The following is a 103,440-nucleotide window of genomic DNA, read 5'->3' as shown; positions in this document are numbered from 1 at the left end:
AGGAATTTGTACAACCGACGAGACGTGTGCCCTACTAAAATAATGTACGGGCTACATGTGTAACCTGTCCTACCTACACTACACGGCTATTTACGTGCAACATATTCACATGACCCATCGCGTCCAAAAACCGTTTTTCTCTCCCCTCATCCAACAGCCTGGCAGCACCTGGGGTGTTGCGTACGTATCACAAGAATAACTGCGCGTGAAGCAGTAGAACCCAAACCCGAATAGGGTACGCTCTTCGATATGCTTTGCAAGAAAAAATGTGTAAGACACCAAGATGGCGCATCTCGCGAGTGCAAGTGCGATAATAACACCCGCACATTATCTCGCCTCCCGCTGTAACTCCAGACACTAGAGACGTGGAGATATCGTATGCGGTTTGTTTTAATTTTATCGCCCCCGTTCTACTCTTCCACTGTCTCTGCGTCCCATCAAGATAAGGAAAGGGAATACTTTCCCCTTCCCTCCCTTTTCTATACTATTCGATATTACGTCCTGTTCCTGTGTGCGTGTGTTGTTCCAATCGGAATGTATTTTTTGCTTTTTTTTCTTCTAGGGTATCTGACGCAGCGCTTTTGCGGGCGCCTTCGAGAGCTACACACTGCACTGAACCCGCTTCCTGTTTTGTTACCGGTTCGCCAGGAGACGGCACTGTACACTGTAGCACAATGGTACCAGAGACCGGCCACCGGCCGGATGCACCCCACAACTGACGTCGAACGACGATGGACAGCTATCGTACACCCCGTTCGGCAGCAGGGATAGCGGCCTACATAGAGACGACACACACCTGACCCTGGTGGAAGATACAATCTCGCGTCGTGAAGCGCACGACCGGACAGGGCGACGCATATTTGTGTGCTGGTAATTTATCTCGCATACAACAGCAATGCGTTTCGCGTGGAAGAACTGAACGGGGAGGGAAGGGTCCTGTACGCTACTGGACGACCGACTGTGACCAGACGCTAAACCCACGAGCACGCGCTACCATAATTGACTCTAAAAGATACACAAATGCTTTATCTTTCGTAGGTGTATATTTATTTTCGCAACCCATCAGCAAATTCTCCCGGTCAACCGTAGCGGGCAAACGGCGGGGAATGGTTGCGCACATACCGGGCAACGCGCTATCTCTTTCCGGGGCGTTAAAGTTCTGTACAATCAAGCGGTCTAATGTCATACGAACCATTAGAACTTCAAGCGATAGAGTATTATTTCGCCATTTGATATTATTTTTGATAAATGTTGTTGAAACTAACAAAAAATATTAAACAGTAAAGCAGAATGATATGTGAGTGTAAAGATACCTCACAAATATCAACGTATGATAGAGACATTTTGAAAACAAACATCTAAATCATCATGTGCAACCCTGTAATTGAGCAAGAAACAACAGAAAAACCTCCGTTTATGAATGACCGTCTGGCAACAACTAAACCCGTTTGATTCGCACCAACATTAAAGTTGTTTCATCATGCTTTTCGATACATTTTCATCTCATCTAAAATTTTATGTACTGTTTGAGATCACTTTGGGTGCCACAAGATAGGGTCACACACACTCCCGAGCGCTACAATCAACAAATCAATTTGTTTGCCCGTTAAACCGTTTCGATTCGTGCACTGTACAGCTGTGTCAGTCAAAAGTAATAAGATATCACCGGTACACAGAGGAAGGTGCTATTTTCGGCAAAGTACGTGTTCCGTCACCACCGTACTTTCCTCCCCTTACGGATGAGACTGTTTAATATCGTATCGTGGGTAGCAGGTGGTGGTGGAGGGTCACTTTGTTGACGGGGTGATTGGCATATGATTAGCACGCGGACTACTCAGCCGCGTTATCTATATATATGGGCGCCCAGAGGACGATGAGGATCCCGCACACACACACAAAACCGAAGCGCCATATCATGTATGATCTTGCTTCTTGTTATCGTTTGCTTCCGCTACTTAGGCGGTTTTCTGAAGATGTTCGGCAGTCTCTACTTACATCCGACATTGTGGCTGTGCTGGGATGGTGGATGTGTTTCTGGCTGGATATCTAGAGTAGAGTTCAGTACAAGGAGTTGGTTCAGTTGCGGGTTTCAGGCACACTTTACAATGCCGCCGGGTATGATGTCAATGTTCGTTGTTGTTGTTCTTGCTGCTGCAGCAGATTGTTCCCCCCACGTTGTTTAGGCACCATTACCACTATCATGATGCAACAAATAATCGGGATAGGGAGTGATTCGTGTTGGTGCTGATGCTGGAAGCAGCTGAAAGAAAGAGCACAGATTTAATATTTTCTTGTTGAAATATCTTAATGATGGTTGACATTTTAATAAATGGAAGTATTTTTGATTTTTTTTACAGTGTTGTGAATATTTGAAGACATTCAAAGCAATAGTTGCACAATGTTACAGCACTCTAGAAAAAAGTCAGCGTAATCAACTCACTAGACTTCGTTGGCTTAGGAACGAGAACACCAATGTCCTATTAGATATTCCGGACAAGGCCGAAGAAGACCTGATAAGCACAAACTGAGGTGATTCGAGGGTGTGGATATATCCGGTAGAAGGTTCAGAGTAAATGATTTAGCATGTATGGACACTCCTGCCAGCAGAACTAACGCCAAAAACTAGCTGTTGACTATTTCAAGTAAAACTGAATCTCGTACAAAAACGACAGCAATCATTTTCCTGCACGTTACAACATTGATGCAAATACGAAAATTGTAATTTCGTTTAAAAAAATCCAAAAGCTCCCCAATAACTTCTTACACGAATGTTACATTCTGGATCTTCCCGAAAGGTGGTACGAAAACTCAATTAGAGACTACCCCCTACACCACCTCTACCGAACCCAAGCCTCCTTCGTTCCTCCAAATGGACACACGTGCCTAGCACCTGAAGAAAAACATCCACATAATCATAATAAGCGAAAAGCATCACATGGCGCTTTGCTCATATAAGTTTGCGCCTATTTCATTTTGTCTACCTTCTACCCTATCCGGCCACCTGTTTACTTTGTCGGTGTGTATTTCGCTTTTCCTTTCTCCCACACGCGCGCGCGTGTGTAGCCTTCCTCCCCGGGGGCCATGTGCGTTGAATTAGATTAAGAGCCAAACCGTTGAAGCATTCACACCAAATACCAACGATAAGAATCGTGGGTGCGGGTGGGTGGGTGTGTGCGTGTGTGTGTTTGCATTGAACGGGTGACGCAGCACTGGACAGGAAGTTTGGTCAACGTCTAGTGTCGCGTATTTATTTTGCCGCATCGTGATCAACCGGGCTACTGTTTCCGGTGTGGTGTCGTTACTCGTAGTTTCTTCGAGTTCTCGCCCACTCCGTTTTGAGGCGAGAGGAATTTGCGGGTGACAAATTTGTTTGTTGGTGTTTCGCTTCGATTTAAGCTCCCAAGAGGTTGCATCATGCAGGTTGGAATAAATAAAAAAAAACAACAGTAAAGCCATGAAAGCCTGGAGTTGGTGTTGAACTTAAAAAGGAAAATAAGATATGAAAGTTTAAATTGTAGTATTTCAATTTTTCTTACAAACTTTTGTAGTCGGAAATGGTGCACCTTGCCTTGCATTGTGTTTGTTACACAGGGAACTTCTTTGCTCGCTGACTTTTGACAAGGAAATGCATCTGCAGTGTGCATTGAAGTAGTGCAGGTGTGCGTGTGTGTGGTGATCTACTACGAATTGCAACCACCTGTGCAACCACAATGCAGTGTCACACCAGTGCAACCAGACAGTAAGGGGAGGGGGTTGGATGTTGATCGATGGCACCTCCACCCCTTAGTCGCAATACATGCACACACTCACACACATTTCCATCCAGAGATGTTTGAGGGAATCCAATGCTTGATTGAAGCTTGGGAAGGGCGAATGGATCGTTTTGTTGGACAAGCGCACATTCCATTACACTGCCATCCTTCCTGCATGCCGACCAACTCATAACCTTCCCCATAAACCACTGCGTGTGGCTATATGTGTATGGGTATTTAGTTTTTGTATAAGGATTTTAAAATCTTAAACGCCCATCAGGGGACATGAGATTTTTACCCAGATGCGTGTGTGTGTGTGTACGAGCACACGTGTGCCTGTATGTGTGTTTTGCACACGATCGGGAAGCAGAGTTTGGGTCCCGTCATTACCTTTAATCGATATATTCAAAAGTTGTCGGATGAGCCACAATAACAGGCGGCCAAATCATCGGAACGTTCGAATGCGGTGCAGCCGGGTTGCTGGTCTTGCTGTTGCTGATTGGGGTGATTGGGCTGGTAGGGCTGGCAGTGCTGGGGACGATCGTGATGACGGTAATGATGATGGTACAGGGCTAATGTTTCACTCTTCATCGGAACACTGGGACAAGTCCTCGGTTGATGTAGAGACCTTGCTTGTTTGCTTGCTTGTTTGCTATCGCTGTAGTGGTGTTGGTCGTGCTGACAAGGAGGGGTTGGTGCTGTACGGTTGGTTGTAGCGAAGCAACAAATGATTACCCTTCCCCCTCTTTCACCTCCCGCGCACCCGTCTTCGGCAACGGGCACACTAAACTGTGCTTACGGTTCCTGCTGCTGCTGTTGCCCTTTCTGTTGCTTACATTTTAACACAAACACACACGCAAGCACAGAGGAAAACGGTGCAAAGCAGTGGCGGACAAAAACAATGCAACAACAGCAAACAGATACGAAAAACACAACTATCGGCAACAACAACAACAAAAAAGAACCCTCTCCACACACGGAACACCCTTACCCGGGGCAGGGAAACAAATGGCCACACACCGTAACACCGTCACCGTGTTCCGTATTTTCTTTCCTTCCGCTTTTTTGCCCGTGTTACGGGTATTGCAAACTTTCGCCTGTGCAGCACACACCGGAGCACAACGGGGCACGACCGCCTTTTGGCAAGACCAACTAACGAAACGGTCCACTATTCTCGCGCGCATACACACAAACACGCACACCCAGGCGCCAACGGAGAGAATGCGCACTACCTGTAGCCCTTTCAGCTTTTTTTTTTGTATCTGGGGGTTCTCCTTCTCCCAACCCCCCAAAACGATACGGAATGACAGCACCTTCGGTTGGCAAATGAATTTGCTTGTCCTCACACACATGCACTGGTTGGAGGTGATATGCGGTACGCGACTGAATTCTGACTAAAAAATATGCGTACAAACTTGTGTGTGTGTGCATATACATGGGAAAAAGGAAAAAAACAAATTCGAGGTAAACGTTGCTATTGACAGAAATCACAACACAGCGGAATGATGTTTATACGTTGCGGTTAGTTTCTGTACTGATTTGCATGCTATCATTTTCCCAATGCGCTTCATAGCGTTTTCTGCTAATAAAATTACAGAACAGTGGATTTACGCCTTGGTCAATGAACAAGAAACGCTAAAAATCTTTGCTTTGCAATAAAACAATTACAAATAGAAAGTTTCTGAAATTATAACACCATCATATTTGCAATCATATTTGCAAAATTTAACAAGTGCATAATGTTTTCTAGTAAAAGTTTATCTTTTCCAGAGTAACGAATTTGCGAAATAAAATGTTGGAATGGATTGCCAACGTTTTCAAACGAAAATCCCAATCACCTGATGGATGAAGCGTTTCGCAAGTGTTTTGTTATGCGTTTTCAGCAACTGTCAAATGCGTCATTTTGATTCGATTATGCGTCGTGTAGCGGAGGCTTTAGTGATGAAAAATGTTTGTGGTAAAAAACGCTTTTTCTTTCCCTTAATGATGAATTCCTTTCTGTTTTAATGTATATTAATTAATAAATTGAATTTTACCATTCAAATGCAAATTTTAGACCAACAAATCGGTGTTTTAACATGAATTCACCCGCGAACCCACTGTCAAAGCAGTGACAGTTCGCACCGCAGCCGTTCTGTTTCGCGCTAGCCGTAAATGGTGCACATTCCGATTTGGTCTTCAGGCCGTCGGACACGCGCGTTCGGCAGGCAGGAAAACTCGAAGGCGTAAACAGTGAAAAAACGTTCTCCTCTCTCGATGGGTTTGCGTGCGTGAAGTTTGGCTGGCGCTGCAGGAAAAGTCTTGTGAACCGTGCGTGTGCGTGTTTTTTTTTGCTTTCGCTCCCCCTATTCTGCTCACAGTTTACGGTTTTGGCTATCCGTGCGAAAAAAAAGGAAATAAACCCCGTGCATATCGTAAAATTTTGGGTGGTTTTAAAAAAAGAAAAAAAGGGGAAAAAATTGTATCAAAATACGAGCTGAGTTTGGCAAGCAGGGATGAAAATACACTCCTTTGCCGGAAAAGATTCGTTTGCCGCGTTTGCGTGAATATCATACCAATAGTTTGGCTAGTTTGATGGTGTAAATGCAAGGAAAACTCTACTACGCTGTTTGCGATGGCTAGCAAGATGTAAAGCTGTGCGTGGTCCTCCATGTGGTAAATGTTATTTTTCATTATTTCATCAACTAAAGAGGTTAGCTAAAGCAGGTCGGTGCGCGCGTTTGTCGCCGTGCAGGGTAACACTCGACGCCGGAACTGTTGTTGTGAGTGTGTGCGGTAAAGAAATGCATGGACATAAGGGGGGCAAGTGGGTGCCGAGGGAGCATTTTTCCACGGCATTAAGATGCAGACAGCGCAAGGATTTGTAGTAAGTGGGGTTCCCCATCCCATCCCTGCCAAGAAGCTAAAGGAAACGTAAGGATGTGAGCGTAAACAAATGAGAAAGCGTTTAGCGTAGAGGCACTTTTCTACCATTACGAATTATTGCGTCTCACTAAAATGATTACGTACGGCCAGATAAAATGGATGGTTGGTATCCTTGCGTTCCTTGCGTCACAATGTCTGGAAAGGTTTTGTAGTGAAATTGATGTTTATGGCACTGGAAGGTTCCCAGCATGCAATAATAACTTTCTTGTCATTTTAAAATTCAGTTTTCGTACCTCCGACTCCAGTTGCTCAAGTTGTTAAGATGTATTGAAATATCTGGGGACTGGACATATCTTACGTTACTTATTTCATTAATAAAAAGTTGGAACAATAATCTTTATATAAGTTATATTGGCGACCTAGGAAATAACTTCATCTCCAAAACGATACCAAACCCCAAACCTCGTTGCCTGAGCACATCGCAAAACAGTGTATCTTGCACTAGAATCGATTTTAAACAGCCTTTCCAACGCAACTCATTAAGCATCGAAAATGGACGTCTCGAAATGATGAACGGCAAAGACCCAATTTGTTGCACAAACGAAATGGGGGAAATGGCTCGTTCAACACTTAACAGCGGTAGTTATGTAGCGGGGGCAATAAAAGTAATCGGACGAGATCATATCCCAATAGATTTCCGCTGTTTTTTTTTGCGCTACGTTGCTGCAACCATTCCTGCGTCTGCTGCGTCCGATTGAACCTAATTATAACGCTCGTTGACACACTTTTGGTACCATTTACTCCACACACACACACGCATACTTACCGCCCCCTTTTCCTCGTCTTCTTTCTTCGGTTCGGATGTAGGTTCCTAAGTTCATCGAATTAGCCGCAACGGGCCCCAGTACGATCTGTGTGTGTTTTCCCCATTTTCTCCAATCATCAGTCAACATTTGCATCATCATCAGCAGCAGCACCAGCGGGCAACAATCAACCATTGATCCAAGAAAAACCCGCGTCATCGTTCCATAGACGACCAAGACATGCCCGTTGCAAATTTGGTATGTTAATTAAAGTTAAATTCTCAAAATGACACATGTTGTCGTAAAACCAGAAATCTGTAGCGAATGGTTTCCGAACATGCAAACATCTGGAGCGTTGGCTGTTACCAAAATTCTAGAACATTTATGACACCGACATTGAGTCACATTTTAGACTTTCGTTGTTTGAATGGAAGAATGTCCAGAAAGGGTTGAAGTGAAGCTAAAATTAGCTAATCCGATGTTCACGATATCGTCATGATCTGGAACTCGAGCTGAATGTCGGAGAATAAGTTGTAGAAGTTGTAACAGAACACAAAACAGGATTTTTATTAACGTCCACATTAGCAGCCGGAAGAAGTCTGTAAAATATTTTGCAAAACAAAGTACAGAGTTACCTCACGGATACAACTCATTGCTTTCGAAGTTATCTCAGTAGTTCTTATAAGTTCTCAGTAATCTTCATTTACTGGAGCAATCAGAATTGATCAAGGAGTGACTCATTCTTGGCCCTACCGATAGATGACGATTATTGGTGAACTATGAAGGAACTATGATTGGTGAACTACTTATATCAGAAGTTCTTATATGTTCTCAGTAATTTTTATTTGCTATCTCCAAGAACTCCGAACAGACCAAAGAATAATTCAATTCATATCTGTTATAACTGCCCCTACAGGTAGATAAATATTATTGGTGAACTATGACGAGTATCCCAATAACTTAGTTACTGATATACAGTCAAGTCTCTCTAACCTGTAAGCTGAAGGGACCGCTATCTTAGAGAGATTTGCTCCTTTGGGAAACAAAAGCACTTGGATGGTATACCACTTATGTATGGCAAAAGTCTTCAACCATACTCTGTAAACGCAGCCATCAGGAGTTGTTCTTGACAAACCCCAAAACACGGCTACCTTAGACAGTCTTTGGTGTACAAACATCATGTGCAGCTTAGGGAAGGTGATGTTAGGGAGACTTTGCAGCTTTGAGAGACATAAAATGTAATGCTTGGGAAGACTTGCTATCTTTGAGAAGATACTCCTTTAGAGAGACTTGACAGTAGCTATAGTTACTCAGGAGAGAGAGATCTTGATCTGTTTTTACACCTTCTTATATTCTTCATCCTCCCAGTACGATACTGCCTGCTTCTAAACTCTGTTAAATCTTTAATAGATTCACACTAAATATACAACTTCTGACGAATGTCTGCACTTTGCACCCAACACTGAAGTATTTGTGGGTCTTACAACAAACGATCCGTATAGGGAACGGAAACTTCTAGAGCAAAGACAGGCAAAACGAAACAACATCGCACATGTACACACATTCCATTTTGTAGGTGTGGAACGGTTTTTGCGCTAAAACCTCGGGGATTGGTTTCACATTTCCAATAATCAACCCATCACGTTCTAGCCGTCTTCTTGATGCAAACTAACAACAACAACGCGTGTGTGTGTGTATACCAAGGCCCCCAGAGAGTGTTTTTGGGGTTTTTATTTTAGAACATCACACCGAACAACCGTTCACTGTGTTTTGTGGCTTCCGCAATCCTGTGACCTCAACGGTCTTTGGGGTGTTCTCGTCCGACACCGAGCAATGTCGTACGTCTTCGTCCGGTTTTCCCGTTTTTTTTTTTGTTCTAAAACAAAAATTGGAAAGCTGTTTCTAACCTAGTTTGGTGATGCACACAACAGCCCGCAGGAGGTGTGGGAGAATACACGGATACGTGTACGTTTGCCTGTGTCTCCTAATCAGGAGGCAAAAAGAAAACAAAATGGAAGGGAGGAAACCCTACAACAGCAGTTACCTTGCCTCCGATGGATGCATTTCCGTGTCGGTGGCGGTACTAATAGCATTTCTAACAATGGGACATCAAAAATAAAAATAAAGCTCCCCGATAGACCTGTCCCGGGTATCAGGTGGACAGCGTGATCGGATTTGGTAAGGACTTCCGAGATCTTGGACATGGCACCCGCGCTGGTTGGGGGGTGTAAACAAATCAATGCTGGAGTTTCGAGAATGGAAACAATAGCGGCTCGCGCCCACTGCCCAACTGCGGCGGCAATAAATTAGACACTCTGGCCTGGTCTAGCGCTAGCGCCAGGGCTTGAAGAACCCCCGTTTTTTTTCAGCCCGTTCGGTACGGCGCGCCGTGTCCGGATGTGATTGGTTTTGCAGTCCGCTGGAGTCTCGCCCGTTACGCCTTTTCGGTGGGACCGCTCGGGACACTTTCCAACATCGTGTACAGTTAGCCGCGCTCCATCGATTATGTACGCCTTATTGCCGTACGGTGACTATGGCACCGGAAGCAAACAACCGTACCCAAATGGAAGCGTGGCCAGCATTCGTCGGAACCGTCCGCGCCGTGGCGTAGTTCATAATTTGGAGCAAATGTTTCGGTGCGTCCCCTACCACGAGCCCCGTTGTGCGGTAGCGTAATTGAGAAATTTCCGAAACCGAGAAAAGAAGGTTCTGCCATCTTGGAAGCAGGCGTTAATCCGGCACGGGTTCCAAAGGGGAGGTGGGTTTCGATTCGGTGGCAATTTAGAAATGGTACGCTACTACGGTTTTTAAGGAGCTTGGACGCGCCTCGAACCTTAGACGATCTGGAAAACGACGGTACAATTGATATTTATGGCATCCGATCGCTGCGATAGTTGGCCGGGGTGTACCGGAGGGAACCAATCGGGAACCGATCGTTCGGCGCTCGGTGCTGGTTGCGTGGGTTTCATTGCTGCGGTCTAAATTATCCCCACCCACCAGAGACCGAATGTGGGAACAGGGACGGTGCAATGAAAGTGCTCTACCGAGGGTCACATTTGCTTATCGCCCTATTACCTCCCTTACAGTTTAACCCACTCTTAAGAAGCGATCACTTCTGCGCTACGCGGCCTGCGGCTGCTTCCGAAAGCCACCGTCTCGCTCGACGGGTTCAATTGCCGATGAAAATGTAATAAAAATCAAAATAAAAGAATTACCATCTTTTATGCGGTGGTACGAGGTCGAGAGCACGGGACTTCCCGAATGGATGGGGAATGATGTGATATTGTCTGGCTTTTCGGCCGGCAAAAGGAAAGAGATTAATAATTTGGACTCTCTCCAAGCTGGATGAGACAGCAGTTTCATTTCTTGTCGATCCCATTCTCGAGTGGGTGGCAAGAGAATTGCTTTCATGTGTTGTTGTTTGCTGGAGTTGAGTTTAGTGACAACCATTTCTTGAGATCTTGTAGAATACTGGAGAAGTTTTAACCAATGCAGAGCACAAGCTTTGTTGAGAGTTCATGAGGGAGTTTTTATTAAACTGCTGTGGGTTCGGGTGGTCCAGTGGTGTAATGGTAGCGGCGCCGGTCGCCACACGACAGGACCGCTGAAAAATCCCATCCGGACCGCCGCATGCAGAACGGGGGGACTATCTAGCTTTACCCTCAAGTACATCCTCAAAGAAAGCCAGAAATGACAAACCCTCGTCCGCTTGAGGTTATTGTCCCGAAAAAAGAAGTTGTTCTTCATATTCTTGTTGTTAATCGCTCTTCAAGCCTTTACGGCCATTTTGTTATATTTTTTGCGCTACTAAAAAAATTCTTCGTACGATGACAGGACATTTATCGGAAATCAGGGCAAAAATATCGATTTTCTCCTAGCACTGACGGTCTCTATGATGTCCGCCGATTAGTAAGTTGTCGCCAGTGGTCGCACGCTGCAACTACAGGGTGTTTTATGAGTTCGAATATACATTAGCTTTTTTTTCGTTTATTTATAGAAGGTTCGAGTTTCTGAAACCATTCGCCTCTTATACACATTTGCAACGTCAAGTACACATCATTATTGTAGTCAATTTTAACTACACATATTCGATTCATATAAAGTGTATTCGAATTTATTGAACACCCCGTAGTGTAGAAGGAGGAATGGTCCAATCTAGGCCAAAAACATATTTTTGTTTGCCTTTAATAGTCGAATTATAGGTGTATGTGGTTTTTCTTTTAATAGATGTTGAAGAACACCATTTTTATTCCTTCAGATGGACTACTACCTCTGAACTCCTCCATGAAACCCCAATGATTAGCCAGGTTGTTTATTCGATAAATTAAACATAATCTGTTGACAAACGTTTGGTTTTAGGAATACAATTTCAAAAGAAATAATACGTATATAAACCTACCTCCATACAGTTACTCTACTCCAATTGGAGCATGTTTTTGCTGTTTCAAAATGGAAAAAAATCCCATCTTGTATAATTGCACTCAAGCAAACAAGCAAAAAAAACCTATCAACAAATTGTACAACAACACACCGTCAGAGTTGCGTAACGTTGGTAACCGGGGTCCAAAGCCGGCCCCGAGAGGTGCTACGGCCGCTCGCCATTGCGCACTATCAGTCACGGTCCAGTTATCCTGGCTTGTGCAATCTGCCACCGTTACACCCACTCGCCACCGTGTAACACCGCGAGCCATCTCGAGGTGTTCTTCGTGGCGTTTCACCCCAAAAAAAAAACCACATTCACCGGAGGGAGACCCTGGGGTGAAAGGGACCAATATCCCCATGGTCACACCCCGTGAGGGTGTGCGTCTTTCGCTTGCTTGTCACTTTCGTTGGCCTAACGATAACAGTGCGCCAACGAACAGGGTGAAGATGCGGGACGAGAAACAGAAGAACGCACCGTATTTCGCTTCCTTGTTTTCTGTCGGTTGTGTTAGGGGAAATACGCTTGTTTTAGCTCATGTGAGGTCTCTGCACACATACACAAATCACAAACACCAACCAACGATTGGGAAATGTGTGCTGGAAAATGGTTTGCCAAACGGTTTGGCGTGGTAGCGGGTAAGACATCCTGAGACCCCGTGCGAAGGGTGGCCGGCTCCGACCACCCCGTTTCCGGTGCAGAAACATTTCACAGTGCCTTTTGTTTGGCCTAGGTGAGAAGAATTCCTTTCATTTTCCTAACCCCTGTGTCTTCTACCCCACGCTGACAGCCGACCCGGTACCGGGCGGGTGACGTAGGGTAAGGATGCGAGCGCATATCTGCGTTTCGTGAAGGGAATTTTAGCGTTCGGCAGCAGCGCATTGTGATGTCGGACGGAACGGAACGGTAGCAGGCAGATGACTTCATACGTCCGCAGTCAACTACCCCTTTGGGATGTCTACTTTCGCGCGAGCAATTTCGAAACCTAGCTGCCAGCAAGCGATTGTGTGTAGTTTCTAACGCATTATCTGACACTTTGGACCGTTACTGCACTAAAACGCGTAGAGATGTTTGCTTGTTTTTATTATAATTAGTATTTTACACATCATTTAATTGTGAAGAACACTCATTCCAGCACAAAACACACCTTTAAAGCTTTAAAATAGCAATCTAAAAATGCAATTAAATGACACCACTAACACACAAATACTCTTTCCTTGTTGTCGATTGATCTATCAGTAGAACGAATAGGCGTCATGTAAAAAAAAAGAACACACGCTAGTGATAGGGGAATGAGTCTTGTTTGGAAGTTGTTAAAAGTCAACAGTATCACATCATTAAATAACAAAGCGAACGTTATCTAGCGGTTCATGTACGTCTGTTATCATGTTGTTTTTTTTCGGCAAAGTGGTACCATTTTTACAAGAGCTCCCTGTACGAATTTGCGGCCATGCTTTAATTAATTAGCTGCGAATAGCGAAGATAAGAGTGTCGGTAGAGCTTAAGTAGGGCTAAAAACTTGTTATCGTTAGAACGCCCCGTTAGTGCAGTAGGCAAACGATCGGTCCTTCACCCGAAAGGTCGTGGGTTTAACTCTCAGTTAGGGAAAACTTTTTCTTCTGCCAAAATGGGTTAGTTTTACTGTGGCTTTTAAGGGGGAAAGAGAGTACGCTTCTGACTGTAATGTGTGTTACGCACGAACTTCAATTAGTTATAACCTCCCCACGTGCTTGTAGTTTGTGGTAGTTAAATTGTGTGGATCTCCACTCTGCCCTACAAAACGGATAACTATAAAAGTAAGTTGTTGTGAGTGTGTCTAATCAGTGTGTATGTAACTGTTTCTATTAGAGGGGTGGTTCATCATACGTCGTTGTAGTTCTTTTGCAATTCTTCATGCATAGTGAGGGAAGTTTCCATCAAGATAACCAGAGTATATTGGTATAAAAACAGGGGAATTAAAATAGAGGTTACGCAGATCCTCCTTTGCATAGAGAGCCAGCACTGAGTAATCAAGCGGTTTCTTCCCTTTTATCTATTTAATCTATCACGCAAAAAAGAAGTACATTTGCCGCATCATTGAGACTAGACAGATCAATACTTATGCTTCCGGCATTAACGGTCCACCTAGACAAGACAACGTTCGATTAGGACACTATGTTCCGTACTGTTGCCGAGACATAAAATCAACACGCGAGGGCGCGCATACACCCGTAAACGTAAATATAAACAGCGAGGGGGGGGAGGGAGTTTAATGTGGATGGGTGGCGGATGGTGCTTTTGTTAATTCTCGTGTGTTGTGTAAACAAACAATATGCGATCAGTCCCTGCACTCGGTCGGCGTGATGTTTTCGCCTCCTTTTGTTTTTGCGTCACCAAAAACACATAAATCTTCTGCTTCTCTGGGTATCCCCGATTGCCTTTTGAAGATTGCTTCCAGGCACCGAAAAACGATCACGAAAATTTGCTCGGCAGATGGTACATCTATTGGCCTCCCCCGCTTTTTTTTTAAATATCGTCTCAATATGAGGGCAAAGTAGTGGACGTGTACAGACTACCGATGCCGGCCGGAATGTAGGCTAAACGACTCCAAAACCGTGGGGCGGACAGTGAATGGGAATGGTTTTAGCAATGGCTTTATTTTTGAAACGCGTCATGCTTGTTTTTCTCTTTGTCCGGTTCGGATGGGTTTCCAATGTGGTGGAAATTGCTGTCACTTTGTGGACTATAAAATAGTAATTGGCAGTAGTTTGTACACGTGCGATCGTTGGTTTTTCGGGTGGGTTGAATCATTAGCTGTGCTGAATACAAAGATTTACTTTGGTTTTGTTAAATGTGTTGCAAGTTACATGTACATTCAGATGACTACTAATGGAGTATACAAATTCGTTATGATGTCACAGGATTGATATGAACGGAACGTCTGAGAATATTATTCAAATATATTTTGAACAATTGAGTCAGTCGGTGCATTTGCATAATGAGTAACGAGATGAAATCTGGAATTTTGATCTGTTACAGCGTTTCTCAGCCCAACTCAAAATTGTTGCCATTGATTTCAATGTAAATATTTTAATTGTGGAAAAAGTGCTCTAATTCGTGGACTACCGCCTGTACTATTTGTCCAAAGGCATTAATTTATAACAAAGAGAATAATAATCTAAATATATTGCTTAATTTTAATACATAACGATATGCAGAAGACCAACAAAACTTACTTGTACACCCAACAGCTGAGTCTTTTGAGATCCTTTTTACTGGAAGCTCTCTTTTTGGTAGGTTTCAATACGAGTGCAGTTGATCACACGGTCAGTACTGGAAGCTTAGAAACATTATTTTTTTGTTAAATATCTTTCCAATATTAACATGTGGTGTGGGGATATGTGCTCATCCGTTAAGTTGGATTTTTTAAATCATTAGCTACAAAGCAGAACGGAGAATGAACGTTCCTAACCCCCTGCAACTGCTTGAGGGTCGGAGTTAGTATTAAATGGAAATCAATCGTTGCTGGATGTGTATGTGTGCGCATCAGTAAATTTGTACATGTGAATGTACATACATCTGTATCTGTGTGTGTGTGTGCATGTGTTAGTATAGGAGCAGAGCTTTATTTTTGTTGGTTCGGTTGTTTAGCTTCCCGCATACAACCGCGAAACGCCAACTGCTTGAAAATCAATATTTCCTTTCCGTTTTTAATAGTTCATCCGTGTTCCCTTCGTGTGTTTGCCCAAGCAACGTGGTGGTGCCCGGTCACCGTTCTACTTCTGGATCGGGGAAAAAATTATCTTGCACAAAAAAAGGCACAAGAGCGAACCCAACGTTTCACTTTCCTCTTTGTTGCAACAAAACCCCCAACCCATCCCTCCCCTTTGTTTTTGCAGCCCGTTTGTGGGTGGAAAAAGGCGACTATCGGCGAAGAGCAAAACGATGGTTTCGTAAAGATACCGACACACGGCAGAAAGGAGAGTCGATGTTTGCGATAGACACACCAAGAGAGTGACGCACCAATACCGTCGCGTGCCACCAGCTCGTCTTTGTCCTTGAGGGAAAACAGCGCGTCGGTGAGGATGTGTGTAGTGGCATTTGATTAGTTGCGCCGTCTGGAAAGCCCTCCCGAGTGTGTGTGTGTGTGTATGGGTTAACGTGCTCAAACACAATGATGCGCACACCCAAACGTACAGCGGCACCCCAAAATATACACACAAACCCCGTTTCACTCTGCTCCCCCCGGGAGTGGGTAGGAAAAATAAGGGGGTCATCCTTAAGTGCGGGTCATTAGTGTTATGCTTTTCCGATAAGTATAAAGTGTATCTGTCAATCCTGTTCTTTTCTTTTCTTTGGCTTTTGCTTTCAGTTTCCTTTCTGTGACCGACTGTTGATGCGCAATATTGCTGCAACGCGGTGTAGCACAGGGTGTAGTATTTGGAAGGGGGGAATTTTTAATTTCCGAGTTGAGCCTTTTTTTTCCTTGCCGAGAGATAGTTTTTTCCTTTTCACTAAATCAAAAATTCCATTGCAGTGGAATTGGGTGTAACGACATATTTGTTGTGGTAGTATTTCACATAATGTTAATTGTTCTTAGATCGTATTGCTTTTTTAAAATTATTTTTTTAGTTGGGAAGTATCGTATGTTTTACTAGCTTTAAATTGAATTTGTAAATTAAATTGTTTAGCAGAACTAAGTAAGCATTCATTGATAACTAATGAACGCTCGTATCGGTTAAGGCTATTATACACGATAGCTTTTTTGATGTTCATTTTGGTAATTTTATCTAATGTTGCATACATTGTGCATTCTGGGAAAGTCATACAATTGCAGTTGAAGTACGACGTGTTGCAGATTGAAGTTCATCAATTGTTTTGTCCAGGGGTGGCGAACATTTCAGCGTTTACACATGACGAATCATTTGGTCAGTTTTTTTTAATGCGATTTGACGTTTCCAGGCTAATCCACTGTTGTGAAATCCTTGGAGAGTTTTTTTGCTAGAAAGACATTGATCAACACTACTGTAATGTATTATTACACCAGATCTTTGCTCTTGAACATCACGCATATTATCAAAATCCATTGATCAGCTAACAAATCAGTAAACACAACGAAATATTGGGCTGGTTGTCAAAAGATCACGCGTAAACTTTTACATCGTGTTATCAAAACAGGGTTGGCCAACACTGCTCGAATGCACCCACAAATAAAACAGTCTTGTGGGTTTGCTTTTATTTCTATTAGATCGAATTCGATCGTAAATGAACTTATCTAAAGCGATTCAATTTAGATTTTACGTACGCCAGCCTCAAAATTGCCGAGTTATATTAGTAAGCAAAAAAGAAAAGTAGATAGAATGTGTAAGGATTCGAAACCTTTACTCACTCGTGCACTAACCCTTTTACTACTCTTTCGCCTTTTTACTCTCCCTTTTGCGAGTCGCTCACTCACTGGGTTGATCAGTGATTCGTTCTTGAGTGAGTGACGCTCCTTTCCGGGGTTTACTCACTCACTCTTACTGAGTGCGCACATCTTTACTGCCAATGTACGTTGAGTAAACCACTATATTAGAAAGAGTTCTGGACACTGATAATAAACACATCTATTAGTACAAAAATATCTGTATGTCTACCTGTATTAAAAACTTATTAATTTACGTTCAGTTGTCATTAAAAAATAACCTTTTTTATACCAAAATTGCCTAACATTTATGTGTTTGTATCTACTAATTGTTCCTCTTTTTCATCTCTCCCACAGTGCTGACACGTTACTCAAGTCCCGGTTTCTAACAGTGTTTTTTTTCGTGGCAAAGGAAGCTGCTGACAAACCCAGATTTTCTGCACAGACTGACGCAAACCGTAGCGCTTGACGTCCTTGTGGAAGGTGATGTGTGCAGAAGGATAACGCTTTGGGGGTGGAGAATAGCACCCACGAAAACACAAATTCGCTGGTTCCAAGAAATTGCAAAGCAAAATAAAAGGAAACATGTGGCCAGGAAGCGCATCCCACCGGTTGGCAAATCATTCGATAAACGTCACACCGCTAACGTTGATGCTGCACCGTACGGTTCGCGTGTACGAGCGTATTGCGTGTTAAAATTGTTAGCGATCCGCGCGTGGTTGTTTAGTGTATGGCAAGTTTTAAAAGTCGAGCAGTTTTGTTTTGTTACGTACGTTACCCGCAAACACTACCGACGTCCCGGTGCCTTCGCCCACCGCATCCTGCCGTCCTGTCGCGTTCGATAACGAAAAGAGCAGCGCGTTGAAAAAGGGGGGAAACAACACGGCAGAGGAGAGAGAAAAACAGCAGATGCGCTGTATCGCGCGCGTCCTTTTGCACGGTTTGTGAGAGTGTTTCGTGCGTTTTAGTATATTGCAGAAAATGGGCGAAAACGAGTAAATGTTTGTTTTGGAGCTGCCGCCATTTAGTGTCAATAGGTGGTGGTGAAGGGCAGCGCGTACCGCTGCAAACCCCGCGTTGTTTGTCACTATCAAACCACAATCAAACCAAATAGCGCCCCCGTAGCAGTAACTCACGCCGTTTGACGTCAGGTGCGATTCCGTTGCACTCACGGCAACACAGGGTGACCAGTGAGGGATTCTAATCTGTGTTTTGTTTTGCTTTTTTCGGGTGTGTAAAAGTGCGTGTAAATTTTTATTTTTCAAGTGTGTTCACGCGTGTTTTTTGGTCGTGAGGTGTAGTGTCTGGAACGTCTAAAGGAATAGTACACAACAGCAGCTCAGTTGGTATTGGTGCACATATTTACCCACCTGTAACAATCTTGATGCTTGATTCTAAACAATTTTGTGCGTTTACTGTACGGATCTCAGTTCTTGGTGCTGTTGATAATTCTTGTGAAGAGTGTCTTATTTTTTAATGGACAACCCTTTCTAGTGTGAGTGTTTTTTTATAACCTTTACAACCCGCTTATCCGTTAACTCACACATCGCACGGTGGTGACGTTAGTAAGCATCTCTGCACGGGTAACTCACTCCCGTGCTAAATATATCCGCGTTGCTTTTTTTCCCCCTGCATCTCCCTGGTTCATTCACTCACAAATACACACACCCTGTTCCGACGTTCGCTGGTTCCTGTCGTAGGCCACCGACGTGTGCCGCATCTTTCGCCTGACGCGTGAGCGCAGTTGCAACTGCATGCGAGCGCACTCGCTCGCTGCACTGCTGCCAACATGCTCTCCTACATGCTGCCAGTCGAGGAAAAATCGCCATCCGCAGCGGCTGCAGCAGCAACGCGTAATCTAAGCCTCAACCTGACCACAACAACCGCGGGTACCGCAACCGGTGGTGTGAGTGGTGTTGTCGGTGGTGCCGTATCTACCGGTGGTGCTGCTGGTGCTACGATCGTGCGCGAGTGTAACGCTGGTTCCGGCTCCGGCCCAACCACCGCGAGTACGTCCAGCGTCGCCCAGGTGCGGTCCATCATCAAGCCAACAATCAAACACGGTGCAACACATCGCTATCAGCTGATCGGTGGTGGATCGGATAGCAAACCGCACGGTGCTGGTGGTGGTGGAGCCGGTGGTAGTGCGGATAGCCGCCAGGCGCGTGGCTGGCAGGACGAACCGGACGGTGAGGCGGACCTGTGCGACGAAAGCACCAACCTGCTGTCGGCCGGTGCCGAGGACGAGGACGACGACGATCGGGAACCAGCCGGCGATCGGTCGCGGCGCGTCGGCCCGGTGAAGAGTGACAAGAACTTCAACAATCTCATCCTGGTGACGAACGGTCGGCATACGAAACCGACCAACGGTAACCATGCGGGCCCAACACCGAAGCTGGCCAGTGTACTGAAACCGACGAACGGTGTCGGTGGGTCCGGTCCGGTACGGCCGGGCAGCAGCAACAGTGGAGTCGCCCACATCAACAGCGGCGGTGCCTACTACAATGGCTACATAGCCGTCAGTGGCGAAAACGACGATGAGCACCATCGGCTGCTGGTCAGTGCGAACAATCTGCGTAATACGAGCGGCGAACCGCGCCAGGAGTGGAACAGCCACAGCCGAAACGGTGAGGGTCCGGGCGGACCGGCCACCACCGATCCACCGCGGTCATCTTCCACCTTTACCAGCACCGTGCGCACCAACGGCAACTGCCGCACGATGAACAGTCTGAACGGGAACCTGATGGGGTCGGAGGCAGCCCCGCCGGTGGTGGCCCCGTTACCGCTGGAACCGTCCGACATTGGGAGCGGTACGGCGGACGCCTCCCTCGGCAGTGATTCGGACTCGGCAACCGGGGCCGGCGGGTCCGGTTCGGCCACCACAGCCGGTGGCGGCAAGAAGGTGAAACTGAACAAGCTTGGCGGTAACAAGAACGTCACACTCAAAAGGTAAGACTCGGGCGGATGCCTACTGGTAAACTGATCCTTATCCTTACCGGCGGTGACAGGGTTGTCAAAGTGGGAGGCAGATAGTCTTCAAAAAGTTTGTTATTTGTTGATAAAGAATAAGTCCCCTGACGAGCCTTGTTTTGGATTCCCTATCAATGTCACTAGCCCTAGCAACACAACTAACCAATTTAAATATTATCCTTTTTACTAGAGGATGACTTCATTCTATACTGTGCCAAAAGTGCTCGAATTACTCAAAAAAATTATCGAATATCTGCTGTGGATATTAATCATCACACACCCTCGCTAGCTAACACTGGGTTGTTTTGTCAAGAACTTCCGGAATTGTTCAATGGTAAATGGTAGCCCTACACCTCTTGAAGGTTTTAAGCCGGTAGAAAGAGAGAGTTTTTCCCTTTGTTTATTGCTTAATTAAACGGCAAGTCAGGGGGAAATTTTTCACTGAGCTTACAACACGGCGAAAATGAATAATGTTTAACATTTTAAAGTCATTTATAAATCTTAAAAAGCATGAAAAACATTGTTTTAATTGGTGCCTTTTGGGACGGCATCACACTACCTCCATAACACACGAATCAAACTGCTCGAATGGTTGAAGCGAATGAAGCGAATGAAGCGCGCTGCTTGACTGATGAGAGTTCAATACTTGAAAAAAAAACAAGATGTATATGGATTTAAGAGTTTGACATGCCTGGCTGACACATCAAAGAGGCTGAAAAATGAACACTGCTCGAAAAAATATCCTGGCACTGCTCCAAACCTTCTACTACGTCTTGAACAAACCTCCCACACTCCATCCCCTGCTTCTCTTTATCCCTCCCCGTCTTTCCCCCTTATTTTCTCGTTAATTTTCAAGGCAATCGCGAGATGTAGGTGGCAGCCGCATTAGCTAGCTAGCGGCGAGGACGAATCGCGCCTGCCACCGGGGTGGGGCTGTGTGCTTATGCCAATAAAATGCGCTCGATAAGATAACATCATCTGTATGACGTTCGTGCGTCCTGGCCACTTTTTGTTCCCTTTCATTTTGTGCTTCTGTTTTTCCTGCCGTCTTGAAGGAGTGGCTTCACGCTCGTTAAATGGGGCTTTTAAGGATTCAAGGTCAAATGGGCGCCCCGTTTGCGCCCGTGGTCCGTTTTATCCCGGCGCGGCACTTGGCACCAACGAGCACGTTTGCAGCAGTCAGTGTGTCCCCAAAAGCTCAAAGAGAATTTAGGGAAGAATATAAAACATACAACCACACACGCCCAGTGCATACTATATATGCCAATCTTTAGAATGATTCTGTGTGTGTGTGTGTGAGTGTGGGTTTTTTTGGCAGTATGAAGGTCACGGCTTTTGTGTATGAGTTTGTGTGGTGCATGTTGCGCGCAATTCAGGATAATTTCCTCACCTCGTGCTGGTGTTCATTCGAGCCGAGCAAAAGTTCACTGCAGCAGATGCAGTAGCACCGAATGGTGCAGTGAAGGAAGAAACACAAAAAAAAAGCTTCGCCAAGCAGGGGTGCGCAAAGCAGGAATGGAAGAATCATAACAACGGGGTGTTAAAATCGAAGATGAGGTTTGATTGTTGGTTTTATTTTTTGTAAACTGTGTGTGGCAATTAGCCAGAAGGTGCTAAAAAGCCGCAACGCATGGAGGTAAAGAGTGTGTTTGCTTTTGTAGTTTTTAATTGCATTTTATTTATTTTACTGCCTACTTGCAAACGTTTCAGCTGGGGTGACATTTCGCGAAGAGCAAAAACACACTTTCGCACATTATCGTTGCTGGTTTGCCAATCGTTCTTTACACCCCTATAGGTAGGGTGTGGTGCTCTGCCAACAATCGTTCACCTTTCTTGCTTTAGTAAACAGCCTTTATCGTCTCGCCTGGAGTAATGTTTTTCTTTCTCGCGTACGAAATCTTCATTACGATTCGTACTGTGTGCGGCTTAATCCGTTTCGGTTAAGCGAACAACGCTGTGCGAACTGATGCGAATGTTGATAATTTCGCCTCGGAACATGTAAGCTTGCGTTATGTAACTTGTTGTTCAACAACCCTTATCGATCGCGTACGTTACTGTAATGTTTGTTTACCGCTGCATTAAGTACTGTTTAACGGAAAATGGTTGATTGTTTTGACAAAAATGGTTTACTTTTCAATGATTTGCAGTAGGTGGTTTCAACGAACCTTTACCTGCGTCTTGCATGTATGTTGCATTTGTGTATTGGAAACCCTTTCAATTCGTAAAAAAAGAGCTACGAGCTCTACGAGTACAAGTATAACAAATAAATCATAAACGATATGACCTCGGTCGGCCAAAGAACTTATTTCAATCAAAACGCTACCGATTGTAAGTGAAGTGGATTTAAAATTATTTTTAATTTAATTAATTTATTTGTTTTTTCAATCAGTGGTCGACAACCAGGTTGTTTAAAGGAAGTAGGTGTTTTTTGTACTATAAATATCTTAATCTACAGGTAGTCCCAGTATTTTTTTGTATTTGACTGCTGAGATAGTATTATAGCACATTCTAGCTTAATATTTAATAATAATTACGTTTAATAATTACGTATTATGCTCTGCAACACAGTACTTTATTAAATTTTTGTTTAACGTTTTCCGTGAAAAGTCACCAAAAATTCTAAATGTAATGTCTAAATGTAAAAGAAAGAAATGAACTCCACAACTCTCTAGTATAAACGATGTAATAGAAGATTATACTTAAATTAAATCTAAAACATCCCCACAAGAGTGCATGTTAGAGGAGTTATTCAATATATCCGCACAACACTGGAGTCTCCTAGGGCTGTCGTTTGCAATAAATTACGTCACTTGGCGCAGGGGGCGTACTTCACCACCCCTTCACGAAGCGCATCAGAGCTGTGATCGATGGTTGTAAAAAAAAAACACACACACACAATGCTCCGTACCGTCGAGACCATGATCGAGAAAATGCACGCGAATTTGTCAAAACGGACTGTCAGTTGTGCGATCATGCGGAAACGTGAATGAGTTGAAGAAGAAAAAAAATCGAGGTAAAGGAAAGACCCCGGAGCACAGCGCTCTAATTGGAACTAATTTTGTGTTTTTTTTTTCCTTTAGTGTTACTTGCACCCTGTCTTACCCAGCGTTGTGCAATCGTGTGAACAAGTTGAACAGTTTCAGTACGGTTAGGTACAGCAGGTAGTTCTTTTGTTGATAAAGCGTTCACCTTACCATTTATGTTTGTTTGTGTAAAGATTATTTATGTGACGAATTAAATGCTTTACAACGTAAAAGTTGAGTACCACTGATATTGTTTGACAGATTAGCGATATTTTTATGGAAAAACGGCGCTGATAAGGAAAGTTAGTCGTGTATTGGATTGTTTAATCCGGTCTACGTATAACAAAGCTGATAGCTCTTCAAACGTTTGTTCCGTAATTAATGCGTTAATACAATAAATTTTCTTGTAATGCTGAAGTATTGTAATCGTAATTTGAACGATTTTTTCATTTACCTTACCACCATTATACATGAAGGCGGCTACTGTTCTAATTTTCGCCTCACCGTTTCACATTGGTAGCTCCCAATTTTGTCGGTTGAATTGCAAGAAAATGCCCCCTTTTTCTCACACCTGCCCTCCATACGCTTGCGCTTTGTTGTTGCCCCTACGAACCGCTAGATCTTTACCCGAAATGACGCCATACATACTGGGATCGTTTGTTTAACTGCTTGCGGAGTGAGGAAAACCTATCACATATCCAGGTTACGGTGTGTTTACCAGCACCGCCGCAGATGTCGGTTGTTCCAGCGCGCGTTCTCCGCAAACCGTTCTTTCGTGGCTGTTCCGCGTGCTAAAACGTTCCACGGTAGCAGTACGCGCAATGGTGGCGCAATAAAGCGTACCACACCGCCATCGAACAGGGAGGGAGGAAGGTTTCAAAACTGCGGGCACACTTTCCCTTCGGGGTTCCGGTGTCGACCAGTCCATTTCAGTGTGGATGGACCAGGGCCGAACTGTGCCCAGGCCCCAATGGAAAGGAAACGGTGTGTGTGAGAGTACCGATGCGCCTCGTTGTCGTTGTTTGGTTGGAGGAAATTCGATGAAAGAAGCGGCAACCGGGTACCGTTAAACTACATGCACACGCGTAAACAACCGAACTTCAGCTCCAGGTCAAGCACTCCGGCGGGTTTTTCTTCGCTGGGATGGAGGAAAACGATCGACGGTGGTAATTTCTGTGTGCAGGCTGGTCAAACTTATTCTTAGTTTGTCGGCTCTCCGTATCTGGATAACGCTAGAGTCTGCAGTTGTTGAGAGCCACCGGTTGAGGACGACCTACCTGGTCAATTCTACCTTATGAATTAGGTTCTTCATTTTATTGGGCTTCAAAACACCTGTTGTCTGCCTTGTTCTGTCCTGCATCTTACTAACTATGACCTATGAATGATCCATAGCTGAGTATTAAAGTCCTGTGTTTTAAGTTCGACATTAAAAGTCATTCCGAAGTGAGTGTGTAGTTTTTAATTCCTATTTGCCATCCTGAAGACATTGCAAAGAGACCATTAAGATTTGAACACGGCCGACTACTCCGTTTAAAGCGCATCAGATAATATATCACGCATACTGATGACGTATACAAAAAAAATATCTTAAGTATGAGTCCAGCCAATAATAGTCTGGGCTGGGTTTGACAGCACTGTCCTGCTTGTTCGGTACCCGTTTACCGTTTCCTGCTTACCGTGTATGTATTATTTTTCCCTTCCTTCCCGTTTATGCTTACGCTACACACTCGCATCCATTATTGCCCAGGTGACTCACCTACCTTTCCCTCCTGCCCTCTTCCTTCCTACCGTGCCCTTTTTTTTATTATGATGTTGAGTGAGGCGAACGTAGCACGAAAGGAAAAAGGTCCGAAACCTGAAAGCTAGCATGGTAGCTGGGCCAACTACAAACCAAACACCCCCCCCCCCCCCCTCCTCCCCCACCCTTCTACCGGTGAAAACTATTGGGAAAAAATTGAACACTCCCACATCTTGCACGCCCCCCTCCCCATGGGCAGAGCATCCCGAAAAGTAAGCACACCAGTCGGCCATTGCATTAAACGAGAAAAATTCAATTGCCAATTGCGGATTGCGTTGTGTTCGTTACGGGGGCCAGAATCGGTGTAGGTGCGTGTGTGTGTGTGCGGGATGTGTTATCGTTCCCCATCAAAAACAAGCGGAATGGTTCAGAAACCCTCTCAACCTCACCGTTCAATCAGCTGCTGAGTGTAAACAGACGAGCGCGAAACGTTGGCCGTATATGCTAATTTGGTAGCAGGAACGAAATAAAAACCCCCCCTCGGCACCATCTAGCGATGACATCAGTGGTGCGTCGGCGTGTATACATTTCGGTACACCCAGCACCTTGCACCCGAGATACGAGCGGGCACCGCACACAATGTTGCTCATTAAAACAAAAAACAATGGCCGCCCCCCAAATGGGTCGTGTGTGTCACGAAATGAAAAATGTATTCGTCTTAGTCTTTGGGCCAATTAGAGCACTCCGCACGGACTCTTTAAGGTGAGCACCATGTTTGGGAACTCTCGAAGATTTCTGTCAAAAATTGTCCCAACGGCTATGGTTATCGATAAATTTATGACTGCCTAATGTCTGAGGATATTCAAATATGGAATGCTGGCGTATCGTCCAGAGTTCTCGTATTCCATCTTCGTCGATTTGCTGTACTGTGCACACGATCCGTCATGGAGGGAAGCGCTCGACAACATGGCGGTAGGCGGTGATAGCTGTTAGAAAGATGGCCGTGATTTTATTTTGGAGCGCGTGTAGTCCAATCTGCATACTGAATCGAATATTTAAGAATACCGCGCATTGCATCCTGTTGACACATTGTTTTGGGACCGAATTTCTGTGAACGTCCCGGATGGAAATACGGTCAAGTCTCCCTAAGGTAGCATCTGTCAAAGACAGGAAGTCTCTCTAAGATGCACATTTTTGACAGTTCCTTCATTTGCAATACATTTTATGTCTCTCAAGGCTGCAAATTCTCCCTGACATGGCATTCTCTAGGCTGCGCATGATGTTTGTACACCAAAGACTCTCTAAGTTAACCGTGTTTTGGGGTTTGTCAATAACAACTGCGTTTACAGAGCATGGTTGAAGACTGTTGCCTTACATTAATAGTATACCATCCAAGTGCTTTCAACAAAAAGGTGGTCCTTTCAGCCTGCAGGTTAGAGAGACTTGACTGTATTAGCTAGATATCTTTAGCTCATCTCCTTCTCCAAACTGGGGAGTACCTCGGGATATTGGCAGAACTACACTGTAACAAATTTGTGGACGTCTACCGCGATCTGTCCCATCATCTGCAGTCAATTGCAGTTTGCATTTTGCAAACAAAGCTGGCAGGGAAAATTATGGGGTAAAGGTATACAGGTCCCCCCCCCCCCCCGTTGGACATTGGACCGAGTGCTCTCGAAACCTGCCATCTCGCTTGTGTACGGGTTTGCTGCGCAATTGTGCTCCGATCGATCGATTGTTGTGTGTTGTGCACCTACCGCTGGTCCATACCGCCCAGAAGAGCTTAGCCGTGCGACGGTGGGAAATGGCGCCTCGGTTCCCAAGCAGCAGGCAATGCATACCAGAGGTGAAAAAATGGCTCCTCACAACAACGAAGAAAAAGAAAAACATCACAAACACCTTCACCTTTTGCACGACCATCAGTAATGGGGCTTTTCCGCCCGTTTGGACGTTTAGCTTGCCAGCTCCACCAGGGTGGTGGAGGTTGTCTGCGCCACATTCACCGACCGCATGATCTTCGCCCGGACTCCTCTCGTTTGATGGGCGAGGAACGCCGATCTGCTTGCGATCGGTTTGTTTAACGATGACGATGTTGCCGCTGTTGCAAAGGTATCGTGATGGAATTAGAGAGAAGACGCTGGATCTACTTTCGCTGGTGGAAAATTATTGCCCGAGTTGCGAACCGCCCCACATCGTCCGGTGGGGATGTTTGGGAAAACTGACGCACACTTTCGCCGCGGCACTGCGCGGGCCTTAGAATGTCCTGGGACGGGTTTTGAGCAGCCTGCGGGGCCTGTGGCCATGCAGAGGGTGAGGTGTATGATTTAATTGCAGACTTCGCTCGGGTTTGCTTTTTTGCTCTCCACCGCTTCACGTTCGTCAATCTTCCCGCGACGCGGCGTGAAAGAATACCCCATCTGGATCCGCTGTTGATGGGGATCTTCTCCATGGCTAGATAATATTGGCGACCCACCGGTAGAAAGCACCGAGCGTTGGCTGCAGTTGAGACACGCGGGCATAATTGTGATAGCGGGCACCGTACGTCCGGAGTTGTCCATCAGGTTAAATGGGGGTTCGGTGACACTTAACGATGTCTCGATAGACCGACAGTACACGTACCAAGATTGAACGTTGTGCCGATTAGCTTCAATTATCATACTTGCAATGTGTCCCGCGTGTCAGACGGTCAGGTTATGTGATGGGAAATGTGATGTTGCTTTTTGCTTTTTTCTTTTAGTTTTGGATGGGCAAAATCAACAAAAAAAAAACCCCTCGGGAGGGGGTGTCTCTAGCAGATCTTTTCGTCGGGTGCAACGATCATGTCATCAGATGCGCATCAGACTGCCGCCCACATGACCGTTCATTCAATTGATGCACTTTAAACCATCTCTGCACCTTCCGCCCGCCCCGGTAGGGGCAGCTGGGCGTAGTAAATGATGTCAAATGGGATGGATGGTTTGTTTGGTGTTTGTTTGCTTTGTTGTTTTTTTGTTGTTGTTGGTGAGCGTGTGTGTACTTTTTTATCTGTTTGTTTTTGTAAACATAAAAGAATTGCGGACGTTCATCTTGTGCTTGTCAACTGCCGAAGAATAACCATTATTCTCCCGGGATGTTTAATTAACCCTTTTCCGAGCTGTCATCACCTTTGTCACGTTAGATGAATCATTCCGCCCGAAACCGCACTGCCGAGTTGTCATCGTTCATTCTGTAGAGTATGATTTTTTTTTGTTGCTTGCCTTAGGGCAGTGTTGCCAACCAATAGTTTGCAAATTTTATTTTATTTATTTACTTTTTAAATTTTCAATTGCATAAAGTGATTTCGTTGCGAGTTGCGCGAATTATGTGAGCCAGAAAGCTTTTTTTTCCTTAAGTCAAATTCCCTTTATAATTTCGTTTATACATCGTATCAGGGGATCGAATACTCATTCTCTTGTTACGTGTCTGTGCGGTGCAGCAAATAACCAACTTATTGGTTTTTACCGTATCCGAATATACGAAGCACCACCACATGCAAATACACACAGAGTGTACGGAGTGTAATGGTGTCCGTTATCATAATGGCGGGCCGGATATTGATGATCGATTAACTTGCTCGCACAATGAGCGATCGAGTCGAGCTGTTTGGGTCGTTTAGTTGAACATTGCACCTTTCTCTCTCTCTCTTTGTTTTCTTTCCCTCTCCTTCATTACTCCAACTCATCACGCTCCATCAAAATCCGGTCGACGTTTCTGTCTGCTTTTCACCGATTATTGCATCTTTCGGTTCGGTTCAAATCTGACGGGCAGCTATGGTTGGTGGGTGTTTCACAACGTTTTTTTTTTAATGCCCGTACCGAGATTTTCCTGCCTCCTTTTCACACTCTCTCGAACCGATTTTGGGATGGTTCCCATTCACCACTTTTACAGGGCTGTGTCGTTGTGCCAGCGCTACTCCAGACGAGAATCGCCGAGTTGTTTTTTTGTTTCTTTGGGTGGTGCGCCTGTCGTGAGAAAATAAGAAAAGTGGGCTTGAACAGATCGAACGGTCTTATTGCCGCAACCAATTCCGTCCGCGTGTGTCTGTGTGGTTGTTACTGTGAGCTTTTCCCAACCTTCGCCTTCACCATTGGCGTTTCCACCGAAAAGACAGGCTGCACGAAATCGGAACGGATCGATGATGCTTTGCCCCCCCCCCCCCCCTATACAAATCCTAACCTCACTTCCCCCGTCTGTACTGGGAACCATTATTTGCTAGCCAATGTCGGGGGCGCAAATGATGGAGAAAGTTCTGTCTTCTCCTGAGCTCGTTGATGCTCAACAACGCTCCAGCCCGATGACGACGATTTTGACAGACAAACAAAAACGAAAAAAGAAAAATACCCACGCTCACAATTCATCGCATTACAAAAAAAATACAAAAATAGCCCTATTAACAACTGTTACAGCTCGTCAGCATACGGCAGGAAAACAAATTTTCCTTTGCTGGAATGAAGAACGCACGGGTCAACCGGTATGCATTTCACGGCACCGTGCGACACACTCCGGAATATTTTTGGTGAAATCGCAAGATCGAACAAATTTGGCAACACTGGCCGAGTCGATCGGATGGCCTCTGTTCCCGAGGGGAACAAGGGGGTTTATGAACCATCGCGTGTATTTGAGTTGTCTACTGCATTTTCTAGCATCCGCAACGAAACCTCCGGATACAATTGATTTCTGGAAGCGTGTTTACCGTTCCTCCATTGGCAGCTGTTACCTCCAGCGTGGCAAGAGCGAAAGATGCTTACGGCACAGCGATGGTGGTGGTTGACCTACGTCTAGGTGATTATATGTATAAATGGAAGATATTCACCAGTAGTTCTCCGCAGACGACGCGTTATTTCGATGGGCGTTATTTTTAGCATCATTTGCCCATAAATGACTTCCCGTGCGCCGTACCGTCAATCGGTGATGGCAACACGGTACCACGGTGATACGATCGTCCATGATCGATGGTTTTGGGAAGAGTATTTATAATGGGAGGTTTTGTGGTTGTGATTTGGGTCAGGCACATTGTACCCTGTGACATTTAGGAACGAGTTGGAATGAGTTACCAGCTCTTGAGAGTTGCACAGTAGGGCGTCGATTATCGATTTCCACGTGGATTCAGATATGCAGGCTTTTTGATGTCTTATATACGTCTGAGGAGTCATGGATCTCTTGAGAGTTGATTCTTGATTTGATTGACTCCTCACTAGAGATTCATATGAATGACTCTTCTCTCAAAATTCTCTAAAGACCCTGGCATACGCTGATGACATAGACATCATTTTTTACGGCTCTCCTACGTGGCAGATGCTTGATAGGTGATCGTACTTCCGAAGTCGTCCAAAATTTCACCTATCTTGGGTCAAAAGTCAGCACCGACAATAACAGTTTTTCTACAGTCTGACTGTAACTTCTCTACTCGAAACACCTGTCACGACGAATTCACGTTCCAGTACTCACATACGCTTCTGAGACATTGACTTTGTCCAAAACAGACGAAACCCTCTTAGGCACGTTCGAGAGAATTCTGTGGCCCCGCATGTGTGGAAGGACAATGGAGGAGTTAATGACGACTGTCGCACAGCGGATTGGACTCGCCAGGTTCCGGTGGGCTGGTCACGTCATGAGAATGACACCGGACGACCAAGCCCGTAAAGTCTTGAAGTCTTAGCCACGTTCGAGAGAAAGATGCGCAGAAGAATTCTGTTGCCCCGCATGTGTGGAAGGACAATGGAGGAGTCAATGACGACAGTCGCACAGCGGATTAGACTCGCCAGGTTCCGGTGGGCTGGTCACGTCATGAGAATGACACCGGACGACCAAGCCCGTAAAGTCTTGAAGTCTTAGCCACGTTCGAGAGAAAGATGCGCAGAAGAATTCTGTTGCCCCGCATGTGTGGAAGGACAATGGAGGAGTCAATGACGACAGTCGCACAGCGGATTAGACTCGCCAGGTTCCGGTGGGCTGGTCACGTCATGAGAATGACACCGGCCGTAAAGTTCTTTTAGGTCGTCCACATGGACAGAGGAGTCACATGAAAGTAAAATGAACTACCTAGAGTACCCTACCTAGTAAGAAACTACACTAGAAGTGCCCTGAGTTTTGTTGAGGTTATGGTTGTATCCTTCTCGTGAGGAGTTTTCGTCGATTAAAAGTGAGTTGAGTTGAACATTTCGATGTTAGATTTGGTAAGAAGGCAAGAAGTACCACTGTTTTCTCTGCCAGTCTGCCAAATGAATCATATTCGTGCAGGAAGCAGCTGAATACCTAGAGTAGAATGATTGCATGTTTTGATACAAAATACATCTCGCCGGTACGGGGTTGTGTTATTGCATCCATCCATCCGTCCAGGCAAATGCATTTTACACGCACGGTAGACATCCAACCGGGCGCACCGCCGACAGTACCGACAATGCTGAATTACTGGTGTAATGTGCAGTGTATCATACCGGGGTTTACACGTATATTTAGAAATAAAACACTGCCTTGCTTTATTTCCTTTGCCCAACCTGTCAATACGAGGTTTTTTGTTTTTGTTTTGAAAATTCCACCATTCCATTCGGCGGTGGAAATATTTGTGCTTTTATGTTGTTGTTTTGCTGTTACTTTCACTCACACCCGTTTCCCTTTGCTCGTGGCGAGGGGAAGGAGAAACGGAGGGAGGAAAGAGAAAAAAGGAAGAGAGGGGGGCACGCGCCAAATCTTCGTTGCATTTCGCGCTACCGATTCCAATTCCAACCGGAATGCCGCCCGGCCTCAAACGGTTTTGGATCTGAAATTGAATAAAGATAAATTTAGCATCATTTGCCCAGGGCCCCGGCCGTGCTTGCGCGTCTACGTTCAGCGCGTACTGCCCCGTGCCGCTTGGTGGCGACGGGTGGGGCCGGGTTAGGCCGCATTTTTCCCCGCACCCAACCGGCCGGGGTTTGCTTTTCGCGGGGGCATTTTCTTACGGGGCGCGGCAGCGCAACCAACATTCCTCGGCTCGTGCGATAATGTTCTCACACCCCGGTGCGACGCCACATTCCGGTACGGATTCAGTCGCGAAAATCAAAATATCATAAATGTAAAATTTAGCAAATTGTGTACGAAATGGTGTTGTGTGTATGTGTTTTTTTTTATTTATTTTGGTTTAAACATGGCCTCTGGAGTAAGCGCGACAGGGTGCGATTGAGGAAAAAAAATGGAATGTAGGAAGGGGTGTAGAGCGCCTGTGGGAGAAGCGTCGGTGAAGATGAGATTTTATGAGCTCATAATTTGACGCCATCCACCAGTGGTCGGGACGGTTTAGTGGATTTTCTTCTCCATTTCGTGTACACTAAAAGCAAAAATGGAAAAAAGCGTATAACTTTTCCCCGGTAGCATTAATATATGAAAGGGAAGAATGGAGCTCTGGATGGGGAAACGGGGAAGGGGAGGAGTTCTTGTTATTCGTCAACACTGGAGTAACCTTTTCTGCTCGAATACACCAACACATTGAGAAAAGATGTCGAGATATGAAAAATTCCTGTAAACAGACCTAATCTGTCACTAGTACCGCCATGTTGAATCCGGTTCAGAGGTTAGAATTTGTTTACAATGTAAACAACTGCAGTTCCGTCCAATATATCAACTCAAATTTTGATATTAATTCGTACTGATCAGTATTATTAGTTAAAATACTGATCTGTCAAGCATATCAAAACTTTCCGGTTTTGACAGATGAACGATACTTGAACTCTTTTTTGCCTTAACGGATATACATTTAAATTTTTCCAAGCTGCACACAGACGGGATCGCCATTATGGAGAAACGTTCAGCTTTGGTAAACAAACTCTCAGTGATAGATATTCCATTCGAGTATCGCAAGAGTCTTCAATCGTACCCTGTAAACACAGTCATTGCGATACTAGTATCAGGTACTTGTGTTGTTTGCAACTGTCAAATCTTAACCATTGTGATGTTTATAAAAAGTTTTTTTTTATTGTTAACACTAACAATCTCGCGAGTTCTTGAACGGTCCCGGATGGGATTGGAACCATGGTCCCTGTCGTGGTGCAGACCGGCGCCACTAACCCAATGCTATCGGGCACTCGTAAAACGTACCATAATAAACGTCCATAATAATGCATATCGTTTGCTTGTGGCGGAGTAATGACATCATCGGTAAAGGGGTTTACGGGGCGTTCTGCAAACTCGTCTGTTTCTTTATCTGATTTATGGGTTAATTCCAGTTGGGCAAAAGTTCATTTCTACACCCGTCAGTGCACCAACAGCATGCAAGAAACATGCAAAATACCTCCATAAAGACTAACGCTATAAAATCTGTTCCAGTTTTTTCGAGTTAACGATCGTGTTTATATGTGCCGTTTACCTTCCGTTTTCCGTTCGCAGAGTATCGTTCGGCTCGTCCAAGGGTTCGATGGTGGAAACGCTCGTGTTCGAGACGCCAACACCGCTGCCGGAGCATGCCGAGCGGGAGTTCTTTCAATCGCCGGCCGTGCTGGCCGGTGCAGGACACACGACCGTGTACAGCGGTGGCAGTGGTCCACATCATCACTATCCGGCGACGGGGCTGGCCGGGATGCACCATCCGCATCACCACCCGCATCACCATCACCACCATCATCAGTACCATCCGCAGTATTCCGGAGGCTACCATCCGCTGGACGGTGGAACGGGCACGGCCGGACCGCACGACGACAGCGGTATCGAGCTGCAGGAAGAGTAAGTACATTGCGAAAGTGCGAGCTGCATAATATCCCAAACACGCGGATGTGTTGGCCAACGTGGGGCGTAAAGGGTTCTTCCCATGCGTATCATGTTCAAATATCAACCGATGTGCGGATAACTCTTAGACGAGGTCTTTCCCACCCGACGAATAATGGAAGGGACGCACGGTCGCATCTGAAAAGCAAACTGGGGAGCGAGAAAAATAATACGCGCACGGCGCTTCGCTGTACGAAACCCGTCGCTCCAGCGTCTGGCGTTGACGAACCGGACGAATGTCAGCATAATCAACCTTTCGCTGAATGGCAACACAATTGCACGACACGCTGACATAACTCTAGCCTATTGGACCGGAACCATGCAATTATGTTGAATCTTTTGCAAAACGGGACAAACCGGGCCGTGCTGACGACAGGCAGAGGCACCGCCGGTAGGGCGGATCCGCGAGCAAATGCGAGACGATATCATGCGCGACGTAACTAACTCGTCAAAAAGAAAGGCTCCGCGTACGGACGTACGGGATGTGAGGTGCTGTGCGGATCAGGTGGAGATGATCGCCACAGTGCGTGTGGGCCCTGGCAACGGTGCGCCATCTTGCGGCGAATTTTAACCAATTACGAGCAGCACCGAGACAGGCTGCGGGTGTGTTCGTACGGGTGGAGAACTAGAATCTAGAGTGAAGATATGAGGTCGCTCCGCAGCACATTGTGTTTGGGGTGAGCTGATGTCGATAGGGACGGATTCTGGTTTTTGCATGCTTGATCGATGCTCGCTTTTCAGCGTTAAACAATCCGTGTGAGTAATTCTATCTGACGTACGGAAAGAGGGGAGAAAAAACAAACATTGTTTGCTGACATTCTTTGATTTCCCCACGCCATCCTGAGCATTCAAGTGTCGAACGTCACAAAATAATGTGTGCACTGGTAGGGGATCATATGCCGGACAGCTTCAGAGAACTGTCACACGAAATTGATCCACATACTTTCCAGCTCATCAATCATGTGTGCTCGTGCCGTCTGCGCCGTTTGGGAGAGATGAACTTTAACGTCTCCACTCCCCTGGGGGGTCGTACAATTTAATCATTATTTCATCATTTAGTGTCCTGCATGTTGCCTTGATTACGGCTCGGCGAGTTTAATTATGCTATAAAGAAGGGCTTTGGGGGTTTTGTATCGATTGGCTAACATTGAGCGGATGACAACTCTGCCCCAACGGCAAGGACATGGACATGTCCTGTGCGATGTCCTTCGTAAGCGTCTTTGATTGTCGGTGCTTCAAAGTGACTTCACGCTTTTGACTTCTGTGGTTAATGTCTACACGTTGATGATCCCATCCAGCACCACTTTCTCCTTGAGACTCTCTGTTGCGTTATTTTGCTTGAGAAATGCTAGAAATATCTGCAACCTTGAAACCAATGCTGGCATTCGTGAAATCGTTTCACATTCTCTCGTACGTTCGAGGTTTGCTTATGAAAAGAGCTGAATAAATAAAATTCCCGTAATTGACAACAGATGTCTAACCTTGCTCATGGTGACCTATTGCACGAGGCGGGATGGTTTTTCACATTGCATCCATTACTACACATCCGCTGTATTAGATTACGGGTGCGTCCCTCCCGGTCCGTTCATGGTCAACAGAAGCTAGCGTGTGGTGCTACCGCCAACGCACCTACGGCGTTTCGGAGCAACTTCGGGAAGCGCCTGCAACAGCGAATCTGTACCCACGCTCCACGCGAGAGTGAGTGCAGAATCTCTCTCGCTCTCTCTCTTTCCTTTTGGTCGTAAATATTCCAATCCCTTTACGCTCACAAAGCATTGCCGGAATGGAGCAAGCGCATTGAGTCTGTTGCATCCACTTCCAGTGAGTGACATTGGTGTGTGGAGATTGATCGAAGGTGTTTTGGTGTTGGTGAGCGTTTGTTTTAAAATTTGACCAATTCTTTTTCGACCGGGGCGCCATGCAATGGTGGGCTGGCTTAAAACAAACGAATATGTGTGCAGCAAACAAAGGCACTAGAATGTTTTTCCTCGTGATTTGGAAACACTCTTTATTGGAATATCTGATATAGGGCGATCAAAGGTTAATGGCAAAGTTTCGAATTTTATAAAAACCTCGTAGAAAATTTAAATAAATAAAATACTAAGAAAGATTGATAGTACAATCTTTTCCCGAGTTACGCAAATAATGCGTGCCAGCGAAATTCGCTTAACTCGAATTCCCTTTATAATATCGTTTATATTTAGTATTCAGTGATCGATTTCTTCTTTTTACGTTACGAAGCACATTAATAATCGATATTTTTACGTTTACTTCGACAGCTAGAGTAAATTTTTACCATAATTAATGAAATAAATATAAAAAAAAAATCGTATTTTAAAGAGAATTCTAACTTTGACAAATAAAAAATTCAATTCCACATACAAAATTACAAGAACTGTTAAAATGTTGCGATTCGTGTATCTTAAATTCGCGTAGCTCGAGTGTCGCGTAAATCGGGAAATGACTGTAAATAAGGGGGAGAATTATTAAAAAAAAAAACCGAAAACACGTTCTCAAAATGTTATTGAGTTCTAAAAACCTCAGAGCCAAAAAGACTTCCGTCGAAGTTGTTAATGAAAATCAAATGACTGCGAGTTTTTGCCAATTGCGTAAATCTCTGCTTGTTGCAACTTTAAATCGGGCTTGAAAAGGAATTCAAAATGTCCGTTAATGTACGACATGCGGATGCTCAGTATGGGTCGAATTAGAAGTGTTCGGGATACTTTTCGGTTCACCACCGCCATAAATGACATAATCAATTAATCGAGCGACTGTTGCCTGTGGAAACTGTTACTGCTAATGGGGCGGTGTTGATAAACGTACACCAGCTGGAACGAATCAGTCAACTTCCAGTGAGTTCCCGAGCGTGAGCGCCGTAGTATGCCAATGAAAGGCAGAGTGAGAAAGAACAGACTGGATGGAAGAGAGCAGTAGCGGGCACTCACCGAAATGTTTACTGGGATTGTTGGGCTACAGTTGACCGATAGAGTCATGCGTATCATGCTCACTTTGTCGCTCTGATGCGTTAGTCCATGCTCATGAAATTGAGTGTTGCTTTTTAATGCGTGCTGCGGTGTGCGGTGGTGTGTGTTGTTAAGATGTTTGCACACACTCGTACCTACCCGGTGTACACACACATACACCGGCAAATGCGCTGGTTGCTTCGGTCCGCAGTGAGAGTGTGGAGGGCGCCTAACTGATTCCGTTGGATGGGTTCACTGTGTTGTGTGGCCGTGTCGAAAGGGTCGAAACCGAACGAAAACACAATCAAATCTAGCGGAATATCGTGACGACGTGCATCCTCTGCTCAGCGCTCCAGCTCGCGCTCGTACGGTTAGCGGTGTGAACGTTTGTGTCCGCACGTTACGGTCGGTGTGCAAACCTCTGTCTGGCGTGTGTGACGCAGCCCTGGCAACACCGGATACCAAACGGTTCCTTCAGTACTGTTGGGGTACGTACGGGGTACGGCTTTACGCCTTTGGACAACGGGGTATATTTCTTGCTCTTGGTTTGCTGTCCGCAGAAACCGACGCCCCGACGCATCGCCGGGAACTCTGGCGGGGGTTTTCCTTTTTGGTGCCAATGTGCAGGCTTGGACGAAGTCCTCCTGTGTGGTGATGGTTGGCAGTAACGGTTCACCCACCCAAAAGCGCCCTGGGTAGTAATAGTGCCTTCCAAAGCTGCGCTTCATCCGTCTCCGGTTGTTTTTTCTTCAGTTTTGTAGGTTAAGTTGCCGTATGTCATCTCGACGACTGACTTTTTGGCGTATCGGAAAGGAAATTGGTATATACAAGCGGATCAGCGCTTGTCGCTTGTGCGTGTGTGTGTGTATGTGCATTATGTGTGGTGGTGTGTGTTGTGTGCTGTAAATTAGACGGTGTGTAAGAGAGAAAGACGAGAAAAAAACGGTATCGTTCCGGGTGCAACGCGAAGCACACTCATGGCAGTATAACCCTCACAGGGCCCTCCCGAAATAGGAATTCTAGCCTAGATTGGTATCTCGGCCTCCCCCCTCTCTCAAAAAAAGCAAACTTACAGAGCCATCCGTGCGCCAGCATATCTAAAACACCCAGCCCGTTACGGTTGTGTTCATTGCCCTTTTAGCGCCCTCCCTCATTGTTTCCGGCGGTCAAACGCCGTGTGCTGCGAACGATCAGCCGCATCTCATCCCCAGCCATCTCTTCAATCAGCCACACTTTTCTCCTCCACATCGCAGTCAAAAAAAAAAAAAAAGAAATGGATGCCCTTTCTAGTGTGCGTGCATTGTGAGCGCGACTGTGTGTGCTGTACGGTTGTGTAAAGGTGTTAAAACAAACAACAAAATAAGCGGTGTGAACAGCCTCTAATATATCCAGATATTTATCACACAACACCCGACGCAGAACTACAGGTGTATCTAACACAGTTGTTGCGCAGTGAGTTCGATCTATTTGGGAACAAAATTAAATTGTTTGTCGTCGTATAATATTTTCCAAACAACGCCACAACCACTGTTCGGTCGGGGAACGGTGCAGTGTTATGGCAGTCAACACAATCAACACATCAAATGAGATGACACACGGAAAGGATATATCCCCGCAGGAATTCGCTAATTGGCGCCATAAATCTTGCTGCAGAGGAGTGACCTCACCTTGCCCAGTTTCGTACATTCGGGGTATATAAATCTGTGTGAGTGCGTGTGTGTGTGTTCAAGGAAGGATGGTTAAACTGGAAAACTATTCCTAGACCGCCTGTCGTCCGCAAGTTTCGTGTGGGAACTTTGCGTCCTCAGCGATATCGCTTGTTGCAGTTTGAGAGTTGCCTTTGGGTTCCTTTCGAGCGCTCAGCTAAACGGAGCGCTTTATGGCGGACATTTGTTTTGAAGTGGTTTGTTCTTGTAAAGCAATAAGATTGTTAATTGGGATTAACGCTATCGTACCATTGCAGGTTCATGTTGCTGGGTAGACATGGATGATAAACCACCCCCGAGCGAAAAGTGAACAGCGTTTATCGGGCTGGGATCAGTCACTCAGCGTTGGCCTCTCACGATACGCCTATAGTACGCCTGTGCTTATGCACTGCCCGCGATGTTATCGTCTGGCTCTGGCACGTACGGTGGGCAACGAGTATGAACGCCAGCGCGGCCCCGGGCACCTATGTCTTGATTCCCTTCTTTTTAGGAATCTTCTCTGTCCAGCGGACCGTACCGCAACGTCGGCTACGTCTTTTTTTTCTCATCCAAACCGCAGCGTAAGAACACTGCGTTCCACATGGACGCTTGCAAAGGCAAGGCTGCGGGAACACGCGTACCAACGCCAAACCAGCGCCTAAACGCCTGCCTACCAGGGCTTGTGAACCGCAGCAGGGCTCGTTAGCAACAAACGTCCCAAAGTCCCGACAGCTCGACGCCGTTTCCACAACCGCGCGCGTCAAGGTCAAACAACGCAAAACCAAATTGGCGTGAACAGCAGTGCAAGCCCCTCGTTGTGGGCACTCGGAAACAAACACCGAACCACACAAACACTTCCACAAATTTACCCCTCAGCTACTGCATCCCTGGGTTCGGCGTTGAACGCACACACCACAAAGTAACGCTACAACATTTTCTTATTTTCCCCTTCACCGGTTCTCACCGGATCGGGTTGAAGGGATGAACAAAAAAAAAACAACTTGGGAATAAGGTGCAACGCTTTGCAGCGCTTGGTCCCTGCACCCCTCATTTGGTGCATTTTTGCGTGTGTGCGAAAGGCGAGATGTCATACGGGCTGCAAAATTACTACCATTCCGGGGTGCGAGATGGGTGGGTTGATTTGCACGATTGTGCTTTTCCGCGCTCCGTGCGTCTTTTTAAGGACGATTTGGACGAATGGAAATCCTTGTCCCTTTTGGCCCTTCATTATAATCGGGTCTACTACCACTCGCTTGTGTCCTTCGTTTGAACCAGCAGGATGTGGTTGAAATGGAATCGTCTTGTTTCTATTTGTCAGCAAGCAAGCGGAAACACCAATTTTGTATTCCGGCGTTGGCGTTTTAGCTTAGTTTTGCTTCATTATCGTTCACCCGGTACGGATGAACGGTCGCGTGTTCACTTACAGGGTATTCATGCGACTGACAAGCAGTGATTTCATGATGTTCTTTGTTCGCACCAGTTTTGCTAATCTTATCATCCGCACAATGCACAAAAGCAGCATGGGCCATTGATTTTTGGGGGTTCGGTATGGGAAAATCTTCGCTATCAAACTTTTGCGCATGTAGCGATAACAAAGGTAGCGCTAAGAAAATGAGTGCTGAGGTTGTGGTCTCTACCTCGGGAATCCTTTGGATACATAAGGCTTGCAGTTGTTTACATCGATGCAAGAGATTGACATTTAAGATGCAGCAATTTTTTCCCGAAACGATATTCTCCAAGCTGTTTATGACATTTGCTCACAAATGTTATCTTAATCCGGAATTATTTTTAAGTTTTTCATTGATATCTGCGTTTACAAAGTACGATTAAAGTCTTATGCGATACGTCAATAGAATACTATTGTTTAGGGCAGATAATACTGTAAGTTAGAAAGCGTAAACTCTCAGCATGTATCTGTACATTAATACTTTTCTGTGCCGTAAATAAAAAAGAGCATTTTTAACTGTCAAAACTGTGGTTTACAATGCCACTCAAGATGTTCATGAGTAGCTGAATAAGCTGTATTTAAGCGTTTTTGCAAGTTGATATCTATAATTTTAAATATTATAAGCTAAGCTGCCGGTCACTGTGGTAGTGAAATAATGCAAGTCTTATCTTATTTTGGCACTGTTGGCAGACGTTGATAATGACATTTAAGGTGTCATTTCTTGCTGAGTAATCCATGCCGATTCAGCAGATTAACTTCGCCTTCACTCGCTGAAACCGTTGGAAAAATGATATTCTCAAGATGGATTTCAATATTACTCTTCACTCTCTCTCTATCTCTCTCTTCCTCCGCATTGGGCTAATGCTAATGAACACCATGGTGTGATTATGAGCGAGCAGCGCGACCACACGGAGAAACGGTTTTGAGATTAAACTATTTTTAAAACCATTCCATCGAAACGGCCCTCTTCATGGGCACCCGGCGCGGCACAGGACAGTTAAGCGGGATGCGCACACGGTTAGCAGGGTGGTATTAACAGAATGCACAAACTCTCTCCGCGCCACATTCTCCCCCCCCGACCCTTGCCAACCCTTTCTTCCCCCCCCTTTTGCCGGGACACGTTAGCGACGGGGTAACGGCACGTGCGTCTAATGAAAATCTTCCACCTCGCTAGCCCCCTCTTCCTACCTCGTGCAATCGCATCGTTTCGTGAGTTCCTGTTCCAAGACGGCGCATACACACAGCACCACACCACATATTGCAGGGACCAGGTGGAATGGTAGAAATGGCGCATTTTATTCCATCCAACTGCGCAATACTAGAGCTGGATTGCGCGAACCCTGCAATATGCCGGCTGTGCAAAACTGCGGGGAAAACTCGCTTTGTTTGTTTGTTTGGCTGGTGGGGGGGAGGGGGAAATCGCTTGAAAATGTGTGTCGATTTTCCTCCCGGCACCGGTTCGGATTAGCAAACGCGTAGCGGCACGCTTGAAGTTTGGCTGTAACTGCGCAGTTCAAACCGAAGGCCGGTGATGTTATCTGGCGTGTGGCCCGCTGGAAGGATAGCTGAAAGGGAAAACGGGCGTTGCGTTGTGGAGAGGTGATCTGAAGCTATCGGAAGGAAGAAAATGGATAGGGATGTTACACCGGATTGCAGCATCCTCGATCGTTCCAGCCGCGGATCTGGGAGATTTGAGAAATAGTTGCAAGACGTTACGTTTATGCTGTGCTTTAGCTTCCTTACGTCATCTCGGTGTGTTTGCACAACTTTCAGCCGCAATAGTTTGTCTAAGAAATGTGCGAAAAGGCATCTGGTTTAATTCACGTGGAAAGATCCGTAAAAAAGCGATTAAGAAGCGTTTATTAAGCGATGCGATGAGCTTAACAATTCTGCTGATCCTGACTGGTTTTACACCCCCTCCTACTCTCTCGGACTTAACAGTCTTGTTTTGTGCACGATCGTTTCGCTACTTACGCCATCTGGTAGTCAAACACACACTAGAACCACCGGATAATGTCATCTCTATTCTGCGAAGTAATAAAACTCTGCTCTGCTGGAGCTGGACACGTGATGCAGTGTGTCACAGCCACTAATTACAAGCAGCTTGTTGCTTATTAAACAAACACACACACACACATCCGTGTCCAAGGAAATGATTACGTTAGCATGCTGGGTGCGCTGTCCTGTCCTGATAATGGCATTAAACATTCGCGTTCCATCGGCACGAATATGTGCTGTTGGCTACCCCTACAAACATTCAGCTTGAAATATGCAAAAATAGTCTCCCGGAGGCAAAGATGTGGAGCACTGTTCCGGCAATGATTTTTTTTTTATGACCTGGCGGCGGTTTCTTCTAGATGGTGTTTTTCTTTTTTTTAATGGAGAATTCACCCTCCCGCGGTACCGGTCATTCGTTTTTGCAAAATTAAACGGTATCGGAGGAAATGAAAAGAAAAACACAAAACACACACACGGCCACAAACGAGCAGCAAAGTTGACGTCGATGCTTATAAATAGATGCGCGCCCCCCCCCCCCCCCCCCCCAGTACCAATAAGGCGTAAGCGCCCAGACCACTCCAAATGCATATCATCAGGCGCGAAACTCTATGCTCGGCTTTGGACGATCAGAACCGCTGTTTTCGGATGTATTTCCAAATTCCGCTTCACGTAAACATTATGTTGAAGTTTTATATACGCAGAAGCATACGGGGGGGAGGGTGCTCTTAATTATTGGAAGTTTGATACGAAGCAATAAATTAATTACACTACAGTCCGGTTGATGCAATGCAAAGGAAAATGCCTGCAATAGCTGCAGTTGTGGTCGTAGTATTCGATCCGGTTAAGTAAACCTACCCGACGCGTACTTTGTGTTGATGCGTGTGATCGGTTCGGACAGAGATCGGACATAAAGTCTTCATTGCTCCCAGTTAAAGATTAACTCATTAATATACACTCACCGCAGCACCCAATCGCTCATGGCCGACACCCTGCCAACGAAAACACCACGATGCGTGCGGTTTGATCGTGAACATCCTTAAAACAAAGTAGTGCGTTTTATTCGGTTTTGATTAGCTCGTTATCGGACCGATTCGAATGTTGATCGGGGACGGCACCGTGAGTGTCTGGTGGGTGCCGCTACTCTGCACCACTCCCATCGGGGTCGAGCGCCGTTGCCCGTTTGCCGTGTGAAGCAATATTGGAAGTTTTTCGGGGTGTAGACAGATCGTAAACCTCCGCACACATATATAGACCCCCCCTTCGGTTTGCCCCGTCGTCCGTCCGCCATCCGCACTCACCCGTTTCGGTTGCTATGGCCGGCTGGTTTGGTGTGTTGTTGTCATTACGTAATCGAGGGAAGTTGATAGGGAATTATGGCATGTGCCGACCAGGGTTGCGTTTCAGGGGGAAGGAAACGACCGGCTGGAAGCGTGTGTACATGCGGCTCCCATATTGAAGTTTGAGGCGGGTGCTCACTGTTTTTGACGTCAGCTTCCGTTCTGGTTGCTTTGTTGCGGTATGCTGCCTGTAGTGTTCTTTTTTTTCTCCTGTCGTTATTGTTCCCCTTTTTTCCCATCCTGACCATATCACTCACACACCAGGAAAAGCATAATCAAAAATGGACCAGAAAGAGAAATAGAGAGATATATTGAGCGGCGATGGCAATTGTGTGTGTTTGTGTGTGTTTGTACTTTGGGAGGGAACCTCATCGCTTCCGATGAGATCATGCTGGATGCGAACTTTGTAAAGTTGAAAACAACTCCCCCTACCCCCGTACGCGGGTTCCGCGTTCGTGTCGACATTGTTGCAGTGTCCACTCGTCGCTCGCCGAAACTCGCACGGAATCCGGTCAATTTGTGAAATAGTTGCGAGTTCCAGCGCACACCACACGGACGTCAAAATACCAACTTCCCGGTGCGGCTGTGCGAAACAAGTGTGCTGTTTGTTTGTTTGTTTGCGCAAAGTTCCCAACTTCTGGACGGACGTCTTCGTGCGTTAACGCTTGAAGTTAAGCAGGTACAGGTTTGGGTTTTGTGGATTTGATGATGTTTGTGACAGCAATCAACATACACCTGTTGTTATTGGTTGTTTGTGTGGCATTCGACGACGCATTATTCCGAATTGTTTAGACGTTACAAGATATTGTAGTTACAACTGCAGCGATTGCGGTTCTTGGTGTTCTTTCCCGTGAGGTGTTTCGTGTGGCTTGAGATATTGTAGACATTACATCTAACTGTTTCTTTCCATAAAGTGTATGAAGTAAGCATTTAGTGTGTCAGTTTTAGGTCCTCAAACTATGGGCAACTGCCTAGTATGGATGTACATTGACGTAATTACAACGATTAATTCTTAAAACGTCACCTGTGTCGTCGATATTCGAGCTTGTCCCATTCACTTCAATAGTTATTCTAACCACACAGCGATGCAACAGTGTTTCACAAAGCACTAGGGGCGTGCAACGGCACTCAACTCCTCACAAGTTCCACGTTTATCGATTCCCTGGGTAGTGCGTTTACCACCCCCTTTTTTTGCGCCCCTCCCACCGGTGAGGGCCACTGATTTAGCTGATGGTGATCAAACAAACGGCACGTAGTAATAGTACGCAAGGGACCCCTTTCTTATCCATTTCCGTGTGTACGTCCAATTAGTCTGCCCCGTAAACACAAACAAAAAAATTGTCCAAAATTATTGCTCGCCCCTGGGCCGCGCGCCTGGGTGCGCACGGATGATATCATGTGGTGGAGTATCCATTTCCTTGCGACAATGTTTGCAAGAAGAGAGATGATCTAATTGGTAGCGTGATGGTGTATTGGTTGGCATACAACTATCAACTTTTTTTTTGCTCTTAATAATGCTTTTCACTCTCAAACAATTTTATTGATTTACGTTCCCTGATTTGCCGGACTAAGTGCATTCGGGCATTCGTTTAGGTGTAATCGAATTAAACAAACGCAATGTACAATATTTGCCTGTGCGCGCGGGCTGTTCGTGCGAGTCGCCAGTTCAACTGGCACGGTCACCATTACTGTGTCAACCAAGCGGCCATTGTGTTAGTGGGTCACGCAGGGTTTGTCGCCAGTAAGTCTACGTTTGACACTAGACGCACCGGAGAGGAGAAATGCATGTGCGATACGCAAAACGGGGTTGTTCGATATTTTGAAAATTTGTTACTCGTTTTTTATCGCACTTAGTAAATGCTGAATTGTCAAAATCATTTTCAATTCGATTTTCAATATTTCTAGCTTATACGTGTTGTACTTACCGCTGTAGTTGAGTTTTGCTCGATTTTAATTGTACCACTTTAGGAAAAGGTTGTTGAAACACTGTAACTATCAAGCGTTTTAAGCGTTTTTCATTGATAAGCACTTAACAAACAATTTCGAAAACCAAGATTGTGCTTTAAAAGCTTTTTGAGATCATGCTACAGAAAAGATATGTAAAAGAGATGCCTGAAATATTATTGTAATATTTTACCTCCAAAAATTTATGTTGAAGAAATGAAGCGTTTCAGTCAGTCCATACCGCAACAATTCATTTAAAATGCGAAGAACGTAACTTGGTTTGGAGTTACCACCGCTGTCCTCAATTTCCACCCTTCAATAGTTTCAATTGTTTGTTATTTAATGCAGTCTCGGAGCGAATCACGATTAGCAGGCATCACAAATCATTACAAACGTGCCAGTCGTGCCAGAATATTTTTAGCATCATTTGCAACAAACCATTGTCGCTCTGCGAAATGTGGATGCCGGGACCGGGTAACAGCAGCACCACACATTAATGAGATTTATGTGCGTTTGCGAGTTTACTTGAACTATGAATTGATTCAACCGTTCTGCGATGCGCGAACAATCTATTGCAGCATGCGAAATGGTGAAACTCTTTTTTGCGGAGCACAAAACCCAAACAACCTGCTAGATAAATAAGCAAAATCTCAAAGTGTAGCTCTTGCTGTGCTTGGAGTAACGAACAAAACTCGCACACCCCAGCCCACACTCGGTACGGTTAGTGTTGCAATGAAAACTTTCACCTCCCGTGTGTGTTTGGCCGAGTGCTCGAGTTTGGTGGGAAGAACGAAAATCGGCAAACAAGAAAGAGTCCCCCAGTACGACTCCCTTCCCCACTTTCCGACTGTTTCGCTCACCGGTGCAGTACGCGCTGGTAAAGGATGACGTAATTTGTCTGACCTTAGCATCAGTAAGCGGGCTGGTACCGGGGCTGGCGGTGCCGGCCACCGGGCACACATAAACCATCGATAAGTTTTTACTGCTTATGACGGGGCGAAACAGTTCGTCTTGTGTTCGTGTACGTGCGCTTGCATGCTTGGGGTGTGTGCAAGCACATTAAGATATCGATTTGGCCCGGTTGAAGATGTCGGTTTAATTAAACCGTTCCAGAAAACAGAGCGCGGTACTCCAATTGACTGATGGTAATTTAAAAATAAAAAAAAAAGGTTTTAAGTCATTTATCGTAAATTAAAAACAAACCCAGATAAAGGGGGAAGCAAGCTGAAATGTCTATAAGCTGTTGAATAGATGCTTCCAAAACCATCTGGCGTCCTGTTGAAGTATTGTTGGTTGTTTTATTTTGCTGCAGCAACATAAAGATCACCGAGCAGCTGTTGCTCTTTTGCATTGGTTTGTGAAAACCCCTGCAGCATTTCGGTGCACGATTGATTAGCTGTCATTGCGAGGTCATCCTACCAACTTGTCCATAATTCATTCCCTTTTTTTTTCTCTTTCGCTTGGAACTCTGCAGGGTTTGTTTGATTGTTTTGTTCCTTTCGTTTGCAAAGTTTTTCTTCCCTGCTGAACGATTTATTTTTTCTTAAATCGATTGGTGTGCGTTTTGTTTTCAACGACAACTTTCTAGCCTTGTTGGGAACAACTTTTCAATCGACAGCGAACCCCCCCGAAATACGGGGGGATCACGGAAACCACATGTGCGTATTGCACCCCCGAGTGCCGAGCACAGATTTTCAGTTATAAAATGGGCCCCGCCTGTCACCGGGACGGTGACGCAATCAAATTCCATGTCGTTGATCTCACTCAGACCCCGGTCGGCGTGCCATCAAGATTCTCGCCCGGATCAACCGGGTCAACCATGTAGTTGCGCATCGGTTCGTCACCCAGCGCCGCGGTTGCAGGAGCGCTTCAAAGTGTATTGGTATCGATTTTATTGCCTTGACGGCCACAACCGGGCATTCGAATTATCCCACAAGAATTGTTGCGTGCTGTTTGTCAACGGACGGGTTGTGCCGCCAATGGGGGTTATGGCATTCCCATTCCCGGTGTGACACTAGGGAGTAGTGGGGGGGTTTTTTTTTGTAAATATTTTCTTGCCACAGATAGTGCTCCCGATTGTCACGCCGGTTAGCTCTGGATCGTGTGCGCTTCTCCTTCACGCCATCGGTACGCTTGTCCGAGTGCGGTGGGTGGGAGCATTAGCGATGACATCAACCCCGGGCAAACAGTTGACCAACCCGGGGTCAACCGGGTTAGTTTGGTTGGGTTCTGTTCCCATCACGACCAACCGCTTTCCCTCCCATTCTGTAGCGATGCAACGATCGCCGGCGAGTCCCACCAGGGATTGTATCATCTTCCAACAGCAAACATCCGACACGGGCCTTTCGCCTTGAGGAGCGCTGTGTGGCGCGCGCATTACCATAAGCGGTGCCGATTTTGTGCGGCTTTCATTATTTGCCTGCCAGTGGTGGCGATAGGGTGTTGCAGACTTTCAGCAGTTTGTGCGTTAAACTACCTCTCTCTCTCTCTCTCTCTCGAAAGTGATGCAACTTTAAATCGCTCCTGTGTGTTTTGACAACTTGAAAACGTCAGTGGAAAGAGTCCGACTGGAGTGTGCGGTGTGTTGGGCTTTGTTTTGTTCACCGTGCTGTTATAGCCAAATATGTTAAAAACGATCGTTCTGGAGATAAACCTGTTGTGCAACGTAGCAAGATATTGCTCTGGGCTAGGTTTACCTCAGCGCCAAGGTGTGCTAGGGTTCAGCTGTGTTCAAAACCGCGTGGATTAGTAGCCACACTAGACAGGGAGCGGTACTTTAAGAAGTTGCAAAGCAATTTGCATGCTTGGATGGAGCTGTCAATGTGAGTCAGGTGAGATAGCTCGGCGACACGATGTTCGAGTGGTGTCAAGGACAGTATCAAGCACAAATAAACCACCTTGACAGTGGGTAACTGGCAAACGCGCAGAGACGTCGCCAACGCAAACAGAGAGACACTGTTTAGACATTAGACTCCAAGTCATTGGATTATTACTGTAACGTGCTTGAGGTGATGAAGTAGTATCGAGTGGATTTGGAAGGCATTTGAAGAGGACTCGGAAATATTTTCAGTACAAGGAGTGTCTCTTTCTTGGTTGCTATATTAGACGTAAGTGCGTGTTGGCAAGTAGCTGGTTACGAATTCTTCATAAAGATCCCAATCGTAGAATATTGTCGAATTGCACAACTGTCAAATGCAAATTGACAAGTCAAACCGTGGACCACCCGCTGCTTGTAGACATCGCTGTACCTCGTAGCGCAACAATTCACAACCCTTTAGCTAAGCTATCTTTCCATTCTCTATTTCTTCCCCCTCACCTCACGCAACCCGCAACCACAGAGTAGAGCGCTCGAAGGTGCGTGTATCGTTCTTCCAGAGCAGCAAACCGCAATCAATCAGTCCGCCGGAGTCGCTACACCTGTACGGTGGGCAAAGTTTGATTCATTTCGGCGGCGGCGGCACCGGTGGCGGCGGCTATGATAACAACAACTCACCGCTAGACACCTACATCACCTCGGCAGCACTCAACCAGCAGTACGATTCGCTGACCAGCCATCAACAGCCGCACGCACACTTTCATCCGGACCACCGGGATCCCAACATGGCGGCTGTCTACGGAGGTACCAATGTGCCGCCGACGGTGTTTAACCGACAGATGAGGTAAGTGGTTGGTAGAAGATGCTTTTTGTTTTGTCTTGTGTGTAGCAGCGGGAAGATCTTGCCATAGACACGATATCCTGCCTATTTGCTTGTAATTACAAACTCACCCTTCACGATGGTAAAAGTCTTGTAGTTGTAGAAGTGAGGGGAGATATCGAGCGCGAGAGAGATGGCGACGTATCTCCTCATCTTCTTTATCAAGCGTATCATCAGACCACGGTTAATAGTGTGGCGCATTCTTGCCACTTCATACCGTTTATTGAAGTACCTATCAACGGTGCCGGTAATGTCTACACGATGTGAATTGCGAGTTTAAAGCGCGCTAAAGGGGAAAAAAATCTATTACTGAGCTTCAACGTAAGCAATGTAGAGCATCTCGCAAATCCCCATTTCTTTACGTCAACTTCATTGCATATTCATTTTGTTTACAGAGAAAAGAACCCCAACCACCGTGAATAGCGCAATCGGTACGGCCAGGTTAACCACCTCTTCGGCATGAAGCTTTTATTTACTCAATTCGTGCATCAGGGACGCGCTACGAGCTTTATAGGGATTGTTTTGTCCGGTCGCAGTACCAGGTCCGTCTTGAGACGGATCTCGTGCATGGTGTCACCGGGCAATATGCGGTAGAAGGAAACCATACGTACGATGGATACCTTCATCTCCAACAGCGCATATCGCTGGCCGATGCAATTCCGCGAACCGACGCTGAACGGGATGTAGTCGTACGGACCGCGGCGCTGTGTGCTCTCGTCGGAAAAGCGCTCCGGATCGAAACGTTCCGGGTCGGGGTAGATGGCCGGGTTCCGGTGAATAACGTAGATGGGGATGGTGAAGTCAGTTCCGGCCGGAATCGTAACGCCATTCATCTCGATGTCCTCGACCAGTCGACGACCGATGAATGAAACGGGCGGAAGTAGACGTAGCGACTCCTTCACCACCATGTCCAGATAGGGGAAGTTCTGGAGCGTGCTGTACGTGAGGGGAACAGTGCGGAAATCCGCCCCAAGTACATCTTGGATCTCTTGATAGAGCTTCTCCTGGATCTCCGGATGTTTGGCAAGTTGATAGAAGGTGAACGCTATTCCGGAGGTAGTTGTGTCATGCCCCTCAAACATGAAGGTATCTACCTCTTCACGTATGTCCAGATCACTTAGAGCATTACCGTCAACTCTGACGTTTAACAGCAGATCCAGCAACGTTTCCTTACGCTTAGTGTAGAGGCTTTCGTCCTCCCGCGCTTGTTGAACCTCAGCAACACTGTACTCTTTCTCCACCAACTGTTGACGACGCTTTTGAATCACAGAGTCGGTGAAGGCATGGAGTCGCCGTATCAACTTCCGCTGCTCCCAAGCATTCGGCATCGTGTACCAGTAGGTTTTTGGGAAGGAAGACAGCACGTGAAAAATTCTTAGCAGTATCAGTTCACTCATGCGCTTCACATCACGCACGTACTGGTTCTCCGGATGGCGTTGCGCGTCGATCTCAACCCCCATGGACGTTACGCAGATGCTGTCCAGCGCGTACAGCGAGATCGGCTCGTAGATGTCAAACTCCCGTCCAGTGTTGGCGTGCTGGCGTAACTTCTCGATCAGTATCTCCGCCTCCTGGTTGAACACGCTCACGAAACTTTCCAGTATCTTGAAGTGGAACGTGGGCGTGATAATTTTCCGCCGATGGAACCACTTCTCGCCGCTCGAGATGAGCAGGCCCTGCCCTAGCCATAGCTCGATGAAGTTATACACGGAGGATTTTTCGGTCTTCTTCGCCATGACCACCTTTTCGACGTTGGTCGCACTGCTGACGATGATCATGTGGTCGTTCAGCAGGCCCCAGTTGAAGAGGTCCTGCCCGTACTGCTCGTGCAGCTTGACCATCGTCTCGAAGATGCCGGGTATGTCGTTCGCCGGATATTCCATCACATTACCGAGCAGCCAGTGCGGTTCTGCGTAGCTGAAGTGCGTCGCTATTCGATGCAGCTGGCGTCGTTTTCGGTAGGCTTGCGTCACACCGTACACAATCAGCATGACAAGCAGAAATAATGCAGCCGACATGGTTGATAATTGGTGCGGTTTTACTCCCGGAGTGATACTTCGACCGTTCAGCCGCAGCTCTATTTTACGTGTGAAAACATGCCGCACACTCGGTTGGAACTTTCGCAGCAAATCTTGAAGATGAGCATCATGGTAAGATTAAGTGTGGCTATAAAAAAAACAAACCTTCTGGGCTTATCGGTATTTCGTACTCACTGTCTGGTCCTTGATAGGTTTCGCAGTGAATGTGAAGGTGCTGGGAGGAGTAGAGTAGCGCAAGAATGGACATCGGGACTTTGGTACTTACCTCGTATCTTTGGCAGCTACTTGAGTTCCCGCAAGTGATTAGGTACGGGCACGTTTTGAGATATTTTACAGCTGATAAATGCAGCATGGCGATGCTACCACCTTTGGATTCGTACCACACGGTGTGACTAATGGTCGTGTCATACATGCTGAGTGTTTGTTATACACACTGTTATACTGTGCTGATAACAGCCGAGGGCACTGCGATGGAAATGGAACGTCAAAAACACGAAAAGGAAGACAAAACTGGTTCTGTACCATTCCGTTTTTATTGATGTTTATGATCTTCGCTGGAGTTTGATTGGAATACCCTTATCCGGACGCAACACCAGATCCGTCTTCAGGCGCACCTGTGGCATACTCTCCCCCGGCAGGATGCGGTAGTGTGCCACCATCTTGACGATGGTGATCTTCATCTCCATCAGCGCATATCGCTGACCGATGCAATTCCGCGAACCGATGCTGAACGGGATGTAGTCGTACGGACCGCGGCGCTGTGTGCTCTCGTCCGAAAAGCGCTCCGGATCGAAACGTTCCGGGTCGGGGTAGATGGCCGGGTTCCGGTGAATAACGTAGATGGGGATGGTGAAGTCCGTTCCGGCCGGAATCGTTACGCCATTCATCTCGATGTCCTCTACCAGTCGACGTCCGATGAATGAAACGGGCGGTAGTAGACGTAGCGACTCCTTCACCACCATGTCCAGATAGGGGAAGTTCTGGAGCGTGCTGTACGTGAGGGGAACAGTGCGGAAATCCGCCCCAAGTACATCTTGCATCTCTTGATAGAGCTTCTCCTGGATCTCCGGGTGTTTGGCAAGTTGATAGAAGGTGAACGCTATCCCGGAGGTGGTGGTGTCATGACCTTCAAACATGAAGGTATCTACCTCTTCACGTATATCTGCATCTGATAGTGGGTGTCCCTCGACGGTGACGTTTAGCAACAGATCCAGGAAGGTCTTCCGCTGCTTGTCACCAACCAAACTATCTTCCTCCTCCGTCTCAGACACCTGCCCACCTTGCCCCGCAGTTAGCAACTGCTGGCGGCGCTTTTGAATCACAGAGTCGGTGAAGGCATGCAGCCGGCCAATCAGCTTCCGCTGCTCCCAAGCATTCGGCATCGTGTACCAGTAGAGTTGCGGGAAGGAAGACAGTACGTGGAAGATGCGCAGCAGCACCAACTCGCTCATGCGCTTCACATCACGCACGTACTGGTTCTCCGGATTATGCTGCGCATTGATTTCCACCCCCATCGACGTCTCGCAGATGCTGTCCAGCGCGTACAGCGAGACCGGCTCGTAGATGTCAAACTCCCGACCAGTGTCGGCGTGCTGGGCTAACTTCTTCACCAGTATCTCCACCTCCCGGTTGAACACGGTGGCAAAGTTTTCCAGTATCTTGAAGTGGAACGTGGGCGTGATAATCTTGCGCCGATGGAACCACTTCTCGCCGCTCGAGATGAGCAGACCCTTCCCCAGCCAGAGCTCGATAAAGTCGTACATTTGGGACTTTTGCGTTTTCTTCGCCATCACCACCTTTTCGACGTTGGTCGCACTGGTGACGATGATCATGTGGTCGTTCAGCAGGCCCCAGTTGAAGAGATCCTGCCCGTACTGCTCGTGCATCTTGACCATCGTCTCGAAGATGCCGGGTATGTCGTTCGCCGGAAACATCGGCAGTAGTCCGAGCAGCCAGTGCGGTTTGGGACTGTTGAAATGGGAAGCAATTTTCCACAGCCGCTGTCGTTCCTGGTATATCCGCAGCACACCCCACAGGGCCACCGTCACGAGAAACACGAACAGCAGCATTACGAAGTGCACTATGCACAGGGTTTAAAGGTATCTGTCGGTTGATAGCTGCTGTGCAACACTCTCGAACAGACGTAGACACTTTGCTAATGGTGAAGCGTGTACGCCCAGTCGGTTATATATCTGGAATTTTTTTTGGGTGACTATCTGATAATGGTCAGGCGCGCGGGGTTATGGTCTTTATCGCAATCTTCGCAATGCACGTTATCGTCTTATCAAGAATAATCCCTTGCCTAGCTCACGGACTTCAGGGGTTTTTGCTGCATGCCAGTGGTGGATAAAGTTTTTTGACATTTCAGTTGTCATTTTGTTACCATTTTTTTTCCAAACCAACGCGTCACAACCGGCAACCTTTCCGTGCGGGTAGAACCAAAACAAGATGACTCTATAGCTCCGATAAAGACAACCTCCAGCATGAATGCGCACGAGCAACCGTACCACCACATATGTAAAATGGTACAAGTCAGCATGACCCATCGAATTGTCGTGCCCCAATTTATGTGTGCGAAGCGGGAGAGAGAGAAAGAGAGGGAGGGAATGGGGGAATTATTGTACAAAATTTCTTGAAAAGCGCACATGAAGTAATGCGGTCTCGTAAAATCAACATACCACGGTAAGGATTTTTATGTGGTTCTTCTAGTCGCTGCAGCGCCACAGGATACAGACCGTATTCGTTGCATCATTCATTCATGGTGGTGTGAACCTACACACACACACACTCATACACACCAAAAGACCCCTAGTGTGCATAATTCATGCGCTCCCGGTGCTTGGTGCTGGGACGGGTGCGCTTTGTTTTGTGCCGAGTCATTGCCGATTATAGCCCTCGGTTTTTGCTAAACTCATGGCCCCGCCGGCTTACGACACCCACCGAGCGCGTTGCTCATAATTCCACCGTTACGAAAGACGATGGAGACGCATGGTGGTGGGTGATATTTGTTTGTTTTTACTTTCATTTATTTTCGGTTCTGTGTTTACCGTACCGTCTCGTTACACCAAGCAAGATGCGTCATCAATGCTCGCGGTACCTGTGGCTTGCTCTTTTGTGTGCTTTGCTTTGAGAACCACTGAAATGCTGTACCACTGCTTGGGGTGTATTGTTGATGAATTCGCACGAAACAATCCGTACTAGTGGCCTACTAGTTTGGCCCCTGATTCTATCTAAAGAGCAACAGTTTTTTCTTCCCTTACTCTCTCTTTCTTTCTCTCTCGCTCTTTCACTCACTCTCTCGCTTTTATAATTGAAAATAGGAAAAGCAGTCTGTTTCCTGGCTGCATTACATGTAATTGATATCCATTTTCGCTCTGTGAAGTTATACTTCCACTCTTACCTACCTTCCACCGCCACCTTCGCCATGACTGACCCGACTGCCAGCAGCAGAATGTAGGGCACTTGTACACGCGATTACAAATTCCTTTGCTGAACGTTGGTCGACCACCCCACTGCCCTGCGGTGGCCATTGTCGGGGTGGTCAAGCGGAGAGAAAGTGTTCAGTTTTTGTTTCCTGGGGAGCAGCATTGGAAAAGCATTCGTAAATGGGATGCATTTCAAATAAACGTGAAGAAAACATACGAATTCAGTCCGGGGGGGACATTTCCTCGTGACATTTTCTTTCCAGAGAAAAAGGAACGCTTGTGTGTGTGTTTTTGTGTAGAAAAGGATGAAAAATAGTTTATGGGAAGTGTTGTGAGTTCCAACCATCTTTAAAGATTGTGTTTTTTTTATTTATTTATTGTAAAGTGAACTGTCATTTTGGTATTTGACAGTTGATATTTTAATTGGGGAAAAAATTGCATTAATTTTCAACAACAATGTTACAAGAATAGTAGATATATCTTTGCCAACTGACGTTTAGAGGTTTTTGTTTTGGTTCTCCAGTGTGGGTAAAGTTTTTTGGTGGGAAACTTCTGGTGGTTCTCTATTATGAGCTACGGGTTAAATTCAAATTTTAAATCTTAAATTTAGTCTACTTTTGTTTTGTAATCTTTGTTGCATTTTCGCCATCAACAATAAGATTTCGAATTATGATTAAAAAAAAAAATAAATAAAAAATAAGATTCCAAATATTTTTGGGAAACATCGGGAAATGGTTTGCTGGTGGGAAGTTTATGATGTTGTCTATTGTGAGCTTCGGATGAAATTTACAATTTTAATCTCAAATTAGATTTGTAGCTCTTGGTTGCATTTTCGCCATCATCAATTAGTCGCATCATAATGAAGGTCTTGGTGGGACATTTTTGGTGTTGTTCATTAAGAGCTACGCTGTAAATTTTTTACAATGTAAATGTGATAGTATTTTTTTTGAAGATGTTATTGCATTTTTAACATCAATATCTAGTTTCATAATAATCAAATCAAGTCACTCACGGCAAGGACTCACATTTGTACGACAGTAACTTTTACGCGTGTGTATGTAGACGCGTGCCCGTTTATCGCTGTTTATGCGATGTGATCTACTGCTCTGACGACGATGACAAAAATTGTGTGCGCGCGCAGTACGTTTACCATGCCTGGGTGTGTGTGTGAGTGGTTTGTTTGTTTTTTTTCCCTGCTGCATTCGAATGAAAATGAATTCGTTACTACGCCTAATAGATTCAGGTACATCAGTAGTGGTGGTCTCACACAAACACTCCTGCGTTCTGGGTGGTGTGGTGCGAAACAGAGCATTTTTCCACTCATTTCCCTCCGCGTGCGGAAAAGCGAACTTGAAGTGTAATGAAGCAGTGTATGGGTGAGGAAAATCCAAGATTTTCTGCTCTCTCACTCTCTTCCTCTCTCTCTCAATCGTGTGCGGTCTCTCTAGCTTCCGCACACAGGTACACTAGTCGTGTTCTGTTGTGAGCACGAAGGGGAAACACGGATCGCGCCAGTTTTCGCACTACAGTCGCGTACCGTATGCAGACGCACGTACAACAGTAAAGTAGGGTAGTGGCACCCTAGTGCGCGCACACACTGCTAGCTAGTGGTTCTATTCTCTACCACCGTATCGGTTTGTGTTTCGACTCGTTGACAAGGTTTGATGTGCCCGGGTGTGCATCCATTGTTTTTGCCAGCAACCAATCAACATACTGACGACCTGTTCAATCTTTAATCGTTATGAAGTGTGTGATATTATTAAGAAAGTGAAATCACCATTAGCGTGCAAGGAAAACTATTGCGAGTGAGAAAGAAAGAGAGCGCGGGGAAGAGAGAAAGTGGCTGTTTGATACTGTGCGAGACAACAAGAAGGACTAAATGTCACTCGACAGGGAACACATTGTGATGGTAGTAGTGGATAGGGTGGAAAGCGTTAAAAAAAATATATGTGCTCTATATCTAGAGCATGCTGCCGTTTCGGTGTTCGAGCACTATCAAATGTCTCAGAACTCTATAAATCATTGAAAACAAGCAACGCAAAACCATTTGCCAGAAGGAATTTTATAAATATCCCTCGTTCACACGCAACAGTTACGACTGTTTGTCACAACTATTGTCTGGTTGTTTTCCGCTAAATAATATTATTTGTCTATCACGCAGAAACAGTGACCCACGAGGGAGGGGAGGTAATATTCTAGACGTGGGTGGAAGGTGAATATAAAAAAAGCGAATAGCGCGCCAGTTTGGTTTGTTCTGTTTTTCCTTGCTTCTCCTGCACATTTGTCACCGCTGACAGGTGATGTCAGGCTTTCCCGGCATGTCGCCCTATGGGAGCGCACGCGCACAATGTAAACTTTCGCTCTTCTCTCGCGCTCTGCACGCGTTTTTTTTGTGGGTAATGCACAGTGCAGGAGACAAAATAATTCCTTCCGTCGTATTGAACGGTTCGGAAGCTACTTAATCAGTTGTGTTTATATGGCAGAGTCGAGTACTGTCAACGTCTTTAGCAAGAGAAGTTATCATGCTTAACACTTACGCACTCGAGGTGATCAGATTAACAGTTGGTTGTGAACAGATCACTCGTGAGATCTAGCGTCTTTTTGTGAAGTTTCTCACGTGGGTGTGCAGTGTTTGCTAGCTTAAGGCCAGCCACACACGCTCGTTCGCACTTTAACAGATGCGAAATATATAAAAAAAATCTCTTCGAAGAGAGAAACGTTTTAGTTTGTGTGTATATTTTTAAACGAGAGAGAGAGAGAGAGAGAGAGAATAAAGAGAGCGGAATACAGTAATACAAGCGCCGACAGTAATGTTCGTACTGCTGCACAAAAACCACTCTAAAGGTCAACGTTGAGAAGGAGACAATAATAATAATAATAAAAAATAGATACAAACGAGAAAAATAGGGCAATAAATCTAGCGAAAACCCGCTCCGTGCGCTTCGCTCCCGTTCCACCCCGTCCGATGATGATTGGTTCGGTTTCTGTAATGACCAGCAGAAATTAAATTGATCCTATTGGTAGTGGATGCGTGCTGAGTTAGTGTACGTGCTTGGTGAGGCTCTTCCCTTCCATTCGAAGCACTTCAATCAACCGAAGTTCAGCGGGGTTTTAATAATGGCAACAACCAACGTCTGCCCAACCCCTCGTATTCACAATCAACCAACTTGTTAGAAATGGCAAAAAGCGAAATAAAGAAGGGGGTGGGTGGGGAGTGCGAACCAGGCTTTACAATGGTATTGACTATTCTGTTTTGCAAGTTCGTCTGTGCGTTGAAAGACCCTAGTTGAATGCTAGATCGCATTGACATCTGCCACTATAGTAGTTGGAGAGCAGTGATGGAGACTGACAGGAAGGGGGTTTGGCATTAAACGTCAAATTTCCGGTCCTTTCGGATTTATTCGATTAGTATTTAATGAAGCCCACCATCTCACTGCCATGACAATGTCATCAGTTAAGTGCGGTGCATTGCGCTTAATAGCTGAATATCCTCATTGTCCAGAAAAAAAACATCTTTAGATACTTTTAAACCAGTGATATTATCCGAGTTCATACAGGTTGATGAGCTGCAAAACTGACAGAGCTGTGCGGGTGTTTGTGACGGTTTTTTATTTGTGTAAAGAATTTCCACACGTGTGGCGCGCAAATTTGTGCAACTCTGTGGCAAAGTGGGCAAAGAAGAAGAAGAAGAAGAAGAAAAAGAAGAAAACATAAAAACTGTGCCAAACCGCGTGTATGTTTTGGTTCGCAATGAAGCCGTTTGAAGCAACCCGCGAGCGCACAATTCCGCCGAGAAAAACGTGCGCGTTTGTGTGTTACTTCTTCGTCCCTGTTGACCCACTGAGGGATGGCTAAAAATATGACACTGACTTAAAAACTTGTGCGTGTAATGCTTTGTTGCTTTTTCTGTGTGCAATATTTTTGCTCACATCGTTAAAGCATCACATTTGAGTTTAAAAAACAAGTTACAAGTTTTATTATTATTCAATTTTATTTTGTTTTTATCTAATGTGTTAAAAAAACGAATATTTTGGGACACTATAGAAATATTTTTTTGGCGAAAACATTCAAAATCACCTGAACGGACCTCATTGTAGGATAACGATTGAAAAAATATTTGAAGTGCAGAATTTCGATTCACGATGGAGACGCCCAGTGCTTGTTACCTTAACGGAATGGTACTAGAAAACTGTACAGTGTAAGCGTAACATAACGAACGCCGATAGCGTGCATAAGCACCCGTGTCACTTGTCTGGAGGGCGCATACACACACATACGAACTGACAATAGTTACGGCATATTTTACTGACGGCTGTGAAAGCTTTTCCCGTTGCATCCGAAGGGAAGTAGTCGGCAGTGTTATACACCGTAGCTAATCCGATTGTGCAACGGTTGTATATCGGCTGGTGGAAACGCTCCCGCGTGTAAAGTAAAACAAAAACGAACATTCCGGTGTGTTTCTCCCGTGTTTCCTCCCCTCTTTTGTGCCCGTTCCCCGAACGCACAGTGTTGTAGAAATATTGTGGAGAGAAACCCGCCGAAAGCAATCCCTCGACAATGGTGAACTCGACGGCAACGACACCGTCCCAATCGCACGGCGGTGCACTGTACTACGTGGTGGAGGTACCGCGCGAGGAATATCTGAAGGAGTGTGCCGCGCAGGCCACGGCAATCGCCAGTGCCGGCGGTTATCCGAACCCCTCCTACCAGGCACAGTATGCCGCCCATCATCAGCAGTTCCAGAACGTACCGAACACGACCATCCTCGCGCGCCTGAACAGGTGGGAAAGCGTGTGCGTGCTCCACACAAAACTATTTCCATTTCCAAACTATTATCTGATAGGGCGAGTTTGTTTTTTTTGCTCTCCGGCTGTTGGTTTTTTTCTGTATTTGTTCAACCCTCACATGCACTAATATCGATTTCTTGTATGATTTTTTTGTTTATCGTTTTAGCACCGAGTCCGGCTGGGACAATCCATTCAGACCGGGCGGTGACCTATCGCGGGAAGCAGATGAAATAGTCAATCTGATCAAAGGTAGTACAGGAGAAAGCAAGGGAGTCGGACGAAAAACATAGATTTCTAATCCTTTTTTCTTTCCTCCCCCTTTTCATTCGTAGGTGGCAAACCGATCACACCTACCGGCGACCAAAGTTTAGTGAACGGCAGTACTCCTAAGGATAGTCACATCACCGACGACCCAGACACGACGGTTGTAGACGGTGCGATAACAAAGCACGAGGTGCGTACGTGGTGCAACCGCTAGAGAACGCGTTTTAAACGTTAAAGAACAGCTGTCCATTTTGGCATTAGATTAGGCATTGATTTTTGCTATCAAATATTGTTAAAACCCAAGCGAATAGCTCATTATGTCGAACAAGTTATGAAGTGAAATCAATCGAATTATGTTTAGTTTCTATATTATTGAATATCAATCTGTTTCATAAGTGTATTGTTTGATAGGATCAATAGAGCATGTGGAAGTTGAATTAAAAAAGTAGACATATTCACGCTGATGAATAGCGCATAAGGAATAATGATGGTGGCTATTGTACACTTTACAAACATACCCTGAATCCAAGAAATTCTACAATAGATAATCAATCAATCATAATTATAATGCAATTAGGTTGTGCGTTATAGCTGGAATCGTGAATATGGCTGAGTTAGTCCAAAGCTTTAGCAGAGAGGGAATTGCTTCGTTTATTACTATCCAACTGTAGGCGATGAGCATGGTTTCAGTGAAACAGATTCATGTTTTATTAAGAGAAGCCAGATCGTCATGTTTGATTTTGTTATAGAAGCCTCAATCCAGTACAATTTTCACCTCCACCACAAATTGAGTACTGAGGATTCGTAATAGACAATGTTGATATGAACATTAATTAATTCAAATAGTTAGACGTCATTGTCAGGCATCGATGAAAAACGCTCAACCCATCTTTAACGCTCGCTTTTCCCGCATTTTTCTTTTAGTCCTCGCAGCTGCAAGCGGCCCATCAGAATGGCACCAAATCGCCCCACAAATCGACCGGCACCGGTGCTACCGGGTCGCCTGCGCTGGGTGCGAAAAATGGAACCACCACCGGAGCGGATGGCAGTACGGTGAACAGCAGCACGACACCGATCAGCAATCAGGTGATACCGGGCCCACAGTCCGCATCGCACGTCGTGATCGACGAGAAGAAAAAGAAAAAGTGCACCTGTTGCGTTATACAGTAAAAGCGCAGCCGACCGCACCGTGTAAGTGGGTGGTGGTGTGTATGCGTGTGGGCGTGTATGTCGCGTGTATGTGTGTGTGTGTGTGAGTGTGTGAAAGAGCAAAGGCAAACGAGAAAAAAAGGGACGTGAACAAAGCTAAGAAAACACGCCATCTGCGCTATATATCGTTATACATATGCATATATATATTTATACGAACGCAGATGGCAAACGTGTGTGGGCATTGAATGGAGAGAAGAGAAACAATTACATACATAATATATTTAAAACGAAAAAAACAAGCCACGCGTACATACACCCCACCCGACACCCAACGGAGCGCCCCATAGACGTCTAGTAAAGGCGAAATGGATAACGTGTCGATACCTATTACTACGTCTTCTTCTTGCTGTGAGATGAGCTGATGAGAAGAAGAGGGTTTTATGCTAAGAAAATCACCTTGCTGCTTGTTTGATGTTAGGAAGAGCATGTGGCTTCTGGTAGCAGGTAGTCCAGGACTAGCCAACCCCCGTACCACGCAGCTAGCAATAAGGAGCAGCAGGTGCGCGGATACGAAACGCCGAATGATCCTTGTAAAACATAACCGAACCACATAAACCGACGATGACGATCCTGTTTAGTAGCGCTAGGTTTAGGGGATGGAATGACCGGTAGCGAACGAGCAGATGAGTGTGCGCATTTTGTGTGGGCAACACCCCAAACTCACAAACACACATACATACACACAAACACTATTGTGCAATCTAGTGCGACAGGGCGGTGATCGAAGCGCAGGACAATGTTTGGCGAAACATTTAGCACATAGTCATTAGCGAACGTTTATTTGCAATGTGGTTTTTTTAACAATCCCAATGCGTGCAATGCACACGCTTGCTCTCTTTTAATGCTGTTTCGTTGTACATTTATATTAGTCATGCTGTATGCTTTCTTGCATAAAGTTTAATCTTTCCGTTTGAACATTTTTTTTACAAACATTTACACCTTCTTTTTTTACAAGGAGTTAAAAAATCTTCTTAGACACCCTTTCGGGGACCTGGGATCTGGACCGGTCCAAAATCCCATCCGAACCAAACTCCCAAACTCCGCTACGGGTTAATGATGTTAAAGAAAGCCAGAAATGGCAAGCCTAGACCTCTTGAGGTTGTTGTGCCGATGAAGAAAAAAAATAAGAATCACATGTCTCCGAAAGGGCGTCTAAAAAAATTTTTAAGCTATTTGTTAACACACGGTTCAAAGAAAGGAAGCAAAATTATATGGCTTTTGATTTAACCTGGAACGGAACGATACGAAAGGGAACAATCGAAAAGTACAGAGTGTGGTTGCATTTTTTGCTCTTTTTGCACAGCGGATATGAACGTCACATGTTAGATTGTGCATCAATGAGATGATGATGATGATATTACATACATGTAAGGCATGTAACTAAGCAGAAAAAAATATAAAGAAATTCTAAGCGAAAGTTGTGCGCAACAGATTAATAGCTGATTTTGGATATTTGTGTTTGGTATAATATGTACACGTACATACGAGAAGCATTATTAGGACAGGAACATATTCTTTGCACGTATATACGAACACAGATGTAAACAAACAAACAAAAGCATGCCTTAGCTACTTATCCTACGAATTGTTTGATTATTTTATATTATTTAAAAACTACCTTACCGGGCTACAGCGTGTGCGTTGAAGCGTTGGTTTTATTGTAAAAGAGCAAGAATTATTATTCATGAAGTGTAATAGTATATCGATTGTATTGGGTATCTGTTTAAAACAGCATAATCGTAAAGGCATTATAATATGTCTGCACAGTCAGATGTTTGATTACCAGTTTATTGTATCATTTTGTACTCTGAAGCGTTCTGCCAGTGTATTTCGATAGTTAATGTTTTCTCTTCTTAAAGTATATTAAAAAAAAACACACAGTAAACTTTATAATTTTTAAAATATAAAACAATGTATATTTTGGACAAAACTTCGGCAGCTTGTTGATAACTTGGAAGAAGTATATTAGTTGAAAATGTCGTGTTAGCATGACCACTACAAAACTCCACCATGCAGAAGTGTAACGAGTCAAAACTAAACTAAGCGCAGCCTAAACACCAACTAATAACATTATAACTTTGTAGTATCGAACTAACAGCTAAATGCTACTTCGCACGCTGTAACACACGTAGCCAAATATTGATTCGGTTACTGTTTTTTTTTATATAGATGGTGCTATCTTACTGCTGCCAGAAGCTACTGCACTTACCAAGAAGTGTGGTTAGTGTTGGAATTGTCTGTCTACTTGAAGTACTGCCATCTCTACACTAATGGAAGCAAATCTGTAATGGAATTATGCCACTTGCTAGGCGACCAAATATAAACACACACACACACACACACACAAACAAAACATCATCATCATCATCACTCATTCCGCTTCTTCAGCACCAAGGGCTGTCTGTGAAAACCATCTGTACAATTGTTTCATTCTTTCGCAATTGTTCTGTTCCGTTCCCATCACCTATCGTTTTGCGCATCACCATCGCCCATAAACAAACAAACAAATACACACACACATACACGCATAAACAAAGGGGCTAATAGGCATTCTCCCCTGTGGGCGATAATACACAGCAAGCACACTCACAACATATATTCACTGAATCGAAACACATGTGAACAACATGTGAAAATCGGGTGACGTTGTAGCTAAATTGTAGTGGGGGAAAAAAAAAACAAACAAAAGTGACAAAAAATAGTATCTGTAAAAAAATGGAAAACAAACAAAGAGAAGGCAAGGAAACGAAAGATGCGACACATAGCGGTGGGGCGAAGAAGCGTACGGATGAATGTTTAGCATAGCGTATTAAAATATTAAGAACGAAAAGGTGGGTGCGGGGGTGGGGGGGAAGCGAGATGTAAAGTGAACTAGAATGCGAAAAACGAAGGTGAGCAAAGCGTGAAAGATAAAGATGGTCGGACGTTTTCGGTAGACAAAGAACTATAAATACTGGTAAAAGCAAAGTGACTCCAGTGGGCGAGGAAAGCGTTATTCCGAACAATTAGTGTTTCGGATAAAAAAGAATAAAGTGAAGAATAAACACACATACACATACATACATATACATACGAAAACGTACACACACACACACACAGACAAAAGGTACAATTTATGTGCTCTAGTATTCAAAGGTATTGTCGCCCGTTGAGGTTAAGGTTGTGCGCTACTATCACACATTGATTGTTTGAAGCCAATTGGGAATGAATGTACGATCGATAAGTTTCGAAATTGTCTATTGTGACGTTAAAAATCGAACACGAATAAGCGAAAGAGAGCGAGAGAGATAAGAAATGATGGAATGGATAAAAGAAGAGAAAAAAAGAGAAGCAAACCTCTCGGAGACGAACCGATTGAAGGAAGAAAAAACAAAACAAAACAAAAAAAACACACACACACACATAATCTATTTATTATATTGTATTGAAATCTAAAACAAAAAAAAATAAACTAGACATATAGTAGTGTAAGAGCTACCACAAGAACACAACAGAGGAACAGTGTAGCAAAACACAAAACCATTGCATTAGTGTAATAAGTGCAAACAATGTGTGCTACCTGTGCGTACGGTGTATTAGCGTTGTAAAGAAAGAGGGGAAGAGAGATAGAGAGAACGCAGGGTGAATCGAGCAGTTAAATCGAATCGCAAGATGGTGGAGAAAGCACATCTCGTCATTTGTTGTGTGCATTTGCCACTGGTTTCGATTCACTTTGTAGTAGCAATTGTGTTGTTGCGTTGCCTTTTCCCTCACTCTCACGCACTTACCGCGAGGTGACAGTACGAATATCACCCTTCAAAATGGAACATTTGCCGGTAACGCACTGTCTAAGCCGGTAGAATGGGATAGTCGTTTTGGTAGCAAGCATTTGTTCAGCGTGCCCTGGTGTTGGAACGTCACTCACACCGTAACTACGATATTAACGCCTGTATGGATTCCACTGCAAGGCAACAGGTGTGTCTCATTTTTTGTTGCGGCCTCCGGCACCAGTGTCGTTTCTGCGGAACAGGTGTTTGAAGGTGTGTATATTCGCTATACAGTATATTCGCTATACAAGATTGTCAAAAAAAAGGAGAAATAGTGTGGGTGGGTGAGGGTGAGAGCAAATGGTGCGGAAACGAATCGAGAAGAAACGTACAGATTGCAGCTGGTGGGTGGACGAACGGTGCGCAAGAATGTGCACCGCCGGGTAAAAACTACAAACAACTGGAAATCGAAGTAAAAGAACAAAGCTACAGCAAAAAACAACAACAACAACAAAAAAGATGTTAACTATATGAATGATCCCGCTATTAAAAAAAAACAAGAAAAAGGAAGCTATTTCAATAAAGAAGAAAGCAAAAACTCTGAATTATGTTTGTGTACCTTGTCTGAAGCACTGCTGGAGTAATCCGGTATCAAATCCGATGCCAACTTGAGCGATAATTGTGGCATCGACTCCGGTTTTGACTCCGTTATACTCCGGAGTTAACATTGGTGTCGACTCCGGCATTTGAAGTTCGAAATGTACCCCGGCATATTCCGGAGTAATCCAGTGTTAACGCCACATGTTTTTCGTAGTTGAATCACATTTTTCGTTTCGAGATTCGTGAATCCACTCCGGATTTTCAATCACTAGTGTCAATCGACAGAGCCGATACCAAATCCCATGTACCCTTTACATCCATGAGGGTCGTTTTAGTCTTCTCCGTAGAATATAAAGGTTGTAGATGTTAAAAATCTTGTCTCCAAACCTCAGGAGGAATGTTAACGCCTCACCAGATAAATAAAACGCCTATCTGTCACTGAACTCCATAAAAGGAATTGCTCCTCTGCCATCTCTATAAATCGTACCTGAGAAGTAGAAGCTTCCTGTAATATTTTTCGATGTCATGTAACTTAAACTCAAGATACCGAATGTAGACGTATGTGTAGGGACATCCAACTTATAAAAGCACTGTTGTGATATGGAGCTTTAAAAAAAACCAGACCTGACTGGAAGATCAAAGTGGTTCAGTACATTAACGCAACTCCGTTGATTTACTACCAAAGGAATTGCCATTTGTGTTTGTTCTTCACGTGGTTTTGGTTTGACATTTAAGGTACGATTACCCTAATGTGTGTAGCTAATTGCTTGATTTATGGTAATGGTGGCGGAACGGTTTGGGCGAAAAACGATAAGAGGAATTTGAGCTCCAAGCCACATGAAATATTGCTGCTGTAAGTTATGACCCTAAGTCTGTAGGCTTCTGGTTGAGCTTATCTGTAACAAGAGTGTAAGAAGGGCGTAGCGACTGATAGAAAATGTCACTCCTGAACGATTTCTGATTTATTAGGAGCGACTTAGAGCAGTGAGAATAAAGAGGTGGAAAGCGTATCTGATTCACAGAGATTCGACAGGTGACAGACCTTCCCAAACAACCTAATATACCATGCTGATAATATGCTTCTTACCTTCAAATTTTCCAAAATCGATATTTCAACTTTCCAAAAACAAACCTACGATTAAAAAAAACACCCTCTCTTCAAACCAAACATCATACCTTTGCATCATATGTCATAGTGTCACGCTTTGCCATAATCACTAAATGCACCCGGCATGGTTCTGTCCGGCATCTTCACACACAAAAACGCCATGAAACGAATCTTCCCGGCACGGCGGATGCGGGGGAATGAAAATGAACCACCCCCAGCGCGTGTACGGTTTGTGATGGAATGCTTCAAATGCCAAGGCAAAACGGTTGATCACCGCACACCCTCGCACTGCTCTGCTTCCCGTCGAAATCAATCCGTTCGATCGATCGGTCTGCAGTCGTTCGACGTGTGATTGACGTGCTGGCGACGACCACCAGACACATCCCGCGGTTTTATTTTGATTTTTAAATTTTCATCCGCTGTGTCCACTCAACGTCACTACGGCATGTGTTTGTGGCCCGCCGGACAATGCCCGAATACTTTCAATTGTGATGCAAATTGAGCGCTACTACTTTTGGTAGTTGGTTGAGCATGTTTCAAACTGCTGTTTACCAGTTGCTAATGTGTGTAGGGGTGTAGGATGTCCAAGAGCAGTCAAAATAACAGCACAATCTGTTCAACTCTTGCCACCACAAAAGGACCATCCAAACACGCTGATGTACATGTTTGAGCGCATCATCCTTCGCGAAATGCGGGCGCGTGACATTTAGCCAGCTAAACTGCTAATCACATCCTCAGACACCTCGGTCATGCCGTTTTAATGGATCGGGTTCGCATTTGATGGTGATTGTAAATTGAGGATTTTACAGCTTTTTTTTTACCAACCGGTTGCGTTTGATTGGATCCGGGATCACCATGGGTGCATGGTGTGTGAGGTTCGTTCAAAGTCTCTATTAGTTCCTGAGTTGATACGACGTCGAAAGCAGTCCTAAAAATATGCATCTTCTAACGTAAGCCTTTCATCTTAACGACGATAAAACTGTAGGAATAAAAGAGGACGCGAAAGATACTCAAGATCTCCAACATATCTGAAGTATTAGGAGGAAAGATATGAAGTAGGAATACTTCCACGGATGATTCCAAGATGCCTTTGAGAAAAAATTGAAGAAACTGACGATCTCTTTCATAAAAGATGTTTGAATTTGTGAAGTTGCGCAAGTCCTGACATATTCTCAAGGTCTTCTTAAAGTAGTTCTAGGAAAGAAGAATACTACCCTTTGATAAAGTACCATATCATCGGAAATGTTTCCAAACTAATGTGAATTGTGCTTTAGATGTCGATTCCATTAGAATCCAATCCAATAGCTTTTAGGACCTTATAGTCACTATCTAGAATCGAGTCATCTATCTGAGCAGTCAACGAAATCTTGGAATAGATATTCCGGACGTACTACTAGACAGTCGGAGCAGTACTCACACAAGATCTTCCGATAGTTTTGTCCACAAAAACACCATAGTGTGTTATTTCTAGTATTCGATCGATTGTGAGACATAACTACGGCATCGCAACTTGACGGGAGCTATCAATCCGGTCATGGCGGAAGATACCGATACTCCGACGGTGAATCAGTGCGCACACTGCCCACACGCGCGCAGTCTGCGCTTGGAATAGATATTAACTGATATTAACAACAGCAAAAAAGCCAAAAATCGGTCCCCCCCCCCCCCCCCTCCCTGTTTCGGACGCACCTCAAAACGTCAAGGGCAGACTAAAACCGGCTAATAATCGCGTTTTCTCTTTCTCTTTTCCTTTGCTTGGCCGGCGCGGCTTTACAGGCACACCGGCTCACACCCGGTCGGTGCCCGTTTTCTTCCGTCTCTAATCTAATTTTTAATTCAAAAACTGACTGAAGAGCATCGCAAGTCGTCAATCTTCTTGCCCCCCGTGACAGGTAATAACCGTAACGAAATATTGCCAGTCCACCGTTTTGGGGAGGGAACCCTACGCAACTGGGATGGCGCTTTTTTATGATGGTCGCTTTAGAGTTTAGTGGGTTTGCAGTGGGAGGGACGTGAGTGACGGTGAAGACGAAGATGCGTCGCGTTGCCAAGTGCCGAATGACTTATGGGCATGAGGAAATCAAACGAGCTTCTTAGCATAGCCGATCTAGTCTGCGGGGCGTCGACGATGGCTGAACTAAAGGACGGATATCGCCAGTCGATATTTGGTTGTAATTGTTTGCAGGAACTACAGAGCAAAGTTCAGAAGTGCACGCCGGAAGGAGATGATTTACTTCAGTGCGATCTTCTTGATACTCTGAGGGAGAAAGACAGCGAGGCGACGAAAGAAGGGAGAGGTTAATCAGCTCTCAATACCTGGGTGTCTCCAATCTGATATTGAAAACGGCATTAACCCTTGACTGTTTGTTGGATATAGCACGATAAAGTCCTCCAGTAAACAAGAAGTATGTCGTAGACGTTGTAAAACAAGTTGGCTTCAAAAGACTACTCTAAAGATCACCTGTCATGTGCACATGTATATAATGGTCTTTAATCTACGAATTCGTTAAACAATACTTTCTCCAAGGGTTAACCAGATTATACGATACGGTTGGCCACATATCGCGCCAACTCATCGCTCAACTCCATTGTTTAGGCGTTTCCGACAGTGTTTTGTCAAGCCGCCTCTCAAAGAAAACCCGAACTGTCGACGAAACCACCTGGCCTGGTTGGCACTGACCTGGACGACCGTGAGAAGATGCGCACCAGGGAACTGGCCGACCGCGAACTGCTAATCCTAGGCGCTTGTGCAACAATCCGAACCAACACCGGATCATGGCCGGAACGAATGCGCGGGATGACATTCAGCTGTGGCGATGCGAGCCGGCCAACCTTAGGAGCCCTTATCAGGTTCCTGTTTCGGGGCCTATTACGTTCGATGCGTGTTTGACATTGATCACGCCGTGTCGATCACACGTGTTTTCGATGATCTGGTGCGGTGGGAACGATGGCACCGATGATCAGGTCAGGTGGGTCGGTGATGGGGTGCATTAGAAAGGAAGCATGATTGGCATGATTTGGTGATTTGGAGGTGCAGCATATATGTTGACATGCTGAAAGATGTGCACTTGAATATATTGAAGCCTTGTAATGTTACGCGGGTGAAGGACAGAACATCATCAGTTTGACGCATTGTGTACGTAAGGTGGTAGGTGGTTTGAGAATTGGATTTCGAGCAGCCTGTCGGTGGATCTCTGTAAAATCTCTGTTTGACAGATTCTATAATACAGTCTCCACAATTCTGGAGACTCGAGCTATATCCCTCGCGGAGTTGTCTGGAGACGCGCGCTGAAGAAGCGGCACTACATCCCGGATCCAACGTGTGCTCAAGATCACAAAAAAACACATGCCATACGTCAGCGACTTAGACTTTGACCAGTTCGCGTACACCACTTCCAAAGCCCTCTAGAATAGTGCAATCAAACGAGGTGCCTCTAGAGATTAAGGTTCTAGACGGGTCTGTAGGTACCATTTCAACAGCATACCTCCACAGCATCCGAAAGCGAAGAAGTAACTCATTCGCACGCAGATCAAGATTAATGAATATTTAAGCATATTAAATTTGTATGCCATACACTTCACCTGCCGATAGTTGTTATCGCCTGGTCGTCGGTTCTTTGTGTTTTGTGCGCCGGTTGTTTCTCTCTCACTTTTGTTTACCTTTGGCTTTGTTTGGCTGCCGGTATGCTAATCTGCTTTTATTGGATTGGTGCTCATTTAGAAATTTGATCCTTCGGGGCGGTAGATCTGCTCGATCACTTAGCCCCATACAACAAGACGCGCCCGGTACCGGGGCCGGAGTGCAAAATCACCGTTTGTGCGGATGAGAAAACCCGTCGCCTCATTAAGCGGCCGGTGATGCCGCTGAAGTTTGGGTCGATGGTTCGTGTTTGGCTAATTTTGTCTTATAGTGCATATGGATGTTGATTCCGAATGACCATCAAACGCCATTAGTCTATGGGTTGAATAGCGTGTTGGGTGTTTTAATATGTCCCACCCGTTAGCCGGGCATTTCGGTGCGATTGAGCAGATGGAGTCGTCATCCCCGATCCGAGCAGTACGCAATGGTCCGAGAAGTGTACGATAAGTTCCGGAACGGACGAGTTGCCGCCCTGCATGGTCGCCATTAATTAAAGTGTCGTATGTAGAACTGCTTCAAGCGTGTCGCAAAACATCCATATTGGTTGGTGATTCTGCCGCAATTCCACTCCTCTTCACAAGAAAGAAGGAATCAAGAGACCCAGCAGGAATATATGAAGATCTCACCCGAAAGTTATGCAACGCCTCCAGGGTTTTGGTGGTTGCAATAAATTTGTTCCAAACTAAGCGCTGTTGCTAATTAAGGAGCAGAACCGGGGATTTTTATGTCCAAGGTAAGTTACAATGGATGTGTCTGTGTGTGTGCATAAGATAAAACCTTCCATGATATGCATACAAATCTGATGCTATCCGCATCACGCCTCGGGAATCCCATAGAATTGCTCTGACAGAGGGGATCGAAAAGAGTTTTAGCAGCACAGCAAGAAACCCCATTCCCATGGCTGGAATTGTACAGCAGATGGAAGATATCGTACTCTCCAACGCAGTGGAGAAAATGCGTTACGATAAGCGCGAAAGAGAAAGCATGAAAGTCAAAGAACCTTTTCCCCGTAGGTAGAAACAGTGAGTCAACGGCAGGAGGTAAAGCAGCCCGATAGAACCAAGCGGTGTGCTGCGTTTGTCAGGTGTTCTGGTTCGGGTATCGGGCAAGATCGGCCGAACCGGTTTCGAGCACTGTGCGCGTGTGTGGGTGTATCGCTTATTTTGTACCGCATTTACAAACTGCCCAAATTACTTGCCATCTATTCAGTTGCGTTCACTCTTGCCTTTCTTCCCAACCAGTGATTCCAGCGCTGGGGAAAAGAGCACGAGAGTCCCTCGGTAGAACGCGCAGTGCGAAATGAGGTGGCATTTGAATTGTGAACTTTAAGTAATTGTGCAAACACACTTGCGGAACAGTAAATAGGCAAACTAGCAAAGCTCGAAATATGACGTGTAAGCGTCATCCGTGGGAGCGGACCTCATAGCATCAATGACCGCTTCGGAGAAGCAGATCGAACAGGTGTTTTATCGAGCGACATAATCAGAGCTCAAGATGAAACACAATGCGTAGGAGATTGTTGTGTGTGGGCGGCACGGTTAGTACCTCAACAGCAAGAGGTCTTGTAGGTAGCGCATACATATGTCAATCGCTAGCGTGACATACTCGCTTATCAACAGTGCGTGGTAGAACCGCTCCAAAAAACCTACCAAATTAGAGGGTTCTCATTGGTTCTCCTCCTCTGACGTAAAGCGATCTTGAGGTTTGAAGTTCGCGTGCTGACCAAACACCTCTGGATCGTTACTACCATTGCATAAGGCTCTCTATTGGAGGTGCGTGAGCACCTTCTAGGAAGGATTCCTTCCTGAGAGCTCTCTGTTTATCAGGTTAATCAACCAAAAAGACACTAATCACAGCTGTCAAACTATCCAAGATGTTTTAGCAGTTAGCTTTACAGGTCAAAGCCAGGGTCTGGACCAATGTTTTCATCTTTCGGAATATTTGGCAGATGAAAACAACGGATTAGCTATGAGTTCTGCATATAGAAAGAGTATAGAATTGATAATTAGTACAAAAAAGAGCTAGAAGGATCATGTTACTTCCTTCATTTATATAAAAAATAGTAAAAACACGATGCGATTCCAGTCGTAGAGACATTTAAATAGCAAACAAATCATAGACAAGCGCAATATTGAAAGATAAAATTTTATTGCTAATTATAATAGCGCTCTGCCAGTCTATCTCCACAGAAAATCAACAACAAAAAAAACATAAACCGTCATGACATTTGACATCTACAAAAACTATCACCGGCGGAACCTTCTGCTCTCTGCCCGGTTCTGAAGACGTACGCGGTTGATGCGTGCGCCCGATAGCTTTGAGAAGCGTTTGGGCTTGACCGGGCACACAAGGCAGCGCGAAAACGCTTCGATCCGAATATCAAACTCGATCGTACGCCGCATCCTCTTCCCCGACAGGTTTTTCAGGCTAGATCAGCCACCGGTGCTCCAGAACAAGTGTGTACCGGTGCTCGGACCAGCGGCTCGTGCAAGACAATCCGCACGGCGATGAACGATAAAAAGTGCGAGCGAAAGAGTGAGAGAATGAGCAGAGAAAAGCGAAAACGAGTCGCGGCGTGGCAACGGTTGACACTGCGGTGTGCTTTATTTATTTTTTGTGGTGGTTGTACCCTCTTGTTTCGGGTTTTGGGTTTGGTTCGCTATAGTTTTGGGGCACGTCATGTTTTGTTGATTCCGGTATAAAGCGCTTATCCGTCCGTTCGGTCTGGTTTAGTTTGTCACCGAAACTGATCCTTTACACATCGCATACGGCCCTGCCCGGCGTTTTGCGGTGGTGAGCTAGACGGTTGCGGATCCTTCCATATCCTGCTCACATCAGTCGAGTGTCGGGTGTTGTTGCTGTGTGTGTGCGCTCGCTTATGTGTGTGTGCTAGTGTGAAGTGGTGCATGTGCCTGTGTATATAAGGTGGACAAAATTCCCACCCCCACTCCGCACGCCTTCAGCGTGGTAAGGACACTATCGGCGAGCAGTTAGAAGACGTACTTGAGTACTTGAGCAACAATGAAATATGTAAGTGAGAGTGGTCCTTGCAGGTCATCCTGGACAGGACGCAATGGTTAAAAGCTACTGGAGCTTAAGTTCTAGCAACATCAGAACATTCTAAGACATCCTCCAACAGATTCAAACTCAACAGTCAATCAAACAACTTCCGTCCAGTACATCAAATCTTTTAGAATTCGGAGGGATAAGTGTGAAGAGGTTAAGCCTGATCTTATGTGTTGGTCTGGGTTTTGTTGTTGCTTTTCTTAAAAGAGGTCCACCTCCGTTTACTGCTTCAAAACATCCAGAGCAATATTCCAGATGTGGAGAGTTACTCCACTTGGAGTGGAGAGTTACTATCCTTCAAAGTACAACTGCACACAACACTTTGCGAGCAAATCTTCAGTTGTGGATGGATACATCTCCATCAATGTACTGCTCCGAATTTCAAACCACACAATTTAATTCAAGCTACCCTGAACCACGTGCTTCGGGTCTGTGAACTCCAAAGAACACACGAAAAGTAAAAAAAAAAATCCCACAGTCCCACACACGTAAGTGGTTCTTGAAATGGTCTACCGCAAGGCAGGTGTGGAACATCACGTAGAGAATTAATGTGGGCAAACATTTTCCAGAATTTTGATGTGTTTTTTTTCCCTCTCTAGAATTTCATTCTTTTGATTCAGACTGGTTTGGCTTGGTGTGAAGCAAACAGTGGTCCAGAGCATTTTGGAGAGTCTTCAGAGTGTCCGGCCGTACCCGGACTGCTCTCTCTCATTCCCAAAGTCCCAATCCGACTAATTTGTCCTTGATGGGTTTATTTCAACGATTAGTAGACGGCTTATCTACTGCCGCCTGGCGAATGGAGCTGTTATTAATTCATTTTCCCATTTGCATCATTGGCTTCCAACCACTGCAGGTGGGACGGTCAGAGTCTCACCTGTCCGGGGCGCAAACAAGCCCCGGCGATGATTGAGCTAATGAAAAATTATAATACCCATAAAATCGCTTTCGATCGCTTTTTATGGGAAGGGGGGAGATATTGTTTTCTTCCTAATTAAAAGACGATCCATCTGCGTTTTGAGGGCGATTAGCATAATGAGGAAGTAATCGCAATCACTGCTCGCCGCGACGCCATTTAGACGGCACCACACGGCGGTGACAGATTGAGATGTGATTTGTTTTTTTTTGTTTTCCCTCAGCTTGGGGTCGCTTTTAGAGGATGGGAGCTTAATCTGCCTGCAAATCGGCTATCATTGGATGATATTATTAATTTATGTTTGATCCATCTCACGGGTGTTCGGTTCCTACTTTTTATTGGTGTACTACGCTTTGAAGCAGGTGTCACCCAAATGTGATTTATCTCACGAGGAGTGGTTGTCTGTTGTCGGCTTTGTTTTGCTGTAGACATAATAGGACGGTTAATGAAGCTGTTCCGGTAGCCTGAGAACATCTTGTATTGGATGTTTTCGTTACCGCATGCTGGGTTGATTGATAACATTGAGAATTGGAGAATTGACAGCTGGAGATTGTGCGCCACAGGTGCTAGTGTCTATGTGTCATTGCTAATTAGCTACACTACTCTTCTCTTTCGCCCGACGCAGCTTCTAGGAGGGATCGGTATGCTGTGCATTGCACTGGCAACGCTCCATGCGGCGCGCATCAAGATACCGGCCAAGAGCCGCAACGATGATCTCTTCTCCGAGGATGAGTTTACGTTTCCGGTGGAGGATAAGAAGGATCCAACCAACTTCACCGGTAACGTTATGAAGGCATCGATCGTGATGGCGGAGGTGCGCAATCAGGGCAAGGGAAAGTTTAAGTATGCGTAAGTATCGTTTAATTGCACGCCGTTGTATACTTCCATTTAGTTCTCTAGTGTAAATCGTATTTGAAGCCGGGACTCACTTGGTGAAGATGACATTTCATGTAAATTTGAAGAATTCGAGGCGAGAAGACACTGTGGATTGAGTGTCTTCAATGGTAATTTCTAACCCTAAAGTTAACCTTACATTTGGAGAGTTTTTTTGGTCTAATAGAAGACGGAATCACTACAGACGTAACTTCTTAAAGTTGAGACATTGCTGTTTGTTCAATTTTTTTTCTCTCTCATTTCTACTTATTTACAGCGTAGAGACGGAGAACGGTATCGAGATTGAGCAGATAGGAAAGCTAAAAAATGACTCGAAAACGTTCGTTGTGATGGGTTCGTACACATACACCGGTGCTAATGGCAAACGATACCGAGTGCGGTACACTGCCGACGAATTTGGTTACCATCCCATCACCGAGCTGGATCTGGAAATTCCTGAGTAAGTACTCCTCTGCTACGTTGCATGTTTGAGGTACTGACCAATCACTCACATTCTTTTAATTTTGTTTTACAGCCTGACCCAAGTACAGCCAACGCAGCGAACGATTAGCCCGTTCAAGTTCACCACCCGCTCAACAACGCCTCGCACAACAACGACCACCACCACTACCACCACCACCGAAAAACCAACGGACGATGGCTATCATTACGATCGTCCCGATAATGCGTATCTTCCGCCGAACAACGAGTATTTGCCACCGCCCGAGCCGGAAATTGACTATCTTCCGCCGAAGGAGGATGGTCCGCGAAGGTACGAGGAACCGGTCGACCAGTTCCTGCCACCAAAGTACGACCTACGTCTTGGTGATTCTAAGTAAACGATCCTGCCGTCCGCAGCACCGGACACTAGGTACAAAGTACGACAGAGTGAAAGAGGTTAAGAGCTGTACAATAAGAGGTATATGATTAAAAATGATGTAAGAGTTATAACAAAACAAAAAGAAAACAAATGACAAATGTTAGCAATATAATACAAGGAGAATGCGGATTTCTGGAGAATCTGGACGCTGGAAGGAGATTTCTGGAACTGGATATTCTAGCTTGTACGTTTTGGTCTCCATGCAATGGAGTTTGATGACGCGTTGTTTAACGGTTGGTAGTACTATGAGCAATCAATGTAACATGGAGCACATCCAATAAATCCCACAGTACAAATTCTGCTACAAAATATGTTTCTTTTCATTTATCGAGGCTGTTGGCATCAAGACAAACAAAACTCAACGGAGTAACCAAGGTAGTAACTAAGCCGCTAACAGTTCTTGGTGATGTGATAACGAATCTCAGTTGCCAAATAAGCAGCAAAAATTGAGTTCAAGGGTTACTATGAGAGTTACTAGTTCTATATCACCAGATGTAGAGTGTGTAGTTGGCTGTCTCAACTGGATCATGAACTTTGATTAAGGGGCGGAGCTTATAAGAGCATATCATCTATCGGCCACCAGAATAACTATTTACAAAGTAATTTAAAAAAACTTACCTTAAACATTACCATGGCGTATCGACGTCCAAAGAGCAAGAGCTTTGCAAAAATCTTCCCAACAGTTCGGACCGAAACAATCGTACCCGTAATGGAAACAACGCCAACCCGCTTGTTCTGGGAAACATTTAATACAACATTTTTTTAATCACAGTTTTGTTGTTGTTGTCTGCTTTCCCTTCAAAATGGGTGCTCAATGCGTATGCGCTCGGGGAAACTTGGAGCTCAGTAACTGTGTATTTCTCTCAACGCGCGGGCTGAAGTTTTTCCAACATGTGTTGTGCCGTGTTTTTTTTTTTGTTGCTGTTGTTCGATTTACGTTAAGTTTTGTTTGTTTGCTTGTTCTCTCTAATGTTTCTAGCGTTTTTACTGCCATTTTTGGGTGATCTATTCCTAATTCTTTTTGCAAATCAAGTACAAACACCATTGTTACAATTATCTCGTTCTTTTTTTCTCCTTTTGTTTTCTCTTTCTCTATATATAAGGTGTATATATATTTTATTAAGTGTTCTTTATATTCCGCTTTCTTGTTTTAGTTGCATCTTTCTTTTATATCTATCTCTTTTCCGCTTTTGCTTTGTTAATCACACACGCCGATACGCACATCGTTTATCAGATTCGTTCATTTCGAGTTTTCTCACAAATAAAGAAAAAAAAACTGATCCGCGCTTCCCACCAAGTTGCGGCAATCATTTGACTGCTGCCTCATTCGAATCATTCTAATTAACGACAGTATATTAATTAACTACTGCTTATGTTCCTACCATTTCTGCGCGCAGCTGTTCACACCATCTCCAAAGGCATTCTGTTACCTCGATTTGCCAACAAATGTCTAGCACTTTCCTTAAGGTAGCGCTACTGGTAGCAACTATTATAAGTAGGGCGGCGAATGGGGTGCCTAAAAGGGTGTTGTCGATCCGCATGTGTCAAACATCAATATTCGATTGCTTCTTAAAGTGTTATTCTGCAAGGAAGTTGTTCCAGCAGCCATTACTCTGGGGATGTCTTTTGAGTATGATGTTTCTTTTTAATTAAATCGATGAATCCTTGTGTTGGTTGACAGCTAGAACTAATCTTGCAGTCTTTCTACAGTTGCAGTACTCGGGCAGGTGCACGTACCTGTTGTTCTGGAGGTAACAGCAAAGGAGACCTTCTCTCATAGAGTGCTTTCTAATGCACGCAGCACCAAACTTTTATACCAATACCGTCAAGAGCAAATGGGTGTTAAATCCTCACCATTGTTAGTGGTATCTCAAATAAACAAAACAAATGGAGTTGAATGGGTTTTTTTTTTCTAGAAAATATGTTTGAAACAGACTGATCTGTCAACTGCTGTCTACTTAATCGAGTGTAACAGACCATTACACACGTACACGTAAGGTGGTGACTAACGCATACAAAACAAAACAAAGCTCACCACACCACCTGTTTAGCACTAGTATCGAGGGTGCAATCCTTACTGTCGGTCATACGAACGTAGTTCCCACATTATAGTCATGTGCGACTGAGTACTCTACATAGGCTTCTCTACTTACTGGGCGTTGCTTACTTTTACAAAACCCGCGGCACAAAAAAAATGTATGTGAAAAGCCATAACCTTAAGAATTAACAATTGTCCTTCGTTCCGGCGTTTAAGAAAGAATCATCTTGCTCGGGTCGATTGCTTATAAGGTACGTTATAAAAACCTGTCCAGAATAATATAGCGATTGCATGGCAGGCTATCCACACTATAGAACTTAAACGAACTCAAACTCAAGTATATATATGTATATATTATTAAATTATTAAATAGTGCAACGTGTCTGCCATTACACATGGCAGATCATTATAGGATGCATGATAACGAAAAAGCACTAGCTTACAAACAAAAAACGGTTAACTCACATATTGTACATGTGTTGTAAACATGAGGACGAAGCCGTACGCACCCGTTAACGCACCATTAGCGGTCTTTATTTCCCCACCTTGTTCAAGCAGTAAAGGAAGCCGGCCGTATTGTTTCTGTTGTGTCTTTCTAGTAAACAGTCTCGCAGACGTAACAAATATCGAATTGTTTAATGCTTGTGTGGTGGGTACAGGTGTGAGGAGTCTGTGTTGCACCAAACCCGACCAGTTGTACCGGTCGCGATGCGATCCCTTGTGTTTTTACTATGACTATTGGTTAAACAGTATCATCCAGGAGGAGTTTAGAGGTGTACATGTACTGGGCGTATGCTCCGGACTGAACATTGCCGCTATACGCTCATCACTTCAACCTTAACGAACACCACACTCTATGTCTTTTTTGTTGCATTTTAGCTTGCTAAGCGTTGCTCTGTTCTAGTGCCGAACGGGAAACCTCTACTTGATGGTGGAGTAGGCATCCCTGTGCTTTTTCCCCACATTCACTCCCCCACTACGCATCTCATTCGTGATGCGAATTCTTAGAATTCTTCATCCCACCGGGGTCGGTGCCAGGGTAGGATATAAAATATAACAAATGTCCTTCATGCTACGGCTACCGATACGGGTGAGCAGTGTCCGCGGTAGTTGCGGTTGATTGAAGCACTCCACACGATCGGAAAATACGACGGTTACACACTACGCTAAAACTTAAAGCTAAAAACCGATTTGTTTCCGATCCGCACACATACATACGCGCGTGTCCATAAATCGTGGCACACGTTTGTTGTCTGCGTTCGGTGCTGCAGCAGCACCTTAACTTGGTTGCCCGCTGGGTGTTACGGATCCAAGGAAGGATCTTGATGGGATCGATCTAAGAGGGAGCGTATGTGTATATATATATGTGTGTGTGTGTAGGCTTAGATAGTTAGATGAAAGGGAATTAGGAAATTCTCCAATTCACAATGCTCTAATGGGGTTGTGCGTTTCCTTTCGCTGTGTATCACACATATATGTCTCGCTAAAGTCTTATCGCCACTTCGAGCGATGCTCTGGAGCATGCAGATATTCGCGTTACGCGTTATGCGTTCCAAAATGCAGTTCTATACCAACATTCGTCGGCCGTAATCACGAGTGACTAATAAAGAATACTTAAAGCCAACTTCAAACCCATATCTTATACAAATACAGCGTATGAAACATTAAATTTTACCACCGCAAAATGGTTTCGCTATCTCATAAACTATCATTTGCCGAGCTTCAAACTGACATTAAACATTCAATAGTACTCTTCATGTGTTAACCATTGCCCCTCCAAATGTGTGTTAGCCTAACGTAACACTGCTGCTATCTCTCTTTCGCGCTCTCCCATGATTCGTGAGGAGGGTGATTAATAATTTCTATCTATAAACGGTTCCGCGTACGGCGTGTCCCTGTGCACACGGCAGTATCATTCCCTCGCCCTCTATTCTGCTTCCTTACATACGCGAACCCTTCTGCTGCAGCACCTTGGCCCGATCGTTTGATTCTACCTCGCGACCGATCAGCGTGTTGGCGCACTCCTTCGATACCACGCAGAGAAATTCGGCGTTCTCCTCCGTGCCGTAGTTGTACTGTGTGCCGATGTTGATTAGCTGCTCGAACCGCCACCCATCCGACATGGTCGACACCATTTGCGTCAGCTCGTTCTCCTGACACTGTAGCACCCGGTAGACGCGCTTCTTGTCCGCTGCCGGTCGCTGTTCCCGTCGCGCAATGTTATCCTTCAGCAGGCCGATTAGATGCGTCACGTTATAGAATTCAGCCTCCTCCAGGACGCCCTCCTCCGAAAGGCCATCGTCCAGTACGAGCTTACCGTGGCGCAGGTAGTTCAGCACCGGTGCAAAGTACCGTGGATCGCGATCAATCAAATATGCACCCGTTTCGTCCTGCAATAGAAGTAAAGCGTACGTAAGCAAAACTGATCGGAGGGCGAGAGGGCGTTAAGGAACGCTTACCCGGTCGGAAATGAGATCGCTGTCTTCCTGGATGAGTCGTGATAGGAACGAGTTTGGATCGCGGGAGAGTGTCGTTTTGGTGGTTAGAAAACAGGTACCGCCAACGTTCAGCTTGACCCACTGGTCCTTCCCCTGTATCGAGTGGATGGAGGTGCTAGACCCGACCGCGTTTGTGCCACCCACCGGACATCCGTTTGGATTCAGATTGACCGTTGCCATGCCGAGGAGCACAGGTTGATTGATTGCAGTTATGTGTGTGTATGCGTTTATACGCTGCGGAGGGTTTAGGGATGTTGTTGATCGTGTTGTACGACCAGGAGCAGCAACAGCACGCTGAACAATACAAGCGAGGAAATGTTTTAACACCAAAATAAAACGCTACACTCTTGGTGAAACTTTACCTACTAACTTTCAGCAAACGGTTTCAAGGAACAATTCTACCTTCGGTTCTTCCTGTAAGCTAGCACACTCGCTTTCCGTCGCTTGTAAGCCTACCGAACGGAATGGGTGTTTTGTGAATTGCTGTCTTCCCGTGCCTTATTCCGTGTGACACCATCTACGTACTCACACTGCACTGTTTCGCTATTAGCCCCCTACACCACACACGTTCCGGAAACTTAAATCGTTCGACCGTTTTTCATCGATCCGTGAAGTGGAAAATTCAATGCTTCAATGCGTTTTGCACGGCACCATTGAAACCCCGATTTACCAAACCACCTCGCGTTCGTTGCGACGATCGGAAAGAATTTCCCAGCCCAGGGGCAAAACGGTCGGGGACAAGGCAGCCTATACACAAATCGTTTCTTTTTTCCTTCTGTGGTTTTTGTTGAGAGGAATATGTTTTTTGTGAGCCCTATTTGAGCGTTTGATTGATGGTCGCGCACGGAAACAAACAATGTTCAACCACCTTACAAGCTTTCTTCCAGATATACCGAAGCTGGGACAATGCTGCTTGGGAGCAAATGCGGTTTACAGTACAGCGTTGAAGAGTTCAGCTGACTGTAGGATCCAAAAACGGTTCGAAAAATTTGGAGAAACTATTATAATATTTATTTGAATGCATTATATGAGTTATTCTATTACAAAGTATCTTAAAATACAGTAGTTTATGCAAATATCAAAGAAATATACAAGGAGCTTAAAGATGGGTATCGAAAATTTCCGGATTAAAACTTTCAGCACCCATGTGACAGTTTCGTCAAATTGTATTAACAAACTTTTATTTTTTTTATTATTTATGTTGTTTAATTATCTCGGTATAGTTTATTAGCTTTACTTAAGAAATTTCTGCTACAAATGCAATCCCTGAGTTAAAGACTGCAACAACATTAAATATTGGACCAACATTATTTGCCTTGTTAGGACATTGTTAATGTCTTGTTTGCAAATTTGAAGCAACATTCCTCTTTCAGTTGTTTGGGTGGTCACCCACTGACGTTTTCAGCACGAGCAGGTTTTGTGGTGTACCTCCTAAAACCCGGTGCATCTTTAACCACGAAGCAACATTACGGTGTGTTGTGGATTGCCAACATGAGCAAGGCAAAGACGATTGAAAATAAGGAAATTGTGCAAGCGATTGTGATAGCCGACTCGTACAATGGCAATTTTGAACCGTTTACGAGCACAAAACCATTGGTATACATAATTGCATAAGTTTGTTACAGAACTGGGAATCATCGCTTATTACCCTTCTTTTTAGGCATTGCTTCCGATTGCTAACGTGCCACTGGTCGAGTACACGCTCGAAACGCTCAATCGGAATGGTGTCGAGGAGGTGATAGTGTTCTGCAGCAGTCATATCGATCAGGTGAAGCGCTATATACACCAGCGCCAGACAGATCGATGCACCTGGTCGATCAATATGAAGGTTTCGATCATTAGCTCGGAATCCTGTCGCAGTATCGGCGAGGCAATGCGTGATCTGGACGCCCGGAATACGATCCGTGGCAATGTGCTGTTGATCGGGGTGGACAGTTTAACGAACGCGAATCTGGCCGCACTGCTCGACGAGCACAAGCGGGTGTCGAAGCTGGATCGAGGCGCAGTCATGACTGTGGTGTACAAGGAAGGTCTGCGAAGGATGCGCACCGGCAATGAGGTTGTGATAGCGATGGAACCGACGACACGTCGACTGCTGTACCACCAGCGTTTGGCACAGCAAGAACGGGAGCGTACGTTCGAGATGCCGCTGGAATTGTTTCTCACCAATCGGGACGTGGCCGTGTGTCACGGGTTGCTCGATCCACAGATTGCGGTCTGTAGCCATGCTGCGCTGCCACTGTTTGCGGACAACTTTGACTTCCTTACGCGGGACGATTTCGTGCGGGGTGTGCTAATAAATGAGGAAATTCTCAACAGTCGTATCTACGTGGCCAAGCTGCCGAGGGAAGAGTACGCAATGCGTGTCAACAACTGGCAGAGCTTCCATTTGGTTAGCTTGGATGTGATTAACCGGTGGCTGTACCCGCTGGTGCCGGACACTGCGATCAGTGAGTTCCGGCAGCAGTATAAGCACTTTCGGAACAATATCTACCGCCATCGGAACGTGCGTCTCAGCAGGTCTTGTGAGCTGGACGGAGATCTGGTGGTGGGCGAGGATAGTGAAATCTGTGAGGGCACATACCTGCGGCAGTCGGTTGTTGGGCGCGGTTGTCGAATCGGACGCAACTGTCGAATCGTGAACAGTTTCTTGATGGAGGATGTAGTTGTTGGAAATGGTACCGTCCTGAGTCACTGCATACTGGAGCGGGGCGTAACTGTGGGTGAGGAGTGTACCATAAATCCGGGTACGGTACTCGGGGAAGGCGTTGAGATTCCGGACCGATTGGTTGTAAGTGGACTGTTGCTGCAAGCGAGTAAACCACCCGACGATGAGTGGGCAACCCCGGTACAGAAGATAGCCGACCGGGCATACACCATACCGGTGGTGGAAGAGGATGAAAGCGATACGGACGAGGAGGACGAAAAGATGGGCCTGCTGGCACTAAATCAACCGATCGTGATCGCACCGCTCCCGGAGCGATATCCACCCTCCGTGTATGAACCGTCCGACGATGAGTGCGAGAGTGGACCGGCGTCACCGATACCGGAGGATGCTAACATCTTCCTGTCCGAGGTGGTCGAATCGCTCAAACGTGGCCTGGCCGAACGTACCAACGCCGAATATTTGATACTGGAAATCAACTCCTCCCGGTACGCCTACAACATGGCACTGTGTGAGGTAAACTACTACGTGGTAAAGGCGATACTGCAGATCATGCTGCAGCAGGACGGCGTCGCGACCAATACCGTCAGCACGTTGCGCCGTCTGCTCGACTATTTCGGAGTCGTCTTTCGGAACTACATCCGCGATCGGGATGCGATGATGGATTGCCTGAAAGCGTTCGAGGAGATGTGCCCCGCTAGCGAAACTCTGCGCACGAAAATTGCCCAGCTGGTGCACTATCTGTACGAGCAGGATCTGATCGGTGAGGAGGTCATCATCGAGTGGTACGACGGGATGGAAGATGAAGCGGTTAAGACGACATTATCGAAGTTGGTAGAATGGTTGCAGGAATCGAGCGAGGAGGAGGACGAGGATGAGGAGGATTAAATTCTGTTAACAATTATGAAAGTGTGTTGCAGGATCAAAACTCTCTGATCCAGAGCATATGTGTTGAAAAGTGTCCATAGTGCCACGCAGGACTTATTTGTAGCATATGCTTATTATTGTTTAATTATCAATCTTTCTTTATTCAAATTAAGGGTTTATGAAAAACAATTGGTGTAAAGTTATTTTAGCAATCTTTGTTTTGTGTCCTAGAAATATGTTTCGAGCAATACTAATCTAATGACGTTCTGCCGATTATGAAAGGAAATAAAATTTAAAATGTTTACAAGTAAAACAGTTGAATGCGATTCACAATGCATTAATTAGGCAAGAGCAGAATAGTGTGAGAGGAAGACGCTCAGAGGGATGTTTGGCTTCCGTATTGGTGGAAGAACAGTGGAGGTGCCATTATAATGACGAATTCTATGAGCTGAACTCACTATTGTACAGCGAATTAGACTGGTCTGGGCGTTTGTAGCGCCCCTGACAAGTGAATAAGCAAGCAGAAGGTTTTGGATCCTTTTGCGGACGGAACGTTTCTCAAGTCTTTTGTTGCGTAAAGAAAAAAAAATAAATAAACGTAATAGTATCGCTATAAACCATGAAAGTATTATTTGTTAAACCCAACGAAAATAATATTACAAGCAAAATATTGAGAATGATTTCAAATGGTAAGATATACGTGTGTGTATATATATATTAATTTCTTCTAGTAGGACATTCATTGCACTATGCACCATTATACTACGTATTATTCTAACGTGTAGTTTCTAATTGCAAACATTTTCGTATGAGCTAGAGTGTACGTATATTTTTTTAATAATTTGATCGTAAACGGGGCATACGCCATAAAGCTATCGTTATATGATCTGTACTTATGAGCGAGCTAATGTATTGAATCTCGTTATGAATTTGATCCTGATGAACGCTTCTTTATCACTAATCCGCATTTGTTATGTTTACGAAGAGGTGTAGTACCTCAAGACATTACTCCAATTCTGGAGCATTCGGTTATCCGGCTGTACCTTTCGGTTATTTTTGGTGCGATTTAAACGATTTGTTACTAATAGCAACACGTGCAAGCACAACGAGGGAGCTGTTGCAGGTCGCTCTATGCGAAAGGCATTCAAGTGCACGAAGTTATCCAACTTCATGAACGCCTCAGATGCTTCGATTGCGTTCTTGCATCCCGACCGATCTCGCATACGGAATCTCTGCAATCGGTCCCCGGTGCGCACGGTTGTATATATACAGAAGAACTGTACCGATAGACGATACAGCGACTAGCAGGAGTGGCTAAGAAAAATACAACTGTGTCATTGTAGTACACGCACGCAACTGGAGCAAGAGTTTCCCTTTGATATGTAAAACGTTGAAACAAAAACTTCACCAACCAGACGACACGGCCGCTGGTGTTGGGGTGAGGTTTTGGTGAGTGATCCGCCAGGCGTGTGGGGGATATAACTTTGTTGGGTATGCTGTGTGGAGCAAGTCTTTGACTGTGTAACTTAAAGTATTAATCTCATTAAGAATTAATAGAGTGAAACCCTTCACTATGGAATCATTTTTGTACCTTTAAACGGAGCATTCGTATGACTTATTATCAGATGGTGTACTGAACACACCTTCGTCGGATGATGCTTGATGCTTTAAACTTAACCTAAAACCCTAACCCCTTAATCTCCATGCCTTTGCTTACTGCTAATGTATTATTTATGTATCTAAGCTAATAAATATGCATAATAACTTCCAGATTAAAACCGGCCACTAGCCAGCGTTTGGCTATATGGCCACGCATACATGTACAGTCAAACGAAACAAACAGCACGACCTATACACAAACATAAACCCCTACTACTTCAACAACCCTAATACTACTAATCAATATGGCGTTCCAGGTGCATGATGCGACGGGTACACATCCTACAAACTGCCGATGTCGTTGAAGCGCTTGAGCTTCTCCGGGAAGTTATCCTTAAACAGCACCGGATCGGCCCGGAACTCAACCGTCCGCAGCGGCATCGTGCCGTAAATTTCCGCAAACCGATTGATACAGGCGGACCGTTCGGTCATGTGGTTCAGATCCGCGGACAGCATCTCGTTGTTGGTACACTCCGGGCATTTGAACTTTTTGCGCGGTGCCACCTTGATCGGTGGTTTGTTGGTAATGTTACTAACCAGAAAGTTCATCGCAATGTCCTCACAGTTCATGTGCTCGTCGACCCACTCCTTAATGTTGCCCGGCATCGCGTGCGTGTAGAGATAGCTCCAGTATTTATGGTGGAAGGCGGCCCCGGTGAGTACCATCGAGATTTGATTCGTCCATTCGGATTCGTACCGCCATCGGCCAGTTGCATTGTCCCAGACGTGTGTGCGGCTCGGAAAGCCAACGATACGGTCCGGGTATTCACGCCATACCTCGTACCCGAAATCGAGTTCGTCCGCCGTGAGCATAACGATATCGTCATCGATCGTAAGGATTGCCTCGGTTTCAATCTCTTCGTACGGGTAGAACCGGTTCGATAACCGATTCGCAGCGGTTTGTATGATCTTAAATGGTTTGCCAATCTTGGGAAATAGTGACGGATGGGGTGGGGCCTTCCGCTGGTTGTTCCACACCACCAACATCTTCTGCAGCGACGGTACGGTTGCGAGCTTTTGTATGAGTATGTATAAACTCTCGAGCCGATCGTACGTCAGGATGACGGCGGTGAAACCTTGAGCCTTCGGTGCGATCAGTGGCAGGAACAGTGGATTCTGCGTAACCCTCGTCTCCAGTCCAACGTTCCAGTGCAGATAGGTACGGCTCCGATGCGGAAAGATGCGATCGTTCAGCTGCTCCAAAACGGTCAACACGATCCGGTCCAGGGTAGCGAAGTACCGCTGATAAACGGAACGTATCTGCGCTTGCATTTCCGCGATGCGTTCGGGCGAGATCGCTCGCAACACAGGGACGATCGTGTGCAGGTTTGTCTCGTGCAACCGTACCGCCAGCAGTTCCCAATCGAGCAGATCGGCAAATGGCAGTACGTAGTTATCTGCCATCACTACCGGTATGCAACCGGCCGCCATCGCTTCGAGCAATATCGGTTGCCCGAGCCGTACACCGCGTGCCACCAGACAGAACGTACCGGTCCCAAGCACCGCCGGATAATCGTGCTCGTTACCGTGCGGGAAGTTACACCGTATGTCTTCCAAGCTGCCGGCCGGTGGATGGCGCGGTTCGTCCCCGGCTTGCGTAATGTCTAGCATTTCGTCCACCTTCGCCGTTGCGGTTGGACATCGCTGTAGGAGCAACATTTCGTTCGGGTAGTCGTAGGTTAGCTCCTGCAGGATGCGAAACTGCCGTGGGTATAGATTGAGCTGGGCGGTCACCAGCAACACTGTGCGATCGGAGGGTGGTTCCGGCCAGCGGTAATCCTCCAGTGCCGCACTGTACACTGGTACGGACACATCGAAATCCGTACGAAACGTCCAGCTATCGAAACCGGCACCAACAATAATGGCACGATCCGTGTTTACGTCCAACACCGTATTGTAGTCCGGTTTGTTACCAGGGATGAAGTTGAATATTAGATGGTTCTCCCCATTTTCCCAGCTGTCAAGAAATTTCAGAACAATTAAGTTTCCACACGTATCAAGTAATGTCACTACACTACACAAACTGTTAAATGATAGTGAAGTTGTAAACGAGTTTTCATTCCAACTAAATACAGCTACGATATCACAAAGGTTCCGATCGTTTTGTATAGACAGTTACATGTTTTCAAATGTGTAGAAGGTGGGCTCATGGCTAATCACAGTCATTAGCACCACATGTCAAAGTATTATGCTCGATAAATGGACAAAATGTTTAGATCCAATGTGCTTTCTTGACACTTTGAATGCGTAACGAAATACACAAAAAAACGAACATCATAACAAAGTTAGTAGCGATCGTTTGTGCAAGCAGGCTGGTCGTTTGTACGAGATCTTAACGTGTCGTGTGTATAAACAGTGTATTAAATGATTTATCCCGCGCTTCAATCGATTCGTGATCTTCGATCACAAACCGATCACAGCTCTGTCCATTGACCTTAAGCGACTTTACGGTATGGATCGTCCGGACCCGCACAGGTCGTAAAGCTCCATTGCCCTTCCACTCATACGGAGCCTTAAAAACCTCCTGATCTTCCCCTTGATCACCGCTAAGAAGGTTTCCTTGTCGATGCTGACCTTTTGCTTAAGATAGGTAAATTTTTCGTCTACTTCAAAGGTGCGAACACCTTTATATACGTCTGTTACAGTGTAGAGTGGACCTAATGTGCATATAAATAGAACCTCTCAAGAAGTCCTTCAACACACACAGCTGTAAGCCGTCGGAGTTTATACTTACTGCGGTAACGACGCGAGCGCCTTCCCAACCAGGGTCGTATCGATGCGGTTCTGATTGAGCGTATCCAGCGTCGGCAGAAAGAGGCACGCTTCGTTGGGATTTGCCGTATAGTACGGGCTGTTTACGATAGTTTGCACAATGCGGTAGAACTCGCGCGATAGTTGCGCCGCCGGTCGCTTGCTGTCTGCATCGAGGTATTCCTTTAGCGGGTAAACGTAGATCGATATACGCTCCCCATCCGCGTCGTCATCGTCCAGCGTGGTTGTGCGCTGACCGCACCGGTACACATTAAAACAGTCCCAGTATGAGCAGTTTCGGTTGCGGGCTCGTGCTAGTTCCGACTCCTTGTCCAGCACCAACTGTGGTATATCGGCCAAATCGAGGGATAACCGTTCGCCGACCGTTTCGCCACCGCCACGGAGACTAGCAACTAACCAGACGATGACCAACAGCAACACTGTCGCACCACCGGCTACCAAGTACGGGTACCGGACGATCGGTTGTTTCTTTGGTACAGGCAACAGCAACAGCGTCTGGGGCTTGATGAAGCTGTATTTCGATGGGAATGTCATATTTGTACGACGGTTCGTTCACGGATGGAAGCGGACACGTTTTTGGCGGGCTTTTGTCTTTTTACGCATCAGCCCGTCTTCTCATGTTGGTAATGCGTGGACAGAATGCTAATTGTTGCTAATTACTCTCGCATTTGGCTGCCACCGTCATGTATTGGCTAGTTTGTTGGTTCCGTGACGGTGCGACACCCCTGCCGGAGCGCACGGCCGGTCGAATTCAGCTTTCCCCCAGTGCAGCAAAACAACCTCTGGAAGACGCAGTCAGTGCTGCATCACGTGCAATTAGCCATGGTTCTGGGCTGTTCGATAATCGAACATTATCGTTGCATAGTTTTTTCTTACCCTGTTCGTTTGTTGTGCGTACCTGACACCATAATCTTGAACAATTCGTTTGACAGGTGTGCATTTCACCGTGTACATTCAGCATGTCAGACAGCGGAAGCATCCGCGTTTACATTTTTGGACATATAGCATCCTACATAAGCGCCATGCGACCATTTGCTTACACAGTACGCCACAAAACAGTCGCAGAAAACTGAAATAGAGCGCAATTAAACTTTTTTGTTGCAGGTTCATTTGCAATCCGCTGTTTGCTCGTAAGCAGCTATAAATTAATTATTTAATTTATCTAAAATTAATTCTTACGGTGTGACGGTACGAAATATCTGCGGCGCTTGTGCTGTGTGAACAATCAGCGTAACACATCCCGTTCGTTCTATTACGGCTTATCTTGGGCATACTCGGTTCCAACTTTAAGTTGAGTGGTTAAGTGGTGTGTTGTTTAAAATGATTGAAGGTTTTTGCGGGTTGCGTGTGACGGCGTTAATTTTCTTTCACTGGAAACATTCTACTACGCTACCTTTTTGAGAGTTGCTGTACAGCAACGAACATCTGCACGCACGTCTGGCGCCATCTTTTAGTGAGATTAACAACCTCAAGCATCCTTGGCAGCACAGCGCCCTCTTGTGGTGAGAAAAAAAAATTGATGAAAATTTATTTGAAAAAGACCGTTGGTCGATGAAAGCCTCAAATAACTGATGGTGTAGATTCTGTAAAAAATCTTCTTATTGCAACTTTATGTTCCTTATTGTTCTTGTTCAAGGAGATTGAGGTGTGATAGTGGTTTTCCGTGCGTGTCTGCACAATTTCAGCAGTAACCATGAAAAGGGGTTTAGTAAAAGGCTGATGAAAAAAAAGTTTCTAAGGTTTTTTTTCGTGGATTGAACATCTTGATGTATTATTGTATTATTTTCGTTGAATTTCAATAGGCACGTGCGGGTCCCTGTTGGTTACAAAATGTATTTCATGTTGGTTTAGTTTATGAAGAAAAGCCCGTGAACTAGTGCAATTTATGTGTGGATGTGTTTAAAAGGAAAAAAAAACTATTGAAACACTGCTTTCTACTGGTGTTGAATGAATCTTCTTCTTCTTTCTTATCGGCACAACAACCTTAAGAGACCTGCGATATATGGCTATATATGCGATATATGACAGTCAAAGACTGTATTTACCCGTAGCCGGATATTCAGTCCTGCGTATGGAGGATTGGTCCGGATGGGATTTTGGACCGGTCCTGTCGTGTAACGACCGGCTCATTCAGATTAATGTATCAGAAATATTCTATAATCTGAATTAGTGTTGTACTTAAATAATCTTTTGAGAAGAGTCATTCATGTGAATCTTTAGCATAAAGTCCTCAGAACAGTGGCGGATCAACTTCTTTAGAGGCCTTAAGCGAAATGGGACAGAGGTCTCAGAATGGAAAAGCTTCTTGGAGGTCATTAATCTTAGATTACTTTAGGATGGAAAAGAGATTCAGATTCATTCAGCTCAAAGATTCATTTCCGATTCATGAACCGGATTCAGAACACTACTCTGAATCTCTATTTTTAAGATTCATGATTAATGAAAGATGGAAGAATCCATGAAGCTTTATTGTTTTATCAATATTTATATCAATGTTTTTTAGAGATTTGAAGAACTCTTCTTAAAAGGTTCTTTAGGCACATAAATACATTCTTCGACAGTTCTGACAGTTCTCCAATATTTACTGTAACTGCAATGCTCTAAACCTTATAACAGTTAAAAACACATTTGAGAAAGCCGGCTTCGTGCTTTGTGCAGCAACTGACGTACGAAGATTTGCATCGTTTTCAGGAGGCTCTCTTCTATCTCTTATTAACCTGCTCCAGACCTCAAGCAGGAGATCAAAGAAAGAGACTGGTTTCGATTAAGAAACTATTGCATACCTTCAGGATTATGTAGTCATGACAGATTTGTGACTGTTTTTTGTGTTATGTATATGTACAATTTTTGTATTTAATGTTATAAATCTTGCAGCGAAATCTGATTAGTGATGACATGTCACATAATGACCTCAACGTGTTCAGGAGTGGGAGAATTTATTAAGTTTATTGGTTATTTATTTCAGGAGGTGGAAATATTCAGATGGAAAGCTATATGTGTGCATTTTTCTTGAATTTATGCGAATCAAATCTTGAAAACTTCACATAAAACTTGTTAACCAAACTTCAATGCAAAGCTAAAAACTATCAGATCGCCTTTTCACGATTTGGTAAAGTTTCCTGAACACCAAATGTTACTCGTTTGCATAACCACAGGCGTAATGTTAAGCTTAAATGGCCATAAGGTGTTTGTTGTTTTTGTACAAAATCTTAAATATTTACACCAAAAAAGACCTTAAAGCTGAACAATCTCCATTAAATAATGTTAGTATATCACTATATAAGAGTCACTAATCAGAAAAATGCCAGTTAAGGGAACAGAAATGATAATATATTGCTCCTTTTTATTGGTTTATGAAAAGCAACATTACAAACAGAAAGAAAACAACGTTGTTACTAAAAATAAAGTTATCAAAACCCGGTTTTAGTAAGAAGCGATAAAGGCTCCTTGCCGGGTTGCATGAATTCATCATGAACGTGGCCTTCCGCAAAGCAAGATGGCCGCAGGGGGCGGCAAAACATCAACATTCTCACGGTTCCGTCCGCACGGGAGCGGGCATCGCGCGCTATCGGTACGGAGTTTGTTTGATTTTTCACGCCTCCCACCTCTCCCCCACCCCACCCCCTGGTTTCGTTTTTGGACGCCTGTTTGTTTATTTGTACGTGTTTTCTTGTTCGTCGTCACGCATAGCGCCGTGTGCAAGGCGAATGTCATTCCGCACAAAAGGCGCCTTGGTAAACGGCGCGATCTAGTCGGGGTGGCAAGAATGCCGTAGCTTTGTCGGCCGGGCAGGGGTCGCGCGCGGGTTATGTACTTACTTGTGCCGGGTTTGCGTTTTTTTCCCCCCTCCCCGTTTGCCGATCAACCCTGAGGGTGCCGGAAGGTTCCGGAAGGCGACAACGACGATAACGATGACGAACGACGATTATGACGATGGATCGGGTGATGCACTTTTCAGTCAAAACACGAAGAAAAAATGCCCTAACCTACCCATCCAATAACCGGCGGAAGGCATATCTACGCCGCAGCACCTTGGGAGCGTTGGGACTCCTCCTTCCGGGTCGGGGATAGCAAGATCCCGACCCGAAATAGGGCTGCTAGCGATAAAGGGAAATGGATGGGAAGCAGTACACCCCACAACAACAACAACAAACACACCCCAACAACGCACAGGGAATCGCAGCGAGGCCACATCAATCGTCCTGCGCGCCCATTCGACGACGGGCCCACAGAGACTCCACATAACGTTCTGCGCAGGCGCCATCTTTCGTCGAATCAGAGCCGTCCATTTTTATTAGCGCCTCGCAGTGGTGGCGGCCTCGTTAGTCTCGTCGCGAAGACGAGCACGAAGGCTCCACCTATGGCCGATTCGGCATCGGGTCTTCGGGTTCGGGTTTCACGGCCTTGCGGGTGCGCCCCCATGCGTTACACACAGTAAGGTTACGAGCGTTATGCGGCGCCCGCCGGTGGCATACGCGCAAGGGGCAGGATGTTACACCCTTCGCTGCCAGGGAATGGGCCCGGGCAATGGGCCGTGGCCTAGGCGGAGCTACCGGGAACATAAAACCCCGGTCGTATGTAAGTGGCTGTCGGCGTCGTGCACGACCGATTTGCGGGCGTTCGTGCAGTGGGCGTCCAGCTACCGTACCTAGGCCCCCGGTGGCGCGTAGGTCCGACGAGATTTCGCACCGCACGATGCGCGTTACGTAAAACCGATCGGGCACTGCCGGCAGCCCCAAAGAAAGCACGCCGGAAAAAGTATAAATCAATGATTATACACCAAAGCACAACAGTCGCACGGTCGAGTAATCGGTACGCGTCAGGCACATGTTCACGCCAACAAATATAGCAAATCTTCGGGGGGAAGATATAGCTAAACAACCGTTCCAAACGGTGCACCAAAAACCGGAACGTACACAAAGGAAGCCTCCACAGCACCGGAACAAAGAAAACCACAACCAAAACTAGCAACATTTCGTGTGTTATTTGCTGGTTTTTTTCCTTCTCCTGTCCCCGGTTTTTTTTTTTTTGTCATCGACTGTACAATTCGGTGATAATTTTGATAGCGCATACATATTTATAGCAGCTTTCGGGAGATGTCATTTGCATAAAATCGTGCGCGATAGCTTCGTTTTTTCTACCGCTTTACTTTTAAACCTCACGAAAAGATGTTTAACGAGATAAGTTTTCACTTCGATTCCATTAACTATACTGATATCAATATAACCCACTTCTCTTGAACTCTTTTTATCTGATTGCTATAAAGCACTTTGTTGGAAATGATCGAAAATTGAAGGGTCCTTGTTTTAAATATCAATTAAAAGATCCAAAAAAGCTCCAATATAGACATGCTAGTTGGGTGATAAATTATTGTTTAATCAATTAATATATTTTGTGTGGCTTCTTAAACCAAAGCAGTTCGTTAAAGGAGGTCGTGATTTCGATTTTTGTTTTTCATAAAGATACAACCCGTAAACCAATCGTTTATTGTATAATATTTTTTTATATTCGTTCAGTAAGTTTATTTAAAATAAAGTTCAGACTAGAAACGTTCATTTTGTAATTAAAAAGAAAATATGTTTCATAAATGGATGGAAACAACTTTTAGTAGAAAAAACTATTTATTTTTTCTGCCGATACTTTATACTAATTATTTGTCAACAATAAATGTGTACGATAATGAAACTTAAAAGGTTAAAAATACGTATCTATCAATCATTTTTTATATTAATAAATTGTTAGCGTTTTCAAGGCAAGGAATACGTATGTTTATTTATTGTTTGCAATCAATTTTTCGTATAATTATAGTAAGTTACATTAATTTACTTAAAAATAGTCAATCAATATTGCTGCACAAAACCTGATTTGACCCTTAGCACAATTTGTATGCCTGCATAGTATGCAACCCGCTGGCACGATCACTTGCTAATGAGTGCGTTATGATGTTTTATACTAAAACGCACTATTTAAATATTCGTTTGTTTAAAAACATTTTTGCTAAAACTCTGTAAAGAAATAGTAAAGGAAAACCAGGAAATACAAGAAAAAAATCAGTAACTAGAGAAACATGTAGAGAAATATATGTATACAACGTTTGCTATGTTTTGTTCATCGTTGTTCCTAAATTATCGTATTTCTGTAAAAATATTCTAATGTTAAGTATATTTTTTCTCATTTGAATTTTAATGTCAAAGACGATAATGTTGTTTAATTATCGTGTCGTTTTTACTATGAATTCTAAATTTATTATACAAAACATCTCAAAAGTTTCATGCATAAATCGTTATAATATATTAGTATATCCATTTTATAAGTTTGGTGGTTGTTGTGGAAAGAATATCGTTGTATTCAAAACGAAATAGATAAAGCACAAGATTAAACACAACCATCGGGATTGAGCTAATAATACTCCTTAAAGTTTGATTTAGAGTTTTCTTTTAAAATAATACACAAATAATAATAATTTAAAATAATAATAAGCAATCTCCTTCACTCACATAATTATAGTAAGAAGAAATCGATAATAGTATCTCTGAAGGACTATCATTTAACAAATAATCAAAATTTCGACTTATAAATGCGTTGGTTATAAATAAAAACACCAAAAAGTACTCTTGCTGCATACCATTCAGGCGCTATAAACTTATCAAGAAACGGGTTTTCAATGTTGCTTTTTGAACTTAGAATGTTAACCGCATTCCCAAATGTGTTGTTGTGTACAAATTTCTGTAGTTATTTTCAACTGACATTACATGAAAGCAAACAGTTTTGTTTTGAAGATTTAGTTTTAACTGTCTGGTTTGACTTGACTTGCTATATTCAAACAATTTTGATTCCAGTGAGGAATTATTTGCTTTTGCTATGTAATATAATTTAAAACAATAACAAAACTACCTCTAAACTCTACTATTCGAATTAGAAATAAGCGATTGGTAGACGAGTATTCGCAAATATGTGTCTAATTGTCGGTGTGACTTCTTAGAAACGCCTAAAGTTATGCAATTGGTGCTCCAAATCGTTCGTAAACAGACTTTCTAAGCTATTTTATTTATCGGGTTGTATAAAAAAGGGGATGATTCACCCTCGCTGCTAGTTATCTGTTGCAATTAGTATCCTGTGAGTGAAGCTGTGTAAACTGCATTTGGCTGTAATTCAAACGCGTTTCAATCGATCTAAGCCGCCTGCCGGTGAAATTACGAATGCAACAGCTATGCGCATCCCTCCCCCTGTGGTGTTTATAACGTGTGGGAAAGTGAAACGCATCCCGTGGTTTTCATATTAATTACGCTTAATGTACAGGCACGCGTGCCGTGCCGAGCAACGCAACATTGTTGCCATAACGAGCTGGGCGGCAATTATCGGGAGCAGACCATCCGACACCTGGGCGTGTGCTGTGTGTCTATAAGCCTTAACACCTGGGGACACCGCCACGTCCTCCCCCACGACGGGAGAAGACTTTCCCTGACCCTCCTTACAAACCGGGCAACCGCTTCCATTATTTGTAGTGGGGTATTGATTGCCCAGTCGATTTAGGAAAATGTTCACACAACAGGCCGACTGTGGCAGATCGTTGCTGCTCCCCCTCTGGTGCCCTTATTGTCAGGAGAATCCTGCCGCTCGGTTGGTGGAAGGAATTAATAATTTTTCTGCATTACCGTTATGGGCAGATGAATAAATACGATCACACACCACAAACGCCCGATCGGGGAAGGACCGTCGAGCGGGCGGCAGCTGGTTTGCGGGTCCGGGATTAATTACGTGCGAACGTAGGTTGATTTTATTTTAATTAGATTTTGGTTTGCACAACGGATGCAGGAAGAAAGAGCAAATTAATCGAGTTTTTCTTTTCCGTTCCGTACTGGGGAGTTTTTTGCTTTCGGTCATGATTTTTTTTTTTTCATCAATTCTCCAGTCGATAAGCTCCCCAGATGTCCTGTATGAAATTAGTTATAGACAGCACCGGAGCGCTAGTCCTGCATGTTAATTTTTATGCGCTTTTATCTACGTCTTGTGCGAGGTACGGCGTCCGGCAGCCATTTTGAATGCTAGAAAAAGAAACATCAAATGCTATGGATCAGTAAACGAGCAATAGCTTTTGAAGTATGTTTTTTTCCTTTGTGTGTTGTTGCACGAACCAGCTTATTATTGATGCTAGGCAACGTTGCTTTCCTTGCCCAGCGTTGATTGCGTTCGCAGGAGTAAAAAATATACCATTCAAGCCGAGGGACGCGCCTGGGAGAATGGAGACAGTGGGGGAAGAAACGCAAATCGTTCAAGAATATTATGGCGTACTGAATAGAAGTGCCCGGTGCTTCCCAGCGAAAGCAACGTTAACGTCAACAACTGGAAATAATAATTCTCTTTAATGAGCTCCATCGTTTTAAGTGGCTGAAAGACCGCTTTGTGCTAGTGTTTACGGCTAATTTGAAGAATATTAATGAATTCTCGTTGCTCCAAGAGCAATTTGCTGGCTAATGTGAGGTTTGTAGTGCTTTATTTATTTACAAACAAAGGAACAAAGCCTATAAAGCATTTATTTTATTACGTACGGTTTTTATAACGAAGGCGAGTTTTAATTCTTTTGTAACTTTCTGTAAAGCAAGTCATGTAGAATTGTCTTGATTACATCTTCATAGGATAATAGTTTGTACATTTTTGTTCATTAGAACAATTTGACTACTCTTCTGTACAACTTTTGCTTACTTGCCTAAAGGTATGCAATATAAATACTTTTGAGGATTTTTTTTTCGCTGGACTAATAATCGAGAAATAACAATTTCGGCCTAAATCTACCGCTTGATCATGTTTAGTTTGCGCCATAAAGTATGCAATGTGACGTCCCTTTGTTGGGTATTATTTTAGTATTTTAGGGTACAAGTATTTGCATACATTTAGGGGCTTTCCAGAGTATTTTTGTGAGTTTCAGAATATTTTAACGCGCTGAAACGGTTTGTGAACTGAAAAGAGGGGTTCAAAAGCTTGCTGAGAAATTTTCTTGTTTACAGGGTTGTACATGTTAATTTAAAAGGTCAGCAAGATCTGTTTTTTCAACCTTCGATGGTTGAATCTTCAATTTCCAACCTCTTAAAGATTTAAAACATCTTTACCCCGTGAATTCAAGTTCGAGAGGGAGTTATTTAGAAAATTCAACTATTAATTTTACTGTTCTAATTGATTAATGGAAAGCAGTTAAATATTAATGCAAATAAACTTAACGATCTAAATGATGAATTGTTGAACAAATGAATGAACGGCGAAAGTTTATATCCAGAGTAGTTAAACATGCTTCTAAAAACATGTTTCTGGAGTGAACAACGCTTTTAACATTCTAAATTCGAGTGGAAAACTTTGCAATGTGTAACGCCTGGATGTATGCAACATCTTCACTTTTAAACATTATTAATCGTTCGGAGCCGTTAATTAGTAAAGGAGTTAAAACGATCTTTAAAATTATGACACGAGTAAAAACAAAAATGGGGTGCAAATAAAAGGGAAACAAATCAACATCAGTTATATCATGTGCAGTAATTTAAACCCAAATGTAACAGCGTCTGCCCACGCGAACGTGTTGTGCGTGCGTGGTGACGCACAGCACATTTTACGTTTTAATTGAGCGTCAAAAAACCATAAATAAAATGCATCGCAATCGATTGCCAAAGATAAAACACACCATCCCACCGTCCAGCGGCCGAAGGATGCAGGACGCCGCGGTTCAGATAATCACCCCATCGAATGTGTGCACTAAAGTGTGTCATGTGTTGTTCCTCTCGCTCTCTCTTTCACACTCTCTCTCTCGCTTCACCCACACAAAAACACCGTTCACGTGCACGTGTCCAGTGGGTAAAGAATTTTTGGGGCCAGCCAGCATCATCCCGCAACACCGCATCCGGCTCCGGCAGTGATTGTTTGTGCCATTTGTTCAAAACGTTTACCGCACACACACACACACACATACGCACACCCCACCGCAAACCGTTGATGGATGGTTGGGGGGTGGGGGAGGGAGAGGGGGAGTCCACCTATCGTGGCACTCTTTTTTTGTTATTGCGATGAGTACCCTAACCGCCTAACGGCAGACGGTATGCACCTTCGCATTGCAAGGCGTCGACATGCCACACGCCAAAAACCATTGTCAAGGTCATGTCTGACCTAGTTTATCCTAACAGGCAGGCACACGCGCGCACGATCGCTCTTTCTCGCCCATGCACCCAATATTTCCCTCCTTTTATGGTCCCCTCTCTCTCTCTCTTTCTTTCTCTTTCGCTCTTTCTCTTGCACATCACGGCGTCCTACATAAAACTGCAACTGCACCGTGATGCTAAAGAGCGAAGGGGTACTAGGCCGAGAGAGTGAGAGTGTGTTCCGCTGTTGAGAGCCCTCGTCTATATAAACGCGAAGCGATGACGCACACACACGCACACGCATCTAAATGGGAATGAGAGCGGAATGACGCAATGCATCAACGTGTGTGTGTGTGTGGGAGTGTGTATCCTGTCGGTCGGTCAGTCGGTCGGCAAGTGGATCGTGTCCATGTGTGCGAAGCGCACAGCTCGTCCTGACATTTGGCAAAGGAATGAATTCCAATTTCGGCCCGGTTCGTAGTCATTCGCGCGAGCCTGCCACGCGAATGTATGAGTGAGTGGCTATGCCGACGAGTGTGCGTGAGAGAGAGAGCGAGTACTCACGTGGAAGTGTATAATGGAGCCTCTCCACTACAGCTTCGTGCTTTGTGCCTGAGCGTTTGTTAGTATTCGGGCGCTGGCGACGGTAGAAGCGTTGGAGAGAGCTTTCCGTGGAGTCGACTCGCACAGTTCAAAAAGCTTCTCTCAGCAACCGGGTGTGTGTGTGGCTGGTGCGTGTCCGTTTGCCTGATCCGCTTCGTGTACATAGCACACAGGGATGTCGTCATCGCAAGTGGAAAAAAAAGTAGTACCTCGTCCAGTTTGCAGGTATATAAAAGCTCCGTCATGCACGTGGAGTAGTGGCGAGGCATGTAAATAATATAGCCGCTCAATTACATAGCAAACAGCAGTACAACAACATTCTTGTGCACCTGATCGGGTTGCGTTTAGTACACTATGTACTATGTACTACATGGTTGACAGCTATACGTTGGAGTTTGCTGTCGGCGTATGTCTGGTTGCTTGCCGACTCGGGCTTGTGGAACGACTCCTGAGGTCCGTTGCGCTGTACATAGCCGTCGGTATTTGCAGCGCTCCCATTGGTGGAGTGTTGGCACCACATAATGTGTGCGCACCGCTGTACCTAGTCCATCCCTTAAGCAGCAGACATACGGTGCCGGGCCGCTGCAATTACATACGGACTGCGAAAGCTTCCCTGCTGCAATCGCCCGCATGCACATTGCGTGCAGGTTATGTGCGGCGTGTTGATGCACCTGGCCAACTTCTGCTGGCAACCTGATCTTTATACCCCGTGTGTACATACCGCTTGCTATGTAATGTGGGCCGCGCGTAGGCGTGCATAGCCTTAGTTACATCCAACCTTCCGGCGGCCTATGTGCACATATAGGTGGACGTGCGATTTCTCCTTTCGGTGCCGTTTGTTGTCGTCGACGCCGTCGTTGAAATCCTTTGTTCTCCTTCGGGCGGCCGGGTACGGGTTTTGTGATAATTTACAATGTTTTGCTACTATTTACCAATTTTATCCCAGCGGCACCTTCGGTGGCGTGAAGGTGCTCGGGTGCGACACCACCGTGACTTAGGTGTAGGTTTCCCCGGAAAACTTTTGCCCGGCCCACGGTCTCTCCCGCATCCCGGCAGCTCAACGGCACTTCCTTTTCTCGTCAGACCTTTGCCACGCTGGGAGTGCCTGGGTACTGCACCCTGCGGTGTATCCGCCTTCCCTCCACGAAACGTCCCATCCTGTTGTCTCCCGTTGTCTAAGATACCGTTCGGATCGGGTTTTGTAAACAATGCGAAGGACTTTCCGGGTGGAAGTTTCTACCGGCACGGCAGGGGTCAAGGCAGGTGGGCCTGGGTTACGAGGTGAAGAAGCTGCCAGAAGTTGCATTTCGTTCCACCGCCGAACTGATTGAACTATTTTCCTATTTTCGGTCCGTTTCCAACCACTTCAAAAGTATGCACACGAGTATCGATTCCTCCACCGGCACCCGTTCCTGACCGGACCCCGCACTGCACTGCAATGCTGAAAATGCACCATTGTCTGTAGGAAAAAAAAAATGTTAAAGCACACCAACGAACGCAAAACGGAAGATACGCGCATCCAAACACCAGAAAAAACACCCAAGCTATTGAAGCTTTTTAATTAAAAAATATGTCCCTCGCCCAGCGCACGGTGCGCATCCTCCGGTGCGGCAGTTCGACTGACAAGTGGCCACCCCATACACGCCTGCAAAACTTGCAAAGTGCACCTGATGGGCACGTAATTGATTAATGGGTTTGTAATGCATGCCCGCTAGCTGATCTCCTCGATCAGGGCCGGATCACGTGTGGTGGATCCGGCACGCGTTAAGCCGCAGCGCGTGCACCGCCAGGCACTGGAGCGGACACAGTAAACGCACCCGCCAAATGCTGCATTTGTGCACTGTTCCGCTTGCTTGTATGGATTGCAAACGAGCAATGGAGTACTGTGGCTTTTTTTATATTATTATTTTTCTACAAACTATGAAATTATTGGTCACAGGCGATAATGGATAGTTCTAGTGTTTCCTGTGTGATATTTCTATCATGCCCTGGGTGCCAACATTTATCAGCTTTATTAGGTTGGTATTTATGAAACGGATGAAAAGTCATGGTTTGATACCCTTCCGGAGAAAAAAAAATTAAAAGGAAGCAAACAGTACACCAGGATTCATATCGTATAATAAAAATCGCCTAAAAGTATGCAAAATTTTAATATCTAATCAGTTACCCAACAGGAGCACGGAAACGCCTAAAAGGTATGCAAATTCCGATCATTTTTTTTATTGGAAAGAAGGAAACGCCTAAAGGTATGTAAGATTTTAAGAACTCGAAACTAGTTATCTAATGAGAAGGAATTAATTTTCTTACAGATGAGATCGTAACATATCTACTACTACTTCGTTTTTAGACTGGGGCACTACCTTCTATGAGCTAAGGAGTATCGAACTCTACAGTTATATTCAATGCTAAATCCACTCCATTTCGGCTTTAGCAGATCGTCTCACGCATCGAGCTTAACAGTGAGCTTAAACGTAAATGAAACGTATATCGCATACTTTTAGGAGCGGAAAAATAACCATTTCAACGATTCTTGCTTTAAGCGAATGATGATTTTGTCGGGTGTGTTTAATAAACGGTTTAGCTTTCCTTCGTATTCGTTTAATTCATTTTTCAACAAGTGAATTCGGCTATTCTTGGTAATATGATAAAAAAAAAACCTTTCTTAGTAGTAGAAGTTTCTAATTCTAGCAGATATCTATAGATAGTGTGCATCCAGAAAGATCGAAAAATATACTTGATAGTGTACAGACTCATTAGAGACTTGAAAGAAAATGGGTACCGAGCAAGTAAAAGATCGTACGAAAGAGTAAACATAGACATCAGCATGTCATGAGGTGATCCAGCTGGATGATTCTGAGTCTGAGTCGTCCAGCAGTTCGGAGATCGTTCGGGGTTCGGGAAGCACAACCGTTCAGGTCGTAACAATGAGATGAGATGCTTCATAAGAGATAAACTTATAAAAATCCATCTTTGGGGTTATTCTTTTTGCTACCGTGTATACATCTTTTACATGTGTTAGTTCATTAACATTTAGACATTGATCCGTTTAATGCTATTTTTACCGCACTATATCACTTACAAAAATTGCTTATCAAGTTCTGTCCTGTCATAATAAAGGTAATTAAGGAATCCCAGTATTTGTTTTAGTTTCTTCCATTGGGAACAGTAATTATTAAACTGCGCCTAGATGTAGGTCATGACTTCTGAAATTATTTAATTAGTTTTTTATGAAGTTTCGTTGATGTTTTCAAAAATCGCGTGTAACACTATAATTCTTATTGCTAATGTTTACCACTAATATTTATCACCATTTGGAAAATATAACAAAAATTAACGTAAATTCATGTTCCACCACGTCAATTATTGTTGAAAAAATAGTGTTTCCAGTCATCAAACAACTACAGCAAATAATGAATGTATCGGAGTACCAAAAGCATTTAGTGTTGTCATACTTTTGTCTTAAGTTTTAGTTAAGTGAGTTATTTTATATCCGTGTTGTGTATTTATCCATTACACGTCATATATAATGCTGTGTAAGTAAAACAAAAACAAAAATTATCGAAATAAAGTAGTTTGATGATGTGCAGATGATTGTATTGTGCAAATTTATTCAACGATTTTTTAATTGATATTATTACATCACAAAATTACTATTACATTTATTAAAAACAGATTCTCAAGTAGAAGTTGTTTAACATTATTTTTCTAAATTGCCTCATTTAGTACAACAATTATTTTTAAAACATAAATCGTAACTGTTCTGTTTTCTTTTATGATTTAGCTTAGATTAAACATTGTTGTCTTAAGAAGTGCCTACTGCTAGACAAAAGATAATAGTTCCAGAGCATGCAAACAACGCCTAAAGTTATGCAATTTTATGTGTTTTGTTCAGGTTGATCGCTGCCTTTCCGCCGCCAACGGCTTAGTGATAGTTTGCGATAACAGTTCAATAAACAATTTGGTAGAATAGCTAGGATAGATATTGAAATTGTGATGTATAAGAAATTTATTCTTTAAGAAAAGAAAGCAAAACTTTTAAAACGAAACTAAAATGGCAAGTTAGCAACTTTACGCAATGAAAGAAATAACTATTGCTAAACTTAGTTCGGTGAGGCATGTTCCACTAGCTATCAAATGTTTAAACAATCTAATTGCCACACGAATGCAGCGAGCCGAAAACAGGTCGCTATTTATGAGGGTCCCCACAACGAGTCCCAAAAATCAATTGGATAGCCCCAAAAGCAATCGATAGAACCGTACACACGCGTTCGTCATGATTTGGGACATGCGGTCGTTTGTGTTCAAGTTTTTTTTCTGTGTTCTGTGTTTGTATTTTCCCGTTTTTTTACACACATCCACAATGTTTCTACTCTTGCCCATTGCCATACGGAAAATTGCCATTCCCATTTTTTTTTCTGGGCGAATTTGGCGCAATGCAACGGGCCACTTTGCACTCGATTTCCGATTCCCGATACCCGCACTGTAACCCGAAATTGGAGGCCAGGCTATTTTAACGTCCAATTGTCCCGCGGCCAAATAAGCTGCATCATAAGGTAATTCAATTATTGAACTGTCACTTTCAGAGCTCGCTGCTCGAAAGTTCGCTTTGAACTCGTTGTGCGAATCATCCACAGTACGCTTGCCCTCACGCCTCTCACGCGGGCCTTGCACATCCTTGTACCGCTGGATGGGTGTGCGGTAGAGCGGTGGCTTCTAATTTGCGAATAATCCGAGAAGACCAACGTACCCCCTCCCCCTCCCCTTCCCTCTGCCACTCCCGCCCACCAACCTTACCCTTAGGGCAAATTATTTGCGCTGACGCTGGCCCCGATGTTGGTGGTGATGTTAGCGGCCGAAAACTGTCACCATAGGGAAGGTGTACGTGTG

The 103,440-nt window shown here is 44.9% G+C and overlaps 7 protein-coding genes across 7 annotated transcripts; 3 read left to right on the top strand and 4 right to left on the bottom strand.

The window, feature by feature from the left end:
- The first annotated feature begins 19,012 nt into the window (after positions 1-19,012).
- On the top strand, positions 19,013-60,462 carry LOC128714422 (uncharacterized). The gene is made up of 6 exons (XM_053809300.1): positions 19,013-20,172; positions 33,334-33,666; positions 48,421-48,741; positions 59,195-59,277; positions 59,361-59,482; positions 60,217-60,462. Exons 1-6 carry the CDS (start codon positions 19,013-19,015, stop codon positions 60,460-60,462), a joined length of 2,265 nt encoding a protein of 754 aa, XP_053665275.1.
- Positions 49,266-50,795, bottom strand: LOC128714433 (cytochrome P450 4d2-like). Its single transcript, XM_053809311.1, has one exon. It carries the CDS (start codon positions 50,793-50,795, stop codon positions 49,266-49,268), a length of 1,530 nt encoding a protein of 509 aa, XP_053665286.1.
- On the bottom strand, positions 51,359-52,885 carry LOC128714444 (cytochrome P450 4d2-like). The gene has a single exon (XM_053809322.1). The coding sequence runs from the start codon at positions 52,883-52,885 to the stop codon at positions 51,359-51,361; it is 1,527 nt and encodes a 508-aa protein (XP_053665297.1).
- Positions 60,463-72,619: 12,157 nt separating the features above from the next.
- Positions 72,620-75,289, top strand: LOC128712808 (uncharacterized). The gene is made up of 4 exons (XM_053807714.1): positions 72,620-72,628; positions 74,203-74,426; positions 74,728-74,910; positions 74,986-75,289. Exons 1-4 carry the CDS (start codon positions 72,620-72,622, stop codon positions 75,287-75,289), a joined length of 720 nt encoding a protein of 239 aa, XP_053663689.1.
- Positions 75,290-79,308: 4,019 nt separating this feature from the next.
- LOC128709064 (BTB/POZ domain-containing protein KCTD5) lies at positions 79,309-80,046 on the bottom strand. The gene is made up of 2 exons (XM_053804053.1): positions 79,828-80,046; positions 79,309-79,758 (listed from the first exon to the last, which is right to left on the bottom strand). The coding sequence occupies exons 1-2, from the start codon at positions 80,044-80,046 to the stop codon at positions 79,309-79,311; spliced, it is 669 nt and encodes a 222-aa protein (XP_053660028.1).
- Positions 80,047-81,357: 1,311 nt separating this feature from the next.
- Positions 81,358-83,419, top strand: LOC128709364 (translation initiation factor eIF-2B subunit epsilon-like). The gene is made up of 2 exons (XM_053804366.1): positions 81,358-81,462; positions 81,527-83,419. The coding sequence occupies exons 1-2, from the start codon at positions 81,358-81,360 to the stop codon at positions 83,417-83,419; spliced, it is 1,998 nt and encodes a 665-aa protein (XP_053660341.1).
- A 1,920-nt stretch (positions 83,420-85,339) lies between these two features.
- On the bottom strand, positions 85,340-88,363 carry LOC128709589 (exostosin-2). Its single transcript, XM_053804598.1, has 2 exons — positions 87,792-88,363; positions 85,340-87,014 (listed from the first exon to the last, which is right to left on the bottom strand). The coding sequence occupies exons 1-2, from the start codon at positions 88,361-88,363 to the stop codon at positions 85,340-85,342; spliced, it is 2,247 nt and encodes a 748-aa protein (XP_053660573.1).
- Between the last annotated feature and the right edge of the window lie 15,077 nt (positions 88,364-103,440).

Source organism: Anopheles marshallii, chromosome X (genome assembly GCF_943734725.1).
Source record: "Anopheles marshallii chromosome X, idAnoMarsDA_429_01, whole genome shotgun sequence".
Taxonomy (NCBI): domain Eukaryota; kingdom Metazoa; phylum Arthropoda; class Insecta; order Diptera; family Culicidae; genus Anopheles; species Anopheles marshallii.
This window is presented reverse-complemented; position numbering and strand designations above follow the sequence as displayed.

What these genes read in the sequence shown, in the direction of transcription:
- LOC128714422 (XM_053809300.1), top strand. Translation starts at nt 19,013, where the DNA reads ATGCTCTCCTACATGCTGCCAGTCGAGGAAAAATCGCCATCCGCAGCG. An exon ending in AAGAACGTCACACTCAAAAG is followed by an intron (nt 20,173 to 33,333) that starts GTAAGACTCGGG and finishes TTCCGTTCGCAG; the next exon opens with AGTATCGTTCGGCTCGTCCA. An exon ending in GGTATCGAGCTGCAGGAAGA is followed by an intron (nt 33,667 to 48,420) that starts GTAAGTACATTG and finishes CCGCAACCACAG; the next exon opens with AGTAGAGCGCTCGAAGGTGC.
- LOC128714433 (XM_053809311.1), bottom strand. Translation starts at nt 50,795, where the DNA reads ATGTCGGCTGCATTATTTCTGCTTGTCATGCTGATTGTGTACGGTGTG.
- LOC128714444 (XM_053809322.1), bottom strand. Translation starts at nt 52,885, where the DNA reads ATGCTGCTGTTCGTGTTTCTCGTGACGGTGGCCCTGTGGGGTGTGCTG.
- LOC128712808 (XM_053807714.1), top strand. An exon ending in AAGGGAAAGTTTAAGTATGC is followed by an intron (nt 74,427 to 74,727) that starts GTAAGTATCGTT and finishes ACTTATTTACAG; the next exon opens with CGTAGAGACGGAGAACGGTA. An exon ending in CTGGATCTGGAAATTCCTGA is followed by an intron (nt 74,911 to 74,985) that starts GTAAGTACTCCT and finishes TTTGTTTTACAG; the next exon opens with CCTGACCCAAGTACAGCCAA.
- LOC128709064 (XM_053804053.1), bottom strand. Translation starts at nt 80,046, where the DNA reads ATGGCAACGGTCAATCTGAATCCAAACGGATGTCCGGTGGGTGGCACA. An exon ending in GCGATCTCATTTCCGACCGG is followed by an intron (nt 79,759 to 79,827) that starts GTAAGCGTTCCT and finishes CTTCTATTGCAG; the next exon opens with GACGAAACGGGTGCATATTT.
- LOC128709364 (XM_053804366.1), top strand. Translation starts at nt 81,358, where the DNA reads ATGAGCAAGGCAAAGACGATTGAAAATAAGGAAATTGTGCAAGCGATT. An exon ending in TTACGAGCACAAAACCATTG is followed by an intron (nt 81,463 to 81,526) that starts GTATACATAATT and finishes CCTTCTTTTTAG; the next exon opens with GCATTGCTTCCGATTGCTAA.
- LOC128709589 (XM_053804598.1), bottom strand. Translation starts at nt 88,363, where the DNA reads ATGACATTCCCATCGAAATACAGCTTCATCAAGCCCCAGACGCTGTTG. An exon ending in GCGCTCGCGTCGTTACCGCA is followed by an intron (nt 87,015 to 87,791) that starts GTAAGTATAAAC and finishes ATTTCTTGACAG; the next exon opens with CTGGGAAAATGGGGAGAACC.